The sequence below is a fragment of the Carcharhinus amblyrhynchos genome, chromosome 9 (genome assembly GCF_965287045.1).
Source record: "Carcharhinus amblyrhynchos chromosome 9, sCarAmb.v2.hapA, whole genome shotgun sequence".
Classification (NCBI taxonomy): domain Eukaryota; kingdom Metazoa; phylum Chordata; class Chondrichthyes; order Carcharhiniformes; family Carcharhinidae; genus Carcharhinus; species Carcharhinus amblyrhynchos.
In genome coordinates this window covers 72998739-73142917 of record NC_137332.1, presented here as the reverse complement: position 1 = coordinate 73142917, position 144179 = coordinate 72998739, and the positions used below count along the sequence as shown (strand labels likewise).

Sequence of the window (144179 nt, the reverse complement as noted above, 5' to 3'; positions counted from 1 at the left end):
GACATAATTGCTGCTTGTACTAATAAAAATGACCACACAATAACAGTGGGGGAGAAAACACCTTTGAATCGCTGACTGATCTAGGCTGAATGTGTCTTCAGATAATTAGAAAGGTTGTTTCCATGACTTGAAAAGCTTTTGGCAGTACAATGTGAAACTCACTTTCCAAGTAGCTCAGACTCATCCCCTCTGTACCATATTAACATTGTTGCTGTACATGAATTCACACTCTAGCTTGGCTGTACTTTGTGTCAACATGGGGAAGCAGCAGGAAAATGCTGCTCCTAATTGCTTCAGGAAGGATACACAGGGAGCAATATTTCACCTTCCCGAGGCTAGGGGAGGCTTTTCTCCATCACGCCTTTGGTTCAAAATCAAGAATCCATGAATGAGTTGTTTTTTTGAATGGATAGTATTGCTGTGTCTCAGCAAATCATTTCCCAATCAGAAAGACACCAGGATATCCTATACAGAATGTTGCAGGATGCAAATGATTTCCTATGGGAAAGATTGGAAATGTTCATCAACAGTAATGCAGCCTGTTCTTCTCCAACTCTAATCAAGCCATGCTACTTTTAATTTCCACATTAGCTGCTATAAAACTTGCACACATAAAATCCCTACACTACAGAAGGAGGCCACTTGGCCCATCGAGTCAGCACTGACCACAATCCCACCCAGGACCTAATCCACTAATCTCACTATTTAACCTACAAATCCCCCTGACACTAACGGTCAATTTGGCATGGCCAATCAAACTAAACAGCACATCTTTGGACTGTGAGAGGAAACCGAAGCACCCAGGGAAAACCCATGCAGGCATGGGGAGAACATGCAAACTCCACACAGACTATGACCCGAGGCTGGAATTGAACTTGGTCCCTGGCGCTGCAAGGCAGCAATGCTAAGCACTTGCCATCCACACATGCAAAAGCTTCAATGGTAGACTTTCTAGCCAATGTTTCTTTGAGAGGAAAGGTATCGTGGACTGGTTCATGAAGTTGCAGCTCACAGTATTAATATTGCTATCTGTCCTGATTCTTGTTTTAAAAGCCCACTGAAATTTTACCAGTTAGCGAGGTGTGGGGGATGGAGGTGTGAGGATCAGTAAAATGCTGATTGAGAAAGTTTCCCATTGGTAGGATTGCGAGCAGCTTGTTATCCGAATAAGCAATGGACAATTTAAGGGTGATTGTTCCTGGTTGCCTGTATTTGGTCAATGGCAGAGCAGCCCCATGACCACTATGGGAGGCTGCCAATTACATGGAAGCTCTGTGGCACAGGCAGAGGGCTGCCAGCAGCCAATCACATCCTGTCAGCCCAACACTGCCACCAAAGGGGTCCCCCCTCCACCCACCCTGTACTGTGTGTCCTACCTGCTTCACAATTTATTGAATGCCCACCTTCATAGGGTGCCTCAAAATGGAAGTGCCCTCATGTTGTCCTTGCTGCCTCAGTAGTGGCACCTCTTTGAGTGCAGCCAAGGCTCCAGAGCTGCCTGCCCTCTGATGGGGCTGGCGATGCGGAATGCTGTCCCACTGTCTCTAATTGGCTGCCAGCCCAGCATGTTGGCTTAATCGCCCCTTTCTGGCAATATCGCGTCCCACTTCTTACCCAAGTGCCACCCAAAAACTACCCAAGTGAGACCTCCAGGGCTTGGGCAAGTTCTTACCAAATCTTCTTTCAAAAACTTGTCAAAACAGTTTGCCAACTCCAAGGGACTAGGTGGTTAAATGTTACTAATGGACCTTCGTGTTTCCCAGTCTGCAGCGCTGTCTGTAACCGCAATGGAACATCCTGAAGAAGGACGATTTGTTATTTCTTTAATCGACGTAAGGATATATGTACTGCGCACTGATGAATAACAGAATAATTAAATGCCTCATTCATAATGTCGATTAAATTATTATTGATTTTGACTCCCAGTGTGTAAATTTTCGACTCCCAGTATGGGAATTCACATTTGGGGCAGCATGGTGGCCGTGGTTGGCACTGATACCTCACAGCTGCAGGGACCCGGGTTCAATTCCTGGCTTGGGTCACTGTCTGCGTGGGTTTCCTCCAGGTGCTCCGGCTTCCTCCTGCAATCCAAAGATGTGCGGGGTAGGTTGATTGGCCAGGCTAAATTGTGGAGATAGGGCCTGACATGAGATTCTTGTCGGTGAAGACTTGATGGGCTGAATGGCCTCCTTCTGCACTGTAGGGTTTCTATAATTTCTACAAATGGCCTAGCACTGTTATATCAACATTACTTCAATACATTGACATGAGGAACAGTTGTAAATGAATGGAACTCAAGGTGGAGGATAAACAATCCAAAACTTGTTGCTTTTGAGTAGTGTTTTTAGTTAACAACACACAGAGTTAATGAGATTTTGCAACAATCAAACACCTACCAGATAAACCCATCAGCCTGTCAGGCATTATTCTGAATGACCATGAAATATCCGCTTACAACAAGTTTGACTCTGAGTGCAGTTATATTGTTTATCCAGAACTCTGCAGAATTCAGTTTGCATCTGGCAGATGAACAATGTGTTGACATTCAAAATACTTGCACTCGCAGAGGGAGAAGGCGGGAGTTGATCAATCTATCAACTCTTCCATCATTCCCCAGACTCACTGAGAGAGAAAACAAGAAACAGTTCCTGTGCAGAACACATCTGTGGGAAGGATTTCTCTCCTGAGGAAAGAGGCTGGAGTATCAGTAAGGGAAAATTTACTATGCTTAAAGCAGTTAATGAGAGAATGTGTTCCCAGAGGAAAAGAAAGCAAGGGGGAAAGTGGTAGATTGAGAGTTATGTGCTGCAAGGTTCAGGTCAAAATCCTGAAACTCTCCCTGACCTAATTAATAGCACCTTCACCACAAGGATTATAACAGTTCAGGAAGACAGCTCAACATCACCTTCTCAAAGGCAATTAGGGATGACCAATAAATGCTGGTTTTGTCCTCAGCACCGATATCTGAGAATGAATCTTTTACAGAAAGTGCAAATTGGGAAACTTACAATGATGGAACCAAAGGCAATATGGTGTATGTGTCCCAATAATGTACCTTTGCTGTGCTTACCCTGACTTCATTGCCACAGGTCAAAGTCTGAGCCAAGTGGGGAGGGAATTTGTTACCTCTTCCCTGCCCACGAAAGCGGGAAAACAGGGGGGAGGGAGAGGCTAAAATTTCATTAGTCTGAATCCTCACTGCAGCCTGCTGTGAAAGGGCCCATTTCCAGTTTATATGGAGATGGGTTGGATGGGGGTGGTGGGGTGGGGGGAGGGTGGGAGTTAATGGTAGAGGTGGTGAATGATTAACTTGCTCTGGAGAAGCAGCTCAGTTAATTCAAACTGATAGTAAGGTTCCTGCCTCAAATTTTTGTCAGACTTTTAGAGTCCAATTTTTGCTAATTAGGTTTTGGATGAAGTTTGATTTCTGGTTCCCTCAAGCAAACTTGCATTCACTCTCCAGGATCCAAAATCCCTCCTTTCACTCAATCTGAAGACCGTTCTGAATCTCTGTTTTCCTCCTACTGGCTGCTGTCTACCCGACACAGGTAACTAGCCTCTCAACCTGGCTGATTATCTGTGCTATGCTTTTAAGGCACCAATTCCTGATAAGGGATTGTGTAAACGCATTGTGGGTTCATTTATTGAGACTAGGTACATGAGAATAGATATACCCAGGTATAAAGCCTGAAGACACATCAGCAGCAGAGCTGTCTGGGTTGTGCTCTGCACTAAGCAAAAGTGTAACTAAAACTAGATCAAACAACGCACTTCTTTCGAGTGATGCCATGATCCAATCCCATAAAGGGATCCACAATAGTCAGCCAGGCAATGGAGAAAACTATTCAAATGAGATCCTGATGAGAATTCGACACTTGTCTGCATTTCTGTTTCTCACAGCCACTAGAAACCTTCATCCTCCACCCCTACCACACATTGCAGATAATGGGTGGATCGCGTGAAATTCCTGGGTGCATGATACGAGACAGGACGGGATGCATTTAACTCTGCAGGAGGTGAATTGTCAGCTTCCCAGGTGCGGGAAGAAAGTTGGGAACTAAATGGGCAGCAGATTAAAGGTGGAACATGGTTCAGCAAGCGCCACATCAAGGTTCTGGTTGTGGGGCTGGAAGTATATGAGGCTTCTGCCATGTGGAGGCAGCCAATTAGATATTCAGAATCGAAACCAGTGGTGTGGTGAGCGGAGCCGGGAGGCTGATGACCCTGCTGTTACCTCAATGGGTCAAAGGTCCAGGGTCCATATTTTTAAGACACACAGACAGGCCGACAGTGCCTACAATCCAGCAGCACCAGTCTGGCTGCCTGAGTTGATATTTTGACAGTTCAAATTCTGCTGCAACCATAAAATGAGCAAGATAAAAGGTTGCCTAATGTCAGGGAGTGCTTGAAGACTGATGGTGATCTCAACATATTGACCCACCCTAAGGAGAAGGTGGACAGTCTGGCCAGAAAGTAGGATAGATTCTCAGCTGCAGATGGTGAGGCCGGACTGCCAAGCCAACAAACAGCAGACACTGTGACACTGCATTGGGACATGGGATTGTGCATTATCTCAAGTTAATTCTTTGTGTTCTCCAATACAGGTCCTTGTAGATCAGCCACAGTCTGCCGCAAGCCAGAACTCCACCTCTGTGGATGTTGACACAGAGCAGGTGGAGGTTGAACCATTACATCTTTCCCTCATACCCTTCAGCAGTGCAAAGACAATCACCTTGTTGGGAATGCATTCGCAATTAGGCTCAGTGTCACAAACTAGGGAACACTTCAGAGATACGTCACAGCAGCTGATAGAGGATTTGACAGTCAGGGTTGCTGACAGTTGGAGGAGTATGTGGGACTAGGCCTATGCTGAGCCCCATGTAGGGGATGAACCCTATTAGAGACGCATGGCCAGACAATGAAAATCTGGCACTGATGTTGAAGGTTACACACAGCCTTGAGTGAAAGGTAGAATAGGCCATCTAAGGCATGAGGTCTGTCATATCTCCAGCACACGTGGCTTCCACCATGGAGAGCCAGGTCCAGCAGTACAATCAGTGACTGCTGGATATATGCTCAGACCAGCATCCTGTCACTCTGGCAATGGGCTCTACACAATGGTGATAACCCAAGATGCAGAATGGAGCAGTCTGATCTCCATCCAGATATGTGCATGTTCAAAGCAAAAGCAAAAGTGGATCATATTTCTCTTCTGGTGCTGTCATACCGCTATCCCATAAAGGCATTTTACAACACACAGCACCACATCAGGACATGTATGTGATCCTTCTACCTGAGGAAGATATGGAGCTGGATCCAATAGCTCTGGCTACCTGGCTCTCAGGGTCCGTGATGAATCACACAAAATCACTGGCCCTTTTGGACATGATATTAATGAACTCCCTCATGCTGCTACGTGTGGTTGGTTTGTGAGTGGGAATGCCATTCTGCAGCCAGAATAGAAACACATGCAACAGCTTAAAGGGCCAGGATCCATCATTGATTCATATATGGATGGCAAGAGACAAGGGAGGCAGTTCTCCCAGAAGTGCTGAATTAGTGGCAAAGCTGTTCTAGACCACACCAGTTGTGACAATTCAGCTTCTCACCTGAATCTCCGCAGTCTGTACTAAAGAGGCCCCCCATCGTGAATCTCATTAAAATCCCAGGGGAGGGGGGCCTTTTCACGCTGGAGTTTGACAGTTCTGGAACTCTGCAAATGCGCAGTGGTCCTGATCAGTCAGTCTCACCGTTTGCTGGCTAGCTCAATTGCTGGCCAGCCTGGGACCACCACAGTGCTGCTCCTCCAGCCCGATCACAGTCCCCACAACAATTTCTGGGCCAGCCCTGACACCAACACCGCCCCCCCCCCCCCACTCCCCACCACCCCCCCTTTCCAGAGCGCCCCAATGCCCAGGCCCCATCCCCCAGCAGTGGTGATCCCCTCATCCCCCTCACCCCAGCAGAACCTCCCCCTGCTGACCACCTGGGGTCAGACCCCCCTGGAGGCAGGCCCCCCCCCATCCTTCCCTGGCAGACCACACCCCCTCCCTGACAGATCAACCACCCCCCCACAGCCCACCCCAATCGCTGCCCTCCCTCCATCCCAGACCGGTCCCAATTCAGAATAGCAGCAGAACTCCCTACCACCATCAATTGCCCCTAGGCCCCACCCACAATAGGCCCACCCCCTTGGCACTGCCCCTGGGCATGGGCACTTGCCCCTAGGGCAGTGCAAGGGGCACAGACTGGCACTGCCAAGGTTGCCATACCCAGGGAGCACCAGCCCCCCATTGCCCGACCCCCTGGGGCCCCGTTTGCCCTCCTCATTCTGGCAGAGTCTCCCGCTAATTCCCCGAATGAGGAGAGCTAGTCTGAACTCCGCCAGAATGAAGAACTCCCAGCTGGGTGGGGGATTCGATCGGGACCTGAAAGATCCCGATAATTAATTAACTAAATAGATTTTAAAAAGATTTCAATTACTTAGCTGCCTTCCCTCTGGTTTCCAGGGTGCTCTGACCGGTGAGTGTTCGCCGGCTCTGGGAGATGTGCATGCATTCCCGGTGAATGCACAAATCCCCGTTCAAGGCCACAGGCGCAGACGCACATCTCCCAACTGGACCAGTCAGAAAAGTGATGGGTGCAGATGGGAGAATCACAACCAAAGTATCCATCATTTGAACTCTGCCGAGAGCAGGTTTTTGCATTTTGTATCAGGTCTCCAACACTGGAATCACATGGGGAGGTGAGAGTGAAGGGGAAATGAAGGGGCAGAGGCAGATCATGGAGGAAAACCATGAACTGAGGGCAGTGTTTTTCCCCTGCATTGGCCAATTAGTGACCAGAGAGTGTCCTGGATACCCAAGTTGGGATGGTGGGGAGGGGGGTGGGGGGGTGGGGGGTGGGTGGTGCGTGGGGACGAGTGTGGGGGCGGTGGGGGAGACACACAAAGCTGAAGGCCTTCAGCATGGAAGAAGCGGTAGCCTGCATTGCAGGTGAGGTCACCTCCATCTTGTGACCACCATCTCAGCCATTTCACAAGAATCTCAAATAAAAAAGGGCTAAGCTGCCAGGCCACGATTACGGTGGGAAAACTCTACCACAGGGTATCTTGTGGCCACAGCTGGATCTAGGTCGGTCGGTGTCTGTGATCCACCCCACCCGACCCTCCAGACTGCTGCCTGGAGACTGCTGCTGTGCTGTGGTTACTGTGAAGTGCCTCCAGGCTGCTTGAAATATTCTAATCAGAGTCTGGTAATTGGCCATACTTGGCCTTGTACTCATTTCAGTTGCTGCCCCACTGCTTGTATCTCTGTTTCCCCCTGATACGGTCTCCAGGAAAATTGCTAAAAGGTGACAAACCAACAGTCAGTGACAGACAATGACTTTTGCTCTTTCCCCATATTGAGGTGAAATATTTGCTCTTACTCTCTCAGATATATGTGCAATATAATCAGTTCACAGAATCCCTACAGTACAGAAGGAGGCCATTCGGCCCATCGAGCCTGCACTGACAACAATCCAACCCAGATCCTAACCCCATAACCCTACATATTTACCTTGCTAATCTCCCTGACACTGAAGGGCAATTTAAAGTGGCCAATCCACCTAACCTACACATCTTTGGACTGTGGGAGGAAACAGGAGCAACCGGAGGAAACCCATGCAGACATGGGGAGAATGTGTAAACTCCACACTGACAGTCACCCGAGGTCAGAATTGAACCCAGGTTCCTGGTGCTATGAGGCCTTTGAAGAGTGAGGTTCAGGTCAGGCTGAATAAGAATGATTATCATAAAATACTCATACTTCCTTTGGCATATTGGAATTGCCTGAGGTTATATTGCCAAGAGTTTAGAAAATGAGTGGCCCTCATTGAAATGTAGAAAGTTCTTCAGGGACTTCACAAATAGATGCTGGGAGGATATTTTCCCTGGCTAAGGGGATTCGAGTACGGTTTACAGGCTCAGGTGGTGGGCAGCAGACAAGATTTGCCATTGACTGTTGACAGGGTCTTCCAGTCCCACCAATTCTACAGCATTTTGCACGGCTCGCACCTTTCTTTCCCCACTGGGGGAATCAGCCGAGGGTGGGAGGAGGAGTCAACATCATCTGGACCGGATGATCCCGGAAGAAGGGTTGGAAAATTCAGGGTGTGGAGGTGCTGGCATTGGACTGGGGTAAGCACAGTAAGAAGTCTCACAACACCAGGTTAAAGTCCAACAGGTTTATTTGGCAACACAAGCTTTCAGAGCGGTGCTCCTTCATCAGGTGAGTGGGAGTTGTAACTCCAAAAGCTGGTGCTGCCAAATAAACCTGTTGGACTTTAACCTGGAAAATTCAGCCCAGGATAAAGGGTCAGCTGTTTAGATCTGGGATGGGGAGCAATGTCTTCACTTAAACAATGTGAATGCTTGGCATTCATTAGCCCAGCGAGCTGTGATTGTGTCATTGTTAAGGGTACGCAGGAGAGAGGTTGAAAGATACAAAGGAAACAACAGCATATGGAGATAATTCAGGAAGATGTTGCGAAGTTAAAAGATCAGCCACCTTATTTGACTGAATGGTGGAGATGACTCGAGCAGCTCAATAGTTCACTCCTGCCCTAATTTCAGAACCATAGAAAAGTTATGGTGCAGGAAAAGGCCATTCATCCCATGTGTCTGTGCCAGCCACAAAAATATATTTTTTTAAACACTCAGCTACTCATTTTAATCCCATTTTCCAGCACCTGCTCTGTCGTCTTTGCAGGTTCCAGCACTTCAGACGCAGATCCAAGTACCTTTTAAATGAGTTGAGTATTTCAGCCTCAACCATCAATTTAGGCTGTGAATTCCAGAAGCCTACCACCCTCTGGGTGAAAACATGTTCCCTCTAATCTTTCTAACAAACTTAATGAGCCAGCCCCTACAGCTCTCTGTGCTAAAGAATTCCACAGATTCACTACTCCCTGAGGGAAGAAATTCCTCCTCATCTCTGCGTTAAATGGACAGACATTTACTCTGGGATTATGCCCTCTGGTCCTAGACTCTCCCACAAGGGGAAACGACCTCTCATCATCCACCCTGTCAAGTCCCCTGAGAATTCTGTACGTCTCAATAAGGTCACCTCTCATTCTTCTAAACTCTGGTGAGAACAGGCCCAACTTACTCAACCTCTCCTCTTATTTAAATAAGGGTGTGAGGAATAAACCAGAAAATTATGGGTTGGGCAGATGGGCAAATTATTGGAAACAAGATAAACTATCACTTAGAATGGCACAGATTGACCAGGAACAGTCAGCATAGTTTTGTTAGGAGAAGGTCATGTCTTACTAACAATGAAAATTTTTGACAAAGTTACAAGGAAGATTGATGAGAGTAGAACAATGGGTGCTTAAATATATCATTAAATACACAAAAAAAAGACAGAGGCCAAAGTGAACTTAGTGAATGAGAGTGTGACAATAACCATGGGGAATCAGGACATGGCAGGGATTTAAACAACAACTTTCCAAATAACAACATTCCAAAAATACTAAATAATATCACACACCGCCAGCTCAAGAGGCATTACTGTTACTCCCAAATAATCCTCAGTGCATTTCCTGCCTTAGTCCCTCTAACATACATTCCATCCTGGTGATTTATCCACCTTGAAGAATATCAGGCCCTCCAGTACTTCCTCTCTCACTATGCTTATTGTATCTAACATTTTAAACTCTTCCTCTTCAACCAGAATGTCTGCATCATCCCTCTCCATAGTGCTGACACAGACAAAGTACTCATTCAGACACCTGCCCTCATCTTCAGCATCAATGCATAAGTTACCACGAACATCTCTGCTGGCCCCGATCCTTCCCTTACTTGTTCTCTTGCCTCAATGTGCTGGTAAAACACCTTAGAGTTTTCTTCAATTTTAGTTATTAACGCCCTCTCTTTGCTCTCCTAATTTCCTTATTTACTTCACTCCCATACTTTCAATACACCTCGAGGTTTTCTACACCAATAAGCTATTTTGTGACCGTCATAAGCTTTCTTCTTCTGCTTTATTTTACCCTGTATGTTTCTGAATGACCTTCTTATGAGTGACATTACCTGCAAGGTGACCCTGAGATCATAAACAGGGATTCAGAGATAATCTAAAGTCTTGAGAAGAACACTGCAGTTGTTTTAAATTGAATATACCATGGTCAGCCATAACACCATGGAGTCATAGAAATTTACAGCATAGAAACAGGCCCTTCAGCCCAACTTGCTCATGCTGCCCAATGTTTTTTAAGCTCGCCCCAATTGCCTGCGTTTGGCCCATAACCCTCTATGCCAATCTTATCCAAGTAACTGTCCAATTGCTTTCTAAAAGACAAAATTGTACCCGCCTCTACCACTACCAGTTACCCATGAGATTGATGATAACTCAATCATGAATCGCTTCATCAATCATCATTCTCATTGTAGTAGCTCTTCATCCCAGTGAGACATACTGGAGAGAAAAAATAAAACAAGGCAAACACTGCTTGGGGGTGGATGGCTAAAGAGAGTGGGGGAGGGATGTGGAGATATGGAGAGGGGTTAAATGGGTCTTCACCAGCTTCCTATTCTTTCATAGGTTATACACATTGTTAGCAAGGCCAGTATTTTGTTGTCCATCTCTAATGGACCTTGAAAAGATAGTGAGGAGCCACTTTTTTGTACCCCTACAGTTCCAGGATTTTGAGTCAGCAACAGTGAAAGAACAATGAAATGGTTCCAAGTCAAGATGGTGTACAGCTTGGAGAGAAACTTGAAGATAGCTGCATCCCTATGCATCTGCTGCCCTTCTCCTTTGAGATAATAGAGGGTACTGCAAGGGTCTTGATAAGTTGCAACAGAGCTTCATCCAATAGAGCTTGTTGGAGCTGCACTTATCCAAGCAAGTGGAAAATATTCCATCACCCTCCTGACCTGTATCTTCTAGACAGTTGATAGGTTGTGGGGCGGGGGGAGCGGTGGTGAGGAGGTGTGTTAATTGCTGCAGTGTTCCAAGATTTGAACTGCTCTTGTAGCCATGGTATTTGTATGGCTGGTCCTAAATCAGCAACCCTTTTCACACCGACTGCAATGGGAAACATTATTGGGCATGATGTAAAATGTGCTGTCGTGAACCAATTTTGGGGAAGATCAATTTCATCCCTGTAACTGTGAAATTACAAACAGAAAATATAATGGAAATAGCCAGTCTGTAATGGGACTGCACGGTGGCGCAATGGTTAACACTGTTGCCTCACAGCACCAGGGGCCCAGGTTTGATTCCTGGCTCGTGTCACTCTCTGTACAAAGTCTGCACGTTCTCCCTGTGTCTGCATGAGTTTTCTCCAGGTGTCCGGTTTCCTCCCACATGCTGGTTAAGTCCAAACTAAATTCTCCCTCAGTGTGCCCGAACAGGAGTCTGGTGACTCGGGGATTTTCACACTAACTTAACTGCAGTGTTAATGCAAGCCTACTTGTGACAGTAATAAATAAACTTCAATGGAAACATAACTTCTGAGATTTTGTACATAACTCTATTCTAATGAAACGTTAAGAAGGTCACACCCGAAGCATTCATTTAATCTCACTTTCAGATGCCGACAGACTTACTCTACATTTCGAGTGTTTTCTGCTTTTTCACTGCACATTACATTTTATCTGTCTATATTTGTTTGTGAATTGGCAGCAAAATGTAATTAAGATAATGAGTGTTTCATTTAATGTGTAGCATTGTACACTTGAGTGTGGGAGGGAAGTATATCGTAAACTATTTTACAAAATGACTAAAAACGTAACCACCCATTACAGCACACACCACAATTAAACCAAAGCTTCCATTAAGAGTCATACCTCAAAGTACTTTACGGGGATAATATATTTCCTGAACAAAAGAAGGGAATGACTAGGGGAGAAATGGAACAAAAGGCACCATCAAAAAGATGGACTTTTAAAAAAGCTTCCGAAGAACGGAGGAATTCTGCAGCAAATGGCTTTCAGAGAGAGCAGGGACTATATTGATTGAGAAGAATACATTTACACATGCATCAAATCACGCAGACAGAGAGAATGACTTCTCATTTCCAATAACGCAGTGAAGCCTTTTATTCCGAGTAGAATTTATTTTTTTAAGAACAATCACAGACAGAAAGAAATGCAGATTTGAAGCAGAACCAGTCTGAGTGATCCTGTCGCCCACTGGGAACAATGCTGTAGCTGGGACCTGAGGTCTGGGACTTGAGAAGGTTATTTTGTGAAATAACATGCTTTTTGTGTGATTGTTTAAATTCTGTTCACAGTCCGTGTACAGAATTGTGCAGTTTGTGCACGCGTGTGTATGTGTGTGTGTGTGTATGTGTGTGTGTGTGTGTGTGTGTGTGTGTGTGTGTACTTGTGTGTGTGTACGTGTGCGTGTGTGTTTGTATTTTAAGAAATACAGGTTTTGAAGAGGAAAGTTAATGCAGGGAAATAAACTTACATGAAAAATACACTGTGGAAAGCACATAATATCCCATTTCCACACACAAAGATAGGCAAGGTTTCATAACACAAGATGAGAAAACAAATCAATGTCAGGTAGCATCTTAACTGAGTGTGGAAAGAATAGTATTTTCACACTTACATTTATCCTTTAAACATGTCTAAATCATATCAAACCAAAAAGGGAAAGCTTTGTTCATCTTTTAGATCCTATTATAGCACAGAAAGAGTTAAAGGTGATACATTAAGTAAGAACATTCCATTGCTCAGGACATGAGAACTGAAGAACTCTTTGATTTTACACCAGTAAATTTTCCTATTTACATCATAGTCTAAGATAATTTAAAATTGCATCTTCAATACAAGGAATGTGCTTTCTTAAATTAAACAATCAAAAAGAAGTAGTATTATATATTAATAAACACGTTGTTGCTTTGACTGCTGTACAGTATAAAACTTTGGCAAAGATGAGAGAAGCGCAAGATCAGAATGGAAGAGGTAGACGATGGCTGGGATTTTCCAGCCACGTTCACCCCAAAACTGGAAAATCCCGCCCGAGGTTAACGGCCCTTTGAATGGCTGCCCCCGCCTCCCCACCCTCCACCAACCCCCCCCCCTGCCTTCCCACCCTCCACCAACCACCCCCCCCCGCCTCCCCACCCTCCACCAACCACCACCCCCCCCGCCTCCCCACCCTCCACCAACCCCCCCCCCCCCCCCGCCTCCCCCGGCCACCCCCCCACCCGCTACGATTCCCATGGTGGGCGGGACGGGAAAATTTCTTCAACACGTCTTCTGCGAAACCAAGAGCTAGGGAATATTCAGTGAGAAAGCACTCGTTGGAAAATTCAAAAAGAAAACACATCTAAAAAATGCTGAGCTACAGAGATCTAAACCAGCAACTGGATCAGAGCTGCCTGAAAGCTTAGCATCTGAAGCTTTGTTCCTGCATAACTCTCTATCTTCCCAAGTTGCGGTGCCACCAATTACAGAGAGAAATGGTGAATGCTAAACAACCACAAAGCATCTAGAAGTGTTTAATTTCACCGTCTCTGCTGCTTGTTCCTTTGGAATGCTCTTACTTTTCATTGCTAGACATCGAGCTGTTTAAATTGTTTGATATCACCCTGCTATTATCCAGAGCATTTATTTTATATTACAATTTCTTTGACTCCCCACCTAATGGGTAAAGCAATTAAATTAGCCTTCAGTAACCAATTTGAGTGAAACATACTGAAAAATCACATAAACCCTGGAAGCGAGTTCAGCACGTTTCAACGTTCTGTGCCCATATACAATCAGCTGGTGAACTGTTCCTGGTCTGAGGCTCGCAGACCAGCATTTTTTTGTGCAGTTATTCCATCTCTGAAAATCATGACGCAATATTTTCTATTGCTGTCTGTTCAGCACCCACCAACTACCCTTAAAAACATTAAATACAGTGGTCCATATATCATCATTAAAAGCCCACTCCATTCCTCCACCCTCACTAAAGAAGCCCTCGTACACTGTGTAAGGATAATTTTCATTTTGGTTTATAATCTGATAGCAAGTCAATAACCAGTCTTATATCTTACATGCCTTTTATGTAAAAACTAACTGTAGAAATGGAAAACAGCTGCTGGAACTTTCTGGGGATGGTGGCGGGGGGAGTGGGGGGATGACGGGAATTCTAAGTACAAAACAAGCATGAAAACAGGAGAGAATCATACCCATTTTTGGGCAAGCTCCCCGTCACAATCGCGTGGCACTTAGAAAAAAAGAGGCAAAATGTGATTCTTGCCATCAGGGGGAGTAGGCGGAGCCTACTCACACCATGAAGTTGGTTGCTGAGCTGGTCATTGTGCGAGTGCCCTGATCTCCCCGTACACTGTGTACAATCGTACACAATGTACTGGCAAACCTGTCACTTCACCACCCAGCCCGCCTCAATTGCCTGTTCCAGCCATCCTCTTGCTCCTAGCAAGAGGCTGATTTCAGTGGCAGATTGGGGCTGGTAACATGGGGAGAAGTGAGAAACCAGATGCAAGCCCAATTTTTCATGAATCATCTGAGGGGAACCGGTGGATGTGGTGTTTTTAGATTCCCAAAAGGCGTTTGATAAGGTGCCGCACAAAAGGTTGCTTCAGAAGGTAAGGGGGCATGGAGTTGGGGGTGAGGTGTTAGCATGGATAGAGGATTGGTTGTCTAATAGGAGGCAGAGAGTTAGTTTCAATGGATGCTATTCTGATTGGCGGTTGGTGACTAGTGGAGTGCCGCAGGGATCGGTGCTGGGGCCTCAGCTATTTACCATTTATATAGATGACCTGGAGGAGGGGACTGAGTGTAGGGTGATGAAATTTGCTGATGACATGAAGATGAGTGGAAAAGCAAATTGCGTGGAGGGTGTGGAAAGTCTGCAGAGGGATCTGGATAGGCTGAGTGAGTGGGCGAGGACCTGGCAGATGGAGTATAATGTTAGCAAGTGTGAGGTTATCCACTTTGGCAGAAATAATAGTAGGAGGGATTACTATTTAAAGGGTGAAAAGCTGCAGCATGCTACAGTGCAGAGGGACCTGGGGGTCCTTGTGCATGAGTCGCAAAAACCCAGTCTGCAGGTGCAGCAGGTGGTCAAGAAGGCAAATGGGATGCTGGCCTTTATAGCGAGGGGGATAGAATATAAAAGCAGGGAGGTCTTGCTGCAACTGTACAGGGTACTGGTGAGGCCGCAGCTGGAGTACAGTGTGCAGTTTTAGTTGCTGCACTTCCGGGAGGATATTTTGGCCTTGGAGGGAGTGCAGAGGAGGTTCACTAGGCTGATACTGGAGATGAGGGGGTTGGACTATGAAGAGAGACTAAATACACTGGGTCTGTACTCGTTGGAGTTTAGAAGGATGAGGGGGGATCTTATAGAGACATATAGATCTTATAGAGATGGTTTCGTTAAGGGGAAGTCGTGTCTGACGAATTTATTGGAGTTCTATGAGGATGTGTCTAGGGCGGTGGATAGAGGAGAGCCGGTAGATGTGGTGTTTCTTGATTTTCAGAAGGCGTTTGATAAGGTGCCGCACAAGGGGTTATTGCAGAAGGTCAGGGGACATGGAGTTGGGGGTAGGGTGTTAGCGTGGATAGAGGATTGGCTGTCAAATAGGAGGCAGAGAGTCGGGGTCAATGGGTGCTATTCGGATTGGCGGTTGGTGACTAGTGGAGTGCCCCAGGGGTCGGTGCTGGGGCCTCAGCTATTTACCATTTATATAGATGATCTGGAGGAGGGAACCGAGTGTATGGTGTCGAAATTTGCTGATGACACCAAGATTGGTGGAACGGCAAATTGTGTGGAGGGTATGGAAAGTCTGCAGAAGGATCTGGCTGGGCGAATGGGCCAGGAACTGGCAAATGGAATTTAATGTTGGCAAGTGCGAGGTGGTCCACTTTGGTAGGAATAATGGTAGGAAGGACTATTACTTACGTGGCGAAAAACTGCAGCAGGCGACGGTGCAGAGGGACCTCGGGGTCCTTGTGCATGAGTCGCAAAAACCCAGCCTGCAGGTGCAGCAGGTGGTCAGGAAGGTGAATGGGATGCTGGCCTTCATAGCGAGGGGGATTGAATATAAAAGTAGGGAGGTCTTGCTGCAATTGTACAGGGCACTGGTGAGGCCGCAGCTGGAGTACTGTGTGCAGTTTTGGTCGCCGCACTTACGCAAGGGTATTTTGGCCTTGGAGGGAGTGCAGAGGAGGTTTACTAGGCTGATACCGGAGTTGAGGGGGTTGAACTATGAGGAGAGGCTGAATAAACTAGGCTTGTACTCGTTAGAGTTTAGAAGAATGAGGGGAGATCTCATTGAGACATATAAGATGATGAATGGGATGGATAGGATAGAGGTGGAGAGGCTCTTCCCGCTCAGAAAGGACAGTAGGACTAGAGGGCACAGCCTCAAGATAAAGGGGGGGCGGTTTAGAACGGAGTTGAGGAGGAACTTCTTCACTCAAAGGGTGGTGAATCTCTGGAATTCTCTGCCCGTTGAAGTGGTGGAGGCTGCCTCGCTAAATATATTTAAGACGCGGGTTGATAGGTTTTTGATTGGCAAAGGGATTAAGGGTTATGGGGAGAGGGCGGGAATGTGGAACTGAGACACGACAGATCAGCCATGATCTTATTGAATGGCGGGGCAGGCTCGAAGGGCTAGATGGCCTACTCCTGCTCCTATTTCTTATGTTCTTATGATCAATTCTGGTCTTGGGTGACTGGTGGAATTTGCATGGTCTGTGTGGGTTTCCTCTGGATGCTCCAGTTTCCTCCCACAGTCCAAAGATGGATTAGCCACAGTATATGGGAACCGGGCCTGGGTAAGAGAGAGTCGGTGCAGACTTGATGGTTGAATGGCCTCTTTCTGCCCTGCTTTGGTCCAATCAGTTACAAATTAATGGCTGAAAATGCAAAGGTGGAGAATACAGCATCACATAGATGGAAAGCTGTCAATATCAAAGTAAAATGGAGACACAGCTAATTAAATTCCTTTGGAATGGAACAGCTTAAAGTGACCAAACCTTGGCAGACAGGTTCAGCCACAAGTGTTACATACAAAGTGATCATGTCATGTGGGTTGCTTTTGGTTTTGACAGCAGTTGCCAAGCCACTGCTCATCATGGTGGTGCACACTGAGGCATAGATGATGCCAGCATTTTCCTGTCATTTAGTGTTGTCCAGTTGTAAAAAAAATCAAACTTCAGATTTGCTTTGTGTGTCCTACTGGTTTTCTGATTTTGGATACCTTGCACGGGCACCCAACCGTCTTCCATCCCTCAAATGTACCCAAGCCAAAGTCACCACTGCCTGATGGGAAATTTGTCCTTCTGCATTTGTCATTTTATCTTTCCATAAGTTGCCTGAAATTTGCCACAAATAGCAAAGATGGAAGTTATTGGGATCCCTTTCATGATAACTGCAAGTTGTCCACTTTTCACTCATGTACAAGATCCAGAGAACACAGGCCTCAAACCAGCACCCAGGTTTCAAGTCAGATTGATGTTATTTCATGCACATTTCCTGAGTCAGCCAACGGTTACAACTGTTTTTCTCCAATGCAAGTCAAATTCTACATCAAGGTAGACTGTCTATCATGGACACAACGTAGAAGAATTTACTCAACTTCCAGCAAAGTCTTATTTAATATCATTGAGATGTAACGAATCAGGTAGAATTCTTTGAGGAGGTGACAAAAACGGTTGACGAAGGACGAGCCGTTGATGTCATCTATATGGATTTCAGTAAGGCGTTTGACAAAGTCCCTCATGGTAGGTTGGTACAGAAGATTAAAGCTCATGGGGTATGTCGTCAGGTATCTAGATGGGTAGAGAATTGGCTTGCAAAGAGGAGTCAGAGAGTAGTTGTGGAGGGGTCTTTTTCTGGCTGGCGGTCTGTCACTAGTGGTGTGCCGTAGGGCTCAGTACTGGGACCTCTTCTCTTTGTAGTGTATATAAATGATTTGGAAGAGGGAGTAGGTGGTGTGATCAGCAAATTTGCTGATGACACCAAGATGGCTGGATTGGTGGGCAGTGAGGAGCAGTGTCTGGCAATACAGCGGGATATTGATAGGCTGGTTGATTGGGCAGATACATGGCAAATGGAGTTTAATCTGGATAAATGTGAGGTGATGCATTTTGGCCGGAATAATGTAGGGGGAAGTTATATGATAAAGGGTAAGCCTGTAAGGAGTATAGAGTCGCAACAAGTCCTGGGGGTGCAAGTGCACAAGTCTTTGAAGGTGGCAGTGCAAGTGGAGAGTGTGGTGAAGAAAGCCTATGGTATGTTAGCCTTAATAGGAAGGGGTATAGAATGTAAGAGCTGGAGTCTAATGTTGCAGTTGTACAGAACGTTGGTCAGGCCGCATTTGGAGTACTGCGTACAGTTCTGGTCGCCTTACTACCGGAAGGACGTGGAGACTCTGGAGAGAGTGCAGAGAAGGTTTACCAGGATGTTGCCTGGTATGGAAGGACTGGGGTATGAGGAAAGATTGAAGAAATTGGGGCTCTTTTCCCTTGAAAGATGCCGACTGAGGGGGGATCTAATAGAGGTATATAAGATTATGAAGGGTATAGATAGAGTAAACAGAGGTAAGCTATTTCCTATAATAAAGACACATAGGACAAGGGGCCATGGGGGAGCGGTACAACACAGATATTAGAGGGAGGTTTTTCACACAGAGGGTAGTGGGGGTATGGAATGCTCTGCCAAGTAAGGTGGTGGAGGCAAACACGCTAGAGTCCTTTAAGAGTAACTTAGACAGGCACATGACTGAGTTGGAGATGGGTGGATATAGGAGATCCTTTTAAATAAGGGTCATTAACATTGGGGCGTCCCTGGAAATGTAAATGGGTATAGTATGATAATAATGTTTTTCTCTTTTCATTCACAGGTTTTGAGTCGGTCCACCTCGTGTCCAACGAGGGGCATACACGCGATGGGTTGTACTGGGGCTGCTCTTGGTTGTTCGAGATTGGCCTGGTGCTTCATGTCGTTAGTGTGTGCCTAAACTGGACAAGATACTGGGCAAGACGACAGCTCAGTGACTATCGCTCATTGCTGTGCAGACACATGGATTTGGGCCAGTGTCTGTGGGAGTTTGCACATTCTCCCCGTGCTTGCGTGGGTTTTCTCCGGGTGCTCCGGTTTCCTCCCACACCTCAAAGATGTGCTGTTAGGCTGATTGGCAGGAATAAATTGTCCCTAAATCAGTTTCCCTCAATCTGGATGGCCATAAAACATTAGATAGGGGTCGTGGGTAGAGAGGTGGACTGGTGGTGTTGAGATGGCGGCGCGGGCTCGTTGGGCTGAAGGGCCTGTTTCCTGGGCTGATTTTGTTCTTTGTTTGTTCTTTGTAACATTCTGACCCAGAACCATCATTTCCTTGGGCTTGCTGTTGGTTTTTAGCCCAGTGTTCTCAGCACTTTGTATGGCTCACAACAATGGAGAACAGATTATAGACAAGGAAAACAACCCATACATATTTCTAGCTGAGTCTGCACACAGATGATTAGCACAGCATCCTCCACTTAGAATTTTTCAATTAAGACATGCTGTATTGTCTTCCCTTTCAGTCTGTATTGATTGCAGAGCTTGCTATCTGACCTAGTATGTAGATAAACTCCTTCCACACAAGTCCAAGTAAACACTCAGCAATATCAACCGATCCACTTAGTTACTAATTACGCAAGTTTCTGAACACTTTCTTTCCAACATTTGGAAAAAGGTCATGCATATGGATTTCTTGAGTGGAAAGATTGCTTCAATCTTAAAATAAACTATCAAGTAGACCTTAAAGATTTGAATCATGGTGTTGAGGGAAATGACCACTTCGGAGTCAGACTTGGGGTGCAACAATACAGTTTTATTTAACAAAGCTTCGTGGAGAAAAGGCACTGGCACTCCGCAGTACTGGGCAGCTACCTTCTCTCAATAGAAATCATAGAAACCCTACAGTACAGAAAAAGGCCATTCAGCCCATCAAATCTTCATTGACCACAATCCCACCCAGGCCCTACCCCCCATATCCCTACACATTTTACCTACTAATCCTTCTAACCTACGCATCTCAGGACACTAAGGGGCAATTTAGCATGGCCAATCGACCTAACCCACACATCTTTGGACTGTGGGAGGAATCCAGAGCACCCAGAGGAAACCCAGACAGACACAAGGAGAATGTGTAACTCCACACAGATAGTGACCCAAGCCAGGAATCGAACCCAGATCCCTGGAGCTGTGAAGCAGCAGTGCTAACCACTGTGCTACCGTGCCACCCACAATATGTTTAGTTATTTGTGTTATAATTAGGTTTACATTAACACTGCAGTGAAGATCCCCTCGTCACCATACTCTGGCACCTGTTCAGCTGCACTGAGGGAGAATTTGCCATGGCCAATCCACCTCACCAGCATGTCTTTCAGGCTGTGGAGTAAACCAGAGCATCCAGAGGAAACCCGCACAGACACAGGGAGAACATGCAGATTCCACACAGACAGTGACCCAAGCCAGGAATCGAACCCAGGACCCTGGTGCTGTGAGGCAGCAGTGCTAACCACTGTGCCGCTATGGATAGTCTGGACATTAGCCGTTTAACACATCATTATAGTTGAGCAGGAGCGATAGTTTAACACATCATTACAGCCTGTCATATACAGACATTCGCATTTAATATTGCGTTGTTTCATAGAATGGATACATTTCCTCTGTCATAACTATCAATGACTTAGTTTCGGTCTATACACACAAAAATTGGTTTTCCTGCATTTATGCATTCCTGTTCCCATTTATGACTAATCTCCTTATTGTCCTAGGTTTGTCCTTATCTTAAAAGTGCCTCAAGCTCTCTAGTATCTGATTCCTGCATGTTTAGCTTTAAATAACGGTCTGAACATAAGAACATAAGAACATAAGAAATAGAAGCAGGAGTAGGCCATCTAGCCCTTCGAGCCTGCCCCACCATTCAATAAGATCATGGCTGATCTGTCGTGGCTCAGTTTCACATTCCCGCCCTCTCCCCATAACCCTTAATTCCCTCTCTTATCAAAAACCCATCAACCTGCGTCTTAAAAATATTTAGCGAGGCAGCCTCCACCACTTCAACGGGCAGAGAATTCCAGAGATTCACCACCCTTTGAGTGAAGAAGTTCTTCCTCAACTCCGTTCTAAACCGCCCCCCCTTTATCTTGAGGCTGTGCCCCCTAGTCCTACTGTCCTTTCTGAGCGGGAAGAGTCTCTCCACCTCTATCCTATCCATCCCATTCATCATCTTATACGTCTCAATGAGATCTCCCCTCATTCTTCTAAACTCTAACGAGTACAAGCCTAGTTTAGTTGTCGTGCATGTTTTTAGTTTCAAGTAGCTGTCTGCACTAAAAGTCAGTGCCTGCTTAATGTCTTTCTCCCAGGTAACTTTTTTATGTGCCAGATAGCCATCTTTGTGATTTTTCCCACTACAGTCCCCTCTTTTGGTCCGGATTATTATTATTTTTAATAATACCTAGACTAATAGCTGTATCTTCACATGTACAGGTCAATTTTCTTCTTTCCTTCTTCATTTCTTCTGATGTCTTCAGGGATCTTCATCATGGGTTCTTCCTCGATGGATACAATAGCTCCTGGCACAATTCTCGTTACCATATTGAAAAAAAGAATATGATGGAAAGCTAGCAAGTAATATAAATATAAAGACAACAAGAATTTCTATAGATATTTTGAAGTGAAAAGAGTTAAAGTGAATGCTCATTTTGTAGAAAGTGAGTCTGGGAAATTAATAATGGAAAATAAGGAGATGACAGATGAATTGAGCAGGTATTTTGCATCAGTCTTCATGAGCAAATACAAGTAACATCCCAGAAAAAGCTGTAACTCAGCTTGAAATGAAAGGAAGGCAGGGAAGAACTCAAGAAAATTACAATCACCAGGAAAGTGGTACTGACCAAATATTTGAAGCCAAGGAATGACAAGACCCCAGGCCCTGATGAACTGCATCCTAGAGTTTTAAACTACATCCTTAGCCACTTCTTTTGTGAGTAAAAATAGAAAATGCTGGAAAAGGTCTGCCAGCATCTGTGAAGAGAGAATGGAGCCAATGTTTTGAATCTGGAGCCGACAAAAGATCATCCAGACTCCAAACATTCACTCTATTCTCTCTCTACAGGCGCTATCAAACCGGCTGAGATTTTCCAACATTTTCTGTTTTTGTTTCAGATTCCAACATCTGCAGTAGTTTGCCTCCATTTCTTTTGTGATTCGCATTTAATTTTCCCAAATTCTTTAGATTCCGAGAAGGTTCCATTTGATTGGAAAATAGTTAATGTAACTCCTTTATTCAAAAAGGAAGGGAGACAGAAAGCAGGGAAAAAATGAGTCAGTTTGTTTAACCATTTAGGGAAAGTTGTTAGAAACTAATATCTGTTATTGAAGACACTTGGAAAAATTCAGGCAGACTCCTTATGGTTTTTGAAAGGGAAGTCATATTGAACCAACCTGAAGTTCATTGAGGAAATGACTTGCAGTGGATAAAGAGGAACTGGTGGATGTATTATACTTGGATTTTTAGAAGGCATTTGTTAAGGTGCCACATTGCAAAGTTATTGTGAGTAACAAAAGCTCATGGTGTAGGAGTAACCTAGGACTCATGTATAGATGATTGACTAGTTAACTTGAAACAGAGAGTGGTATAAATGGGTCTCTTTCTGTTTGGCAAAATGTAACCAGTGTTGTGATGCATGGTTTAGTGCTGGTGCTTCAGTTGTTTCTTTCAATATGTATAAATGACTTGGATGAAGGAACCAAAGGTATAGTTTCTAAATTTGCTGATGAAACAGAGACAGGTGGGAAGTAAGATGTGAAGCGGATGTAAGAAGAATACAAAAGGGATGCAGATAGGTGAATTGAGTGGGCAACCATTTGGCAAATAGAGTATGTTAGGGTGCTGAGCCAGAACCGCAATTTATATGAGGAAGCCAGACTAGACCACTAGACCCCAGACTAGGGCAGCATGGACAAGTTGGGCCGAAGGGCCTGTTTCCATGTCGTAAACTTCTATGACTCTATACCTTGCAGCAGACTTTTAGGCATCCAACAATTAGACAACAGACAAAACAATTGAAATGAGTATGACCAATCCATGTAATAAATAAGATTCCAAGGACCCCCCCCCTCCTCCTTCAATCCCCCACTAGCCATTCCAGCCAGTTACTTCCTTTCTTGGGTCCCTGTCTGAAGCTATCAAGTTGTTCTCTGATGTTATTGATGACTTGTGTAATGTTATAAGACTCGACTGTGACATGGGTTATGCATTTATTGCCTATAATTGTACACACACCCCTTGTTGTGTTAACTGGTAGTCCACTGCATATCATGTCTGTTGTGCATTGAATCTCAGTTCAGCCATTTCTTGGTTAACAGCCTCTAGTGCTTTTGAAGTGCTGTTCCCAGGTCTGTTCGTTCGCAAACAATATATTTCATATTCTTTGCACTAATCATTCCTGCTGCCCCTCCCAGAGATAGGGCTCCAAGGAACCTGTATCCTAGTGAGGATCCCGTTGTGCCCGAGTCTTCCCAATCAGCATAGAGTCCCTTGCTGATAGCCTGAGTTACTATTCTTCTCCGTATATGCCCCTTTCGAGGGCATGGAACTGTCAGTGGTCCTATTGTTGCCACTGCAAAACTGTTTGGGAGGTTTGGTGTTTCTGTCGTGTAAGTACCATTGAAGAGGAACATATATCCCTTCTTAGCCCGGTAACATCTAGTGTTTTGAGTTTGTTCATATTGCCAGTTGTTTGGTTTACTTGACTCCCCGTTTGATCCCACCACCTGTTAAGTATCAAATGGGCATGCCCATTTGGCTGAGCTTACGTGAGTTCCATTGCACTGTCCACAAATGAGCTGTTTTCCCGTGGTTATATTCGGACATTTCTGTTTATCACAAGTGCAAATAAACTGTCCGTTATTAACCCAACAGTGTTGACGGACACACTGCGTCTGCACGCAGGAATCATTCTTGGAGACAAAGGCACAGGCACATCCTCATCCCTGCCCCGTAAAACAATGCGGATAGCTTGCAGTAACTGAACAAGCTTTTCCTCCCACCTGTTGGAACCCCCTGCACACAGGGTCTGTGGGATTTGGAAGTTCCACACATCTCCCCTGTATACCTCTTTTATACTTGCCAATTTGTCCCTACAGGGTGCATCTGATGTATCTACAGTATATAAGTCATGAGAGGTCCATCCAGGGATTGCTACAAATAGGCCCTCTACCGATTGTGCCCCTCTGGGAGGGGTAACATACAGTTCAATTCCTGTGTAAACGTACATGAGCTTTGTAACATAGATTATCCTCCAATCCAATCAAATTTACAGTCGCGACAATGCTAAGTAGTACAGTAACATACGCGATTACATACATATTCGTAATGATCAGATGTCAAGCCTAATGCTATAATTTATATAATCTCCAAAAGTTATATTATCTACTGACTTGCATGTGCCAGTTGTTCTTGTTTGCAGTCTTTGCCTGTGTTGAGGAAAGCAGTTCTGTTAGTTCACTCATTCACTCATTCATGCATTTCTTTGTGTAATTTCAGCTGTGTCCAATGTTTCTATATACCTTTCCTTCTTATGTCTATACAGGCACAGGTGTCTCCACTAATTATAATTTCATATGGCCCATTCCATTTTAGTGCAAACCCTGGTTTGTCAGGCAATGTTTTTACTAGGACGTGACTTCCTGCTGTTAGAACGTCAGGGAGCATTTCAAGCTCTCTCTCTGTGTCTCTTTGTTCTTGATTGTCCTTTCCCAATTTGCACATCCCTTTGAGTTGGGTGCTTAGTTCCAAAACATATCTCCTGATTTTATCTTTAAATGGACCTACATCAGTGCCACCCGTTATGATGCCTTCTGGTAATTGCATCGCCCGTCCTGTCATTAGTTCATAAGGGGTTAATCCGGTTGTCTGGTTTGTGGTAGCTCTTAATCTTATTAGTATAGTGGGCAATACCTCTGTCCACATTTTTCCCAATGTTTGTATGGCTATAGCTAGTGCATTCTTAAGCGTTCTATTTATACGTTCCACCATTCCAGAACTCTGTGGGTGGTAAGGGATGTGAAATTTTTGTTTTATCCTCATTAATTGGCATACTGTTTTTACCATCTTTCCAGTGAAGTGCATCCCTTCATCCGAATCGATTTGTAGGGGGTCTCCCCATCTAGGGATTACCTCTTCTGCCAATATCCTAGCCACTGTGGAAACAGTACAATTTGTGGTAGGGAACATTTCTACCGACCTGGTGAACTTGCCTATAATAACCAGACAATAAGTTTTGCCGTGGGATTGTGGTAGTGGTCCTGTAAAATCTATTTGCAGATGTTCCCAGGGTCCCTTTGGCCTTGGCTGGTGTCCCATTTTAATTTTTATGGGTCTACCAGGGTTGTGTTGCACGCACATCACGCATCGGTGACAGTGTTGGGCTATATCTCTTCCCATTCCTTTCCACCACCATTCCTTTCCTATACTAGTTATCATGGCCTCTCTACCCACATGTGAGAGTAGTCCATGGTGTAGTTTTAATTGTGTGTTTTGTAATCACTCTGGTGCTATTTCCTTATCTTCCCATCTCCAAATGTTATCAGTCCCTTTGATTGCTCCCTGTGCTTCCCATCTCTCTTCTTCCTCTTTTGAGGTGTCCTCATGTAAGTCCCGAATATCTATTTTGTCCCGTCTGTTTTATCGCTGCTATTGGCAGCTTGCCAATTGTCTCCTGTCCTAAGGCTAACTGTGCCGCTCTGTCTGCGGCTTGGTTCCCTTTGAAATTTAACCAGTCCGGGTTATCTCTTCCTGGTTCTTCCTGGTGCGCTTTAATTTTGATTACTGCAGCTTCTCTAGGTTTCTCGCTATCTCTCAATAATGCTTCAATTCTTTGCTGGTGCTTAATAGGGGTTCCTCCCGTGGTTATGAACCTTCTTCTTCCCCTTGCTGTCATATAGTCATGTATGACTCCGAATGCATAGCAACTATCTGTATAGATGTTCACCATTTTACCTTCAGATAACTCTATTGCTTGTGTGAGTGCCATGGGTTCTGCCACTTGCGCGGATAGACCTCCATCAATCCTTCCTGACCTTACTGTGTCTGATTTGTCATTCACCACTGCCCACCCCGTCCGGGGTGATCCTTCCACATATTTGCATGACCCACCTACAAAAAGGGTCTCCACAGCTGTTCAGGGTATATCCTTTATCCTACTCTCTCCTCTGTCCCTATCTATATCGTCAGAATTGTGTGGCTCTCCTACGTCTAAAATCCCTTCTGCTGGGTTAGTCCCTGTATCCCTTATTATTATCACGGACTTTCTTGGAGGTAGGAGGACAGCTTCCCACTTTAGCCCTTCTCATGTTTGAGACTGACCTTAGTTTTCCCGTGTTCAACATTTCCACCAAAATGTGTTTGGTGTGAAGGGTTATATTCCCTGTTATGCTTACTGGCTCGCTAATATTTACAGCCCAGGCGGCGCAATCCAAGGAGGCTATGCACCTTGGTAGTCTGGTGACTACCGGCCCTTCTGCGGTGGAGTAATAGCCTATGGGTCTCTTTCTGTCGCCGTGGTCCTGTGTTACCACTGCAGAATAGAACCCTCCCTTATTACTACAATGGATGTGGAAGTCCTTATTAGAATCTGGTGATCCTAGTCCTGGGGCTGATATCAGTTCTGTTTTCAGTTTGTTGTAAGCCTCTTCCTACTTGGATTCCCATTTTAAGGGATCTAAAGCTGGTTTTCCCCCTTTGACTAGTCTTTGTATGGGTTCTGCTAATTTTGCAAACCTTGGGATGAAACGCCGGCTCTAGTTGAATAATCCTTGCACCTTTCTGACGCCTCTTATGGTGACCGGTCATGGCTTTTTTTTAAAATCACCTTCTTTCGGTCCGTTGACATTTCTTTAAGGCCTTGGGATATAAGGTGTCCCAAGTATAGGACCCATGTTTTCCTGATTTGTGCCTTCTTTTGGGGCTCACTTTTAACCCTGTGGTTTTTAATTCATTCAGTACCAAATATAAGGCTTCTTGATGCCCTGACTTGGACTACAACGCTTTTAGGATGTTGTCTATATATTGTAGGACCGTACTACCCTCTCGCAGTTCTACACCATTCAGGATGCCACTTATTGCATGATGGAATATAGCAGGGCTATTATGGAATCCCTGTGGTAAACAAGTGTACTGTTTGTCCCCCACGGTACAGGCAAATTTGTGTTGGGATTCAGGATCCAACAGTAAGGACCAGAATTCATTGGCTATGTCCCATATTTTGTTCTCCTGTGACAGGCCATTCAGGATTGTCGAAGGACTTGCTACAATGGGGTGCAACTTGGGTGTGACTTCATTGAGTCTGGTGTAATCTATCGTGAGCCTATAGCTTCTGTCAGGCTTGCTCACTGGCCATGTTGGGGAATTAGTGGTGCTTGTGGTTTCTCTCAGAATCTTCCTTTCCACTAACACTTTAACTATCTCCACTACCACTTTCTCTGCCTCTGGTTTTATTGGGTATTGTCAGTGTGGCTTATGTTCCAGTCCCAGCCCCTTTATTGGGCACTTTTTAGTAAAACTGGTATTTACCTTTGTTTTAACCCACACCCTGAGGACGGAAGCACAGATGGCTCCGAACCCTCCTGTCTCTAATTCCCAATTTCTCGTGATGACTGGTCACCTTAATGGTTGAGGTGACTTGAGTTTCCCTATTCTAGTTTTACGACCATCCTGTCTTGGCCAGATTAATTCTCCCTTTCCAAGTCTATCAAAATCTTATTCTTTGACCAGATTATTTCCCATTATTATATCCTTGTTATTTTTGCACACATAAACCCTCATTAGTATATACAGATTTTTTATCTCTACTAATGTGGTCTCACTCATGTGAGTGGGTGTTTTGTTTCCCCCTATCCCGGTTAGGTAAATCATTTTATTTGTAGTGAGTAAGAGTAGGTCGGTGACAGATATGGATGCTGCCCCATCCACTAGTATCTCACAGTGCCTGACCCCTACTAGTGCAGGCATGAGGCGAATGTGCAAACTCCACACAGACAGTGACCCAAGCTGGGAATCGAACCCAGGACCCTGGTGCTGTGAGGCAGCAGTGCTAACTAACCGCTATGGATGGTCTGCTAAAAGTCAGTGCCTGCTTAATGTGTCTCTCCCAAGTAACTTTGTGTGCGAGGTAGCCACCCTTGTGACTTTTCCAACTACACATGGCAACCCACTTTAAATCTGAACTACCTAGCAGTGATAAAAAGGTGGAGCTGGGAAGGAGAGATTGAGAATATACCAAAGGCAACAACAAAACAAAAAGTTAAAGATTTCAGCATGGGGTGGGGCAAGATATTAGAAAAATGGGAAATGCCGAAGCTGGCCACTCAATGTTCACACCACAACTTGTACATGATTAATGCAGAAGGTTAGCCATTTTGCTTTTCAAATCAACCACTGGATCATTGAAGAGCGCATGGCTTTGTTATATTATTTGATCAGCTGTTGCAAAAACATGAGAACACTGCAGTTATCAGTCATTGCCCTTGGTTTCTAGAATAGGACTGTCCATAATGCCAGATGGTATGGTTCACATGAAGGTAAACTCTCAACTAAAGTAGATCCATCATAACATATCTGGTCATATCAGGTCCTGCCTTCCATTTCAAAAGAATGAAGCATGAATGTTTTGAAATTTTAGTAACATTTTATTTAAAACAAATTATATGAGGAATACGGAAAGTATTTAAGTGTACACTTAGAAAAGTATACAAATAACTCAGATGATTTCCTCTAATACCTGTGCCCAAGTGTTGCTCGCACAGATGTTGAACCTGTTTAGTGACAAGTGGTCTTGTGTAATTGTGCCTGATTAGTGAATCCTATTCAGGGCAGCAAGGGATTGATGGGAGGCAACAAGAAAAATACATGGACCTCCAAAAATTAAGTGGTGAGTTCCCTAAATCCCCCCCTCACCACAACTCATAGGCACGTCAATTCATGTTGGGGGAAAGACACTGAAGCATCATGTGTGGAAGACGCTTGAAATGTTAAAGTGCTTCAGCACTTGCCTTTTCTGGTGGTTAATTTATACATAGTGCAAATCTGAATTTGATAATTCTTGACATTCTTGGCATTTGTTGCTACTTTAAAGGGTTTTTTTGGGGATAAATCTAATGAGCGAACATATATAGTCAGTGCTGTCCTACACCTGAGAAGTGATTGCATAAAAATGAAGAGGGCAATGAATTAGTGTCTGATTTATGCTTTAACTACTAAGATCCGTAGTTTAACACAGAAAGGGTATTGCTTATTCTTTTACTATTGTAGGCTAGCCCACAAAATAATGGCAGTTCTAAGTAATTGAATACAAGATAAATGAGGGACAAAAAAAACAAGTATTCATATCTCAGGTGATCTGGTCCCCTCTGCAGCTTTTAAAGATTTTTTTCCCAAAAAGGTTTACATTTACAAATACATATACAAAAAATAATAATTCTATATTGTTCTAGTATAAAGCTGAACATCAATTCAAAACAAGTGCAATATCATTGGCAATAATAAACTATTCCATAATTTCTTGCAGTTGTCTTCGTTGAAGGCAAGTTGATGCTGTATATTCCAGAAGGTGGTTAAGCTGCTGGAAAAATAAAGAGGGAAGGCAGGAAAGGTGTGCTGAAGAGCTCAAGGACCAATCCAACTACTTTCATTGAAGTAGTCATCATTCGGCCAATTAACTAGATGGCAGTTGGTTCACTGGTTACAAAGTGATTGTGGAGGAACTGCAGACCAGCTCATTTGCAAATAGTCACACAATTCATATGTAACAAAAACATTTTCCTCTTCCACCAATTCCAACAAGCATATGATCTTCATCAAGTCTGTAGCTCACCAGCAGACTCTGGTGACAGGATCTAATCTGACAGCCTTCTTTCAGAAGGGCCAATGTACAAAATGTTTCAACAGCAGACAAGCATTGCATTCAAGTTAAGTGTTTGGACAATGCTATCCATAGTGTCCAATAATTTAAGTAAAATACTATCAAGGTAATTTATTCACATATAATACAAGGCTTTTCAATACTAAGTGGTGTTTTATTTAAGCTTCAATGGGTATAGCTGTGTGAAAAGTGGCACTCCTTACAGAGTAACCTTGCTTAGTCTATGCGCTGATCTGGGTAGTGTCAAGCATGACCGGATTTGTGGCTTAACCTGTCGTCTGCAGCAGTACCGCTTTCTCAGAATAAAGTGAAATTTCACTGAAGGGTCCAGAGCATAAAACACATTGGCATTGTCTGGAATCACAAGCTCTGAAAAGCAAAGGAAATGTATAAGGTTATTTACACATGCATTTTGATAGTGCTGATTGGCTCAGTAGAAAACTAGCAGAAACATAAGAACATAAGAACATAAGAAATAGGAGCAGGAGTAGGCCATCTGGCCCTTCGAGCCTGCCCCGCCATTCAATAAGATCATGGCTGATCTGTCGTGGCTCAGTTCCACTTTCCCGCCCTCTCCCCATAACCCTTAATCCCCTCTCTTATCAAAAACCCATCAACCCGCTTCTTAAAAATATTTAGCGAGGCAGCCTCCACCACTTCAACGGGCAGAGAATTCCAGAGATTCACCACCCTTTGAGTGAAGAAGTTCCTCCTCAACTCCGTTCTGAACCGCCCCCCCTTTATCTTGAGGCTGTGCCCCCTAGTCCTACTGTCTTTTTTGAGCGGGAAGAGTCTTTCCACCTCTATCCTATCCATCCCATTCATCATCTTATACGTCTCAATGAGATCTCCCCTCATTCTTCTAAACTCTAACGAGTACAAGCCTAGTTTATTCAGCCTCTCCTCATAGCTCAACCCCCTCAACTCCGGTATCAGCCTAGTAAACCTCCTCTGCACTCCCTCCAAGGCCAAAATATCCTTGCGCAGGTGCGGCGCCCAAAACTGCACACAGTACTCCAGCTGCGGCCTCACCAATGCCCTATACAGCTGCAGCAAGACCTCCCTACTTTTATATTCAATCCCCCTCGCTATGAAGGCCAGCATCCCATTCGCCTTCCTGACCACCTGCTGCACCTGCAGGCTGGGTTTTTGCGACTCATGCACAAGGACCCCGAGGTCCCTCTGCACCGTCGCCTGCTGCAGTTTTTCGCCACGTAAGTAATAGTCCTTCCTACCATTCTTCCTACCAAAGTGGACCACCTCACACTTGCCAACATTAAATTCCATTTGCCATTTCCTGGCCCATTCGCCCAGCCTATCTAGATCCTTCTGCAGACTCTCCACACCCTCCGCACAATTTGCCTTTCCCCCAATCTTGGTGTCATCAGCAAATTTCGACACCCTACACTCGGTTCCCTCCTCCAGATCATCTATATAAATGGTAAATAGCTGAGGCCCCAGCACCGACCCCTGGGGCACCCCACTAGTCACCATCCGCCAATCCGAATAGCACCCATTGACCCCCACTCTCTGCCTCCTATTTGACAACCAATCCTCTATCCACGCTAACACCCTACCCCCAACTCCATGTCCTCTGACCTTCTGCAGTAACCTCTTGTGAGGTACCTTATCAAACGCCTTCTGAAAATCCAGAAAGACCACATCCACCGGCTCTCCTCTATCCACCGCCCTAGACACATCCTCATAGAACTCCAGTAAATTTGTCAGACACGACTTCCCTTTAATGAAACCGTGTTGCGTCTGCCCTATCAAGCAATTCCCTTCAAGATGCCTCGCAATTTCCTCCTTAATGACGGATTCTAACATTTTACCTACCACAGACGTTAAACCCCATTCAATTTTTTTGTTTCGTTGCTAAATTGCCAGAGGGCCAAAAAAAGGCAGGTAAAAAGGCTTTCAGTTTCAAAATAATGATTCTTGCATCTTTTCTCCCCCCACAAAATACCTGGCTTGGATTAGAAAGAAGAAACCAGAATAATGTTAACTATTTGCAACCAACTCCAGCTGTGCATCTTTCAACACAATATTGCTTTCAGAGAATTGGTTGATATTAGTTGCTTTCATTAGGTCCTGACAATTGTTACTTATTGAGGAATATAAACTCAAATTCCTCCAAGTTGGAAAGAAAGCAAAATACTGCAGATGCTGTAAATCTGAAATAGAAACACAAAATGCTGGAAAAAACTCAGCAAGTTCGGCAGAATCTGCGGAGAAAGAAAAAGAGTCAACATCAAGTCTGTATCACTTTAACTTGTTTTTCTCTCTCTACAGATGCTGCCAGACCTGCTGAGTTTTTCAAGCTCTATTTTTATTTCTCCAAGTTGGATCCAGTTGAGTGCAACTGGAGCCATTCAATAATAGGAATATGGATTTTCCAAGCTTTTTGGTGAAATATAAAGAAAATACCAATCTGCTGCCAAAAGGTGGCTACTTATCGTAAATTGAGATACAATTTTCACCTTTATCTTTTGAGATGATCTGTATGAGCTGATAATCCTCCATCAGTTCTGGTTCAAGGTTGTGCTTGGACATGGCTCTCTGGATAATCACAGATGTCCTATCTTGATTTGTCACCTAAATAGAAAAAATATTTACTTTTCTTTAGGAATAATAAAAAAAGTGCAAGCCCTTAAAAATGGCTGTTTTCGCTCAGTAGATATATAGTGGCATTGTATTAAACACTGTACAAGCTACAGAGAAATAATATCCATTTATATAACTGTAATGTCTTAGGACTGGTATTGCAAAAACTTGCCTTCAATGCACCAAAATCCATTTGCTATGAGCAGTGAGGGAACATGCTTAAATATCTGAGAGAAACAGAGCCCAGTGTTTCACCACAAGGATTCCTGGGCAACCTTACCTATATTTGTAGTTTAAAGCAAACAAATAAATTTGTCCAAAACAAAACCAATTTAAATGCTCCATTCTTTCCCCTATACCATTTGCTTACTTTTAACATTTATTGTTCATAGAGCTAAAAGCTCAATTCTCAATCTGACATATAATATTAGTTCACGTTTATATAAAAGTGATTCATAAAAATAATTGTGACATGAAGCAACATTTAGTCCCTGAATGGAGTTCAGAAACTTAATATTTGCCTCAAATTTTGAAACACTGGACTTGTGTAGGTAAACAGGATATTGAAGTGACCAAAATGTACTGCAGTGTTTTTTTTAAACAAACTCCTTTTGGTTTTTGTTCAGTCCTATGTTACATCTGGAGCTCATTTCTCCCAGCTCAAGTTTGAGCAGTCCAGCAAATGGCTGATCCCATGAGATGAAGTACACTGGCAGATCTGGGTATTTGTTTGAGAGAATTGGGAAGTTTTCCCAATTGAGAGACTGTGCACGCTTTTCTTCTTTTAAGCTGCAGTCCGTGGTTTACAAATACAATTTTTCCAACCACTCAGAAACAAAGCTCTTCGTAAATATACGGAAGAGCAACAATGTTATAGTACGAGATCCCATCAATTCGCAATTGTCAATATCCGAGAACTACAACCTTTTGTATCTTTGATCGGCATATTCAGTATTTTCATATTTTGGACATGTTAAAAATCATGTCGTTCCAGGATGAATTGCAAGACATTCAAGGTACTGTAAATTAACAAACATACCTCCTGATTAATGATAATATCCTCCAGCATAAGAAAGGGATGGTCTATCATTCATAAGAATGAATTTCATGCTGTCATTTGGTAACAGAACTCTTGGGAATGGTCAGCTGCCGAAGGACTAGTCCAGTTACTGGTGCAGACTTTGTCTGCAGTGATCTCACGCACCACTCTGATTAACCTGTCAGGATGCATATCAGCGAAGATGTGCTTGGTCTCCCGAGATTGCTCCATGTGTACCTTAGCTCCATCCCCATGACAAGCTATCAATCTGAGCACTGAAAAGAATTTACTTGTGCCAAGTTCAAACATGGCAATGTTATGTTATGAATTCACAAGCTGGATCTCTGCCAGTTGGCATCACATTCATAGCATTGTCAGAGTGTAATCTTGTGAAGACGCATAGAACAGAGAAACATATGTTTCACACATTCCAAGTTTCCTGTTATTCTTGGTGGGATTGGTACCTTATGATAGAAAAGTTTCTGCATACATCTTTGGCATTAGAAAAGCTCTCCCCCATTATGAAAGACTATCACGATATATTCAGAATGCTTGTATGGAAAATTGTGTGGATCTTTCTTAAAGGAAGTCAATTTTAACTAACCCAGTCTCTGTACATTGATGGCAATACTGATTACAAGTGCAATTCCAATCTATTAAATGGGGCAATTCCTTTCAGCATTCATGAGGCATGCTGCATTGCAAATTTTCAGTTTGAAACAATATTTTAATTTGTTGACTTTATTCAATCTCAAGTGAAAAATAATTTCTACAATATCTTAACCAAACTGGGTCAAGAAGACTGTCCTGAACAACAGCAGAATTGAAATAATTTCAACTTCTAATGGCTGTCTTGGCTCAGGTGCTGTTTCAGACACAAGGTGTGTCTACAACTAATATGTATAATTAATTGGTTGTACACACTGAAGTGTCTCAGTCCAGATGAAGATGATAGGCTAAATTCCTCCAATCAGATCTGGAGATTGCGTATCTGTTTGATATTGTTAATTGCCATCTTCATTATTCAGGAAAAAATGTGTCAAATGATAGGTGCATGAATCTGTTTGACTAACCTCACTAAATTATTCGAGTGACTAGAGTACTTAAAGATTTTCAAAAAGATATTTGCTAAAGTACTGCACAGTACAAGCAACATTGAAGCCACTGGGATGAAAGAAGCAGTAGCAACATGGATACAAAATTGGTTAAGAGATAAAAGCAGCGTAGTTAAACAATTATCATTGGTAATTAAACTGCACCCTTTCATCACCTCCATTTTTGCTTTGCTCTTTTCTATTCTCTATTCTTTTAAATTCCATGCAAGCCCCAAGGAATGCCTGGCAAAAATTAGTCAATTAGCCAACAGGAGGACCAGAACTACCCATAGTTAGTCATGCGGTAATCAAGTGACCTAGATTTCAATTTGTATCTCTTAACTGCATTGTTGCACAAGGGGTGAGGAAATAGTACATAATTAGTAACAGCTCATCCCTTAAATAAACATATTAAAGTACTACACCTTGTTGTGTTCTGTATAGTTAATGAGTAAGGACATTTAAAAAAAGGCTCCAAACTCAAACAAAATGCTACAACATTCTATAAGAAAGCTGAAATGGTCAGAGCGCTCAGGAATCAAAAGCTTCAGTGACATGGAAAGTTGACAGTGAAGTAGCACTGGTCACAGTCACACAAGTCATCTTGAGTATGACTGTGTGGTAACAAATGGTTCAGAGGCCAGTTTTTGCCCTCAAAAATAAATGTCCTCTTGCAATTATGTCTGTACTGGCAGAAATTAACAACCTTTATACAACATGAATAAAGAAAACAATCCACGTACTTACCAAAACGCTTTTGTATAGATTTCCATCGTCATTCTCTAGGCTGACCTGTATAATACAGCTATCTTCTTTCTGCTTGTCGAGCATGGGACCTGCATTGCCTGACTGAGTGACTGAGGCAAAACACTTGTGAACCTTGGTCGGCTTGGGTAATGGCGGTGATACTGGCGACGATGATACTGGCAGCAGCGATACTGACGATGCTGGCGGCGGCGATACTCGGAATGTAATTCCCGAGGAGCAGGAGGTGTCCGCAGAAGACAAGGATTCGGGTGACTGCAGAATTATTTTAGAAAAAAATTGCCAATGATTATATTTCAGAGAGGTCCTTCTTCCCAGTTACATTTACTTTGACACAAACTTTCTGCCATTCCCTCAGAAGTAGGGACATTGTGGACACAATAGTTTGGCCTTGAGGAATGCACAATTTCAAGGTAGTTATACTGAAATCTTTACCTTGTGATTCTTCCAAGCCAAAAATCAATGCTGATGAATGATACCATCTAATGTCTACTAGTCGCCAAGCCAACATTGGCAGTTATCATTTAGCACATATGTATAAGTGCCCGGTGGGCCATTACATTCAGATATTTAAGCTATGCTTAAATCGTCAAATAGCCCCTTTGGGATTTTGGTTTACACACTGTTGAGCACTCCCATACTCACAGGAATGTTATCCTGCCTGCCTCACCTGGTTCCTCACTTGCAGCACCCACTGACACTGATTGAAATGAAATACATCCAGTGGTGATGCTTTGTGCAGGTGAGGCAAAGTACCAGAAAAGGAGACAAGAAAACACAGGAAGATAGAAGGGAATTAAAAGCCAAATCACTTTAATGCAGATCTTGAGATGCAGGGTATTGGCAATGCAGTAACATTATTGGAGAGATGGAATACAAGGACTGAAAAAGGAGAATCTATAAAGAGGGAGGGTATTTTAAAACTTCTGAATTACTGAAATTTCCAAAGAACAGGTCGTCAACATATTCTAAGTGACGATCCAGGTCATTGATAATCTCCCAAGAAATATCACTCGCCATTGGAGAATATGCTGCAGAATAACTAAAGGTCAAGTGCAGAAAAGAAACAAAGCAGGCAGTCAGGAGGGACTCTGATGTACAAGCAGAGCTGCATTGCTTTGTTGCTATTGGTGGAGTAGTTTGTTAGATTTTGATCCAAAGTGCTGTTTTTGTGGACCACACACATGAAGTTGTTCTGGTCACAACAGCCCGTGTGTTAAATTTACCATAAAAATCAGCCTGCACTATCAAAGATGTTTCAAACTTAAATTCATGATATTGGTTATTACTGTGACGTGGATCTGCCTCTGTACATATTTAATAAAATCTATGCAAAAGAAGCTTGTATTTCATATGAACAAAATCAGTTTGCATTCCATGCAGTTAATTATAAATTTTCTGGCATCTGATGGCTTTATAAACAACATGGGTTGAATTTTGTTGAGACTGAAGTCTCACCTGCAGATCTGAAACTTTGACCAGTGCTGTAATCTGGGGTTGCATATTGCAGGCAGAAGCCAATTATGAGGCTGTCGCTTTTAATACATTCAAATTAAGGATGACAGCTTGTTCCCAAGAGGTGTGTTAGCCCAATCAGATATTATGTGCCCATGAAGAAAGGCATGCTGCATTTGGGCAGGCAGAACCAGTGATCAGGTTAGGTGTTGGTGAGCACCCTTGTATCCCATTGATGGTCAAAGTACAAAGTACAAAGAACTCCCACAATATGTTTTGTGAGAAATGCCTCTGTCACCTTTTTCTGGGGTCCTTCTTGAGCGTAAGCGTATGAAGTGCAGGGCTCTTCGCTTTCTGAACTGCTGGAATTTGATGAAACGCTGACCGACTTGATGCTCTCTGCTGAACTCCCACTCTCGGGGGGTTTAGACTGGTCAGAGCTCTTAGTCGGAGTGCCGTTTGCATTACCATCTCCTCCTAGAAATAGGCTGCATGAAGAAAAAGGATCAGTCAGCAAAAATACTAGAAGACTATTAAAAGTCATTGCATTCTACAGAAAGAGTTTACAGCTGATTAAAGTGGCACTTGGTTACCCAACAATGGCCCAATACATGGACATATTTTGAAGTAGAGGTACATACTCTTTCCCACCCACAGTTGATTATGCAACTTATTGCAGTGGTCACTGCTGCCTCAGCACTGTTGTCACTGACAGTGGTGGCAGGGCTTACATCAGAGAATTCTGGCCTTAGTTGTCCTTTGAAACCTAGAAAAATTCTTGCAAACAGGGTTGACTTGTACGGTGAAGGTAAAAGTGAACAGTGCGGCCTCAGCAGTCGCTTTCCTTGTCGTTAACCACATGGGGTCTACTACATCATAAACCCGCACAAAATCTTCACAACACAGCCCATATTGCCTGTCTGATTTCTTGTGCAGCATTATATGTATCGGAGGGAGAAAAAATGCATTTGTAAGGTGAAAAATTGAGGCCACAAATACAAGTGTAGCAAAACAGGACTGAAAGTATAAGCGTTATGGAAAAACCATGACTTTTGAAGTCAGAAAATAGGGTTGTCTTATATGCAATATACAGCAAAGGGCTTGTTATGTCATATTTAAACAACAGATTTTGTACGGAAAGCAAAACAGACTCCAGTCACTGAAGCTGACAATTTTCAGTGTAGAATACCCAGGAATTGCCTGTCACCCTATGCTCTCCATAAGCTCTGCAAGATTGCAGTGTTATCTATATGCAAATTAGTGAATTTCATACTATTAGTCTCTGCAAAAACTCCTGAAAAGCTGATTTGTTGAATTTTTTTTTGAAGTGATAATCTCAATAATTACGGCTAAATATCCTCAGACCCCAAAAAGCTGGTTATTTTTTGCAAAACGTCTGGTTTCAGGTGGGGGTGGTGGCGGGTGGGGGAGGTGGGGTGAGAGAGGAGTTTGCAGTGTGGATCTGATGCGTGATTAATTCCTCACTGAGATAGAGGTAGGAAAATTGCTCCCTGAAGATCCTGGGCAGTAATTGCTTCCTGCGGAGATCTTCCCTCTTTTGCTGGAAAAATCCATGAGGTTTTTTGTTTTGTGTGTTCGGATGACACTGCAGCCTAGACTTTTCAGTGTATTATTCCAACCCTGCCATTAATCTCTTATGTGAAAATCTGGTATTAAATATTTAGTGCACAAAATTTCCCAATGTGTACTTAATAAAATTCATCTTTCAGAAAAATTAAGGGCAAAACAACACTTACTTGATAGAAACTGCACAAAAAACTTTTACAAGGATGTACACAGGAACTTGCATTTACATCCCATCTTTATGGTGGTTAAATGTTTCAAAGCACTTCATTGTAGTCGGGCAGATGGCAGATAAGATTTCTGGAGGCTCATGGTGGGCACACACAGAACAATTTAGGATGAAGGATCTAACATGCCGAGGAGTCTTTTGCCAATTGTTATGTGGAGGGGAGGATGGAATTCAAAGATGATCAGAATCAAATCAGCAGAATCTCTGTACAGGTCCCCCAGGGCCAGAGAAAATTACAGAGCTAGGTATGGGCAAAGGAACAGAAGGATTCCGGGAAGTAGGATAGGGAATCAATGGAGGTTGACTCGATCGATTCCAGGGATGAGGGTCTTGTTGAATGAAGAGAGATTAAACAGTTTAGGCCTATATTCTCTGGAATTTAGAAGAATGAGGGGAGGTCAAGAGGTATACAAAATGATAAAAGGTTTGGATAAAGTAGACGTGGAAGAGGTGCTTCCTCTTGTGGGGCATTCTAGGATGAGAGGTTACAGTCTTAGGATAAGAGGTAGCAAATTTAAAACAGTTGAGGAGAAACTGTTTCTCACAAAGGGTTGTGAATCTGTGGAATTTGCTACCCCAAAGTGCAGTGAATGCTGGGACAGTGAGTAAATTTGAGGAGTTAGACAGATTTTTAATTGGCAATGGGTTGAAGGGTAATTGAACGGCGGAGCAGACTCAATGGGCCGAAGAGTCTAATTCTGCTCCTATATCTTATGAACTTATAACATGCAACTAAAGCCAACCCAATTATATAGAAAGATGATATACCAGGCAATGAATATATGTTTCTCTGCCTCGACTTCAATATTCTCTATGACCAAAACAATCACAATTTGCAATACAGACTACTGCAAGGTACAACACAGTAGTAACGAGTGATTCTCCCTCAACCTCCACATTGTTTAGTCCTTGCCCATGTGGAGATAAATAAAAGATGGTGCTTTACTGCGACAGGGACAATCTGAGAACAAAATGTCTTTGTAATCTTGATGCACACACACTTGCATGTTAATTTGTACATTTGACCTTCAAACATGAATCACCAGTGATAGAGTTGCAGATAGATTTGTTTTGCTGTTCGTTGATCCACATAACAGTAAACTTTAGAGAAAATGGAATGTAGATGATTGGATTTGCATTCAAATAATCAACTCCATTCAGTTTTTATTATGTAGGCACACAACAATGCTCAAAGCCTTTTCATTTTAATCCATTTTTGAGATTCCTCCTCAAAGTGCAAATTTGGAAAGGTCTAGCCATGTATACGCTGGCTATCATTTGATACATAGGAATTGCTAGACAAGACTATCTGGTCCAATCAAATGATACAATGATAATGGAGTCATTGATTAGTCATTAGCAATCAGTCTCTATCAATTAGTCGACAACAGATATAGGCTCGAGGCAAGAACCACCCCAACGGTTATCACATTATCTCAAACTAAATTTTATCAACCACCGAATCTTCACACTCCAGTAAAAAATTTTGGCCACAAATTAAAATATACATTCATGGTGGAACTGATGCACATCATGTCTGTCTATTGGTACTTATTACAAAGAAAGCAACCAGATGAGATTCCACCCTTTGTTTATGATACTTACAGGCTGAGGCGTTTCACTATACTCTTTCTGGGTTTTGGTGATGTCGGACTAACATCAGGAGTTGCCTCTAGCTCACAGGACACACGATAGCTGCAGGATGGCAGATAACAATATTTCAGACAAGGTTCATTTAAAATAAGGAGATGTCTTTGCTTAATATTCCTGGCATTTTGAAAAACTCATTTGTACAGACAAAAAAATTGCATGAATGATTAATTTGCTTCCAAAAGGCACTTATTTTCAGGCAGGAGAACACTGCACTTTGATTAATGATTAACTGCTGCTTCTCACTACTGGAACTGCAATCTTTTGTACCACATGAAATGCAGATGGAAATGAATTTAACTTCATGTGTCAGACATTCTTAGAAGACAGCCACCATTATCATCATTGCCTTTTTGTGGGACATACTGAAGGGAACAAAATCATCCAACCTGAACATCAGTTACAGGAAAATAAAGCAGTAGTAAGTGCAGTAGTTAGCATTAGGCTGTAAAGTCACCAGCAGTTCCTGGCCTTATCTATATTTTCACATGAAGGTAAAGTCGACATAGTCCCAGATGACCAAAGACGACTCTCCCCTTGGATGGGGAGTATAAACTGGTGGCGATTTAACCAGAGGATTACCACACTTCAGGCAAGAGGCAAGGTTGGGAAAGCAGGGACTTCATTACTGGCCTCAGCTAATATTGGAATTGGACCTGATCTGTTGCCGTTGCTCTGCATCACTAACCAGCCATCTAGCCAACTGAGTTAAACTGACCCATGAGTGCACACAGCTGATGGTGGGCAGCTACTCATTGTTAATGAAAGGAGTTGGTCCATCATTCACTGAGTGACTAACACTCATGTGCTAGGTGTACAGATACCAAAATGAGGAGCAGATCTTGTTGACTGGCAATGATGGGAGCAGACAAAACATTAAAAGGGCAAGAGTTTGTGCTGCCAACATTTCTGGTGCAATCTTCCCAAAATCAACCAAGTCATTCCAAAAAGGAAAATAATAAAAGCTTCCCCCACCCACAAAATGGCCATACTCCCAGCTCAAATGAATCATTCCAGGTAATGGCTCAGCAGGTCTGTCTGCAGCCTGAGGTGGTGTAAAAGGTGCAAGAATATTTAAGCTCATTTTTTGTTCATTTACTAAGAAGCCAACTGTTGCAATTCAATGCAACTGTATAAAAGCTTTCTACAAGTCCATTTCAATTATTTCAAATCCCAGGTGGAGGATGAGATATTGATTAAACTTGGGGTTTTTGACATAATTAATAAAACAGCAGTACATCAAGGAATAATTTGAGGCAAACACTTTGTATAATTATTTTTAAAAAAATCACTTTCCAAAATGCTGACCAATTGTGAGTGATAAAGGCCAGTGGTGCTCAAACATGTTTGAGCAGAAACTTCAAAAAGTAGCATAATTTACATCTGGATCAGCAGATGTGTTCAAAGTAGAAACTCAAAACATGGTTTCTGATTCAAAGTCTCATTTTTTCCTATAACTATTGGCTTACTTGTTTGGTGCATGTTACTACATACTGATATAAAGACATGTATATGATGGCAGTGTTTGTGCATCCACCCAAAATGATTTGGTTGAGCAAGTGGAAAAACTGGCAAATGGAATTGAACCTGAAGTTGTTGCAAGGGAATAGGAAATAAACTGGAGGGGTAGTTGAAATGCAATACCTCGGAGTCCATTCCACAGGTCGCTGAAGGTGGCAATACAGATGGTTATGATACAGAAGGCATACGGAATGTTTGCTTTATTGGACAAGATATAGATTTCAAAAGCAGTGATGTAATGCTGGAACCCATATAAAACACCAGTTAGGCCACAGTTAGAACTATGTACCGTCCTGGCTGCCATGTTACAGGAACAACATAATTCCTCCGGAGTAGAGGAGATTTACAGGAATGTCATCAGGGCTTGAAAATTGAGGCTATGAGGAAAGCCCAGCTCCCCCTAATGGAGAGTTCAATTACCAGGGGGCACAGATTTAAGGTGATTGGTAGATGGACTTCTCCACCCAGAGCATGGTGAGTGTCTGAATTCTTGTTGGTAGAGGCAGATACTTTCAGGTTATAATCCAAGTACCTTTTTAAATTAGTTAGGCTGCGGACCAGTTGCTAAAACACGGGATTAGAGTAGGCGGCTATTTTTTAAAACAATCTTTGAGCAGGCACAGGCAAGATGGGCTGAATGAACTTGTGTGCTGTATGGTTCCCATCACAAAAATATTTATAACAGGGAACTGTCAAGCTCATTAATGGTGGAAGATTATACAACCCTTGATGGTTTGATCAGCACATGTTTGCAATACCCTCTTACCTTTCTTTGTCAGTCAAGTATTGTTGACCGTGAAACCATTTTAGAAACTTCTGGACTGGATTGATGCTGTAGTTATTGCAAGCAGACTGTAACAGTTTAATTTGTGCTATTATCTCAAATTCCTAAAAAGAACATGGAAAGAAACGTTGGAAGTTGAGATTCAAAGCTGCTGTAATTGCTGCTGCTTTACCCGAGTCATTGATTTTAGAATAGCACCAAAACTATTTTAAAACATTTTGTTGGCTAGATTTGATGCGTAGTGGCTCATGCCTCAGAACCTTTCATTGGGAATCAATGGCCCATGCTGTGCTTCAGCAATGAATTTCCATATAGATTATTCAACCACGAACTTTGTGGACAATGTGTAGCTAGAATATTCTGGAACCTAACCGATGCAGAGTTTTCTCCTCATGGGCTGTGGCCGTTCTGTTCTATCTTGCATTCAGTGTCAGTTTGACAGGTAAAAGAGGAAGACTTTATCCGGGTGAAAATTTGACAAAAGCATTGCACCGTTGGGTTGAAAAGTGTAAAATTGGTCAGTTGATAAGACTACAGTCGTATCCACCTAGGTGGGGGATGTATGGATTTGGGATAGATACACATTTTGCGTCCCTCCTGATTTCATGAACCACTGGAGTCAAACCACACAGGGTGCAAAGTGGATCAGGTAGGAACCCATCTCATTCCTGGGTTCGGCTAAAAAAGTGGAGCTCAAGTTGCAGTTTTAGGAATGAAGTGTCACTGCTTTCCACATGGTCAGGTTCCTATTGTGTTAGCATTTGCAGTTCTCCGTGGCATAAAATGAAACTAGCACAAACATGCTCAACTGTAACCATAGCAATAAAGCATGTTTGCAAAGTTGATAGTAGCAAAGTCAGAAATGGGTGTTAAAAATCCATCACTGGTGCTAAAATCAGGAGCTGCAATCCTGCTTCAATTTACTGACATGCCATGACTGCTGCAAATGTTTCTCTTCTGGAGGAAACTGCTATCTGATTATTGAGGAACTATTCAACCAGTCTCAGGATTAAGGCCTTCAGTCTTGCCAAAACACTAAATTATAATATAATTCATGTAACACCAGTAGATACTTGCTTTACCTAGCAGTGACTGCTGGTAGGCAAACTGCATCAAATTAACAGTCATGATGTGGAGATGCCGGCGTTGGACTGGGGTAAACACAGTAAGAAGTCTCACAACACCAAGTTAAAGTCCAACTGGTTTATTTGATAGTAAACCCACAAGCTTTTGGGGTTTGTCCCTTCATCAGGTGAGTGGAGAGTTCTGGTCTCAAACAGAACATGTAAAGGCACACACAGTTTACAGAATACTGATTAGAATGTGAGTCTTTACAGCTAACCTGCTATTCAAGTCTTAAAGATGCAGACAATGTGAGTGGAGATAGCATTAGGCATAGATTAAAGAGATGTGTATTGTCTCCAGAGCGGAGAAGCTAGGACAGTATGACATCTTCTCTGGAGTCTTCAACATCTCATTGATGAAGATGAACATCTTGCCAGGGCCATCGCCATACCCCCACTTCTTGCCTTCAAACAACCACATAACCTCAAACAGACCATTCTTCGCAGCAAACTACACAGCCTTCAGGAGAACAGTGACCACAACACCACACAACCCTGCCACGGCAACCTCTGCAAGACATGCCGGATCATCAACATGGGTGACATCATCTCACGTGAGAACACCATCCACCAGGTACACAGCACATATTCTTGCAACTCGGCCAATGTTGTCTACCTAATACCCCGCAGAAAGGATGTCCCGAAGTATGGTACACTGGGGAGACCATGCAGACACTACAAAAATGGATGAATGAACATTGCTGGACGATCACTAGGCAAGACTGTTCCCTTCCTGTTGGTAAACACTTCAGCGGTCACAGGCATTTAGCCTCTGATCTTCGGGTAAGCATTCTCTAAGGCGGCCTTCACGACACACAACACATGCAGGAATGGGACGGCCGTAATTATGGGGGATTTCAATCTGCATATTGATTGGTCGACCCATGTTGGACGCGGTGGACTCGAGGAGGAGTTATTGGAATGCTGCCGGGATAGTTTCCTTGAACAGTGTGTGTTGGAGCCAACGAGGGAGCGAGCTATCTTAGATCTGGTGTTATGTAATGAGGCAGGTAGAATTAGGGACCTTGTGGTGAAGGATCCTCTTGGGGAGAGTGATCATTGTATGGTGGAGTTTCTGGTGCAGATGGAGGAGGAGAAAGTGGGTTCCCGGACACGCGTCCTTTGTTTGAACAGAGGGGAGTACGGTAGGATGAGAGAAGAATTGGCGAATGTGGACTGGGGGACCGCGTTGGAAGGTAGGTCTGCTGAGGAGCAGTGGAGGATCTTTAAGGAGATCTTTCTTGGTGCTCAGCAGAAATTTATTCCGATGGTCAAAAAGGACAGTAGGAGGAGAGGTAATAAGCCGTGGATAATGAAGGAGGTGAAGGAAAGTGTTAAATTAAAAGCGGAGGCGTTTAGAGTAGCTAAGAGTAGTGGGTGAGAAGAGGATTGGGAGAGGTTTAAATGTCAACAAAGATTGACAAAGAAGTTGATAAAGAAGGGTAGGATAAACTATGAAGCTGGGCTAGCGCTTAATATAAAAAAGGATAGCAAGAGTTTTTATAAATATATAAAAAGGAAGAGGCAGGCTAGGGTGAACGTTGGACCCTTAGAGGATGAGAAGGGGGACTTAGTGGTAGGGGATGGGGATATGGCTGAGGTCTTGAATAACTTTTTTGTTTCGGTCTTCACAGAGGAAGACGTGAATAATTTGCCGGGTGTTAGAGATGGAAAGGTGGTAGGACTGGAGGGTCTCAATGACATTACTGTTACTAGCGAGGCGGTGCTCGACAGACTGGAGGGGCTGATTGTAGACAAGTCCCCAGGACCGGATGGAATGCATCCGAGGGTTCTGAAAGAAATGGCGGAGGTGATAATGGATGCCTTGGTGGTTATTTTCCAGATGTCGCTGGATTCCGGGGAAGTGCTGGAAGATTGGAAAACGGCTAATGTTACGCCGTTGTTTAAGAAGGGTGCCAGGCAAAAGGCAGGGAATTATAGGCCGGTTAGTTTAACGTCTGTTGTAGGTAAAATATTAGAATCCGTCATCAAGGAGGAAATAGCGAGGCATCTTGAGGGGAATTGCTTGATAGAGCAGACACAGCATGGTTTCATTAAGGGGAAGTCGTGTCTGACAAATTTACTGGAATTCTACGAGGATGTGTCTAGGGCGGTGGATAGAGGAGAGCCGGTGGATGTGGTCTTTCTTGATTTTCAGAAGGCGTTTGACAAGGTACCTCACAAGAGGTTATTACAGAAGGTCAGGGGACATGGAATTGGGGGTAGGGTGTTAGCGTGGATAGAGGATTGGTTGTCAAATAGGAGGCAGAGAGTGGGGGTCAATGAGTGCTATTCGGATTGGCAGTTGGTGATTAGTGGAGTGCCCCAGGGGTCGGTGCTGGGGCCTCAGCTATTTACCATTTATATAGATGATTTGGAGGAGGGAACCAAGTGTACGGTGTCGAAATTTGCTGATGACACCAAGATTGGTGGAACGGCAAATTGTGCGGAGGGTGTGGAGAGTCTGCAGAAGGATCTAGAAAGGCTGGGTGAATGGGCCAGGAACTGGCAAATGGAATTTAATGTTGGCAAGTGCGAGGTGGTCCACTTTGGTAGGAATAATGGTAGGAAGGATTATTACTTACGTGGCGAAAAACTGCAGCAGGCGACGGTGCAGAGGGACCTCGGGGTCCTTGTGCATGAGTCGCAAAAACCCAGCTTGCAGGTGCAGCAGGTGGTCAGGAAGGCAAATGGGATGCTGGCCTTCATAGCGAGGGGGATTGAATATAAAAGTAGGGAGGTCTTGCTGCGGCTGTATAGGGCATTGGTGAGGCCACAGCTGGAGTACTGTGTGCAGTTTTGGGCGCCGTACTTACGCAAGGATATTTTGGCCTTGGAGGGAGTGCAGAGGAGGTTTACTAGGCTGATGCCGGAGTTGAGGGGGTTGAGCTATGAGGAGAGGCTGAATAAACTAGAATTGTACTCGTTAGAGTTTAGAAGAATGAGGGGAGATCTCATTGAGACATATGAGATGATGAATGGGATGGATAGGATAGAGGTGGACAGACTCTTCCCACTCAGAAAGGACAGTAGGACTAGGGGGCACAGCCTCAAGATAAAGGGGGGGCGGTTTAGAACGGAGTTGAGGAAGAACTTCTTCAGTCAAAGGGTGGTGAATCTCTGGAATTCTCTGCCCGTTGAAGTGGTGGAGGCTACCTCGCTAAATATTTTTAAGATGCGGGTTGATGGGTTTTTGATAAGAGAAGGGATTAAGGGTTATGGGGAGAGGGCGGGAATGTGGAACTGAGCCACGACAGATCAGCCATGATCTTATTGAATGGCGGGGCAGGCTCGAAGGGCTAGACGGCCTACTCCTGCTCCTATTTCTTATGTTCTTATGCTCTTATGACAGAATCGCTGAGCAGAGACTGATAGCCAAGTTCCACACACATGAGGACGGCCTCAATCGGGATCTTGGGTTCATGTCGCACTACCTGTAACCCCCATGACTTGCATGAACTTGCAACATCTCACTTACAGTCCTGTCTGGAGACAATACACGTCTCTTTAACTATGCCTTATGCTATCTCCACTCACATTGTCTGCATCTTTAAGACTTGAATAGCAGGTTAGCTGTAAAGACTCGCATTCTGATCAGTATTCTGTAAACTGTGCGTGCCTTTTATACGCTCTGTTTGAGACCAGAACTCTCTACCCACATGACGAAGGGACAAACCCCGAAAGCTTGTGGGTTTACTATCAAATAAACCGGTTGGACTTTGACCTGAGACTTCTACTCAAATTAACAGCACAGACATAGGCTATTTGGCCCAACCGGTTGTGCGCTGGTGTTTACACCTCTCCTGTCTTCATCAGACTCCAAACATTCTCTTATTTCTTTTCCATGCATTTCGCTTTCCTGGAAAGACAACCATGCCAAGTTCCTTCTTCATCCAATTTTTAGTGACTTTTATGTTTCAGATCTGGAGTTTTGGATTCCCGCTTCCAAAGCCAATAACAGAGGCATGTTCCCCATCCCCCCCAAATACAACTGTTGAAGTTTTGCTCGGTGCAATAATTTATACTAACCTTCTGTCTCTTCTCAAAGTTGATCAAACCATTCTATATGAGACAAACAAGAACAGCAAAAATTAACTTGACTTGTAGAAAGGTCAGATCACACTACAAGATTGTGAACTTGAAAGGATTCTTAGGAGTGAAATCCAAGTCCTGTAAACCTGGTTCCAAATTATAAGAACATAAGAACATAATTAAAGAAATTAAAATGTAGCAAAACTCAATCATGTGTACAACACAAATAAATGCATTGCACTGAGCATTATTTTGCAAAATTATACAGAATCCTCTACTACAGTCAAATTTGTAAACACCAAGTTTATTATACAAGTAGGCAAGCTAGGGGAGATAGTGGCAAGCGCTGCTGTCTCATAGCAACAGGGACCTGGGTTTAATTCCCAGCTTGGGTCACTGTGGGGAGTCTGCATGTTCTCCCCCTCTCTGCATGGGTGTCCTCCAGGTGCTCTGGTTTTCTCTCAGAATCTGAAAGACGTGTTGGTTAGCTGCTTGGGTCATGTTAAATTCTCCCTCAGGGTAACCGAACAGGTGCCAGAGTGTGGCGATTGGGGGATTTTTACAGTAACTTTATTGCCGTATTAATGTCAGCCTATTTGTGACATTAATAAACTTAAAGTTTAGAATGCAATGGAAAACAATGTTCAATTAACAGAATCTTAACTGCGCAAATAAAAAGTGTGCAATTTATATAACATTTTCAGGCTACAAATAAATCGGGCTACACTCAACTGGCTGCTTTGTGAATAAGCTGCATGCAAATCACCAAGTGATTGATTCATAGTACAAAGCATCAAATCAAAGCCATGCATGTACTGTCTTTAATGTGCTCCATTCATTAGTCTCATTAATTCTTTTATTGTCACTTTGGTTCCCATCTCCAAGCAACTTGCACGACAACTGTAATCATAGCAAAGAAGAAATCACAACATGTCGTAAAGAGACTTACATCAATATAATCTGGAAGAGCAGTGTCCAATAGAATTAGATCAGTTAAGAAAGTCCCCAGGTAGGGCACAGTTCCCTGCATCACACCCTATAAAAGAGGAGCAAAATTGTTTAATCCATTTTAAATGCATGTCACATTTCCCAAACATACTATCCATACTTAAAACCATTCCCTTTAGTATGCAACTAAATCAGCTTGCGACTCGAACATGCGAGTCTATTTAATTACAGATTATACCATGGAATAGAAAGCTAGAACTGGATCTCCCATGTTGAGTTGATCAATATCAATCACTTGAAGGTTGGGAATTCTCTCACACATCAGGGCTTATAAATAGATTACCCATTCTTGCTAATGGTGAACACTCAAGTGATAAGTAATTATGTACAAAACAGTAATAAACATAAACAGCATTGGTCAAATACAACATTTGCCTCTCCTAACACCAAATTATAAGCAGTTCACTTAATTGTAAGGGCAGGCAAAACATTATATTATCCTCCATCACTTTATTTTCTTTTTCTCCTTTGTTACCAGAAATTCATGGCTGGAACTTGTCTTCATATGGTGACCTGGAGGATGATCATTGGTGTCTTATTCTATCAAAAGGCACTACAGCTGAGATCAATTGAATCCTTAAATAATGATCAGATATGCAGCTTTCCAGCAGGAGTTAATGGTCAGCTATCAGCAGTGCCAACTAGTTTTGTTATTTTATCGCGCAGAAGGAGATTCAAAAGAACTCAAGTAACAACTAGAGTAGACCCTACAGCTCCCACCATTCAGTAAGTTAATAAGTGACCGTCTTCAACTCCACTTTTTGGCTTGATTCTTATCTCCCTTGATTTCCTGAATTCAAAATCTATTGATCTTCAACCAAGTGTTCACAGCTCTTCTGTGTATAGATTTCCTGCCAAATCCTGAATCTTGCATTTCACTGAGATTCCATCTCATTCTTCCAATCCAGTGCATTGACCTGCATGATCTTTCACAGGATTATACATCCATCCCCAGAACTAATCCATTCAGCCTAACAGACTTGAGCTGACCCTAATTACCTATTTCTGCATGGAATTTAGTTCTTCCTTCCTTATCCTAAAATAGGTGACCAAATGGGAGCCCCAATTTCTACCCTTGTGAACATCAGTACACTCAGAAGTGATTGAGTCAGAATACTGCCTTTACCGTCTAGACCATGAGGAAGATGCTGTCCATACTAGCTTTGGATCATCTTAAATGTGGAACAATTTAGATCTAAAATGACACATGATACATAAAACAGAAAGCCAAAGTTTTTCCACTGTCCAGTTCAGTCTGAGCAAAGGAGGGAGCTTATGGCAATAGCGAGAAACAATGGCTTCTTGATACCCAAATGATGATAAATATGCCAGGATGTTCTATTGTATGTACAGACAACGTTGGAGTGTGTTAATATTTTTTAAAACAGCACAAGACAGACTGAAAACTTGCTGCAGCCCACAAATTATGAATTTTGGGATTGTGCCTTATTCTTGACTACTATGTTGACCATTCAGCCCAATTGTTCAACTGAAAATATGCAGGAAAATTCCACGACAGGGAGAAGCAAAATCAAATCCAGTGGAGTGCCCAGGGATCTGTTCTAGGAGCCTTGCCGTGTGTCATTTTCATAAATGACCTGGATGAGGAAGTGGAGGGATGGGTTGGTAAGTTTGCCGACGACACGAAGGTTGGTGGTGTTGTGGATAGTCTGGAGGGATGTCAGAAGTTGCAGCGAGACATAGATAGGATGCAAGACTGCGCGCAGAAGTGGCAGGTGGACTTCACGGATAAATGTGTAGTGGTCCATTTTGGCAGGTCCAACGGGATGAAGGAATATAATATCAAGGGTAGGACTCTTAGCAGTGTACAGGACCAGAACGACCTTGGGGTCCGGGTTCGTAGGACTCTTAAATCGGCCTCACAGGTGAAGATGTGGTCAAGAAGGAGTATGGTGTACTCGCCTTCATTAATCGAGGGATTGAGTTTAGGAGTCGGGAGATAATGCTGCAACTTTATAAGACCCTTGTCAGACCCCACTTGGAGTACTGTGCGCAGTTCTGGTCGCCTCACTACAATAAGGATGTGGAAGCTATTGAAAGGGTGCAGAGGAGATTTACAAGGATGTTGACTGGATTTGGTGGCATGCCTTATGAGGATAGGTTGAGGGAGCTGGGTCTTTTCTCCCTGGAGAGACGAAGAATGAGAGGCGACCTGATAGAGATTTATAAGATGTTGAGAGGTATCGAGAGGGTGGATTCTCAGAGGCTATTTCCCTGGGCTGAAATGGTCGCTATGAGAGGACGCAGCTTTAAGGTATGGGGGAGTAGGTAGAGAGGAGATATCAGGGATAAGTTTTTCACTCAGAGGGTGGTGAGTAAGTGGAATTGGCTGCCGTTGGTGGTGGTGAAGGCAAACTCGCTGGGGTCTTTTAAGAGACTTCTGGATGAGTACATGGGATTTAATGGGATTGAGGGTTATAGATAGGCCTGGTAGGTAGGGATATGATCAGCACAACTTGTGGGCCGAAGGGTCTGTTTGTGCTGTAGTGTTCTATGTTCATTTACTAGGCCAATCAGCTTAATCAAGTAAAAAACAACTTTGGAAGCACTTCAAGATAAAATCTGTATCTAATTTGGGGGATACAGTCCCCCAGAGATGGACAAATGCTTTATGAGATCATCATTTTCTTCAAAACACAAGTATCAGTGTTGATTGTTACAATATTAGCATAGATTTACTGCGTCCCATCCTATTGGACAGTAATTCAAATCGAAGAAGACATGTTTGAAAGGGAGTGCCTGAAAGTGGGGAAATAAAAATGCTCCTCATGGAGCCAAGCACTAAAAACAGGCACGGTGGTGAAAAGGGTAGAAGGAGAAGAATGTAGCTGCAATTCCTAGAAGTGCAACAACATGTGCTCGAGCTGAATCATGTTCTTTTAGAAAAGGCAAAATCCATTCAGATGAACTGAATTATTGTCACACTGCCAAAATCTAGCAAGTCAATAAATAGTCACATCAACTTTGTACTACCACAGCATGGCATTGCAAAATCATGTCAAACACATATTAAAACAGGCAATCCTGTCAAACCCCTCAATTTGACTGATTGCATTTTGGTCCTTCTCAGATACTGAGAGTTAGGTGTTGCAAGCCATATCCAAAACATGGTGGATGCACATTCCGAGTTGGGCTTTTTTTCTGGGTGGAGGATATACTTGGCTGTCTTCGAGAACTTTCAAAAAAATCCTGGCAAAATCATTAACAACCATCCAATATTCTTGATAAGCACATCAGAGAAAAGGAGTTGTTATTCAACTGGTCTTAGCTCTCAATGGGAGGCAGGCAAGGAAGAGATACCAAGAGTTTAGGTCAAATATTCCCGTCAAAAAAGGTGGACTAACAAATCCAGAGTCCCTGGATGTCAAGAGGCTTAGGAGAAGAAAGAAAAGGAAGCTCTTGACAGATACCAAAGGCTCAGTACTATGAAGAACTTAGGAGGAGTAAAAAGTGTAGAGGTGATATTAAAGAGAAATTAAGAAAGTAAAGAGGGGGCATCAAGATATTGGCAAGTAAATCAAAGAAACCCAAAGACTTTGTTAGAATACATTAAGAACCAATGCAGAACCAAATAAAGATCAGGATTTACTAGAAACCACAAGGGTGGATATTCCTATGGTACTAATAATAATGGCAGGGTTTGGGAACTCACTGGTAGTGACAAGAGATCCTCTAACTACTTGGATGTACAACTATCAAAATTACGGATCAAGAGCTGGGAAGTGAGATTAGACTGACGGCTACTAATCAGCCAGTATGGACACAATGGGATGAGTGACCCCTTCATCACTGTAAATTTCGATGTATAAAATTTCGGTACTTCAGTATTCCTGGAGTACATGGCTCTCTTAAAACAAAAAAAAAGCACAATGTTTCCAGATGCTGTGATTGGTGTCTGTTTTGATACAAACTATATGAAATTAGATCATTACAGTCTGAAATATTCAACAAATAAAGCAATCGGATTACAAATATGCCCCAGTTCTCATGCAACAACTAGTTCTTATTATAGAGGACAAACAAGAAAAACAGGTGATAATTTAACAAATAAATACTTAGGGGAACCAATCGAATCTGTAACTCTTCCACTTTGGGTTTTAATTACATGCCCTCAGTGCACAAAACAAAAAATCATTGGCACAAGTCTCACTTTATACTTCAAGTTCAAATTTCTAAGATATACTCAGGTTGTATTCTTGACAGCATACCCACATTAAATGTTTATTTAAAAAGTTAGCATCCGACAGGCTTTGAATGCTTAAGCCAAACCAGACCACCTAGTACACTTATTGCTTCATCGGTTGACAACATTCACATGTAGTCAGCAGCCAGTTTAACTCATTATAGATACTATTTATTATTTATTTTAAATCATTGAACAGCTCACTAAAATAGATCCATTGGGCCACATGCAACATCTTACCTTCATTAGCAGGTCTCTATTTGTCAGAGAGTTATTTTCATTGGAGAATATACCTGAAAGCTCGTCAAACATTGAAGTACTGTGCCTAGTCAAGAGAATGAGACAAATTACTCATGAGGGAGTAGAAGGAGATTAACTAATGGCTGCCAAGGACTCCGACATCTACAAACAGGTAACAAAGACAGTGGAGAATGATGAGCATTTTGGGAGTTTTACAGAATTTAATGTTAATGAATTGGATTAGCTATCCTTTGGCAAATATTATTGGCAGCAAGAGAAACTGTCAAGAAACTCAAAAATGCAAACAGGATTAAATTGTCTGCAGCACAGAGATAAAAATTACAGGTGTATGCTCTTAGAGATTTATTGCACTTCCTCAGGAGATAAAAGACTGTCTTTTCCATACTTCCAGCATTCTGTACAAAATCATAAAAGAGAAAAATGCTGGAAAATCTCAGGGGAGAAAAGAGCTGACGTTTTGAGTCCAGATGACCCTTTGAATGTTCAGCTCTTTTCAGATTCCAGCATCCACAGGAATTTGCTTTTATCCACCATCTTATATGGCTGGCACAGCATCATTTTGGGAGAATTGAGGCAGGTTATATCTAAGAGTAGATCAGTTTGGGAGCACAATAATTTAAAGTTCAAGGTGAACAGCTTTATTAAGAATCGGAATTCCTACAGTGCAGAAGGAGGCCATTCAGCCCATCCAACCTGCACCAATAACAATCTAATCTAGGTCCTAACTCCATGGATTTACCCTGTTAGTCCCACTGGACACCAAGGGGAAAAACCATGCAGCCACAGAATGTGCAAACTCCACAGTCACTCAAGGCCTAAATTGAACCCAGGTCCCTGGTGCTAGCCAAAGGAAGAACGATTCTGACAATTAGCCAATTGTTAGGAGTGCACAGCAAGTACCTCTGGTAGTCTTATTGACACACGTAGAACTTGCTATCCAGTACTGTATGTTTATCAGAAATATTTCACAGCGACATTGGAAAAGGAGCTTACTTTGATACTAATGCCCAAGTCTTCTTCAACTTGAATATTTGAGTTGACTGCATTGCAGACACAATCGCATACAGAGATGAAAAATTCTTCAAGATCCTACATTCCTGTTGGAAAACAAAGGAGTTCTGTGTAAGTAACAGCAGCTCCCATTTGCTGATAAGAACAGAACCTGAGGTATCAACAGAAGTTCAGCTGTGAAAATAACAGCAGCAAAAACAGATTACGGAAAAACATTGTCACACTTCACGCTTGTTACTCCCTTATTTTTCCTCCACTACAATCTCTTCAGCTGTGGTCAGATGGTGTGTTTCAGAGGAAGAGGGGGAGGGGGAAGGGAAGAGGCGGGGAGGAAGGGGAGAGGGGAAGAGGGGGAGGGGAGAGGAAAGAGGGGAGGGAAGGGAAGGGAAGAGGAGAGGGGAAGCCTCTGCCCATTTTCTTAGGCTGATGAATTGGTGACAAAATATTGTAACTTCTAACAAAAGTGCAAAAAGGGTAGTACAGGCAGCACAAGATAAAGAAAAGCATATAAATCAGAAAATTGAGTACATTTTTATTGGCTACATTTTGACTAAAATAAAATTGTTGATATCCAAGTCAGCTGATCTCAACTAGGATAGCAGCAGCAGTGCCCACCATACACTTGGCTCTACAAAAGGAAGCAGGAGAAATTAAATCAGTCATAATTCCCACTGCCGAGCTTCTGTAATAGGTACTGCAAATTAAGAAGGGGCTGCTTACTCAGCTTACTCTGTTATTTGCAGCCAAAGGATACAATGTTCAGCACATACTGGGTTTTGTTTACAAAAGCAAATTATACTGATTTCAGCTTCCAAACTCACTGTGGGAATTATGATTGCCATGATTCAACATTCTACAGAAGCAATCAACTTTTCTTCCTCAAGAACCTACCTCACTGCTCCTCCCTCACCCACTATCCATGAGGTTTTCTGTACTTGTTAACACCCAACCCAAATTGCTTGCATGCTGCCTTCCACATCCTTGTGGGATTTTGCCTTTTGCATAGAGATCGATAGACAATGTCATACCTGAGCAATGTGAATCCACTTGTCAATTATTTTAGCCCTCTGCTGTGGTTTCGACTGGAGATCCTTTAATATGGTACTGATGACACACTTAGTGACAAGATTGAATTGGGTGATGGTCGCCTGGACTGTAAGTGCTAGATGTTTGTTTCCCTTCTTGTCCCATTGGGACCAGATGTATCCCAGGCAATGATGGGGGACCACGTTCTTGAACAGGTACTGATCAAAAATAAAAATGAATACTAAAGATGTTTTTACTACCATAGACCTTTTGAACACTAAAGTGCAAACAGAACTTGCCCAGATAAAGGTCAACCAGCTTCACTGCTTTGTACATTTAAAACTAAAATACAAAGGTTAGACAGTGACAGTGTATAATTCTCACAGATACAGGAGTGCATTAATGGAGTGAAACATGCAGGATCTGTTCAGCTGCCTGCTAACATTGGATGGTGTGTATATAATGAGTGGCTAATCCAATACCACACAATTTGCCCAATCACCTGAGACAAATTTCTACCCCATAAGTGAGTGATAGATTATTTTTGACCAGATTATCTACTTTACAAGAGCCTGTCATACACTAATTAAAATATTTGGTAACACCTAACAAGATCTTCAAATTAAAAGGTGAGAGTGAATCACAACAGCTACAACTATATTACTCAATCATATGGAGATGGGATTCAAGACATAGCCAGAAACAAGGGGCAATATTAGGAAGGTTGACCAAAACCTTAGCCAAAGATGTATGTTTTAAGAAAGGCCATAGCAGGAAGAGGCAGAAACGATTTGGGGAGGAAATGCAAGCATGGAATATAGGCAGAAAATACGAGAGTTGGAGAAGTGGTGAATTTGTGCTGATAGGATACAGTGTCGAGAGTTTTGGAGGAGCTCCTGAAGAGTTTTGGATATGGAAATGAAAGGCATGAACAATGGCTTCAGTGGAAGATTGGTTGTTCTATGATCAAAAGCAGGCAGTATTAGAATTGAACTGAATTCTTTGTGCAATGGGGTTAAAAGTGACACTTCTGCATGCTGTAGACAGTTTGTTTTTAATCAGAGATAGTGACTGGGAAAGCATGCAGTTTCTAGTGCCAGCTGAAGATGGACTATGCCTTCATTCTCCTCCATGATCAATGCTGGGAAATTTATGGCTTGTTCATGCACAACTGAATAAACTGCCACTCTAACAATGCAAATGACAAGGCGAAAGGTCAAGAAAAATGACAGAGAGGTAGAGTTAGGCATCAAAGTACCTGTAGAAGCTAACTTCCATGTCTGCAGATCATATTGCCAAAGAGGCAGCATGTAGTTGAAGTAGGGTGGGTGGGTTCAGGGTGCTAAAGCAGCATGTACTTTATTCCCTGGATCCAGTGATGTTTGGAGAGGAGGATAATTGATCTGGACTAAAGGAAGTCAATAGATACAATGTTTTACTGTTAAACAGCTGCCCTTTCCCAATATTCTAAAGAAGTAAGATGTCCTGCATAGACTAGGCATTTCAATTAAACAGATTTCTAAAACATTTTATTTTGAGACAACTATAGGTTGCAATTTTAACTTAACTTGTCAAGATGGGATTGGGCAAAAGACTAATTTTACAGCCTATTTGTACCCTCCAATAGCATATGTTAAATTGGTCTCGTCATAAATGATAACACTGAATACAGCAGTTGGGACTTGTACATGACATACTTGGAATACTGTGTACAGTTCTGGTCACCCTATTATTATAGAAAGGATACTATTAAACTAGGAAAAAAAAAGTGTAAAAAAGATTGACTAGGATGGTACTGGGACATTATGGTTTGAATTACAAGGAGAAGCTGGGACTTTGTTTACCTGGAGCATAGGAGGCTTTGGGTGACCTTAGCGGTTTATAAAACAGAGGGGCACAGATAAGGTAGATAGTCAACATCTTTTTCCAAAGTTGGGAAGACTAAAACTAGAGGGCATCGGTTCAAGGTGAGAAGGGAGAGATACAAATGGGTCTACAGGGGCAATTTCCCTCTCCCCCCACCCCTCCACAGTGTGGTGGGCATCTGGAACCAGCTGCCAGAGGTAGTTACATGGATAAGTCTGGTAGAGTGGGATATGGGCCAAACATGGGCGATTGGGACGAGCTTAATGGTTAAAAACTGGGTGGCATGGACAAATTGGGCTGAAGGGCCTGTTTCCAAGCTGTAACTCTCTAGGATAATCGAGTGGACTGGTTGCACTTTGACTGCTATACACCATGAAAAGTGTGCCAAGCTTTCTCCATGCAAGCCAGGCTTGCATCAGTCTTTATCTGAAAACTAAAAAGGAAAATGCACTGGCCTGCTCATATTTGTTACCATTTTTATGCCAGCTGTAAACATTGCAGCTTTACTCCTGCAATACTATTACACAATGCATAGAAGTCTAACAGTAGATGTTAATAAGAAAGGGGTTTTCAGTCACTCCCAAGGCTACTTGTTTCACATGACTTTCACCTTCAGCAAAACAAAGGCAGCTGTTGAAGTTTTCATTGAAAGACACTCCAACCTTGTTACTGAGGTCACATGTCAAACATGTTCTGGTGTCTTAGACACTGCATTGTGTGTGAACTCAGTTATAGTGACTGCTAATGACGTGAAGAGAGATTGGATCACTGACTGCCATCCAAAACATCACACGCAGCGTAATGGGCAACTATTCCCACAGAACGGCCCCAAGTTCACGTTTACTCACAGCATCCATGTATGTCAGCTGCTCTGCAACAATGTCTGACGGGAAGGAGAGGATGTCCTGTTTCTCGTCAACTCCCTCTATCTCTACATCCCCTTCCTCTCCCAGTTGGAAAGTGATGTTTCCATAGTTACTACCTGTACAATTGAAAGGAGACATTTATTTTGTGCCCAAAGTTCATGGCACTTAACTAAAATTTCTAAAAACAATACACTTCTCAAATATGCACAATTAGAAATCTAGCACTGGTCTAAAATGTTCTCATGATGTGGATACGCCGGCGTTGGACTGGGGTAAACACAGTAAAAAGTCTGACAACACCAGGTTTCAGTCCAACCGATTTATTTGATAGTAAACTCACTAGCTTTCAGGTTAGCCCCTTCGTTTTCTGGCCTCAGAACTCTCCATTCACCTGACGAAGGGGCTAACCCGAAAGCTAGTGAGTTTACTATCAAATAAATCGATTGGACTGAAACCTGGTGTTATCAGACTTTTTACTAAAATGTTCTTACAGCTGTATTTTTAAAATCTAGATTCAGTGAAATTAATCTTCAACAATGTTACAGTCAAAGTCTCTTAATGGAGAGCACTTGAGTAGCAAGAAAATATTTATTGATGTGATCCCACCAAGCAGTCCTTATAGATGGGAAGCTAGTCTGTGTCTGAATAAATCTTCCACCACACTTAGTATGTTCTTATTTCATAACTTTGTCTTAGAGCCAGTCACAGAATTTAATAAAGATACCATTGATAGCAACAGCTAGAAGAAATTGCCGATAGGTCACAATAAATGCTGCCAGGCAAAAATCAGATCATAGTACATCTTCCTCTTAAGGTTGCATGATGTATATCTTGTGCTTGTGTATTCTGTAATCATAACGCCTCAAATTGGTAGTGCAAGGAGGGGGCAGGAAAAGATTGGGGTTAGAGAAGGAGAGGGAAACATTTCAGAGTCCTTTCCAGAAACACTGCAAGTTCTGGAAAAGCCTTTCCGATACTTTGACAGATACAGGCTTTACAAAAGGTCAAGACTGAAATGGAAAATAAGTATCTGGCACCACAACAAAAAAAAAGACCCTCTTCCAGTCAATGTCAGCACAACACTCAACTCTGATTCATTTTTAAACAAGCTTAGCTTAATTATAAATTCAGAATTCAGAAACAATTTCCAAAAAATGCGAAAGGAAACCCAAATGAACTCCAAAACCACTGGGCATAACTCTGCATGAACCTGTGGTTAGCAGATGTTCTGAATTAGTTTACTTAAGAATGCCAGTAATGTGAAAAGCTGTAAACAATACACATAAATAAACTAATTCACAACACCACATCATTCGGAAATGATTCTCTCAACCTGGCAGAATACTCAATTGGAGTATCTGTGGGTAAAACGGTGTTGCTGTAACAACATGTCTTGCACGTTGGTGATTACAATTTGTTAATAGTGTTTTTTTTAAAGATCTGATAATCTTTAAAATATCATTGTCCCAATTTCATTAATTCCATTACAATCCAGTGTATATTTAAACGTTTTATCTTTCAGAGAGACTGAAAACCTTTATCTTTTGAGTTACCATTGAGCTGTAGAGTAGTTTAACTGGCATTTGTCAAAGTATGTTTATGAAGATGTTTCAAAGTGAAACACAGGTCAACCATTTGGCCAAAGGTGAATGTGCTGGTTCCAACTCTCAACTGGCAGGTGGAGTTTAACCCTAATAAGTGCGAGGTGATTCATTTTGGTAGGACAAATTTGAATGTGGATTACAGGGTCAACGGCAGGGTTCTGAGGAATGTGGAAGAACAGAGATCTTGGGGTTCATATCCATAGGTCTCTGAAGGTTGCCACTCAAGTGGATAGAGCCGTGAAGAAGGCCTATAGTGTGTTAGCATTTATTAACAGGGGTTAGAATTTAAGAGTCACAGGGTTATGCTACAACTGTACAGGACCTTGGTGAGACTGCATTTGCAATATTGTGTGCAGTTCTGGTCACCTCACTATGAGGATGTGGAAGCATTGGAGAGACTGCAGAGGAGATTTACAGGATGCTATCTGGTTTGGAGGGTAGGTCTTATGAGGAAAGGTTGACGGAGCTGGGGCTTCTCTCTTTCGAGCGGAGGAGGATGAGAGGCGACAAGAGGTTTATAAGATGATGAGGGAAGTAGATAGAGTGGACATTTAGAGACTATTTCCTCGGGTGGATGTAACTGTTATTAGGGGGCATGACTATAAAAGGTTCATGGTGGGAGATATAGGAGGGATGCCCGAGGTCGGTTCTTTACTCAGGGGTTGGGGTGTGGAATGGGACTGCCTGCTGTGATAGTGGAGTTGGACACTTCAGGAACTTTCAAGCAGTTACTTGATAGGCACATGGAGCACACCAGAACGATAGGAAGTGGGGTAGCTTGATCTTGACAAACCTCGGTACAACATCAAGGGCCAAAGGGCCTGCACCGTGCTGTATTGTTCTATGTTCGATGTAGAAAGCAGTGCAAAAAATGTAGTCAATGTAGTTGTGGCAAATATTAATTGACAGGCTGAATCCAGAAACTGAGAAAAATCAAGGGAAGGAAGAATCAGAAATGGACCTGGTGAAGGTGAGGGAAGGGTGGAATTCAAAAACAAGGTCAATTAAATTTCCCATATCATGGCTAGAGCAGTCATCAACATACAAGAAAAATGAGATAAGGGAGGGCCCCACGTAGGACTGGAAAAATGAATGTTCCACTTGGTCTTGCAAAAAGAAAAATGCAGTCACAGCTAGGACCCACACAGTTAATTATTTGGAGAAAGTGAATGGAGTTGAAGGAGAAGTTGTTCAGAATCAGGACAGGCTTGCTCAGGTATGGTAAGGTAGTGGATGGGTTTCCATTCAAGGAAGGAACAGAGAGCTCTGATATTGTTCTGGTTTTGGGACAGTGGGAAGGAAGGAAGGAAAAAGGGGTTGTAGAGGGATTGGAGGTCTATAATTCTGATGTTATTTCATGTGTATGGCATAAATAAGCTTTGAAAGATGAAATTAAAATAAGCTTCACGGTAGTATTTGCAATCACAATAAAATATTTGCAACCACCACCCACCCACCCCAGTAGAATTTCCTGGCCTTGCTGAAGTCAGTGGACTTTTGAACAGTTCATCCTATTTTCTGGCCACCAAGACAGTAAAATTCCATTCTACTTCTGTTGTTTTGACAAGCAGTTTTTATCTTTGCAATGCAAAAATTAATATCTTACTGTCAAGCTCCTGTTCTCCTGATTCTTCCTTCTGAAACTGATCAAGGAGATTCTGTGCCTGTTGCTCAAGCTCAGATCCTGGCATCATCTGCCTCAAGTAGGCAATAACCTTCCAGAGGCATGTGTAATTTGGAACTTGGCGGAAGTCTTCTGAGCACTGGTCTAGCCAGGCTCGTAGAATTGAGACTGTAGTACTGGAAATAATTAGACAAGTGAAGAATTAGTAACTGTCCATCAAGCAAAAATTAAGTTAGTAATCTGCAACTTTAAACTTTGTAGATCAAGACTGCTTTTGAATGTATTCTTCTGATATGGGTCACACCAGCATTTCTTTGTACCTCCCTAGTTAGCTGAGAGCAAGTGGTGATGAGCCACCTTCTTGAACTGCTGCTGTGTGCTAGCTGATGGTACTCCCATGGTGTCATCAGGCAGCAAGCTGCTGAATTTTAACCCAGTGACACTCCAGGATTGAAGGTACTTCAGGATGTGGCATGTCTTTGAACAGAACTTTGAGGGGTGGTGGTGTTCCCAAGGTATTTCTTCTTTGGGGACTTTCACTGATTCAACCTCCTGAGGCTCATCAAACAAAGCCAGACAAACCAAGGGAGACAATTTTTCCAAGAGCTTCTTAAAAAGAGAAAGATGGAGATGTTTAAGGGGAAGGATTTATCCAGTTGAGATACACAACAGACCATACTTAGTGGAACATGGAACTCCAGAAGTATTTTAGGGATTCACAAGGATGAGAGAGATAGGAGGCCATGGAGAAATCAGAATTATTCAAAAAATCAAATTCAGGCATTGGTGAAGCAGAAAATATTTGGGTCAGCAAATAGAGATGGACTGAATTCCAGATGAGATTAAGAATACAAAGGAGAGTTTAAAGTAGGAGTTTTTTTTGTAAAGACTAAAGTGAAACATTCTTCTTAAAATAACATACAATTTATACTGAAGTCATCAGTTTTTCATTAGGAAACTCTTCTATAAATCTGCACTGTTTACTACATCTGACTGGAGGTTGGTTTAGCTCAGTTAGCTGGACAGCTGCTTCAATGCCAACAGCACAGGTTCAATTGCCATACTGGCTAAGATTATACACGAAAGCCCCATCTTCTCAATCTTGTCCCTTGCCTTAGGATCTTCAGGTTAATTGTTTGAGAGGGAGAGCAGCCTATAGTCATTCTGGACTATGACACTTTACCTTTTTTGCTCCATTTAACTGAAACAGAAGGACATGCCTTTAAAAGTTGCACACATCTGTTCTCAGTAATTCCATATTATGTGGATTACACGCATGCACAGACTCTACTGAGACTAACCAATTTCATTCTTATTAAAATGGGGGTGGATGGGGGAGGTGGCAGTAGCTTGCTGTGTCACATGCAGTAATAGTCTTGTGCTGTTCGATAATGAGATGACTCATTCTTAGAAATATTTTGCACTGCAGGGATGATTTTTACTTCATCTGTCTTCAGTATGACGGTGTTCAGATCACAGATTAAATCCAGGGATAACTGTTCTTTCAAATCAGTCCCAAAACTGGTGGCCTAAATTTTTAAGGATACTGAATCAATTTAAAGTGAAGTACTGGAATTTTTGGAAATATCAGTAAATTCCGTCAGTGAAGTCAGCTGCATTACCTGAGCCTTGATGAATAATAGTTTTTAAACAATTGCATAGGAATTTCAGAGTTTAGGGTCAAAACAGCTGAAAGCACAGCTGTCAATGGCAAGGCAAAGGAAATCCAAGATGCACAAGAGGATCAGAAATCTCAGCATTAGGTTCAAGAAATATATCAGAGAGAGAGAGGGGAAAAAAGCCATGGAACCTTGATAAAGGTAACCATATTTCAGGTAGTTACCTTCGCTTGAGGAAACAGTGGCTCTCCAAGTGAAATAAGACCACAGAAAGAAACCAGGATGATTTATTGCACCAAGAAATTCTTGCCTGGTATTGCTCAAATCAAATAGTGTAGGCATTAAAAACATCCAACCATTAATACTCCAAAGATATACGAAAGAAACTCAAACGATCACAACCATAAAACTTTATTTCAGCAGCAAAATGCCCAGTTGGGAATAAGTTAGAGCTAAAGAGGCTCTACCCTGCTGACTCATTATGGTAGGATTTAATCAGTACCTGCAGCCAAGAAAATTTGGCCCAAAGCACTAATTTGTGATTCCGCTGGAATAAAACCCCTGTTTGCAACACGTAATTAACAAGTGAGTATATTGCCACTGAGTCATCTGAAACTTCTGTTCTGTTAAGATTTAACTACTCAACAGCATTCTTTTCAGTACCCAGAATGGTCACTTCTGAAAGCCAACACTGAAAATACTCAGGACTGTGGTGACACTGGAGAAAAATGTAAGGACATGATAGGACGGGAAATAATTGTAATCTCAGGTAATATTTCAAATAATACACACAGTGTCACAGAACTCTGCATATTTTTCTAAGTAATCATCCAGTGCCCTCTTGAATGCCTCGATTGAACCTGCCTCCACCGCACTGCCGGGCAGTGCATCCCAAGTCAATGGGAAGGTGTTTTCTTCCTCACATCACATGCTTCATTTGCAAATCACCAAGTTTGTGGATTTTGTGCACTTTGCTCCAGTTCCGTGTCTTGAGGCATCTGAGTTTTATTGCACTTTCAATGTCAACTCCATCACAAACCTCTGCCCCCGCCCCTTGAAAGACTTTCCTTAAAACACCTGTTTTCAAACATGCTTTTGGTTATTTTTGCAACTTTGTTCGATAGTGTTCCTATGAAGTATCATGGATGTTTCATCATATTAATGACATTTAAATACAAATTGTTCTTGGCATTTGCTTAACTAAATGCAATGCCAGCAGTTCAAAAATCATGTTTCTGTGGGAAAAAAAAGCAAGAGTTTCATACTGCCCTCGCTCTACCCAAAAATGGTTGTAGAGATCAACTTCCGAAGTAACTGGCCAACTAGCACATTATCTTAATGTGATTTACGCTTTCCTCAATGAGGAATCAGCAATATTTTGGCCCCTTCCTGTTTCATTATTGTATATGCACATCCTGGTACAATAAAAGGATCCACGTAACCTTCATTCAGAAAAGATGTAGTCTCCTGTATTAGCTTCCCCCATCTAAAATGAGTTAGTTAGGGGGTTGGAGGATTTCTCCCTCCCTCACGCCTCAGGTTTTGATAAACTTTTTTTTTGCTTATTCCAAGAGGTCACAGATCTCTTGGTGGGGTGGCATGGTAGGTACTGCAACAGTTGGATTGAGCGGAGGGTTTTTTTGTGCATGCCATTTTCAAGCATGTACAGAGATTGATGAGTGGTTTCTTTTGTGTCGATGCATTCCCATTGGAATTGCTTGCTATTTCATTGCAAGAGAGAGCATTCCCAGAAAACTGTCTTTCCACCAAACTGACCAATTCTCTTTATAATACAACACAAACATGCTTTTCAATTTGATCGCAGCAAATTTGTTTTTTGCTCCTTGGTCTTTCAGGTCATTCTCACTAATCAAAGTGACAAAACACAATATCTCCACTCAAAAAAAACAAATTAGTGAGCAAGACATAAACAGGAAAAAGAACTACTGCCTGAGCACAGAAACCAAACTCCAAGTCCACCACTCAATCTTTTTTGATGCCTTTCCTTTCTTTCCTGTTAAATAGCTCAGAGTTTAATTGAAAAGTTGTATTGACCAGAATACCCATGCGTTTAATCCCAGGTCTCAACTCAATTAACAGACGATTTGGTCCATGGCCATAAAATGACCTCAGCAAAAATCGGTATCGGTCAAATTTTTTTAAATATATACAGCGTTCCCACCAATCGCCAATGTATTCTGCAGCATTGTATGTGATACTGCCTACAGTCAAATACCCTTGGCAGGACTCAACTAACATGATTCAAACAGTTGGAAAAAGTACTTGACAGCATTAATTTAGAAACCAGCTGGACAAATGAGAACTTAGTGAGAAGTCTACCAAGGTAGGATACCAGGAACAAGTCACAGTTCAGATGAATGATTTCACCAATTGGGCGATTTATTTTCTATTCGAACATTGACAAGAAGTTTGAAGGACATTGTTGAGAAGCCAAGGTGAAAGAGGGAAGCCAACTTAATTATACCCTTAATGCAAGGTTCAAAAATGTCAATCCAAGATAAAGTAACTCAAGATCTTGATATTGTCAGCCAATCAACCCAACTCAAGAGTTTCAGATATTTTGTGCTGATGTATATATTTTTTAAACTCTCTCCACCAGTTTCTCTAATGGGACTGCTATGGTCTGGAATGGTGCTCACTTCGCTGCAATGAGATGTCCACATGGGAAAAGTTTCCACATAATCTTACAGAAACTGCTGGCTCTCCAGTAATTTCACTTCATAGCATTCTGAATGAGGCATTTGGTGGTTACATGTTCGATCAAAACTTACTTCTTGAGCCCTGCTTTCGGTTCTGGAAAACTTGTCTGGAAAAGTTTATCATAGTTTGAAGTGCCAAAGTTTCCGCATCTGCAATTGATCACAAAATAAATCTTTAAAACGTTGCACACATCTACAGTGGTGGCTAGTTGTTCAAAGCAATCCAAACAATCAAATGTGCATCTTGGGACTTGGATCAGCTCATTTTGTTGAACAGGTTGCACTGCAGATGTATCGCTGTAATGGATGGTGATTTCCTTTTTCCCCTTCAGCCTTTTGCAGGAAGTTTATAGGGCATTGCCACAAGGCTGGAGGGCCAAGGCAATTGGGACTGGGGATGGGTGCAATGGGGAGAGAGGGGAGAGAAGGTGGGGGGCATCCATTTCCCCAATATTTCATCCTTGCTGCATAGTCCATGAATATTAAACTGAGGGCAAACAACTCAAGACTTTGGTCATTAAAATTGCTTACTATTTAATAACCATGTTTTGCACTGACAGTTTTCTTGCATCTCTCGAAATGGTGCAAATATTATGTGATTGCTGTTATCAGTTAATACACTGCAATGGAATGTCTTCGAGGAAATTCCTACATTATCTTACAGGAATCGTCAGCAATTCCCCTTCACATTACATTCTGGTGAAGCAGAATTGAGTCACACATCAAATCCAACTTACTTCCTGATTATTTCGCTTATTCCTGGCAGACTTAGATTTTCATCTTCCTCACAGTTTGGACTGTCATAGTTTCCGTGACTGCAACTGGTTTTAAAGCACAAAATGAACAAGACTTTCATTCACAATTAAATCCAAAACTGAAGATTCAGTATTTCAAGCTTGGCTCAATGGGCTTTAAATAGATCACACTCCAAATATATAATTAAACTGACGTGGTGATAAAATCTTAATTGTTCAAAATTAAATCACATTTTTCAAAGTAACTGTTACTTTTAGCCCAGAATATCATTTCTAAGTGCTTTCCCACTAACTAGGTTTATCTTCACACCTTTCTAACAAGGTTGTAACTTCTGCAATTCTCAAGTGCTCTGGCGTTATTGCTGTAATTAGGATTGGACAGTTATGGACAAGTTATTCACGTTCCACTTGCACTTGTTCCACTTGTGTGGACAGTTTTGCAGGTTCCACTTGCACTTTAACTATCCTTGGATGTCTGGTAAATCATGAAGACTAGATCATTATTAAATAGCCAATTTTTCTGATACTTCACCTACCAAGCCCAGTTCATCTAGTGCCTCAATTACCTTCTCTTTCATTTGGACAGCATTTTCTTTGGTATAGACTAATGCAAAGTGCTCATTTAACAGCCGTATCCTTTGCCTCCATGTATAGATTCCCCATTTGATCCCTAAACCACTCTTTTAGCATTCACATGCCTGTCAAGGACTGATTCCTTTCTGTTTGTCACCAATTTCTTGCTCTCATTTCCTTTAATCAAAGGAAATTCAAGTCCAGAGACAACGTCCCATTCTCTCAATTCTAACAAAAAAAATCAAGCTCTTAACAGACCATTTGCAATTCGACCCTCAAACATAAGCTTCCAACTCAACGTTTGACCTAGAGCTTCAGTGTATGTAATATTGTCCATGATATACACTACTCAGATTCAAAGCTTAATTCCACATTATTGCTTATGGGCTGTTTACAAGCTTTTGCTAATAATTTAGTTTTTGTTGTATCATGAGTTTAGAGCTTAGGTAAAGAGCTACATAGCCCAGAATAATCCTGGGTTTAGGTCTCCAGTGAGTTAATTAACTTGATCCAGGGAATTAAAATGACCCCAGCAATGTTGAAAGGAAAAAATAAGTACCTATGGTTTTTATTAATCTATGAATTATTCATAATTGCATGAGAGATGCAATCTGCTAATAAATGATTACATTTGAAAGTGTTTTTTCTTAACACAAAGAATCATCAGTTTGGACTATCAAGGCTTCCCTACCTTCAATTTGCCACAAAGCCCAAGTCAAGTCATTTTAAGCATCTATACACCATTGGCTGCTCACCATGAAAAAAAAACTGAAGGTTCACTATTTAAAGTTTTGGTCAGTTGGTTTTGTTAATGGCCACTCTCCAGGTGCATGACTGCATTAGATGGTGGTTTTTGAAACTTTCACAAGTAGTGTGGCTGGGGACAGGGGGTTAGAAATAGTTGAGGTAAACAGAATTCTGGATATTTATGTTGATGCCATTTTATCATGCATACGCCATTGAACATCTTCATGGTTGGACTGTTCTCCTTGGCGAGGCAGCGGCCAAAAGGAGATCGAATAGTTATGTCCAAAATCATGAGGGGGCTGGATAGATTAGGTAAGAAACTGTTTCTGTTCATCAAGGGATCAAGAATGAGAGGGCAAGAATTTAAAATGATTTGCAAAAGAAACAAATGTGATGCAAGGAAAAAATACCACACAACGGGTGGTTTGGGTCTGGAATTGTGATGGAGGCAGGTTCAAACAAGGCATTCAATGATAACATTAATATAAACAATGTGCAGGGATATAGGGAAAAGGCAAGACAATGGCACTAAGTCAGAATGTTCATTTGGAGAGCCAGGGCAGTCACAATGGGCTTCTGCTGCAATAACAATTTTTAGAGGCAATCCAGCAGTTTAACATGATAGATATGGTCTGGAATGGTGTTTGCTGCACTGTTATGGGAGGCCTCCATGAGAAAGTTTCTATTTTTTTTTAAATATAGGGATGGCAACAGTTCACAATCTTGTATTCCAAATGAAGTAGAATTTAGTCACATCAAATTAAACTTACTCTCTGATTAGTGCACTTGGTTCTGGTGAACTTAGATTCCCATCACAGTTTGATTCGTCAAATTTTCCATCGCTACTATTGATTATAAAGCACATGTTAAGTCATTTCAAACAAAGAACTTGCAGCCAGATCAAATGATTTGAAACAAAAAGCTCTTCAGTCTCGCCACATCTAATTGTGAATAGTGGTGGACAATTAAACAACTCACTGGAGGAAGTGAGTTCACAATTATCCCCATGCTCAAAAATGGGGATTCCAAGCACATCTGTGTAAAAGACAAAGCAGAGGAAGCATTTGCAATAATCTTTGCCCAGAAAGGGTATGGACAAGCGAGGTAGTCAATATCTTTTCCCAAAGATATGGGAGTCTAAAACTGGATGGCATAGGTTTGAGGTGAGAGGGGAGAGATACAAAAGCGTCCGAAGGGGCAGTTTTTTCACACAGAGGGTGGTGAGTGTCTGGAATAAGCTGCCAGAGGTATAGACAGGTAACAGTTTATCTTTTAATAAGCATTTAGATAGTCACAAGTAAAGCTTACATTAACACTGCAATTAAGTTACTGTGAAATTCCCCCAGCCACCATAGTCTGGCACTTGTTCAGGTCAATGCACCTAACCAGTACATCTTTCAGAATGAGGGAGGAAACCCACGCAGACACAGGGAGAAGGTGCAAACTCCACACAGACAGTGAGTGACCCAAGTCAGGAATCGAACTGGGTCCCTGGCACTGTGAAGCAGCTGCAGTGCTAACAACTGTGCTACCATGCCAGGACCACAGTCAGTTTCTTTCATGTGATTGCTATGGTCTAGATGGTATTTACTGCACTATTACGTGTCTTGATGATCAAGTTTCTACATCTACAGGAACTGCTAGCTCCCCAACCATTCACATTTATATTGCAGTGTTCTGAAAGACAGAATTGCTGTCACACATCAGATTAAACTCACTTTCTGATTACTGCAATGTTTCCTGGAGAAACACGATTTCCATTTTCCTCACCATTTGCACTGTCACAGTTTCTGCAGTTGCAATTGTTCACAAAGAAAAGTGATTTTAAACAAATGCGTGCATCCACAAGTGGCCATCGTTTAAAAAACAGGAGACTCTGGGATCCAATATTTCAACCTTTGATCAGCTGGTTTGCTTTAATGCGTCATCTTTTATTCTGTACTAATGTATTTTTCATTTAGAAATGTTGAGGAATAAGACAAATGCAGAGAGACTCAGTAATGTGACTGTTGTGGTCCGGAATGGTTTTCACTATGCTATTATTTGAAGCTCTTCCTAAATGATTCTTACAGGTAGAGCCAGCACCCCAGCAATTCCCTTTTACACAGATTCTGAATGAAGCAGAGTTTAGTCAGACATTTGATCAAACTTACTTCTCGACTGAGTTAGTTTCTGAAGAACATGACTTTCTATCTTCCTCGCACTTTGGACTGTCAAAGTTTTCATGGCTGTGGTCATAAAGCATATCATTTTATGCAAGTATTTTCATTCAAAATTAAATCCGTTAAACATCTCCTGCACCCTTAAACTGAAGATGTAGTATTTCAAGCCTTCATCGCCTGAGTTTGTTGAATATCCTTCACGGCCTGGCAAATTCCTCACTGTTATAATCAAACTGGGGATCAACCCTAGTTGAATGAAGTGTACAGGAGGATATCAGGAGGAACACCAGACAGACCTAAAAATATGTCGTAAACCTGGTGAAACCACAACATAGGACTTTTTGCTGCCCAACAGTATAAACAGCAAATTGATACACTATGGATCAGAGCCAAGCTCTGCAGTCTTACCATATCTAACCATGAATGGTAGTGGACAATTAAACAGGTGGAGGCGGGTCCACAATTTTCCCCATTCTCGGCACATCTGTACAAAGCTGAAGCAGCATTTGCAATAATCTTTGCCCAGAAGTGCCAAGTGGATGATCCATTTTGGCCTCCCTGATGACCCAAGGAGCATTGATGCCGGTCTTCAGCAAATTTGATTCAATTCATGTAATAAAGAAACATCTGAAGTCACTGGATACCTCAAAGGTAAGGACCCCCAACAACATTACACCAATAATATTGAGGATTTGTGCTTGAGAATTGCTGTGCCCCTACCCAAGCTGTTCCAGTCCAACTGCAACACTGGACTCTACCCAACAAAGTGGAAATATGCCCAGGTAGGTTCTGCACATAAGCAGCAGTCCAGCAAATCACACAGAATAACCTGCACACAAGTATTCTGTTTCAGTGTTCAGTCATTAGATCAAACTTACTTCTTGATTGAGTTGGTTTCTGAAAAACATGGCTTCCTATCTTCCTCGCACTTTGGACTATCAAAGTTTTCAGGGCTGTGGTCATAAAGTAGGTCATTTTAAGCAAGTATTTGCATTCAAAATTAAACCCATTCCGCGCCCCCCCCCCCACCCCCACCCCTGTTTAAACTGAAGGTGCAGTACTTCAAACCTTGATCAGCCGGTTTTGTTGAACAGAACACACCCTTCATGGCCTGGCAAATTCCTCACTATTATAAATCAAGCTGCGGGACCAACCCTAGTTGAGAGAAGTGTGCAAGAGGACAAGCCAAGGCTGACCTAAAAATGCAGCGTTCAACCTGATGAAACTACAACACGGCTATTTGCTGCCCAGCTGCGTAAACAGCAAGGTGATAGACTGTGGATCAGACCCAAGCTCTGCAGTCTTGCCACATCTAATCATGAATGGTGGTGGACAATAAAACAACTCACTGGAGGAAGCAAGTCCACAATTATCCCCACTCCCAGCACATCAGTGCAGAAGACAAAGCTGAAGAAACATTTGCAAAAACCTTTGCCCAGAAGTGCCAAGTGGATGATCCATTTTGGCCTCCCTGGTGACCCAAGCATCATTGATGCCGGTCTTCAGCAAATTTGATTCACTTCATGTGATAAAGAAACATCTGAAGTCACTGGATACCTCAAAGGTAAAGACCCCAAAAACCTTACACCAATAGTATTGAGGATTTATGCTTGAGGATTTGGTGTGCCCCTATTCAAGCTGTTCCAGTCCAACTACAACAGTGGAATCTACCCAACAATGTGGAAATATGCCCAGGTAGGTTCTGCACACAAGCAGCAGCCCAGCAAATCACACAGCATAACCTGCGCACAACTGTTCAGTTTGGATTCAGTCGTCACTTAGTTCCTGGCTACATTACAGCTTTAGTTCAAACAGGCACGAAAGAAATTGAAATCAAGAGCAAGGTCGGAGTGACTGCCATCAGCATCAAGGAACACAGGCAATACCGGAGTCAATGGGAAATCAGGGGGAAAACTCTCCAGTGACTGCAATTGTACCCAGCAGAAATGAAGATAGTTGTGCTTGTTAAGTCTGTCAATTCATCCCAGAACATGTCTGCACGAGTTCCTCAGGTGAGTGTGTCCTTGGCCAGCCATCTGCAACTGCTTCTTTCAATGACCTTCCCCCATAAAGTCATAAGGTCAGAAGTGGGCATTTTGCTGATGACTGCACATGATTCAGCACCATTTGTGATTTGAATCCAACCGAAGTCCCTTGAAATTCAATTGTTTTATCATTGCTGATTCCCAACTCTCTATATCCTGGAGTTACGATTCATCAGAAACTAAATTGGACCAGTCTTGTAGATATTGCAGCTCTAACAGCAGGTCAGAGGCTGGGAATTCCGCAGTGGGTAACTTGCCTCCTGGCTCTCCAAAACCTGTTCAGTATCTTCAAGTCACATGTCAGGAGTGGTATGGAATAATCTTCTCCCCATTGATGACTGCAGTTCCAACAAGAAACACGACACCATCCAAGACAAAGCAGCCATATCCATCACCTTCAATATTCATTTCCTCCACCAGTGATAGCAGTGTACATCAGCTACAAAATGCACTGCAAGAACTCACCAAGACCTATTTCGACAATCTTATTAGCCCATGTTTTCTACCACTTAGGAGGACAAAGAGTAAACACATGGAATGCCACCACCTCCCAGGTTTCCTCCAGGTTATTAACCATCCTGACTTGGAAATGTATCACCATTCCTTCACTGTTGCTGGGTCAAAGTCCTGGCATTCCCTCCCCAACAGCACCATTGATGTACCTACACTTCAGGGACAATAGCAATTCAAGAAGATAACTCACCACCATCTTCTCAAGGCAATTAGGAACAGGCAATAAACGCTGGCCCAGCTAGGGACTCCCACATCCCATGTATGGATCAAAAAGTAGTCAATGACTCGCTACTTCCGTAGGTATTTTGCTCATGCCAACCATGCTCACCACTTGGGGAAAACACCAGATAAATCCTGGCCTATTCTGGAGGCAACCTCAGCAATGGCCACCAGTAGCACTGAATGTGTGTTTGCTGAAACATCCCAGTGATTGGACAGGCAGTTCAGGAGACCAGGCAACACTATTTATTGGATCAGGTCCATGGCAGCAGGCGACTACCAGCAACATGCTGCCCTGGGTCCAATGCCACTTTAAAACCAGCAGGAGGGCTTTGCTTTCACCCACAAAACGTCCTCCTCCCTCTCCCAAAACACACGCAGAAAAGATCTTAACTGCCTCTAGGAATAATGGAAACATTAGACAAAAAAATTATTTGTCATAGGTATACCTTACCATAAACACAACAACTAATTACTGTGAAACTCCCCTAGTCACCATAATCCGGCACCTGTTAAAGTCAACTTAATTCCTAACTTGCACATCTTTCAGAATGTGGGAGGAAACCCACACAGACACAGGGAGAGTATGCAAAGTCCAGTGACCCAAGCCGGAAATCGAACCAGGTTCTTGGCATTGTGAAACAGAAGTGCTAACCATTGTGCTACCGTGCCAAGCTCTCGATCAATTCCTCTCTTCTGATTGCAATGGTGTTTGCTGCACTACTACATGCCTTTATGAGCAAGTTCCTACATTATCTACAGGAACTGCTAGCTCTCCAGCCATTCACATTTATGTTGTCATGTTCCGAATGAATTGCTGTCACATATCAGATTAAACTTACTTTCCGATTACTGCAATTGTTCCTGGAGAAACACGATTTCCATCTTCCTCACCATTTGGACCATTTGGTGCAATTGGTCACAAAGAAAAGTAATTTTAAACAAACGCTTGCATCCACAAGAGGCCATCATTTAAAAAACAGGAGACTCTGGGATTCAATATTTCAACCTTTGACAAGCTGGTTTGCTTTAATGCATCATCTTTTGTTCTGTACGAACGTATTTTTCATTTAGGAACGTCAAGAAATAAGACAAATGCAGAGGGAGTTAGTAATGTGATTGTTGTGGTCTGGAATGGTTTTCACTACACTATTATATGAAGCTGTTCCTCCATGATTCTTACAGGAAGCGCCAGCAATTCCTTTTTACACAGATTCTGAATGAAGCAGAGTTTAGTCAGACATTCGATCAAACTTACTTCTTGACTGACTTGGTTTCTGATGAACATGATGGCTTACTATCTTCCTTGCAGTTTGGACTGTCAATGTTTTCATAGCTGTGGTCACAAAGCATATCATCATATCATTTTATGCAAATATTTGCATTCAAAATTAAACCCATTAAATACCCCCCCACCCTTAAACTGAAGATGCAGTATTTCAAGGCTTCATCACCTGGGTTTATCGAATATCCTTCATGAACTTGCAAATTCCTCACCATTATAAACAAGCTGGGGATCAACCCTAGTCGAATGAAGTGTACAAGCAGACAAGCCAGGAGGAAAACTAGAAATGTGGCACAACCCTGGTGAAACTACAACACAGGGCTATTTGCTGCCCAACAGTATAAACAGCAAGGTGATAGACTGTGGATCAGAGCCAAGCTCTGCAGTCTTGCCACATCTAATTGTGAATGGTGGTGGACAATTAAACAACTCACTGGGGGAGGCAAGTCCACAATTATCCCCACTCCTAGCACATCTGTGCAAAAGAATTAGCTGAAGAAGCATTTGCAATAATCTTTGCCCAGAAGTGCCAAGTGGATGATGCATTTTGGCCTCCCCAGTGCTCCAAGCATCATCGATGCCAGTCATCCGCAAATTTGATTCACTTCATGTAATAAAGAAATATCTGAAGTCACTGGATACCTCAAAGATAAAGACCCCCAACAACATTACACCAATAGTATTGAGGATTTGTGCTTGAGAATTTTCTGTGCCCCTATCCAAGCTGTTCCAGTCCAACTACAACACTGGAGTCTACCCAACAATGTGGAAATATGCCCAGGTAGGTTCTTCACACAAGCAGCAGCCCATCAAATCACACAGAATAATCTGTGCACAAGTGTTCATTTTGGATTTAGTCAGAGCCACTTAACTTCTGGCCTCATTACAACTTTAGTTCAAATAGGCACAAAAAGAATTGAAATCAAGAAGCAAGGTCAGAGTGACTGTCATCAACATCAAGGAACACAGGCAATACTGGAGTCAATGGGAAATCAGAGGGAAAACTCTCCACTGGCTGGAGTTGTACCCAGCAGAAAGGAAGATGGTTGTACTTGTAAGGTCTGTCAATTCAGTCCTAGGACATATCTGCATGAGTTCTTCAGGGGAGAGAGAGAGTGATCCTCAGCCCAGCCATCTTCAGTTGCTTCTTTCAATGACCTTCCCTCCATAAAGGTCAGAAGTGGGCATTTTGCTGATGATTGCACATGATTAAGAACCATTTGTGACTTGAATCCAACCATCATCCCTTGAAATTCAATTGTATTATTGTTGCTGATTCCCAACTATCTCTATCTGGGGGTTGCAATTCATCAGAAACTAAATTGGACCAGTGTTGCAGCTATAACAGCAAGTCAGAGGCTGGGAATTCCGCAGCAGGTAACTTGCTTCCTGATTCTCCAAAACCTGTTCAGTATCTATAACTCACAAGTCAGGAATGATATGGAATACTCTCCCTATTGATAACTGCAGTTCCAATAACACAAGAAGCTCGACACCATCCAAGACAAAACAGCCTGCTTGATTGGTACCATATCCATCACCTTCAATATTCACTTCCGTCATCAGTGACAGCAGTGTACATCAGCTGCAGGATGCACTGCAGGAACTCACCAAGGCCAACTTCAACACTCTTATTCCTCCTTGTACTCTACTATCTAGGAGAGCAAAGAGTAAAGACATGGAGCGCCACCACCTCCCATGTTTCCTCCAGGTCATTCACCATCCTGACTTGGAAATATATCACCATTCCTTCACTGTTGCTGGGTCAAAGTCCTGGCATTCCCTCCCTAACAGCACCATTGATGTACCGACACTTCAGGGACAATATCAATTCAAGAAGACAGCTCACCATCCACCATCTTCTGGAGAGCAAACAGGGACAGGCAATAAATGCTAGCCTAGCCAGGAACACCCACATCCCATGTATGGATCAAAAAGTAGCCAATCAATTGCTACTTCCACAGGCATTTTGCTCATGCCAACCATGGCCACCACTTGGAGAAGTCACCAGGTCAATCCTGGCCTATTCTGGAGGCAACCTCAGCAATGGCCACCAGTAGCGCTGTAGAGGTGGTTGCTGAAACAACCCAGTGATTGGACAGGCAGTTCTGGAGACCAGGCAATACCATTTATTGGTCAGATCCATGGCAGCAGGCAACCACCAGCAACATGCTGCCCTGGGTCCAATGCCACTTCAGAACCAGCACAGGACTTTGCCATCACCCAAAAAATCCTCCCCTTTTCTCTCTTTCCTCCCCACAAACACCCACAAAAAAGTTAAAACTACCTCTAGGAATAATGCAAACATCAGACAAAAATAAATATTAGTCGCAAGTAAAGCTTACATTAACACTGCAATTAAGTTACTGGGGAATTCCCCTTCTCACCATAGTCCAGCACCTGTTTGGGTCAATGCACCAAACCAGCACACCTTTCAGAATGTGGGAGGAAACCCATGCAGATACAGGGAGAAAGTGCAAACTTCACACAGACAGTGACCCAAGCCAGGAATCGAACTGGGTCCACTTTGGCCTCTGTGACCCAAGCATCATTGATGCCAGTCTTCAGCAAATTTGATTCACTTCATGTAACAAAGAAACATCTGAAGTCACTGGATACCTCAAAGGACCCCAAAAACATTACACCAATAGTATTGAAGATTTGTGCTTGAGAATTCGCTGTCCCAGTCCAACTACAACACTGGTATCTACCCAAAAACGTGGAAATGTGCCCAGGCAGGTTCTGCACACAAAATGCAGCCCAGCAAATCACCATCTCATCAGTCTACTTTCAATCAGGGAAGTGATGGAAGGGGCCATCAACAGTGCTATCACACAGCATAACCTGTGCACAAGTGTTCAGTTTGGATTCAGTCAGGGTCACTTAGCACCTGGCCACATCACAACTTTAGTTCAAACAGACACAAAGAATGGAAATCAAGAGGCAAGGTCAGAGTGACTGCCATCGACATCAAGGAACCCAGGCAATATTGGAATCAATGGGAAATCAGGGGTAAAACTCTCCTCTGGCTGAAGTTGCAAGCAGCAGAAAGGAAGATGGTTGTGCTTGTTAGAGGTCTGTCAATTCAGTCCAAGGACATCACTGCGGGAGTTCCTCAGAAGAGAGCGTGTCTTCGACCCAGCCATCATCAACTACTTCATTCAATGACCTTTCCCCCATAAGATCAGAAGTGGTCATGTTAGCTGATGACCATATATGATTCAGCACCATTTGCAAATTGAATTCAACAATCACCCCTTGAAATTCAATTGCATCATTGTTGCTGATTCCCAACTATCTCTGAATCATAACCCCCAAGGTAGAAACAAAACTGGACCAGCCTATAGATATAACAGCTATAACAGCAAGTCAGAGCTGGCCATTCTGCAGCAGGTAACCTGCCTCCTGACTTTCCAAACCTGTTCAATATCAACAAGTCAGGAGTGTTATTAAATACTCTCCCCATTGATGACAGCAGTTCTAACAATACAAGAAGCTCGACACCATCCAAGACAAAACAGCCTGCTTGATTGGTACCATATCATCACCTTCAATATTCACTTCCTCCATCAGTGACAGCAATATACATCAGCTGCAAAATGCACTGCAGGAACTCACCAAGGCCCACTTCAACAATAATAGCCCAAGACATCTACCACCTAGAAGGACAAAGAGTAAACACATGAAACGCCGCCATCAAGTTTCCTTCAGATCATTCAGGGACAATAGCAATTCCAGAAGGTAGCTCACCACCATCTTCTGGAGGGCAAATAGGGATGGGCAATAAATGCTGGCCCAGCCGGTGACATCCACATCCCATGTATGGATAAAAAAGTAGCCCGTTACTTGCTACTACCTCCACAGGCATTTTGCCCAAGCCAACCCTGCTCACCACTTGGGGAAATCACCGGGTAAATCTTGGCCTATTCTGGAGGCAACCTCAGCAATGGAGACCAGTACCGCTGAATGAGTGGTTCCTGAGGTGACATCCCAGTGATTAGACAGGCAGTCTGAGACCAGGCAACACCATTTATTGGATCAGGTTCATGAGAGCTGGCCACCCGCAGCAACATGCTGCCCTGGGTCCAAGGCCACTTCAGAACCAGCAGCAGGGCTTTGCCATCACTCACAAAACCTCCCCTTCTTTCTGTCTCCTCCTATCGTTTTCTGCCCCCCTAACCCCTCAAAAAAGACTCTCACAAAAAGTTAAAAACTACCTCTAGGAATAATGCAAAAACATTATTACTCACAAATAATGCTTACATTAGCACTGCAATTAAGTTACTGTGAAATTCCCCCAGCCACCATAGTCTGGCATCTGTTTGGGTCAATGCACCAAACCAGTACATCTTTCAGAATGTGGGAGGAAACCCACACAGACACAGGGAGAAGGTGCAAACTCCACACAGTGATCCAAGTCAGGAATCGAACTGGGTCCCTGGTACTGTGAAGCAGCAGTGCTAACCACTGTGCTACTGTGCCAGGACCTCAGTCAGTTCCTTTCATGTGATTGCTATGGTCTAGATGGTGTTTGCTGCACTATTACATGCCCTTATGAGCAAGTTCATACATTATCTACAGGAACTGTTAGCTCCCCAACCATTCACATTTACATTGCGGTGTTCTGGAAGAAGGAATTGCTGCCATACATCAGATTAAGCTCACTTTCCAATTACTGCAATGGCTCCTGGAGAAACATGATTTCCATTTCCCTCACCATTTGGACTGTCACAGTTTCTGCAGGTGCAATTGGTCACAAAGAAAAGTGATGCATCCACAAGTGGCCATCATTTAAAAAACAGGAGACTCTGGGATTCAATATTTCAACCTTTGATCAGCTGGTTTGCATTAATGCATCATCTTTTATTCTGTACTAATATATTTTTCATTTAGAAATATTGAAGAATAAGACAAATGCAGAGAGAGTCAGTAATGTGATTGTTGTATCACATTACTCGACTGAGTTAGTTCCTGAAGAACATAACATTGAAACTAGCTTGCAGTTTGGCATGTCAAAGTCTTCATCGCTGTGGTCATAAAGCATGTATTTGCATTCAAAATTAAACCCATTAAACATCCCTCTCCCCACACCCCTTTAAACTGAAGATGCAGTATTTCAAATCTTGATCAGCAGGGTTTACAAAACAGATCACACTCAAGATACTCATCATTGCATGAGATGGTGACTTTTTTTTAAAATCTTTGAAATTTCAAATGGAACTTTGTGGTATAACCAGTTGCTGGAAGTGAATATGCCTGAAGGGCACGTCATTTTCCAATTACTCATTGAAGAGTTTTGATGCTGTGTCAATACAGTGTTGCACTTTCCTGGACAATTGGTGATGGGCCAGGGGGTATGAATTTTGGCAAAATACTGGGAGTAATCAGTAGTCTAGCCTAATCCTTGTCCAGTGCTATGCCATATTTGCCAAAAGTGTGGCACTTGGGCAGCTTGGCAAAACTACTGGGCAGCCAATTACAATACCAACTGAGGACCACTTCCCGCCTTGAGGGGCTGCTGCACCAGTTTCTGTTGTCATATAAATGCAGCTTCTAAACCCCACCAATCTCTCAAGTTGCTGGCACCCCCCAACCCATCATTGAGATGCCCTATCCTCAGCAGCCACTGGAGGAGAGGCTGTTAATTTGCCATCCATCTGATTAGACCAGAAGCTCTTGGGACTAGACTGCATCCTAAATTGGATAGTAGGCCCAGCTGCAGTCTCTTAACTGGTCACTATTGGTAGCGTGCAGCCTTGGGTCCCATTGCCTGAAGGAAGATCAGCTCCCACTTAACAGTCTCAAAAAGACTTGACCAGCTGTTCATAAAATTTCAATCACAAATTACAGATTTTTTCCTGTGTCAAGCAGTCTCTAATTCAGTTGCTATTGTCCAAAATGGCACTTCCATGAGATGCGTTCAGAAAGCTGCTGCCACATAATCTTACAAGAATTTCTGTCTCTCCAGCAATTCTGTTTTGCATTGTTTGGGATGAAGCAGAATTTAACTTACTCTCCGATCACTGCAGTTGTTCCTGGAGAAGTACGATTTCTATTTGCAATATAGTTGGGGCTGTGGGGGTTTCCATACCTGCAATTCATCAAAACGCACAAATTAAATCATTTCCAACAAGCATTTGCATCTGGCCATTTAAAATGAACCCTTGCAGACTGAGGATTTGATATTTAAACCCTTGATAAGCTGATCTGTCACACTCCAGATGGATAACTGCACCTGGGAAGAGACAGAGCGTGCAAGGGAGATGTGGAAGGAAGCAGCAAACTCATTTCTTTAATATTTTATAATTTCTGTAAGTGGTTACACATTGGATTGAACTTGCCGTCTGATGACTGCAACTGCCCCGGAAAACAATTACGATTTTCCTCATAGTTTAGACTATCACAGTTTCTGCACCAGCAATTGGTCAGGAAAAAGTTATTAAAACAGTTGCATTGACATTTGGCTGTTATTAAAAGTGTCAGAGTAAACACATGGAGGTTACAGGAATAGTTCTTAGGGCAGGCCTGATGGGCAAATGGCCTCCTTCTGCACAGCAGGGATTCTATAATTGTAAGTCACTCTAGACGTATGACTGCAATATGTATGATTTCCTTCAAAACCTTCATAGGAAGTTTACAGGATACTAAAAATGAGGCTGCAGCGGGTGCAGCAGAGATGATCCATTTCTTCAATATATTTATCCTTGTTTCATTGTCCAACAGTGCCAGATCAACCTTAACTTCAAGACCTAAATAACAGTTCCATTGAAGGTATTGTGATTATGCAATTTTTAAAATAGAAGCTTTTGAATCTCTAGGACTGATACAAATATTAAAGGCAGCCCAAATAGACATGAAAACATGTTTGGGGAAACAGAGGGAAGAGATGAGAAATGTCACCATTTTTAGCACGGTGACATTTTCTATCTTAAAATCATAGCCTGCACAGGTTAAGGACATTCAGCCCACTATAGACCTGTGTAAGCTCTTGAAACTGCTGTACGTTAACTCTACTCCTTCTACATGGCCATGCAATACTTCCTTTTCAAGCATATTGCTATTAATACTTCCAACATCCTTGCAGACAGTGCAAACCAAATCACAAGCTTGTCGCTTTCAACAAAAATCTTCTGTGGTTGTTTTGCCAATTTTAAGCTTTCCCAACTATAGAATATTTAGTAAACTCTTCTTCCCCAAATGCAGTTTGTCCCTCTAAAGTCAGAACACAAAGGTCATCAACTCAGTTGGGGCACACTGGCTAGCACCACTACTGAGTTGTGCACAGTGACCCCAATTGACCACTTGTGAAGCACAGTAAGTGTGAGGAACAGACAAGGAGAAACCAAAGTCTTGCCTCTGATGGCATTTAAAAAGTACTTTATGTGCCATTGCTGCAGAATGATTGTGATATCTTCCATATTTCAGTAATAAACAGATTTGACCAACATCTCAGATTTTCTAATCAGGCTTAGTTTTAAATATTCAATTTAGAAACTTTACATTGGGCACAACAACAATCAATTTTTTTAAACCCTCCAGACATTTACACATTCAGAATATTACCTGATGCAGGTAGCTATAACCTACAAACAACAAGTCTCAGTAATGGTAATAAACTTTTAATACAGGTGTCCGGTCATCATGGCAAACTGCTTACTGCGTTTTCAAACTTTGTACGGATTGTACATGATTGGCTCGAGCAAGATCACAGTTATTTTGTGATCATTTGAGCACAAACATTACCACATGGTTGTGGATTTATGTTTTGTGGCTCTGCTTTATTCAGTTCTATCCCAAACCTCTACATGCGATGCTTCATTATGTTGAATGTCTTTTTTTCAGGGAGGAGGGATTGGCAAGAGGAGGGGTTGGTATGGCTGTTATTGGGGGAATAAAGGTAAAGTCACCACATAGTCCAAGATGACCATAGTGTGCTCCCTCTGAGGGGGAGAGCTGATTGGTGGTGATTCAATCCGAGGATCACCACACCTCAGGCAAGGGGCAAGTTTGAAAAGATAGAGCCTTCAGGCATAACCCTCAGCCGGGACAGGAACTGAACCCATGCTTTAGTGTCAGTCTGCTTCATTCAGCCAACTAAGCAAAACCAAGCTCCCCATTTGGGGAGTAGTTTGCTACTTTTTGTGTGTAAATTTATTAGGCTGGGAAAAGGTCAATAGAGAATTTGTCTGGCAGAGTCAAGAGATAAAGGTACTAAATGCATAAATTTTTTAATAAAATGCCACAGTGAAGTGAATCTACAGGCAAATTGTAGGAGAGACTAGATTTTCCAGCTTCAAAGAAGAGCAAGGAACTTTTGCAACTTAAAGATTTCATAAGGGAAGGTTATTAAATATTATTTGACCCAAAAATAGAGGCAATAGGAAAACATGAAATATTTTATTGTTTGGAAAAGTGTTGAAAACAGTGGAATCAAAGATGAACAAAGCATATTTTGTGGGGAACATGTTGCAAGACTGTCTTAACGGTAACTTTGTTCTTGTTCTTACATCTGCATTACTGGAACTCTTTGCTTATGGGATCAGTAGTTGTTTTTCTCATTTAGAATACAAGAAAAATGTTTGAGATTTTAACTTTTCATCATATTGAATAAGAGAATGGTTATGTATTGCTTGTAAATTCTGGTTAAAACAATCAATGCAAATGTCAATTGTAACCTCTAAGAAAGCAATCAGTGAGACAAACATTTGCTCGCCTTCATCTAAAGCAGAAAAGTATCATTGCTTTCTGCAAGGCAACATTTGGAAAAGGATTACACACAAGTTTAGATGGTATTGTGCCAATGGAGTTAACCAGCTGGGCTGGTGCCTCCAGCAGAGAACTGCCAGATGATACAAAAGATAGGTGGAGCAACAGGTAGCATTGAGAATGTGGGGAGGTTGCAGAAAGACTTTGACAGGTTTTAAGAGTGGTCAGAGTAGTGGCAGATGGAATACAACATGGGGAAGTGAGGTTATGCATTTTGGTAGTAAGAATAGAGACAGGCTATCTTCTAAATGGGGACAGAATTCAGAAATCTGAAGTGCAAGGGGACTTGGGAGTCCGAGTTCAGGATTCTCGAAATTAACTTGCAGTGGAACTGGTAGTTAAGGCAGCAAATATGTTAGCATTCATTTCAAGAGGACTAGAATACAAAAGCAGGGATGTATTGCAAAGGCTGTATAAAGGCTCTGGTTGGACCACATTTGGAATATTGAAAGCAATTGTGGGCCCTACATCCAAAGAAGGATATACTGACCTTGAGGTGAGGGTCCAGAGGAGGTTCATGAGGATTATTTCGTGAACGAAAAGCTTGATGAATGAGAAACATTTAGGACTCTGGGTCTGTACTCAAGTGGAGCTTATATGGATGAGGGGGGAATCTCATTGAAACTTACAGAATTCTGAAAGGCCTGAATAGAGTGGAAGAGAAGATGTTTCCATTAGTAAGAGACCGGGATCTGAGGGCACAGACTTAGGGCTGACCCTTTAGAACCAAGATGAAGAGGAATTTCTTCTGCTACAGAGTGGAGAATCTATGAAATTTGTTACCACAGAAGACCAGGTGTATTTAAGGCAGAGAATGATGGGTTTGGATTAGTAAGGAGATTAAAGGGGGAATGTGGCCAGGAAACATATCAGCCATGATTGAAATGTGGGGCAGATTCAAACATGAAAATAACCTGACCAAAAAAATCCTTTCTACCACTGCCATTAAACAAGAGATGCCACTTAATTGTTCTCACCCGTCCAGCAAGAGTTCCAACACACGATCAAGCGTAGTAAAAGTTCTGTATGTTGAGAGGAATATGTCGATATAGCTGAAATCATTGTCATCAGAAGCTGTAAATACATTTTCTACAAGCTTCCCTAAGGTCGCAGCCTTAATTGTACGGACTCTGCGCGTTTCAAACTGACTGACGGTGTGACCTGGAGGCACCTTGTCTCTTTCCACCTACGGGATGCAAAGATAAAAAAGGTCAATGCCACGCAAAAGTACAGCAACAAGAACATTCATTTCCATAACATTTTGCACTGTAGAGACATTACAAGATGCCTCACAGAAACATTATTAAATGAAATTGAGACCAAGTCTTGAAGAGAAATACTTGATCAGAAATATACATTTTTAAAGAGGAGTCTTTTACCAGTAGAGGTAAGGAAAACATGAGTTTTAGGAAGGAATTCCAGAGTTTAAGGATTTGGCATTTGAAGGCCTGGTCACCAATCACAGAATGAAACAAAATCAGGGATAAACAATAAGAGTGCATGCATTGCAAGGTTGGAAGTGGTTACAATGAAAGGGAGGCTGATTTTGTTCAATCTTATTTGACATTGACTGGTCATTTCATGTACTATGGAAACCATTTCATACAAAATAGTTAAAGCCAAAACATTATGTGCATGTGACTAGTTCACTGATAATTGGAGGAATTAGTGTACTGGAGCATGAAAAAATGCAGAGGGTAATCCCCAGTAGATGACAAAAGAGAAAGCTTCCCAACGGAACCAAACAAGAATGTTCCAAGTTCCAAAGCTGTCCAGCTGGAGCAGGATGAGGGGGTTCCACAATTAAACTCATGAGTGGGGAGGAGAAGAAAAAAGCCTCAGTTGGGCAAGTACAGGATTGGACCTGCTGCGATGCTGCTGCACCCCCACATGGTAAAATGGCCTGCTGGAACTCTGTTTAAGCTCACGCCTGTATGAGCTACTCATAAATATCTGGCTTGCTGTACCACATCCAGGAAGGGGAAATTTAAATTACAAACAAACTTTCCATGATTTATAATCATCTCCAGGATCCTTTTAACTTATTACATTTCCTTCATAAACTTTAAGGAAATTAGTTTGGAGGGGTGTGATTGAAGTGATGAGATGGAATGGAATAACAAGTCATCCAACAAACCAGCCACCTGTAAGTTTCAACATTAAATGTTCTTGGTTAGTTCAGCTCTCCATTGTCTATCAACTCTTCGGGGCTGGTTTTCAATTCAACAATTAACAAAAATAGAATAATTCTAAATTTGAAATTTATTCTGTATTTACTGCGCACAGTAAAAAGTCTGACAACACCAGGTTTAAGTCCAACCGATTGATTTGATAGTACACTCACTAGCTTTCGGGGTTAGTCCCTTCGTCAGGTGAATGGAGATTTCTGGCCTCAGACAGAGCATATAAAGCACTTTACTGTGCACTCCAAGAAGAGCTAGTACTGAAAGCTCTTTGCAGTTGTTGTACATACAGAAAGCAGTACTGCTAACTTTCCTCATGGTCAAAACCAACTTTATCCAGAATCGCACCAATTTCTTCAATTAGTAAATACTTTGCACCACCAGGTTAAACACAGATCAATTTGCCAGTAGTCAGCACATGTTCATTTCTGTAATGTGTACTATTCTGTTGTAAATCAATCTTGTACTTCATGGTGGCCCTGCAATCAGTTACTGTCTCACCACTTGCGCCTCTCAGAAATGCAGGATCATACAACTTTTATTCCAATGAGCCACTTAGCTCCCAGCTGGTATTTATCCCACAAATGGATGTCAAGTTGGAATGTCTCCGGAAGCATAGGGGGTTTTAGTTAAATCGGGCAGCATAGTCGGTGCAGGCTTGGGGGACAGAAGGGCTTGTTCCTGTGCGGTAATTTTCTGTTCTTTGTAATCCATCCTTCTTTAGCAAATGTGAATTCCCAGTGTCTGGTGAGTGCACTGCCAGCAACGGGCTTCCCAGATCTTTCTCCCTCCACTAAACGTGTTTATGCAGCTGCATACCTGGTTGAAATGGAGTTTCGACCCAGAACAGAAAATGCTGCAGAGGACAATCAACATCTGTTAAGATGATGGATCCAAACCCCAAGATATGACCATTCTTACCCCAGATGCTCCCAAGCCTGCTTGTGTCTATTACTGGCATTTGCATTTGCATTTCCAGAATCCTGACTGACAGAACACACAAGAGGGTAATATTGTAAAGACTGTACATGCTATTCATTAGAACATAAGCAAAAATACTGCAAATGGAAAGCTGAAACTGGAAAAACTCAGTGGGTCTGGCAGTGTCTGTGGAGAGGGAGAAACATGTTTCTGAAGAGTCATATTGAGCCCAAACTCATTTCCCTCATTTTCTGCATTTTCTGTTAATATTAGCACAAGCTACTGGATCAGTCAGTTGAAAAAATTCATGCGTGTGGTAAGTATAAATGATAAGTTCAAACAAAAATGTAATGAAAGCTAAATTAATACTAAAGCACAAATTGAAACTTGAAGTTAGTTTTGGATACAGGGCAACAATATCAAACCTTAATCCTAAATAAAAAAAACTTTCAGTATTAAATTCATTATCTGCCCACGCACTGGTTTACAATTTCTACTTCAATCCAGTCACCAGAAAAAAAACCCAACAAGGTCTTTGGCAGAAAATAGCTTGTAACGCAGCCCAGTGAGTTTCCACAGGCGTTGTGGAATTATATGTTCTACAGCCCCGGGCCACAGCACACAACAGGAAGCGGGTCAGTCTGGCTTCAATCATGTCTGAATCCTCCACTACATTATCATAGGCCTCACATTTCCCAACAATATTGTTTTTAGAAAATCTAATTATTCTTGAAAGCAAGCTTGCCTTGGCTGGAAGCAAAGTTGAAATGCAAAACGTTTGCTGAGCTGACAGGAAATGTAAAAAAACAGGGAGGGTGGATAAAAAAAGCAAAGCTCTGATTTTACTTTATGCAAAGTCTCTTCCATATGCTGCCTCAGTGATTATTCAGCCTGGCCGTGTAGAGAGATCAAGGACTGAACAAAAAAGGGCTTCAGGATCTCATAGCTTTAAAATGGCACAACCATCCTGGTGTTAAATTTGGTCTCCTTCACAGCAACAAGTGCCCAGCTGGAATAGGAATCATCTTTGATAATGGAGGTGCGGTGGGTCATGGAATTTTACCTCTTTGGGCAGCCTGGTTTGAACTTTGATGTAAAGTTTGAACCTCTGAACTTTGCTAGCCAAGCTTTCTGTCTGCTTCTCAACTGTGCCAGAGTCATGAATCACCTATAACTACCGGAAATGTATTTTCCAAGACTTGTTCCAAATCAACAGAAAACAAAGTTTGCAAAGCATATTTCAATTAAATTCAGAGCACTATTGAATGTTTGAACCATTCCAGTACAAATGAAGAACAGTTGAAAAGACAAATATTGCACCACTATAGCAAGGCTATTACTGTACAGTTCTAGTCCACTTTTAAAATCGATCTTGAGAAATAAAATTCTAACAGTGAGAGCTAACAGGAGAAAGCCACAGCTGGATTATTGAAACATATCAAGTGTCATGTCCAATCAATCAACTTTTCTCAATCTCCCCTGACCCTGGCAGGAGATGCATTTCACTGCAAGGAAGACAGGGTCTCCCACGTGTTGATCAAGTTTCAAAATTGACAGCTGGATCCAACTGCGGCTAACACACCAGTTTATTGCGCTTTCCTGCCAACACAAAAAATAGCATTCTGCCATCAACATGTTGAGACCCAGCTAATTTGGAGGCTTCCTTTGTTGCGACTTCTAAAAAGCAACAGTGATAATGGTCTCAACAAAAAGCACAGCTAAAGTAGAAATCCCTGCCTGGCTGGGGAAGCTTGCTTGGTGCTTTTAAGGGATGAATACTCAGCAGGATAAATATTAAGCTGTGAATTAAATAACAAAACCAAAGACCAAGCTATGAGAAGCACAGTGTTATTGTGAGAAGAGTTTGCATGTTACCTCTCAATTATAGCTTATGTGTTTCAGCTGGATAGTGCAAGTCTGTATGGGTGACTGCTGCTGCAGGCACATTTTTACTCCTTAAAACGTGCACATCTGTTTTACATTTCACGAATTGGATACACAACAAATAATTCAGAGTGTGGCGGGAAGGGAAGCTAATTTATGGGTTACTATACATGATTTCCAATAATTAGAACTCAGCCTTCCTAATGAGCAAATGCAAAGCATACATTCAAGAATTGCATTCTACAGTTGTTTGCAGGTTTTGACCCAGCATAAACCCAATGTTTGTTATTCTGTCCCCGCAATGTATAGCAAAGGGACATGGTGGAAAATTCATCAAGTGCTGAACACAATTTTGCATCCTGCCCAAGTCACAGGCTATAACTGAACTATTTAAAAGACAAATGCTCGACTTAAGGCACTTGGTAGCATTAAGTCAAATCTAATGGAGAACTCACTTCATTTATCACATCTTTTCCTTCTGCCGATTGCTACCTTGTAAAATAAGTCACTACTTGCAGCATTGAGCTCCTGTTATCAATGCCTCCCCCCACCTCCTAAATTCTTCTTCAAAAAGCTGTGGGTGCGCGAACAATTGCAGTGCAGCTTCCAAGACAGGTCAATTTTGTTAGGCAGATGTATCAAGGGAGCGAGATGGGAATCGAGATGCAGATCAGCCATGGTTTAACTGAATTTCAGAGCAGGCAGGACAGAGACAGATGCGCTGAATAGCAAATCCCTGAGGTAAAATCTATTCCCTTGGAATGGGATAATTGCTTCCCTTAGAATTCTGATTGTGGTGGAAGAGAATGAGAATGAAGGAGGGAAAATTATTAATAAAAGCAAAATGCCACGGTGTCTGGCAGCAGGAGGATAGCAAAATAATGTTGAATCAAACATGACTTCAGTTGAGATATTTAAAACTAAATCAACAACTTTATCCTCATTTCCAAATGCAAAAATGGGACACATTGGTTTTCCCATGTTTAGTTGAGTTAGAGTTTTTAAATTCAGATAATGATCTAATGGTGTAGATAAAAATTATTTTCCCTGGTGAGGGATTCTAAAAAAAAGAAAATGAGCTCACACAGGAATCAAGCGCAGAGTGGTGATTCCTACATAAAAAGGTTAGCAGCAATTGGAACCAAAAATTTCCAAAACAGGAATTCCTGTCCATATTCTCGCCATATGCAACCAAAGCAGTTTCTCCATCTGTCAAAATTAGGCAAAGGCATCAAGGGATAGGGAGCAATGGCTGGTGCAAAAGAATGATAACAACTGGCTGACAAAACTAGAGAACTTGTAGAGCCTGTCCCTGTTTGTTTTCCTTCAAGGCATCTGTAAGTTCTCAGCCATTTCAACCAGGGAGTAGCCGAACCCTAAAGGCTAAAACTGCACCAAGTCTATTTGGGCTAATTGTAGGACCACAACCATTGGCTTCTGTGCTTCTCTCATCAGAAGGGAGAGTGGGACTGTTTGCTATCCTGAACCCCTGGAAGGTCCATAGGTATAGAGGCTTTACCCCTCTGGGCAGACTGCCTTAAACCATCATGATACAAAACAGCAACTACCAGCTTCACAAACCCATCCTGTGATAATGCTTAGCAAACCAAAGTTGAAAAGTTTGTTAACATCCAAATGTCGGAAGGCAAAAGTCATGTGACTATAAACTTGAGAATTGGGTCATCCTTGGTGAAATCATCCTTTACAATCTCACCCTTGAGGGCTCACTCAAATCAAATGAGTACTTGAATAAACCTTTGATACCCATCCATCTGTGGAATCATATCCCAATAAGGGACTTGGATGCAAGGAAAGAAACTGGTAAGCAGAAAAAAAGGAGGATAATCATGGCCAAGATTGTCTAGGCAATTTAAGGTGGGGAAAGGGTGCAGGCTCTACTGACCTGTGCCAGAACAGGTCATTACATAGATCATTATTCTAGTATTGAGCAATTGGCCCAAGTTTCTGACACGAAGGTCAATGTCAGAGTATTTTCAGAGAAGCGCGGGTAGTGCGAAAGTGCCCACTGGAAATTTAACTTCCCAGGCAATACCACGCATGTAGTCAGGCCAGACTTTAGCAAGGTCCCAGTGTACAATGGCAGTTAACATCACAACACTCACTGCTGCTGACATGAAAAATCCGGGCCAATACTTTTGTTCCATCCAATTTCAAACAAATTAAAAGCTAGCTGACCTATTACACCAGGTTTTGGGATCATCTGGATAAAGGAAAATAGATGCAATATGTCAGATTCTCAAGTCACAGGCTTGTCTACCAGAGTACTTATTGTTGCCACACAAAAGCAAGAGGTAAAATAAATGACTGTGTAATCAGATAAAGCAAAGGACCTGAAAAACAATTAAATTCAGGCGATTGGTATCTAAACCACTTCATAGATGATCCTTAGCTCCTCTCATGAGACTTATCTTTCAAACACTGTCCAAAATGCTGCTGCCCCACTCCATAATGTGTTTTCCATTTCTCAAGTAGAAATACCAAGTAGTCTCATTTTACAGTTTACTAAAGCAGAGAAAAGGGATGACAATAACAACAGAAAAAAAGCCTCCACGATCCCATGGTGCTCGTGCAATAAAAGCAGTGTACTACTGCACACTTTGGTTTTCAAAGTTGCCTGCATTACTACTTAGTTCAGATCTACATGTCAGAAGCATAAACATGTGTTCAATATTAAAACAGAAAAGCACATTCAGGCAGCACAAGATAAAGATTCTGCAATAACAGGGGGAAAAAATACACAAGCGGGATTGACATCACTGAGGATTGCAGCTGTAAAAGCAGAGGCTTCCGTTGAAATAAGGAAAAAGTCACTGACTTGAGCCAAAATTTAAATATCATACTCCAGGGCCAGTTATTTCTTATTGGCTACTGAGAGAACTGGGGTACAAGTGGTCACAAGGAGCATTCCCTATGGTTCTGTTGAATAGATGACATTATTAAAATGTTTAAGGGGGCATGATCAAGCTCAGCTGTAATGCTGACCATAGTCAGACAGCTTATTGACAGTGACTGGCTAGGTTGCAACATGCAGCATGGTCCTGCAAACTATTGAACCTGATGGAGCCTGTGGAACAGACATTATCTTCCCATAAATTATACCAGCTAAATGTGAGACTTTTATAATGAGACTTTATTTCATTTCTTAAGAGACAAACAAGACCAGCAACCTAGTCAACACTTGCGCAAACACCACAATTTAAGGCACAATCGACTGGATGAGAGTGGCCTTCTGGGCACTTACAATACAAGCCTGGTCTATGGCCCTGGCTGGATTTCATGCCTGGTTATTACAAGCCATCTCCTCTAAGCTATGAGCAAATGTTCATTTGAATCCTGTTAACATACAACCAAATATCACTCCTTTTCCTCAAGTCTGCCACACTTAAAAGGACACCAATCAAATGAAATAACTTTTGTAGGGGTGATTGTTAGAACACTACAATTTAAAAAACAATTAGTGAGGAGTTAGCTGGAGGTGACTAATGCTTTTCAGCCAAGCATATCCCCAACTCCAAGTGTTCTTTAAAAAGTTAACTATTTGATTCATTTCTCAGGTAAAACCAACCTGACCCAAGGTCCATTGGAGGGGCCTCCTCACTTTCACTATCAACCTGTTTGACATAGAATCTTATTTTCAATGGTGTTCATGTATATTCACCCTTCAGCTGCCATTCTCCTGCCATTAAATGTATTACTTCCAACCAATTTTAGGCTCAATTCATTGCAGAGACAGCAATTCAGTAAAATGATACTGAACATGTTTTCTGAACAGCAAATTTTGCCACAGGAAGCCAGTTTGATGAAGTGATTACCAGGATAACCCACAAATTAATAGTAAATAAAAAGAGGGACAATTGCTCAGCTAGCGAGTGTGAGCTATAAAGGGGTGAATCCTAAATCACAGCACTGCTTAGGGTTAGTCCATTATGGACTGAACCAACGAATTGTCATCTTGCTTATCGCAAGAATCATTGCATAAAAGGATAGCTGCAATGTGGTTCAAAGTCAAGATATTGCGCTCTCCCCAGCTATTAAAACAGGAGTCATTTGTGGCAACAATCACAAACCAAGTTAACATCAACCACAGATCCTAACAAGAGGTTATTTAGAAATAACATGCCTTCCTGGATTTTTAATCAAACTGACAACCATGGTGATTACGTGGCTATTCTCCTATAAACTCAAGCAAATTCTGAAAAAAAAAGGGGCTATAATTAATAATTTACATATACAGAATCAACAGCATAGACCATTTGGACCAAATGGCTTGTCTGCGCTGGTGTTAACATTCAAAGTCCGCTTCTTCCTACCTTACTGCATTTCATCCTATCAGTACTATCTATCCATCCCTTTCTCCCTGATGCACACTTAGCTTTCTTTTAAATGTTTATGTTAACATTTGGCATATTTAAGAGGAATTGTTACACCTCAGCGTTAAACCTTCCAGCTATGAATTATTGTACCATTATATGACAGCTTGACACACAAGTATGTTTCAAGGACAGAAAAAGCAGATTGCCTTTACAGGCTCGAGACTTTAGACACTGTTGTCACATTTTATGTTCAACAAAAATGCAAAGGAAAGAACAGAAGCAAAGAAAATACATTTTTAAGGGAAACAATTGTTAATATTTTGCCATTACATACAATTGGAAATGAGCTACGCTACTGGCTACCATCACCTAATTACAACCCAAAGAAACAGAGTCCAAGCTCAGAAATTGTCACTTCTTTACTAAGTAAGGAATAAATAGACGGACTGACTATGCAAGAATGACACATGGAGAAGGCTCAAATGGTGCACATGGTATAGTTGAAGGAAAGGAAAAATAGTTTATAGCCCAAGTACACTGCTGGAGGTCTCGGCTGCCAGCTGCTAGCTAATGGGAGCCCTGTGTGCTTTTTTTTAGCACGGGCAACTACATCTGATTTCATTCAGGAACTTGACAGGCCAGTTGCCACCCTTTGCTCTGGGACTAAGGACCTCAGGAGTAGAAGTCCCATTCAGAAGTGCTGCCTAGAACAGCAGCCTCACAAGACAGGCAATGGATACTGCTGGTAGGATATCCTCCCAAAGTCCAGTACTGCTGATGGATCACATTGTCTGAACTTTCTCCTTTGTGTAGAAAGGACCGGAAAATATCACAGGAAACAAGTGTGACTGTTGCAATTATTTATTTACAAAATCCATTGCTATTCCATTGCTTGCAACAACACAATATTGATGTTTAGACCTGGATGCAAAATCTTACATTGTTCACAGGGACGGCAAGGAAAAACTTGCTGCCCAACATCCTGCATAGATTCATTCCCACTTGCCTGAACTACTGATTCTGACTGACAAACACACACACACACACACACACACACACACACACACACACACACACACACACACACACACACACACACTTTGACAGTATTTGCTGGCAGACTTGGCAAATTTTCTAATGTTGAATCCTTGACAATTTTAAACAAGAGATTACCTATTCCTGCTCTATCCCTTCATTGCAATTTGTACTGCTAGTTCAGCAAATAATGATGAAACAGAGCTGTGCCACTCAGCATTCTGGGTTAGGCAAGGATATTCAAAGTTACAGAATCAAGAAAGGTAGACAGAGATTAGATAGATGAACCAGGAGCTGTCTAAAAAGAGCCTGCTCTTTTTGCTATTCACTTCCTATTTCACATTAGCTAGTGACACAAGCATCACACACCCTTCTAGTAAATCACTTTCAAAAGTAAATCAAAACCACTACACCATTTCTCAAATAAGCACTAATAAGCAGCATCACCTTACATATATATCCAGAGCAACTTGGTGTTCTCAGACTTTGGCTCAAAAGTTTCAGGTAAGGGAGCTCTTGAAAGCAAAAAGGTGGTCAGTGGAATAACAAAGAGATTTGGGAGGAGGCATTTGAGTGAAACCTAGACAGTGGTGTGTTTGCCAACAGTCAACCAGCAGACAAAAGAGGATAGTGTTGGAGAAAATGCATGTGCTGGAAGTGTTCAAGACAATGGCAAGAAGAAGTTTAAAATGTGACATTTACTGTGTAAGTCAGTGATAATGCAGAGAAAGGTGAGTGGGGCTTGGTGAGACAGCATTCGAGTAGCAAAGTTCAAGAAGGATGGGAGACCTGAAGATTTTTGATTGGTTAAGTCTGGAGGAGAAAACAACAAGGGTTAGGTAGTCAATTATGATGTCGCGTATGGAATTAAACTGAACTCCAAGACTGTCAATGATGAAGACAAAGTTCAGAGTTGGGGATAAAGTGACAAGACCTGGTGACTGTGGATTCAATCTTCTCAATGTTAAGCTGGGATATATTACACCACCTGGAGGACTACACATCAGACAAGCAGTCAGACAGAACTCAGTGGAGGACGAGAGACAATGGTGATTAACAGTCTCACTAACATGGAGAAAGAAACTGTAATTGAAGAGGACATTCCGGTCAACGGTGTCAAAGAATTGAAGATGGGTCAAGAAACAAACTGTGGCAGGGAGAACGAATGCAATGTCACAGCAGTGTGGAAGCATCACCTGTTTTAAGTACATTCTAACACATGCATTTGAGTGAGTTTGTCAAATTAGAGGATGTTCCAATTGTGCTATTTCATTTTAACAGGGACACAGTTTATTGCTAGGCATCTCCCTTTGTGACTGTTCTGCTTGCCACCTCCCACCCTGACATTCCCCATGTGCCTTGACACTTGCAACTCATTTTGCTCCCTTGCTCTCGCCATCCATGTCCCAAGCCCTTGCTTACAGTAGCAAAGGGAAGCATTGAGCAGGGGAATCAGGAGTGGCAGTGAGCTGACAGTGGGAAGCAGCAAGGAGGTAATTGAATTGTATTGAGAATCAAGAGTTGAGGATTTTTGAGCCAGTTAGGTTCAAGGCAGCCAATAGGTTTTTGAATGTACATATTTCAGGTCAGGCACATAACCCACCCTTATTACATGTTTTCTTTTGGGGGGTGGGTGAAGAGCATGGAGGGAATGGTGGCAGTGACAGTGTCATTGGATTACTAATCCAGAGGCCTAGACTAATGCTGTAACGAACATGGGTTCCAATCCTATCAGAGCAGCTGATGGAATTTGAATTCACTTAAATCTAGGGGAGGAAAGTTACCAATTGTAAAGAAAACAATCTGATTCATTATGTCCTTTAGAGAAGGAACTCTGCTACCCTCACCAGGTCTGACCTACATGAAACTTCAGGCCCACAGCAAAGTGGTTCACTCATGACTATCCTGTCTAGCAAGCCACTCAGGTCATCCATTTAAAATGGAGCAGAGGGTTGGAGAGTTTGCTTTTGATTTGTCGCATGAGCATACAGTGAAAAATATTATTTCTTGTGCACTACACAGACAAAGCATACTACTCGAAGTAGTAAGAAAGACAGCAGAATGTAGTATTGCAGTCGTAGCTAGGGTGGAGAGAAAGATCAATTTAATGCAAGGTAGGTCCATTCAAAAGTCTGATGGCAGCAGGGTCTTGAGGTTTTGGAACTCTCTTCCTGAAAACATTGTGGAAACACTCTTTGAATGTTTTTACGGCAGAGGTGGATAAATTCTTGCTAAGCAAAGAGGTGAAAGGTTATCGGGGGAGTAAACATGGTGCAGAAACCAAATGGCCATCAGGCTTGAGGGGCTGAATACAGCTGTTGTGAAGTTGTACGAATAAAGTAATGGCATGATGGGAAAATTGGTCAACCATTTGGTACAAAATAAGGAAAACTGACTCCGCATAACCCTAGACATGAATAAGATTGGAGAAGGTCAAGACCTGATAAGGCTATCTCTGCATAACCTAGGGCTGTATGAGTACGGCAAGATGAGGTTAGGGATGAAGGAGTCACCAAGTTTCTTCTGTTCTATTAAAGGACAAGATAAAGGCATGACTGATGAGACAAAGAGTTCTAGGAAGTTGTACCATGATTTATGACATTGCTTATGACGCCACTACTGATCAAATTCCTGAATAAGCTCTGATCAGGCAAACTGATAATGATTATGTATAAATACTGAACTGATTCTTTATCTAAGCTCGTACTTGAGAAGGAATTAGCAAGTTGTAACAACGGCTCTCCAAACTCATGTTACTGCCACTACTGCATGCAGTCTTTCGTAAATAAAGACTAGTTATTTGGTCGGAATGAATTTTGTTGAGCCTTTCTCTCTATCACAGTCAAGAAGCAGAAAAATTTCCACTTCAACACTGGGGTAGGCCAAGGTGATTTTAATTTGGAGCACTATTTTCAGGATTACATTGGGAGTTGTAAATGAGGAATAGCTCTATTGTTCATGGCTATTTCAGAGGAGCAGGACCCTGGAGTGCAAGGCCAAATCTAAGTGTCTTAGAGAAAACTACAATGGGATGGGGGAGGAGTTGGCCAAGGTAGACTGGGAGCAATAGCTTTATGATAGGACAATGGAGGACTTTCAAAGTGCTCAGCAAAAGTATATGTCAGTGATAAGGAAGGACCGTAGAAAAAGGGATAATCAGCCATGGATATCAAATGCAAAGAAAATGCATACAAAGCAGGAAAGACTAGTGGGAAACTAGAGGATTGGGAAATCTTTAAAGCTCAGCAGAAAGCCAATGAAAAAACCTACATAGAGGAGGGTAAATGAGCTCAGAATATAAAAACAAATAACAAAAGTTTCTACAAGGATATAAAATGAAAAGGTAAACATTTGCTCTTTAGAAGATGAGAACAGGAATTTAATCATTGGAAATGGCAAAGGCATTGAACATTTTGATGTTTTGTGTCAGTCTTCACAGTGGAAGACACAAATAACATGCCAAAAATTGGTGAAAAAGGTTATGACAGGTGAAGACCTGGAAATGGTCATTATCACTAAATAAGCAGTGTTGGGCAAGCTAATGGGGTTAAAGGGAAACAAGTCTCCTGGCCCTGATGGAATACATCCCAGGGTACTGCAAGAGATGGCGGGGAAAAATAGCAAATGCATTTGTGGCAATTTATCAAAATTTGCTGACTCTGTTTTCCAATCTACTGGCACTGCCCCAAACGTGATGCCACTGTTTTTAAAATAAGAGGTAGACAAAAGGTGGCTATAGGCCAGTTAGTTTAACTTCTGTAGTGGGTAAAAAAGCTTGAATCAAAGAAGAAATAGCAAGAGATCTGGATAGAAATTGTCCCATTGGGAAGACACCGCATGGATTCATGAAAGTCAAATCATGTTTGACTAAGTTACTGATTCTTTGAGGACATTAGAAGCACTGTGGAGCCAGTGATGTGATGTATCTGGATTTCCAGAAGGCATTTGACAAGGTGCCATAGAAAAGGCTGCTACACAGGATAAAGGTGCATGGTATTGTAGATACTATATTAGCATGGGTAAAGGATTGGTTAACTAACAGAAAGCAAAGAGTGGGAGTAAATGGGTGTTTTTCTGGTTGGCGATCAGTGACTAGTGGTATGCCTCAGGGATCAGTGCAGGGATCACAATTATTGACAATTTATATCGATGATTTGGAGTTGGGGACCAAGTGAATGTCTAAGTTTACAGATGACACGAAGATGACTGGTGGAGCAAAGTGTGCAAGAACATCTGCAAAGGGATATAGATAGTTTGAGTGGGTAGGGCATGAAGTACAAATGTTGTTAAATATGAAGTAATCCATTTTGGTAGGAATAGCAGCAAAATGGACTATTACTCAAATGGTAAAAAATCACAGCATGCTGCTGTGCAGAGGAGCCTGGTGTCCTTGTGCATAAATCACAAAAAGTTGGTTTGCAGGTGCAGCAGATAATTAAAACAAATGGAATTGTGTCCTTCATTGCTGGAGGGAGAGAGTTTAAAAATAGGGAGGTTATGTTGCAGCTGTATAAGGTGCTGGTGAAGTCACACCTGGAATACTGTGTACAGTTTTGGTTTTCTTACTTAAGGATATAATGGCACTTGAGGGGATGCAGAGGAGATTCATGAGGTTGATTCTGGAGTTGAGGGTTGGGTTGTGATGAGACTGAGACCATACTCACTGGAATGAAGAATGAGGTGGGAATCTTACAAACACAAAATTAAGAGAATATAAGATAGAAGCAGAGAAGTTGTTTCCACTGGCAGGGGAAACTAGAACTCAAGGGACATAGTCTCAAAATAAGGGGAAGCAGATTTAGGATTGAGTTGAGGAGTAACTTCTTCACCCAAAAGGTTGTGAATCCGATTTACTCTTGTCACATGTATATGAACAGTGAAAAGTATTGTTTCTTGTGCACTATACAAACAAAATACTTCAGAGAAGGAAACAAGAGTGCAGGATGTAGTGAAACAGTCATAGCTAGAAAGATCAACTTAATGCAGGTAAGTCCATTCAAAAGTCTGACAGCAACAGGAAAGAAGTTGTTCTTGAGTCGATTGGTATGTGACCTCAGACTTTTGTACCTTTTTCCCAAAGGAAGGTGGTGCAAGAGAGAATGTCCAGGGTGCATGGAGTCCTTAATTATGCTGGCTGCTTTGCCAAGGTAGCAGGAAGTGGAGACAGAGTAAACGGGTGGGAGACTGGTTTGCGTGATGGATTGGGCTACATTCACAACCTTTTGTAGATCCTTGCTGTCATGGGCAGAGCAGGAGCCATACCAAAGTATCCAGAAAGAACACTTTCTGTGGTGCATTTGTAAAAGTTGGAGAGTGTCGTAGCTGACATACCAAATTTCCTTAGTCTTGAGAAAGTAGAGGCGTTATTGGGCTTTCTTAACTATAATGTCGGCATGGGGGGCACCAAGTCAGGGTGTTGGTGATCTGGATACCTAAAAACATGAAGCTGTCGACCTTTCTATTTCATCCCTTTGATGTAGACGGGGCATGTTTTCCTTTACGCTCCCTGAAGTAGATGACATTCTCCCTTGTTTTGTTGACATTGAGGTAGAGATTATTGTTGCTGCATCAGTTCAGATTCTCTCTCTCCTGTACTTTGTCTCGTCATTGATTGAGATCCGACTCGCTACAGTGGCATCATCAGCAAACTTGAAAATCGAATTGAAGGCAAAATTAGCCACAGTCATTGGTGTATAACGAATATAGCAGGGGGCTGAGAACACAGCCTTGTGGGGCACCAGTGTTGAGGATGATCGTGGAGGTGGTGCTGTTGCCTATCCTTACTGATTGTGGTCTCAGAGTTAGGAAGTTCAGAATCCAGTTGCAGAGGGAGGTGCCAAGGCCTACGCCATGGAGTTCAGAGATGAGTATACTCCTTAGACACCTATGACTGTGCAGCCAAATCCCCCTCCAATTTGATTTTCAAGTTTGCTGGAGGCACCACCATAGTGGGTCAGACCTCAAACAATGACGAGACAGAGTACAGGAATGAGTGTTGAAGGCTGAGGTGTAGTCAATAAATCGGAGTCTGACATCGGTGTCCTTGTTATCTAGGTGAAATTCAATGAAGCAGTTGAGGCTATCTCATTGCAGATTTGTAAAGCTAAGATAGATAGATTTTAAAATCAATAAAGGAATTGAGGGTTGTGAATAGGCAGGCAAGTAAAGCTGAGTCCACAAAAGGATCAGCCATGATCTTATTCAGTGACTGATCAAATTCAAGGGGCCAAATGGCTTACTCCTGCTCCTAGTTCTTATGCTCTTATGTTCTGGAGTTGCAGATGAAATGGCCAGGGTTCGGCAGGTGCTGCTAGTACTGTGATGACAATGACAAAAGGACAATATTAAGTGAGATTATGCATCTAAGGAAGGGGTTAAGCAAATGGCAGCTCCATGCAAATACAGTTTTCTTTTAAAAAAAGTCACAAAGTAGGGGCTGTGGACAAAATAAGCTTCTCAAACAATATGAAGTCACCTATTTAACAAAGTCTTTCCAATTGAATATTTATCCTCAAGCCTCTGTATTAGTGATCAACTCTATTCAGAAAAATGGGCTGAACTTCCTACATCCCAAGTTCCAAATTTATCACAGGAGTAACTTGGATTTCCATGGTTGTACATTAGATCCAACATCAGTGGTTAGCACTGCTGATTCAGCTCCAGGGACCCAGATTTAATTCAGGCCTTGGGTGACTGTATGGAGTTTGCACATTCTTCCTGTGTTTGTGTGGGCTCTCTGGATGCTTCAGTTTCCTCCCATGGTCCAAAGATGTGCAGGTTAGGTGGATTGGCCATGGTAAGTGTGTAGGGTTGCAGGAAAAGGGCAAGGGAAAGGGCCTGGACAAAATGCTTTATCAGAGTTGATACAAATGTCATGGCTTCTTTCTGCACTCTAGGGATTCTAAAGAAGATAGCATGTTTGAAAGCATTAAATGCACCACAAAGTGAGAGAACAATCGATAAACAAAATTAGATTGCTCCTTCTATATCAGGTTGTAATCCCAATGCCACCACATTAACTCACTACCCTATCAAGTTGCAAAGATCCTAGCTCTATTCCAGTGTTGGTTCAGTTTTATAAACATCTCAGCTGTGCTATTTGGAAATTAAAAACAGCATGGTATCAAACTTATTTGCAAAGTAGTACTGTAAACAAGGGTCTGAGTTGAATATCCACAATTGCAATCAGCCATCAAATGTACAATCTATTTTTGTGGGTGAAATCCCTCATGGAACACCAGAATTCTCAGTTTCAGGTCAAACTAAGGAGGTAACAAAGAAAGTATTTTCTTGGTAAAAAGGGTGAGCATCTCTAGTCCCTGTAAATGCTCAAGTGGTTTTTCCACAATGGTATAGGAATATTTCATGCACGCCCATAGAATCACTTGGCCAAGCACAAGCACTCACTGGATATATCTGAAGTTTGCTTTGGAAGATTAACCAGGAAAGTACATGGCTAAATTTGACCAAGTACTGGGAACAACCAAATTAATCTAGATGAAGCACATTTGCCAAAGATTTAGTTTCATCAAATTTAATTGCTAACATTTGATGCTATATCGCTTCATTTTTGTTTCCCCTTCCTTAGTGATTGATCAGCGAGTAACCTCAATACACAGGATTTTAGATAAATGTATTCCTGATGAAATGGGCAATTCCCATTCAACCTTTTGAGCATGTAACAAAGCCAGGGTTTAACCCCAATATAAGCATTTCAATGTACATGCATTGTTTATAAAACAAAAAGGAGGAAAAGTGGAAGGGAAGATTAAGTTATACTCACCCCCAGCCACCTTGCACCCTTGCTGGCCGTTTGTTGTGTTTGGATTTTCTTCAAGCTCACATTATAAACAGCATCTTCTTCTATCTCTTCACTCCAGTCTTCAACTGAATTGTGCTGTGGAGAAATCAAACCAAAAATAGAGTAAATTCCTCTGGAGAAGTTCCTGAAATTTTGCATCCAGAATGCAGACAGTATTATATCTAAGACTCCTGTAGGGTTGAGGAAACTTTGTCTACTTCACATATTACTCTCAAAATGACATTAAAATGACAATGCTCACGGGACTTCCTGAGCACTTTAGTTAGACTTTTCAACATTAATTAAATTGACGAGAAATGCTAATTAACCGTTTCAAAGTCTATACTAAAAATCATTCACACATGTGCCATTTCCCATTGTACTGATATTTTCCTGACATCCACAGTGCAGAATGTCTTCACACAGTATAATAGAAGTTTAAAAAGCAGCTTCCAATTTTAGTTTACAAACTGCAGAGTTGTATTAATAATCACAATAGTGTTAATTTTGCTCATTGATTCACGAACATTGTACATATAGTACAATGGACAACTTGATAATGAGGAAAAAACCCTCTATACCTCTTCCCACTCGTGTCCCAGCATTTTCCCTAAAATATCCTGGGAAAATCTGGGCACCGATCTTAATATAAAATTTTGGTAACAAACGGATGATACCGAAATAGCAGCATTTCACTGAGCAAACATATTGCAATCCTTTGCTTTAGTTTCTCCTTTGGCCATAATCAAATTAAGCCTAATTGATGTTGGTATAATAGGAATCAACTAAAAAATGAAACTAAACTTTAGCAAGGATCCCATGGGACCACAATGGATTTTTACAGAAGCTCAAGCATGAAAAAGGACCTTGTGGAACATCAAATTGCATTTATGTTTACTAGGCAGCAAAAAAGGACAACACAATGTGTTTCAGACACTGCATTACAAGACCAGCATATTCAGTGACAAGGAAAAACTAACTACAAGAGCTTTGGCTCTGATTCTGTCAGGTCCATTTAAATGAAACATAGAAAAATAACTAACTGTACCACTTTATACTTCCAAGGTAACCACATTCGTTTTTTCTCTTCATGACAATTACTCCAGAGATCCTTGAGCACTTTGAACTGAAGTTTTAGAAATCCTGTCACATACTCCACTGAGTTCCAAAGCTAAGCAGCACAATAATAAATCCATTTCTGACAGAGTTCAGCTGCAACTCCTCCCACGCTGTGTGTGACGCAACACTTTCCTGTATGGATCCCTGGACTTAAACCTTTACTTCCAATATCTCTTCCCCACCCCCCAAAAAAAAAGATTGCAGCCGCTGATATTAGATGTTGTGGACTGAAGGATCAGATTGTGGCAACGTGCACATTATGAAGCTTGTGAATAAGAAAAGCAGTCACAAGTTCCAAGACACTACAGTGTACAAAGACTCTATCCTGTCCATACTTCTTTTGGGTGAGATAAGCACTTCTCAATGCAGAAAGTAGCCCTGCAGCAAGAGGCTGGAAATACGGGGAGAATGGGAGAGAAAAGGAACTTATCTAACAAATCATAGAATGACACAGAAGTTACACTGAAAAGCTTTTCCAGTCACAGCCACTTTTGAATTAACACAGTTTTACTGTGGAATAAAGACAGACGCAGTTATCACGGGGGATAATTACTGGAGGCATCGAGCCGGCTTAAGAAGCTGTTACCCAATTCCATTTGTTTTTATTTCAGTGATTAAATCCACTTTCAGCACTGGCACAGCTCGTGAAGAATAAGAGACAATGCTCTGTGACTGACTGGTGTCTCAAAAAAACAACATTCCCCACTGTCTGTGTTGTTCTTGGCAGAGCTTCAGAGACTGGTCTGTGTTGTAGGGAATGAAAATAGAGGTGACTGCTGCACTCTTTTAACCAGTGCTGTTATGGAAAGAAAAAAAGTTATCAAAATACAGCGGGGGAGGACTGGGAGGCGCAGAGACCAGTCACATGTTAAAATGACAGACCATTCTGTTTAATTCAAAATAAGGTCGATTAACCCCAGAATTGGAACACTTCAGATGCTGTTGTTCTGGAGACATGGGTTCAAAACTCATCATGGCAACTGTTGGAATTTTAATTTGATTAATAAATCTCGAATGAAAAATCAATAACAGTGACCATGACTATCATTTGTTATAAAACCCATCTATGTTTACAGAGTATGTTTACAGCAGAGATTGACAGATTTCTAAATCACAATTGACACAAAGGGATATGGGGATAATGTGGGGAAAATGGATGAAGTTGATGATTGCATTGAATGGTGGAGCTGGCTGAATGGGCTGAATGGCCTCCTGCTGCTTCTATGTCCCTAAATAAGTCTTACAACACATTATATTAACACAGTAGATCAAATACATGATAACTGGGCACATGGAAAAATAATAAATGTTGGACAGAAATGTAGGAAAAGCAACTGATAATGTGCCACATTAAAGAGAAATCAAAACTAGGGCAATATCCTCACTTCTTGTGGAGCACAAACAGTGAAGGCAACTTAAATATGGTTATACCTTCTCATTTTTGTCAAGTTTATAACTGAAAGTGACTTGAGTTCATTACATTTTTAAAAGGACAGCAGATCATCCAATTATTTAATACTGTGTTTGTAACACCACTGTAAACCCACCCCCTCACCCCCACCCCCAGCATATCTTTCAAACTGTGGGAGGAAACCGGAGCATCCGGAGGAAAACCCACACAGACAGGGGGAGAACATGCAGACTCCGCACAGACAGTGACCCAAGCTGGGAATCGAACCCAGATCCTGGTGCTGTGAAGCAGCAGTGCCAATCACTGTGCCACCATGCCGCAGGCACTGCAGGTACTGCAGGCTAGAGGGCAGTTAAGAGTTAATTACATTACTGTGGATCTGCAGGTGCATGTAAGCCAGACTGGTGAAGATGGCAGATTTCCTCCATTGCAGAGCATTTATGGAAGAGGTGGAATTTTTAAATCAATCAAGTAGTTTCAGAGTCACCATTACATAGACATTACATTTAAATTCCTCCTGCTGCCGTGCTGGGATTTGTCTCTGGTGCATCAATTTAGGCCTCTGGATTACTAATCCAGTAACATTGCCACATGACTGTTCCCTTGTCATTAACGACATTGGATTGGTAAATCAGAAAGCTTTACAACAGTGCAACAAAATACCTCTGGTGACTTTGACCTTTGCTTGAAAGGTATGATGCCTTTAACACACATTTTCTTCATTTTATGAAAAGGAAAATGAGATTGAAAAATAAGATGCGTGATTGAGATTTGTCAGTGAGGGAATATATTTACTTGAAACATTGAAGAGCTACTTTTCCTCTCTTTATTTTCACAGGGTTAAGTCTCCATTATCAACCAAGATGCCCAGGTGACCGTTGACAGGGGAAATGAGCAGGGATTTTTGGACTGCAACATGAATAGACAGCATCCTGTTCCCTAACCCCGTGATGCCAAGATGAATTCTAGTATCTTGCCGTTGCTTTAGTGGATAGTAGCTGATGCAGCAGGCACGGGCTTTGCAGTCTCTCTTGTATCCACCCTTACACCTCTGAAACATTTTGGAATGTTTCACACAATGGTGCTAAACAAATGCAAGTTGTTGTAGCTCACGGGACAATCCGTCTGAGGCAGGGGCATGGGTGGAACATTTTCTTTTCAAATAGAGAAAATAGCCTGCTGTTCTATAATTACCGCTTACAACATCAGGATGCCTAAAGCGATAGCCAATGAAGTATTTTGTCAAGGGCACTTGTTGAATAGAGGAAATGTGGCAGCCAATGTGGCAAAGCTACTTCAGGAGGAGACTTGACTGAAAGGCAATAATGGTGTAGGGGATTGAATGAGTAGACATTAACTGTCGGCAACAGTCTAACCAAACAAGTGATTCATCTCCCACTGACTCAAAGATTGCTTATAGCTGTGCAATTATTGTAATAATTAGAATGTGAGTCTCTGGGTAGGTGTCCAATAAATGCACAACTTGAAGTTGGTAGTGTATTTCATGGTGAATAAATCTCCCTTCTTTCAACTGACATAGGCCCATAGTCTACCGTTCAGTGTTTATATATGCTGCTATCAGCATGGCAAATAGCACACAGCACACAATTCCTACAGCACAATGAAGTACTAGCACCACCTGGTGCTATAAAAACAAGCAATTACTTCTTCAGCATGTCTATTGCATTGAGACCTGGTTTTATAGAAAATACAAGGCATCTCATACATACCAGTAACGTATTACTAAAATAATCAGGAATTAAGCAAATTGGCCCCTCTAATAATACTTCTTTAAGTAAGTTTATTGCATTGAACTGCATGTACAGATGTCAAGATGTTATCATCTTTATGAACCAATGTCATCTACTCTACAAATATGACAATTTCTACAATTAAACCCTATTTTTAAAATGTGTCCTTGTGACCTGGGCCAATGCTAGCAATCATCTTGCTCATTGCTGGTTGCTCTGTGTTACAATTAATATTTATCAGATTTTGCCTCTACCAAGTCATTATACATTTTAATTTTGCCCAATATGTTTGGAGCAATTTTTCGCACATTCTCCACAAAATGGGATATGGGAAAATTGAGAGTAGTTCTCTCAAGGAGGACAATGTGATGACAAACCACCTCAGTTCAAGTTAAAATTTTGCATTATGTTGACAGTCTCAAGTGTTGCCTTGCTTGATCAGTATTGGAGCATGGTTCACCGTGCAATGACAGTACATGATGGTTCTGCAACCATACCTGGACATTCTAGAAACTGTGGAGATCATAAACATTTCAAAAAATATCTTTCCTAAGCAGCTGTAATATTTTAATGCCATCGGGAAATCCACCATATAGTTTCCCTTTGGAATACTCTGAGGCATTTTCCTGATCCATCATTTTAATAGATAAGTGCAAAATTTTATCTGTGCTGGCATCAGTAATGGCATAAATAATGGTAATCAGCATGTCAACACTATCTTCACCCATTATCCTTTGCCTCTATTCTTCCTTGCCAACGCAACTAGCATCTTTTGAAATCATTGACAGTTCCTTGACTGTTCTCTAACAAGTTGAGAATTCCAGTAGATATATGCACATTCTATACATAATAATGTTTACTTTTAACAATCCCAAAGGATACCTTAACTCCCCAAATGATGCATTACCTCCCCCAAAAGTGTGCCTTAACTCCTGCAAATGTGATCTACAACAAGGTCTGGCTATCCAAATGATTCCATCAGGGTCAGACCTCTTCTTACCTGGTCTAATCTGCACACTTTGGGTCTCACATTCCTGCCTACCAAATTCTCTCTTCAGTGGAGGCAGCTGGTGAATAAAATGGCCACTGCCTCTGCAAATAATGCATGACTCCAGACCCAGCCCTGTGACGGTGAGTGGCACAGTGGACAGTACGGCAGCCTCAAACTGCCAGGAACATGGGTTCAGTTCCAGCACTGTGTGACTGTATGGAGTTTGCACATTATCCCCGTGTCTGTGTGGGTTTCCTTCAGGTGCTCCAGTTTCCCCCCGCCCCCCACCCCACAGTCCAAAGATGTGCAGGTTAGGTGGATTGGTATGCTAAATTTGTCATGCTACAACAATTAATTTATCTGTCTTTGTCTTTTTCTGATATGGAAAAAAGTATGGATAGTTAATGCTCAAATGAACTAGCTAACCAGAAAATCTTGCTGGACCGAGAAATTATCATTCAAACATCCATGCTGGGCAGTAAAGGCAGTAAATGGGGAATATGCTAACAATATGCTTCATACACATCTGTTGTAAAACAGTGGAGATTCAAGTGTGCAGCCTCGTTAGGGCGGGGGCACTTACACAAATCATTTAAAATAAAGCCTTAGAACAATTGGGACCTTGGTTTTCTTAGGTAATTAAAGCGAGGAGGAAGGTGCTGTCTCCACAAAGCAAGTGCCTTTCTCACTATGTGAGAGCTAGAGGGGTGTGAAGTATACATATATGTTGTATGTTGAAGTTTGGAGTGCGAACGGCCCTTTAAAAATGCGGGTCGGGTAACCCCAGCTCCTCCCAGTATGGAACCCTGTTGGGCAGTCTTAGACTTGACTGTGAATGAGTGTACACCTCTCATAAAGAAGTCCCACTGTTCAAGTTGCCAGGCCTACCTTGTGATTTTTTATTTACCCTTAGCTCATAGGGGCATACTTAATAACTAGATCTCACTATCCTTCTTGCCAGTTACGTTAGAAATTCTGCTTTAAAAGTTTGACAGGTCCTTCATGCCCCAACCTTCAGTCAGTCTCAGCTTCCTGAATCTTTCTCATCTTTCTGTAAATATTATGGTCTCATATCTGACATCAATCAAAAATGCTCATTTGAATTTTAAAGTTATTTTGTTATTTTACTATTCTTTTCATGGGCTTGGGTGTCAGAGGTTAGGCCAGCATTTATTGTCCATCCTTAATTGGCCTTGAGAAGACAGTGGTGAGCTGCCTTCTTCAACTGCTGCAGACCATGTGGTGTAGATACAGCCACAGTGTTGTTAGGGAGGGAATTCCAGAATTTTGACCCAGTGACAGAGAAGGAATGAGGCTCTATTTCCAAATTAGGATGGTGAGTGGCTTGGTGAGTGCAGGTGGTGGCATCCCTATGTGTCTACTGTCCTGGGCCTTCTAAATGGTAGATGCCACAGATTTGCAAGGTTCCATTGGAGGAGCCTTGTGAGGTGCTGCTGTGCACCTTGTAGCTGCTGCCACTGTGCATCCAAGGAGGAGAGAGTGCATGTTTATGGAAGGGGTAACAATCCAAAGGGTAGTTTTGTCCTGGATAGTGCTGAGCTTCTTGAGTGCTGTTGGGGCTGCACCCATCCAGGCAAGGGGAAAGTATTCCATCACACTCCTGACTCGTGCCTTGTAGAAGTTGGACAGGCTTTGTTTGGGGAGTCAGGAGATGAGTTACTCACACAGCATTTCCAGCCTCTGACCTGCTTTTGCAGCCATAGCATTTATGTGGCTAGTCCAAGTCAGTTTCTGGTCAATGGTAACTTCCAGGATGCTGATAATGATTTTAACAGCTGGTTTTGACAAGAATAATTAAGCCCAATTCACTTTGATCTCCCAACGTAACTTGGTATCAAAGCCTAACTTTACCATTGTGGCTGAAATCAGTAATTAGAATTTTATGTGTGCTGCATTGTGTTATGAGCTCAATCCAGGAAGAAAGGGCCACATATCATTCACTTTGTTGTTTCGGCAAAACACTGCTAGATACAATGCTCTTGTTGATTATGTGTCATCACATTTCAATCTAGTAAGACAAATTATAGCAAAATAAATTGGCGGTTTTCAACCACTTTGACAATCTGAGTGAAGGAGATTGTGGGAAGTCCATGCTTCAGCAAAAAAACAAAACTATTAAGTGGTTGCAATAAATTTCTAAAATAAAGGCTACCAGCTGTCAATACATTCCCTTTGACTTTTACAATGCGTGAAGTATTTTGGTCTCTTCCTCTTTCACTCTATTCATCATTCTTTCCATTTGTTTTGCCATGGAGGTAGCAGGCTGTCAACTTTCGCTCAGCTTTCCTTCTTCATAATCACCCTTTTAATTACTCTTAAATCAGTGTGTTTGATATCAATGCTAAGTTTTCCAAATAACTCAGCTCTATGGCATCCTCTCTGATAATCATAGGCTTTCTATAGAGAAGTCCAGAAACCTGGCTCTGTGCTGCATTTGGGGAGGGGGTAGGGGAAGGGGGGTAGTGGGGGGGGGGGGGAGGTGGTGTGGGGGTGGTGCTCTCACTCGATGACACTCTTGGCTTCTTCCCACGCCACATGGGGTTCATTATCATTTCCTCACTCTCTGAGCTCCTCCTCAATCCTTCCTTCCCATTCAGTGCATGGTGCAACAGAAGAAGAGTTATTTTTTAAGTTATTTATTAGTGTCATATATTGGCTTACGTTAACACTGCAATGGAGTTACTGTGAAAATCCCCTACTTGCCATGCTCCAGTGCCTATTTGGGTTCACTGAGTGAGAATTTAGCATGACCAATGCACCTAAGCAGCACGTCTTTCAAACTGTGCGAGGAAACTGGAGCACCTGGAAGAAACCCATGCAGACACGGGAAGAATGTGCAAACCACACGGACAGTGACCCAAGCCAGGAATCGAACCCAGGTCCCTGGCAGTGTACATCCCAGTGTACACTATGGGTATTTCTGACCTCCAGTATCTCAAAACCCTTTAAATGCTCACAGAGCCAGCCAAAAAACATACATAATCCAACACAGCGTGTTGCTGTCCCCCACTCCACAAATATACACAGCCATAAATCAAAACTGCTGTGTTTTTTTACAGCACATTGAATAGATGGAGTAATTAAGCAATCAATGGGGATGGAAGAAATCTTTGAAGCTTAATAATATTCCAAGCAAAACCTGATGGGGGTGTTGAAGTTAAATATGCAGAGGAGAACATCAATTCTGGTGCAATCATTCAGGTAAAAAACTTAGAAAGTATATATGCACAGGAACACTGTTTTCCTTGTTTTGGCAGTCATAATACCACAATATGCTTACAGTGAACAGAAGGATTGCTGAGCAGATGACATGTTATTTTCCTGTATCGGGTCCAGGAAGTAGTTTGAAAATCTAGTTTGAATTTGGAATCTGTTTACTGAAGGGAGAGTACACGGGAGAGCAGATAGAAGGTGGCCAACACATGCAGCACCACTCAAGGTCCATCATTAACCTCAATTAAAAGGTGAAAACAGTCCTCTGCAGCTTGTGATTCAAAAGTAATTTCATTTAAAACATTTTTTTTGTTTATATAAATTGAAGAGGTACCAAAACCAGAATAGTCATCTCCACTGACCCCAGCATTTTACATCATGGAGCTCAATTATGTTTTAATAAATACATATAATTGAGGTATATTGTCTTCAAGGTAGATGGAACTTAGACCAGTATTAAATTAAAGTATCCTATTATCTACAACACTACTTAATTTAACATTAAGCAGCAAAGTTTGTAGCAATCTGTATTCTAGCACCCTCAATATATATGCCCTTTTTCTCCAATATTCTGTCTGCTGCAAATCTCAAGATTTAAACCATTCTATTTGCATTCATGAGACTAGGAGGCCTTTTGAATGTGTTCTAATCACTCAGATCATGACTAATTTCTCTAGCAACTCCACCTACCCATCTTATCCATATCCCTCAAAGCCCTGACAAAATAAACATTTACCAAAGAACAAAATCAGCCGGGGAAACAGGCCCTTCGGCCCAACGAGCCCACGCCACCATATCTCCCTTTCTATCTGGTCTTGGAATTTTGAATTAACCCAACATTTGTAGTCTGACAAAAGTTTCCATATGTCCAAGACATGACATGTGTACAAACAGCTGCTTCTTGGTTTCATACCTAAATAACTTGGCTCAACTTTAAAAATAGCATCGGTATTCCCTTAACTGCATCATTAGTGAGCACCACAAAAATTCAACCAGTTCATTCCAGCCTGACCTACCATTCACAGATGCACAGAAAGGTCTGCCGGAGGCCAGGATTCAGCTGTCCTCAGGTCAGCTGCTGGGCCTCTGGGTTTGTTCCTCCCAAAGCTGGTGGAGATACATCAGGATACCTGGGGAGTTGTGGAAGGGCTGTCAGCAACCATGCTGCAACTGCAAGGCTGTTTAGGGGAGTCAAACAGAGTGCTGTTGCAGGAGGTGGTGCTGACACAGCGTTAGACCCAGACCCCAGACCAACACTGCAAGGGTGGCAACTGCAGTGGAAAGTCTGGCTCAGGGGTCTGTCCTCCTGGGTGCCAGGGTCCAGGTTATCCTGGAGACACTCTGGGCCAAAGGCAAGTATGTTTCCGTCATCCAGGTGGCACAGGGTTCTTTGGCCGTGGGTGTTGGGGATGTGTGGGAGATACTACTGGCCATGGCTGGGACTCTCGCTGGCATTCTGGAGATGCAGCAGACAGTGGCTGTGAGACTCGACAATTTAGCCCAGGCTCAGAGGGCTACTGCTGAGAGGCTCCAGAGCCTGGCTTGCTTACAGAATGCTGAAGCAGAGGAACAGGGCTGAGGGATCACAAATCATGGGGCAGACACATCTAGGCCTCCAGGACTGACAAAGCCAGGTGATGCCAGAACTTTGGAGCTCAGTCCAGCTACCCTGGCATCCCATGGAGTGTCCCTGGAGCCTCTGGGCACCCCAAGGGAAGAGGAAGGGCTTGAGCCCATGCTGGGGCCTTACACCCAGGAGATCCCGGATGTCCCGAGACCTTCCAATTCCCCTCTTCCTCACACCAGGGCATCTCAAGAGCAGTGAGGTGAACAGGGTGGCACGAAACCTTGCCATCTGCAAATCAGCCGGAGCCCTCCAGATCTAGAAGAAGCAGTAGACCACACAAAATTAGAAAGTTATAGTTCACTAGAGGGCACAGGTGAAGGTCACCAGTAGTCAGGATTTATTAATCAATAATGTTAAGAACATAATAAACTGTTAATTGCACCTCACAGCTGTGACTAATGTGTTTCTGATTCCCCCCTCATCCCCCACAGAGCTGAGTGTTCCTGAGTCCCAAACATAGAGGTGCTGTCTGCTGAGCCTGAAGACTCAGCCAATGTTTCAGAGTGCCTGCCCTACCTTCCCCAACATCCACCAGATCCTTGGTGCAAGTGCCCCCACCACTCACCCCCTACCCCACATTGGCCAAAATGCATGTGTCCCCAACCCTTATGGCTATGTGACAGTGTGCATTCCAAGTACAGACTTGAGTGGCACCAGGGGCAGGATCCCAGTGTGCACAGCAGCGAGTCATCATCATCCTCCAGCCTCCAGTCAAGACTCACAACCACTGCCAGTCCAGGCAGATTAATAGGGTTGGAAGATTCTGGGGGAGAGGGTAGTGGGATGACAGGAGCATGGGAAGGGTGATGTGGTTTGGGGGTCCAGGTGGTTTGGAGGGGGAATAGTGGCTGCACTTGCTCCTGGGAAGTGGTGGACATGTGTTGGTTGCACCCGCTTCACTGCACAGCACCAGCTGCAATCGAGGCTGCCGAGAGGGGATTAAGGGTTATGGGGAGAGGGCGGGAATGTGGAACTGAGCCACGACAGATCAGCCATGATCTTATTGAATGGCGGGGCAGGCTCGAAGGGCTAGTTGGCCTACTCTTGCTCCTATTTCTTATGTTCTTGCCGCCTGCCTTGTTTCCTGCGGCTATTCATGTGGTGGGGTGCACACCTGGCCCCTTCGCTGCTCGTCCTCCTCCTCCTTTCCAGTTGTGAAAAGAGCAGCAAACGATAACGATGCATGAAGCATGCACAGGGTCACACTGGAGGGCCCCTCAGAACGGTCCAAGCAGTGAAACCGCAGTTTCAGCAAGCCAATGCACCGCTCAACGATGGACCGGGTGGCTGCATGGGCCTTGTTGTAGTGGGTCTCTGCCTCGGTCTGGGGCCTCTGCACAGGCATCATCAGCCATGACCTTAGTGGGTACCCCTTGTCACCCAGTAGACATCCCAAGAGCCTGGGCTGGTCTTCAAAGAACCCAGGGATGTCTGACTGCCTGAGCACAAAGCTGTCATGAACACTCCCTGGGGGACATCCATTGACCTGCATGATCCTCATTAGATGGTCGCAGACGATTTAGATGTTCAGGGAATGGAATCCCTTCTTGTTCACAAATTGCTGGGGCCCTGTATATGGGGCCTGCAAGGCGACGTGTGTCCCGGTCACTGCTCTCTGGATGGGGAATCCCAGCAATAGAAGCGAAGCCGAGAGCCCAGGTATCCTGCTGTGCACGGCCCACATCAGACCCATATCATGACCCATATCTGTGTCACAGGTGCCTGAAGTGAGCCAGAGTCATTAAACTTCAGGGCAGCCATAACATTCCCATCAACAGGGAACGAGTGGCCGCCCCTCCCCTGAAGTGGCAGGTGTGAGTGCACCTCACAAAGGTGTCTTACCGTGGTCTTGGACAGGTGCAGCCGGCAACAGCATATCTCCTTTGAGAGAGCCTGGAAGGAATTGTGGGGCCTGTACCTCCTTAGCCTCAGCATCCTCCATTTTCTGTGCATCCTCTCGGGAGATGCTCACCCACCTCCTGGCCCTGAGCAGCAGCCCCATGTCCTCCTTCCTGAGGGTCTGGTGGTGGCTGCTCTTGTGGTTGTCTCTCCATACCTTCCACCTTCTAAGCTGCCTGTTCCTCCTCCTCCTCTACCCCTAGAGCCACCATAATGGCCAGCTCCAAATTGAGAAAACTACGATCCATCTACACAGTGGGGTTTGGAATCAGCATGGAATGACGAATTATTACAATTGGCTGCATAGACCCAGCACCACCCCAATCCCTCAGTTGGGCCAGAACTCCCACTTGTGGGAGTTGGCAACACCACACAACGAGTGGCCCGGTTAGGGTTGTGTGAGATTCCCATCATGCCAAATGCTGGCACAGATTATGCAGGTCGGTGTGCAACTGTGGGCAATGTGTACCCTTGAGCCATTGCTACATGTGCAACTGCAGCATCTGTTACAGGCATGTGTTGCTGGTCCGTGTCACAGGGCAGGGACAGACTGTAAATCAGCACCAGATGTGAGCCCAGTGACAGCAGATTCCATGCAGTCCCTGTCTGAACCACTGTAGCCTGGCCTGGAGCAGCAGCTGCTTCATCTGGTTAGGCCTTAGTCAGCACATGGTACACTCATCCCCAACCCCGTAATACCAGCACTTAGTACAACCCCTGACCACACCCCACGGCAAGATAATGTCACTGCAAAGTGCCCTGGAGGGGAGGGCTGAGCAGAACTCTTTCATGGAACCTCACCCAGAGAGCTCTGATAAAATGGAAGCCTTCTGCGCCCCCCCCAACCCTTCACCCCAGATATCACTGGTCAATGGGCCAACACTTGAAGACAGCAGGACAAAGGCCACCAGGCATCTCCAGGGCCTGCCTGCAACATCCCCCATGCTCTGTTAGCAGCAGTTAACTCCTCATGCCAATTCAAGGCTGCCACACCAGGTTGAGACTTTTATATACCTACCCTGATTCGCGCCAAAGTGACATCACGCCAAAGAGGTGGGAGATGGAAATGTGGCTGGAGATTGCCATGTCGATCCCGATAATGGCATGCTGGGGTATGGTAAGACATGCAAATCAGCGGCACACCAGTTTTCTGCGCAGTCCCTGCGGTGCCATTTCTTTCCGGTTGGGAGATGCAAGTGAGTCGTAAACGCTCATGGGAAACCTGTGAAATGGCCTACACGCGCATCTCCCAACCCGACTGACCAGAAAATTTAAGGGTTGTGATGGGAGAATCACCCCCAAAGTTTCCTGGGTTTCTCTCACCCTTCTTAAATGATAAATAACGGAGTGACATTCCTATTTTACAATCTAACCACATAATTCCACAATATAGAGCATGTTGGAAATTATATCCAGGATGCCTGCAATTATCCCACCAGTTCCTGAAAATTACCCAGTAGGACTACCGAACTGAAATTCTAGTATTTTCTCCATTATTATTTTACTCCTTATATTAGATTCAATAGGTTTCCCACTTTGATGTACTTATAGGTTTCTCTGTACTATTGATATTTTATCAGCATCTAATATGAAAACTGATAGAATACCCCTCAACAAATCTGTAATTTCCTTTCAGCTCCATTCTAGACTCACCCATTTGCGTCTGCTTTTAACACTCCCAGATTGGGAGAGATTTGTCAACTGTTCCGTGTGGTTATGCTTCGATTCTGGCAACGATAGGTTTAAATAACCAAATTCGTCGCTCATAGTGTCAGGTTCTTCCAATGGTGGGGGGCCTCCACTGATGCAGCGGGGAAGCTTACTGCAGAAAGTCTTGTCCATTCTCTCTTCAGCCTTCACTGTCTAAATGAATTGATAAGACATTTCTCATGTCATGATGATGAAGAAAATCGAATATTACGTATGAACATAATGAACTTTTCAATAAGTCCTGTGATTTTAAAAATAGACACAAAAGTCAACGATGGCTGAGGATGTAAATTCAATCACTGGCTAAATTGCTGGTGTATGATACAAAGAGAGAAACAATGGATTCACACTCTGTTTTGAGACAAGGACACATCAAAAGCATAAAGGACATAGAGACGAACTGCTATCTCTTGTGGAGATAATAGAAGATGATTATCATCTCAGCAGGAGTGATATCCTGTCATTAATGTCCCAGACCAGTTTGTGGATTTTTCACCTTCCAGGAAGATATGAAGATTGGGATAAAAACTAGCTGAAAAATAGTTAGTGTGGACTAGTGCTGGGTTTGTCGGTGTGACACTTGCCAGTTTTTTTGTTCCACGGTTTATTACTTTGAAAGAAGACAATTGCAAATTTCACAACATTAGAGTGTTCCAAAGGAGAAGTGAATTAGGGGCCTTTGAAGTATAGTTACTGTGATAATACAGGGAAGTAGGGAAATCAATTTGCACACAGCAAGCTCCCACAAACAGCAATGTGATGATGACAAGATAATCTGTTTAAATAGTGTTGTCTGAGAATAAATAAATGTTGGTCAGAACACCACTAAAACCTGCCTTACTCTTTTCTTAGAATAATACCATGGAATCAAATGACTGCTGGAGTGGGCAGATGAAGCTTGGTTTAAATGTCTCTTCTGAAAGATGGTGCCTCTGGCAGCGCAACACATGCCCAGTACTGGACACATTTGTCAGCCCAGATTATGTGCACAAATCTCAGCAACCTACATATGTCAGATTGAGTGGCAAGACTGACACCTACTTCTTGCAGGGTTGTCATGGTGCAGCACTAATGATGTGGAAATGCCAGCATTGGACTGAGTGAACACAGTAAGAAGTCTCAGAACACCAGGTTAAAGTCCAACAGATTTATTTGATAGCAAATGCCACTAGCTTTCAGAGTGCTGCTCCTTCATCAGGTGAATGGGGAGTTCTGATCACAAACAGGGCATATAAAGACACTCACTCAGTTTACAGAATACTGATTAGAGTGCGATTCTTTACAACTAATCAAGTCTTAAAGGAGCAGACAATGTGAGTGGAGATAGCATTAAGCATAGGATGAAGAGATTAAGCATAGTTTAAAGAGATAGGTTAAAGGTATCTCTTCAACCTCTGCTTAATGCTATCCACATGTCTGTGTGGGTTTCTTCCAGGTGCTCTGGTTTCCTCCCACAATCCAAAAAATGTGCAGGTTAAGTGGTTTGGCCATGCTGAATTCTCCCTTAGTGTACCCGAACAGGTGCTGGAGTGTGCGACTAGGAATTTTCACAGTAACTGCATTGCAGTGTTAATGTAAGCCTACTTGTGACAATACTAAACAAATAAATAAAACATTTTAAAGTGGATTTGTTTTATGCATGAATGGGGTTTTTTTGGAACTTGGATAGTCATAAGCCAAAAAGTAAAGTTGTTTCCTTTCACTTTTAAATATTGTTCAACAGTTAATAGTTAAGTTGCTTCATTTGTTAGAGTTATATTTAAACTGGTGAAATCAGCGATGAATGACAAAGTACTCCACCAACTTTCACAGCATATAGTTAACTCAAGTATACTTCAATTCTTCATTTGCAATGGGCACTATTAAAAGCACACTTTCCAAAACGATCTTTGTTCTGTCTGTTTTCCTGGTGAATGCCACCTCCCCATGGGCCGAATATTGCAGAATAACTAACGAACCTGATGTCACCAAGTAAGACAATTCCTGAAGTGGCAAAGAGTGTGTATTCCCTCTATAGAAAGGATATCCTTCCTCAGATAAGGACACTAAAACTGCGCATAATACTCCAGATGTGGCTTCACCAACACCCGAGAGTGGGATTGAGGAACTTAGCAGTCATGATTGAATGGTGGCATAGCCTTGAAGTGCCAAACGGCCTAATTCTGCTCCCATATCTTATGGTCTTGAAGGTAAGTGAGAAGGGGTCATCAATCCGAACCTGGAAAGGGGATGATTGGGGGTGGTGTGCTTGAATATCCAGAATGGGAAGGGGTACTCCAGGAAGAGCTGGGCCTTGCTGCTGGGATGGGTTGCTCATTGGCCACAATGAGATTTTGGCCCTGTCCCTCACATAAAATATGAGCTGCAGCTGAGGAAGAAAACCCCTTAATAGTTTATCAATTGAGCTCAAGTGGTCTAAAGGAGGGCAGGTACCTGCCAACGATCCTACCACCATGGTAACATACCAGTGGGGCCAAATAGACAATGGACACAAGCATCCCCTGCCAACTGACTCAATGTAATTGTGTCTACTGCCTGCCAACCCTATGACGAGGGATTGTAAAATTCTGGACAATTTTTCAAAAATTTTTTCTAAGAAGCAATGATTCTGAGTGATCTTTGCCTTGTGTCATTGATCTCACTACGGTCCGATGATTGCAGCATAAATCTGTAACCATGAAATGTGTTTCAACCATGACAACATAAATGAACAAATGAAAATAGTTAATCACCTTTCTGCTTCTAAAAAGCAGCACGGACGTGGATTGCTTCCACTTGTGACTTCAAAGATGATGTGCAGACAAATCTAAGATATAAATGAGACAAACATCAGATTGGAGTCAAGGCTAAATTAAACATGGAAGGTAGAAGATGGCAGTCAGATGTAAATAAATGCAAAAAGCAGACTTCATGTTCATTGTCTTTTTAATGTTCACTTTGTCTGAATAAGAAAATTTCAAGTTTAACATGACCAGTGAGCCAGTCTGGGTTATAAATCTATTAGGCACCCCAGTACATCACCCAAAGTAGAACCTCAAAACATCAATAAGTGTGATTTGACTGATATGCTGAGCATAAAAATGAATGGTCAAACTGGTTGTGGGTGGTCACCATTTTGATCATTCACCATGTGGCGTATTTGCTTTCTGTGGGCATATCTTAAACTCCCACACATTTTCGCAACACAGCCCATATCACTTGCTGGACCTCTTGCACTAGTTATTGCATACCGGTAAGTTAAACCTCTATCTGTGGGGTGAAAGATTGAAGTTGACTATCAGTGTGAATATGGCATGTTTTGTCTGAAAAGCTGCAAGTAGAGTGGTGATGGGGGAGGTGGGGGGCTGCGTGGGGCAGGGGTGGGGTGCTGGGGTTGACTTATTCACCTGCCGGCGTGGGGTGACGTCAATGACTGCAGCGGGCACAAAGACTCCTGCCACTCGCAAACAACGTCCTACCTCCCACTGACGGGAAACATAAAGCTGGGAGGCTGGATAATCTCACCAACGATTGGGGCTGAAAACAGGGTTGTCTTACACACCCCGTCAATTTAAACACTGTGATCTGCGGTAAAATATTTTAGTTCTGACAATATAGTGACCAACTGAGGATAAACAATCACCTGTCTTCTTTCCAAACAGCTGCACAAAACTTGGATTATTTTATACAAGTAGACTTCGAAGATAATATCCAGTCAAATCTAAAATATAAAGGAGAACACATCAGATTTACATCAAAATTAAATTAAAAACTAAAGGTTGAAGATTGCATCCAAACTTAAACACTGGGTGAAAAATGTCACAGTTTTCATATGCCACCATTTTCTTGCCCTTTCAGGGTTTGCTAAGTCTTCCTCAGAAACATAATGCTTTAATTTGTGCAGTCAACATTTCTCAATGCATTTATTCAAATTGAATCTCCCCTCATCCAATTGTGTTGCCTCTCTGTGGCGCTCCATGGTCTCCACGTGCTTCTGAGATTTTGCACAGTTCTTTTTACTCTGGTGTTCAAAGAAACATGTTCCTTTCTCTTTACTTTTTACCTTCTCAGCCAGCTGGCATGGGCTTCAATAATGTCACATTCATGCCACTCTCTCAAGATCTGAATGCCCTGTTAAATTGTCACAGGAGAAACCAACACATGTCAGCCGAGACAGCCTGGGATTGAATCCTTCAGATACCTCAGTGGGCCACTCAAAATGGGATTTTTGATTTCTATAGCACATTGCACAACTGGAAGGATGCCCAAAGAGCTTCATACCAGAAGTACTTCATTGGCTGTAACGCAGGAAATGCTGTTGACAATTTGCAGTTAGCGAGTTCCCACAAGCAGTTTGAAAAAATTACCATAAGTACTTCATTGGCTGTAACAAGGGACTCTAAAATTCTGGCCAATTTTTCAAAACGTTTTTCTAAGAAGCAATGATTCCGCGTGATCTTTGCCTCGTGTCATTGATCTCACTACAGTCTGACGACTGCAGCATAAGTCTGTAACCATGAATTGTGTTTCAACCATGACAACATAAATGAAGAAGTGAAAATAGTTAATCACCTTTCTGCTTCTAAACAGCAGCACGGACGTTGGATTACTTGCAAGTGTGATTTTTAAGATGATGTGCAGTCAAATCTAAGACATAAATGAGACAAACATCAGACTGCAATCAAGCCTAAATTAAACATAGAAGGTAGAAGATGGCAGTCAGACCTAAGCAGATGCCAACAGCAAACTTCATGTCCATTGCCTTTTTAATGTTTACTTTGTCTCAATAAGAAAATTTCAACTTTAACTTGACCACTGAGCTAGCCTGGGATATAATCCATCAGGCACCTCAATACATCATCCAAAATAGAACTTCAAAGGATATCCCAAAACATTTCCCACTTCCCAGGTGCTTCAATGGTTACCATCACTGCTATTAGATATAAAAGAGACCAGATAATTTGCATACAGCAATTGTCACACACAGCGATGTGATACCGAATAAATCATCTATTTTAATAAACTTGGTTTAAAATCGATATTGGCCAGAACAGGATTGATAACTCTGTTATTGTTTTTTGAATAGTATCATGGGATCTTATGACCACCTAAGGGACAGAGACTTGATAAAGTGTTCCATCCTGAAGGTGGCACCTCTGACAGAAGAAACACTTTCCATTTGCCCCAATTCAGACACAAAAGTGGCCAATTTAGTTTTGGTTGTGGGGAGCCATTGCCAATTGCCACAATGCAGACAGGATCACTCTCACTGGCATTCATGTTTCCATTTCTCCCACATCTGAATTTGGCCTAACATTCCAACTTTGACAAATTCTGCTCAACTCACAGTGATTTCAAAATACCTGATAGCGCTTCACGCAAAACCTGCGTGAGGCTCCCGCAGTGGTTGTTCTTTCACTCCACTTCAAATAACGCTTTTCCAATAACTCTAAAAACTACTGAGAAAGAAAAAGGCAAGAAATACACTAAACAGCACTAAGATCGACAGTGTTCACAACACATTGACCCAAGTGGAATGAAGTGCACAGCTGTTTTTGTTGACTATGTCATCATAGCTGGGAAAGTTTCCATGGTAACAGAATTATGCTGTCATAGAGCATTGTGAGGTCAGATCAATTTTAAAGGAAAACCTTGTTAAAAATCAAAGCCTGTTTGAACAATTCAGACTGATGGAATATTTCACTTGTGGAAGCCTTCATCGCTAACAACATTGGGGTGTTGGCGGGGGGGGGCGGTGGTGATTGTCAGTTGGTCGGAGCATTGGTAAATTTTGCTCCATGCTATGAGTGCCTGCAGCCACTTATCTGTCCCCACATCACCACTATTATACTAGCAGTGGGGGAAGGTGTTGGGAGGATCACCCACTCATCCACAGGTTAGTTGTGACCTCAGCCTCTTCTCCCATTATCGCTTAGATTTTACCTGTGATGGGAAAGGCCGAAGCCAAGTCGACAGATTTCACTGGTCGGCTGGTGGGCTGTCCAGAGGTGGGGTGCTACCATTTTCAGGACTCCTGTTACCAATTTAGAGGCTCCCCCAACACTCGCTTTTCCCCAATCACTCTGCTGTGTCCACACCATCAAATACATCCACACCCATTCAATTCGCTGGCCTGTCTGGGGCCTGCTAAGATCCCAGACTTGCCTTAAATCCCTGCCTTCATTGCTGAATGCCTACTTCAGGACTGGCTGCAGTCCCACTAGTGGCGCTGCAGGGATTTAATTGTCTTGTAGTCTTGGAGACGAGACTACCACCCCTGATGCAGGCCCACAGCAAGCCAATAACTACCCAATAGTTGTTAAATGGCTGCCAATCTTATACTGAGTGAAAAACTGGCTAGGCCATTTCAGAGGGCAGTAAAAGTCAACCACACTGCTGTGGATCTATAGGCCAGATCATGAAAGGACAGCACATTTTCTTCCCTTAGTGAACCAAATGGGCTAAGCCTACTGTGATACTAATAAATAAACATAAAACTATATCCCAGGATAATCACGGTGCTTGGCAACCCTACACTCAGCAGAGATGCTGCCTGATCATAACACCAGAAAATATAGGAGCAGAATTAGGCCATTTGGCCCATCAAGTCTGCTCTGTCATTCAAGCATGGCTGATATGTTTCTCAATCCCATTCTCCTGCCTTTTCTCTGTAATCTTTGATACTCTTACCAATCAAGAACTATTTATCTATGTTTTAAAAACGCTCAATGACGTGGCCTCCAAATCCTTCTGTGGCAATGAATTCCATAGATTCACCACCTTCTGCTGAAGAAATTCCTCTTCATCTTGGTTCTAAAGAGTTGTCCCTTTATTCTGAGACTGTGCCCTCAGATCATAGTCTCTCCTACTAATGGAAACATTCTCCCCATGTCCACTCTATCCAGGCCTTTCACTATTCTCTAAGTTTCAAGGAGGTCGCCCTTCATCCTTCTAAACTCCATTGAGTACAGGCCCAGACACTGAAATGCTCCTTAAATGTCAAGCTTTTCATTCCTGGGACCAATCTCATGAATTCCTGCTCCCTCTCCAAGGTCAGCACATCCTTCCTCAGATACAGGGCCCAAAATTGTTCACAACATTTCAAATGTGGTCTGACCAGAGCCCTGTAAAGCTTCAGCAGTACATCCCTTATTTTGCATTCTAGTTCTCTCAAAATGAAGGCTAACATTGCATTTGCTGTCCTAACTACCAACTCAACCTGCAACCCAAGCTTGAGAGAGCCCTGGATTAGGGGTCCCAAGTCCCTTTGAACTCTGATTTCTGAATTTTCTCCACATTTAGAAAATAGTCTAGCCTCTATTCTTCCTACCGAGGTGCATAACCTCACACTTTCCCACTTTGTATTCCATCTGCAACTGCTTTGCTCACTCTCCTAACCTGTCCAAGTACTTCTGCAACCTCCCCACCTCCTCAATACTACCTGTCCCTCTACCTATCTTTGTATCATCTGCAAACATGGCCACAGTGTCGTCAGTTCCTTCATCTAGATCATTGCTGTATAAAGTGAAAAGTTGTGAACTAACACTGACTGCTATGGAACTCCACCAATCATCGGCTGTCATCTTGAAAAGGACCCCTTTATCCCCACACTCTGTCTCTTACCTGTCAACCAATCTTCTATCTATGCCAGCACCATGCCTCGAACACCATGGATTCTTATCTTATTCAGCAGCCTCCTGTATGGCACCTTAACAAATGCCCCTGGAAATCCAAATGGATAACATCCACTGGTTCTCCTTTGTCTAACCTGCACATTACCTCCTCAACAAATTCCAATAAATTTATTAGATATGACCTCTCCTTAATGAAACCATGTTGGCTTTGTGGTATTTTACCATGAACTTCCAAGTATTTTGAAATTTCATCCTTAATAATGGACTCCAAAATCTTACTAACAACCGAGGTCAGGCTAACTGGCTTTAATTTCCCATCACTTGCTTCCCTTTGTCCTTAAACAGGGGGGTTACATTAGCTATTTTCCAGTCCTCGGGGACTCTCCCTGACCAACAGTTTTATTTGATAGCACAAGCTTTCAGAGTCTGGCTCCTTCTTCACTCATCTGAAGAAGGAGCAACACTCTGAAAGCTTGTGCTACCAAATAAACCTGTTGGACTTTAACCTGGCATTGTGAGACTTCTAACTGTGCTTACCCCAATCCAACGCTGGCATCATCACTTTCCCTGACCCCAGTGATTCCCGATAGATCACTGCTAATGCCTTCACCATCTCTTCAGCAATCAATTCGATAGCTCTGGTATGCATGATTTATCCACCTTCAGACCCTTCAGCCTCCCTAGCACCTTCTCCTTAGTAATGGCCACTATATTCATCTCTAGCTCCTGATTCTCTTGGGAGTATTTCCACTGTTTTCACCTTGTTTAAGGCACTTTCCTTTCTTGCGCCATACACTCTGCAGTCATTGACCCATTTTGTTGCAGGGAGGAAACCACTTGTGCTGCCAACACCCACTTTTTCTCCCCAGGTCTCTGGCTACACAATTGGCAGAACCCTATAACATAGGCGCTGAAAGAAGTCCATACACATACTATGCATCCACATCAGTAGGCAACATTTAAAAAAATCAGAACAAAGAACAAAATCAAAGAAAGTTACAGCACAGGATTAGGCCCTTTGGCCCTCCAAGCCTGTACCAACCATGTTTCCCGACTCAACTAAATCCACCTACCCTTCTGGAGACCATATCCCTCCAGTACCATCCTATTCATGTATTTGTCAAGGCACCCTTTGGGAGTCAGTATTGTATCCACTTCCACTGCCTCCCCCTGCAGGGAGTTCCAGGCACCCACCACCCTCCGTGTAAAAATCTGTCTTGTACATGTCCTTTAGACCTTGCCCCTTGCATCCTAAACCTATGCCCCCTTGTAATTGATTCTTCCATCCTGGGAAAAAGCTTCTGACTATCCATGCTGTCCATAACTCTCATACTCACGTAGACTTGTAGAGAAGGTAATTTTTTACATGGAAAAGGAAAAGCTTGTCGACATGGTTATTTGGTTCCCCATACATTCGTTGGCAGGTCTGGGGAGATGGTGATGTAGTGGTTTTATCACTGGAGTATTAATCCAGACACACAGGGTAACGTTCCAGAGACCTCTTCAGCAATCTCTTCAGTGACTGGAGTCAGGGAAAGTGATGATGCCAGCATTGGGCTGGGGTAAGCACAGTTAGGAGTCTCACAATGCTGGGTTAAAGTCCAACAGGTTTATTTGGTACCATCACCATTGGCAGATGGTGGAATTTGAATCCAAGAAAAATTGGGAATTTAAAGTTTAATAATGGCCATGAAAGCATTAGCCCAGCTGGTTCACTAAGGGAAGAAAATCTGCCGTCCTTTCATGATCTGGCCTCAGGGTCTACAGCAATGTGGTTGAATCTTACTGCCTCCTGAGATGGCCTAGCCAGTTCAAGAGCAATTTGTTGGTGTTCCCATCCCATGAAAAAAATGGGAAACCTGTGGATGTGATATATCTAAACTTCCAGAAGGCATTTGACAAGGTGCTGTATGAAAGACTGACCCAGAAGGTGAGATCGGAGGGGATTGGGGGTAGAGTACTAGACTGGATTGAGGATTGGCTGACTGGCAGAAAGCAGAAGGTCATGATAAATTGGTCCTTCTCTGGATGGCGAACTGTAATTATTGGGGTACCATAGGGGTCAGTTCTTAGACCTCAAATATTTACAATTATATAAATGATCTGCAAACAGAGACATGTAGCCAAACGGACCATCTAAAATGGTGTTTTGTAAAGCACTCTGGAACAATTGGGCAAGAAACTAAACCGACAGGCTGCAGTTTAAAGGCAGAGACAAACAGGCTGCAACCCTGCTGAGTGAATAAACAGGATATGGGTTGTCTCCGGGATGAAAGAGACTTCCTGGTCACACTGGGTTGTGTACCCGACATAGGGGCACCGGGAACCCTTATTTAGGAGGGAGGTATATGACCTATGTGCCTCCAACACCTACAGACATGGCCGCTGGGGTCACACCCAGAGATTGGTGTGGTAGCACCTGATTGGCCTCTTATCGATCAGGGTGATCAAGTCCTGATTGATTGATTGGCAATGGCCAAAAAGGGGCTTGAAACCAAATGAGGTATAAAGGGTGCTGCACAACCAGGAATCTCTCTCTCTCTCTGCCCCCACAAACAAGCTATAAGAATGGTGAACATCGCCAGCACAAGGAGAGCCACCACACCCGAGAAGGAAGGAAGGAGGATCAGAGCCAGAGCGCCACACCAGACCAAAGGACCAGACTATGCAGACGACTACCGAGACCAGCACACAGATAAAGGCCAATATCTGCTTGGGTACTTGTCAGTCACGCAAAGTTAAGTCAAAGTCTTGTATTGTACTTGAATTCTAGTATTTTCCTGTAAGATAACTTATTGTTGGTTGGGTGGGTGATTATTGATTGTGTGGGTTTAAATAAATTTTGGTTGTACTAACAAGACGTCTACTTGTAGTTATTTGTCCACCGTATAAGGGTTAAAACAGACTGGGTGGCAAGCAGCAAACAGAGGGCACTATTTTATCCTTTTTTGTCTCAGTGCTGGGCAGACTTGAAACAGAATGTTTCAGATCCACTTTCTGGGCCTGTTTTTTGTTCCCACCACCCCCCCATACTCATGCTGCTTGCAAAAATATCAGTGAATCGGATTCTCACTGCAGAAGCCTGTGGGTGGGGCTTAATGTGCTGGAAACCCTGCCGTATTGTAGGGCCCTGCCAGAGCAGTCCAGGCACCTGAACCGTATTTTCAGGAGCCCCATGCACCTCTCCACCATCGCGTGGGTGGCAACATGGGCCTTGTCATCCCAGGTCTCTACCTCAGTCACAGGCCTCCGCACAGACATCATCAGCCAAGTCCAAAGCAGGTGCTCCATGTCACCCACGAGCCATCACTGCAGCCTGGGCTCCTCCTCAAAGGCCTCTGGGATGTCTGAGCTCCTCAGAATCAAACTGTCTTGCAAGCTGCTGGGGTGTCTGGTGCAGATGTGCATGTTGCTCATTTTGTGGTCAAAAACCAGTTGGACATATAGTGAGCGGAACCCCTTTCTATCAAAGAATCTTTGTGGATTCTGAAGCGGGGTCTTGAGGATGACATGGGTGCAGTCTATAGCTCCCTACATATTCGGCATCCTTGCAATGATCATGAATGCTGAAGCTCGGGCTTCCTGCTGGGCCTGGTCCGGGTGAAATGTGATATACTGCCCAGCCTGGGCATACTGGGCATCCGTGACATCCCTGACACAGGTGTGGACAGCAGACTGTGAAATGCCACATTCAGCTCTGCTGGGGGTCTGGAAGCAGCCAGTGGCATAAAAGTTCAGAGCGACCGTCAATTTGTTCGCCACCGAGAGCGGTGCCCCCCCGCCCGCCCCAAGGTGCCAGGTCCTGCAACAAGTGGCACAGGTGTTGCACTGTTTCATTGTGGCCCAGAGCTGTTGGCAGCACATGGTCTCTGTCATTTGTTCAACTGACACTCGTGTGCAGAACTGCTGGGGTTTCTGCTTCCTCCTTCTCCTGCAACCCCCTCTGGGTGAATGGTGGCCACCTCCTCCCTCTGGTGATCGTCTCCGTCTGGCTGTGCAAGTGGTAAGGCTTGGGCCTCCTGTTCCTGCAATTCATCCTCCAGCTCCTCCTCCTCAGCTCCAGCAGCAACTGAAAGAACAGCAAGATCGATTGGTTGCATCGCAAAAGCCATCTCATCACTCTGAAGGGTGGGCGAATTTGGGGAAGGGAAGAAACACACGGAAAGGTTAAGGAATGCTGCTAGTCCAGCAACATACACTGCCCACAGGAGCCCAACCAACACACACCCTCATTCCCCACCCACAGGCCCCCCCCACCAAACAGCCCCCCATTCCCCACCCACAGACCCCCCAACACAGCTCCCCATTCTCCACCCACAGACCCCCCCGCAACACAGACCCACATTCTCCACCCCCAGACCCCCAGCAACACAGTTCCCCCATTCCCCAGCCCCAGACCCCCACCAACACATCTCCCCAATTCTCCACCCACAGGCCCCCCCGCAACCAACACAGTCCCCATTCCCTACCCACAGGCTCCCAGCAATGCAGTCCCCAAATTCCCTACCCGCAGAGCCCCCCCCCAACCAACACAGCCCCCTCATTCAACACCCACAGGCCCCCATTCCTCACCCACTGACCCCCCCATCAACACAGCCCTACTGTTCCCCACTCACAGACCCCCAGCAACACATCCCCCCATTCCCCACCCATAGAGCCTCCACCAACACAGCCCCTGATTTCCCACCAACAAACCCCCCACCAATACACATCCCCATTCCCCACCCACAGGCCCCTCAGCAACACAGTCTGCTATTCCCCACCCACAGACCCCCCACCAACATAGTCCCCCATTCCCCACCCACAGACCTCCCACCAACACAGCCCCCCATTTCCCCACCCACAGACTCCCCACCAACACAGCCACCCCCCCCCGTACTCCACCCACAGATCCTCCACCAATACAGCCCCCCCATTCCCCACCCACAGGCACCCTACCAACACAGCTGCAACCCCCTATCCTACCCCCAGTATTACTCGCCCAGAACCCATGCAGCAGTGAGCATAGACACTGCTGCTTGAAAAGTTCTGAGGCTGCAGCAGTGCAATTTCAAAGGGATTTGGGCACATCCTCAGCTGAAAGAGTGCTGTGTGCATTAGGACCCAGCAGCATTCCCAAAACCTGAGGTCAGTGCTACAAATCAGACATCAGACACCCTGCTGAACAAAGCATCCCCCTGTCCCTCCCACCACTACCCCCCCCCACCCACACACACACACACACACACACACACACACACACTCGCAGAGCCCTCCTAGCCGGAAAAACAACATAGACATCATGAAAGGAATCCCCATAAGCAGCACAGACCCATCCAATAACAGGCACTTACCTCCTCACTAATCCTCACTGATGGAGTGCCTGAATTGAACTTTTATTGAACATGTCTATTCCAGGCCGATTCCAGGTTGGGCAAGTGTGGTAGTAACGGCAAACTGTGGTAAAGTGGGATGTGCTGCTCATTAAGTGGATTGAATCCATGCAAAAATATTTAAATTGATGTCGCGCCTGTTTTGGGTGGGTTCCCGATCATGGCCATTTTCGGGCCTTGGTAAACTGCAAAACGGTGCAGAAACAGACACAGATCACACTACTCACCTCACGCCCGACTTTACCAAACTTTCACACCCTAAAATGGGCACAATGCAATGGTAAAATCACCCCCAAAGAGTTTACAGATGGATATTGATAGGCTAGAAGAGTGGAGCAGAACCTGGCAGCTGGAGTTTAATGTGGGTAAGTGTGAGATTATCTATTTTGGTTGGAAAAATAAAAGTGCAAATTATTATTTAAATGAGAAGCAGATTCAAAGTTCACCAGTGCAGAGGGATTTGGGTGTGCATGAATCGCAGGAAGTGTGTGTGCAGGTACAGCATATAATAAGAAAGGCAAATGGAAACTTGGCATTTATTGCAAAAAAAACTGGATTTTAAAAGTAGAAATGTTGTTCTAATTGTACATATTATTGGTGAGACCACACCTAGAACATCATGTCAGTTCTGGTCTCTGTGTTTGAGGAAGGATATGCTGGCACTGAAGGCAGTTCAGAGGAGGTTCACCAGATTGATTCCAGGGATGAAAGGGCTGCCATGCAAGAACCGGCTGAATCACTTAGGCTTGTAATCGCTGGAGTTTGGAAGAATGAGGGGGATCTGATTGGCAGATATAAAATGATATTGATATAAAATGGTAATGATTTCACATCTGTCTTTACCCATGAGAATGAGGAGGTAGTTATGGAACTTGGGGAGAGAGACTGTGAGACTCCAGAGAAAATTATCATAGGGAGTGACAAGGTATCGCGCAAAGCTCCAGGTCCTGATGAATTGCATCCTAGGCTATTGTGGGAGGCAAGGGAGGAAATTGCAGGGGCTCTGACCCAAATTTTTAATTCTTCCCTGGCCACTGGGGAGGTGCCAAAGGACTGAAGAACAGCCTGAAGAATGGTCCCACTATTTAAAAAAGTTTGTAGAGACAAGCCAGGGAATTAGAGACCAGTGAGTCTCACGTCTGTGGTTGGGAGACTACTGGAGAAGATTCTGAAGGAGAGAATCTATCTCCATTTGGAGAGGCAATGTTTGCTCAGGGGTAGGCAGCATAGTTTTGTCAGATGGAGGTCATGCTGAACAAATTTGATTGAATTTTTTGAGCATGTAACCAAGCATGTGGATTAGGGTAGTGCAGTTGATGTAGCTTACATGGATTTCAGCAAAACCTTTGACAAAGCCCCACATGGGAAACTGATTAAGAAGCCAAATGCACATGGGGTACACGGTGATCTGACAAGGTGGATTCAAAATTGTCTTAGCGGTAGGAGACAGAGGATGATGACAGATGGCTGGAGGCCAGTGGCATACCACAGGAATCCATGCTGTGCCCGCTATTGTTCGTCATTTATATAAATGACATAGATGACTATGTGGGGGGGTAGGATCTGTAAGTTTGCTGATGACACCAAGATTAGCTGGATGGTTAATAGTGAGATTGAGTGTCTAGGGTATGAGGTGGCCAAATGGGCAGATGGAATTTAACCCTGAAAAGTGTGAGGTGACACACTTTGGAAAGTGTAATTTGACAAGGAAGGAAATGACTGACACCAGGAAGTTCTGAAGAACAAAGGGACCTTGGCGTGTTTGTCCATAGATCTCTGAAGGCAGAAAGGCAGGTAGATAGGGTGGTGAAAAAGGCAATCGGGGCATAGATTACAAAAGTAGAAAAGTCATGATGGAGTTGTATCGAACTTTGGTGAGGCCACAGCTGGAGTACAATGTGTAATTGTGGTCACCACATTATAGGAAGGACATGAATACAATGGAGGGGGTGCAGAGGAGATTCACCAGGATGCTATCTGGGATGGAACATTTAAATTATGAAGAGAGGTTGGATAGGCTTGGGTTGTTTTCATTGGTGCAGAGAAGTCTGAAGGGCAACTTGATTGAGGTGTTCAAGATTATGAGGAACATGGACAGGATACACAGGGAGCAGCTGTTCCCTTTAGTTGATGGGTCAGTTGCAATGAGACACAAATTAAAAGTGAGGGGTAGAAGGTATAGGAGAGATTTGAGAAAAATTTTTTTACTCAGAGGGTGGTGATGGTCTGGAATGCGCTGCCTGGGAGGGTGGTGGAGGTGAGATGCCTCACATCCTTTAAAAAGTTCCTGGATGAGTACTTGGCATGCCATAATATTCAAGGCTACGGGCCTTGCTGGCAAGTGGGATTAGGTGGACAGGTCAGGGCATTTCATGCGTCACTAAAGACCGGAAGGGTCGAAGGAGCTCTTGTGCACTGCAGTATTCTGTCATTCTGTGATAAAGTGGAGATTGATCAAATGTGCCCCCTTGTGGGCAGTCTAGAACAAGAGGTTATAGATATAGAGTGAGGGGAGGTAGGTTCAAAACTGAGATGAGGAGAAACTCTTTCTCTCAGAAGGCTGTGAATCTGTGGAAATTACTGCTCCAGAGTGCAGTGGAGGCAGAATCAGTCAACAGACCAAGAAAGAGATAGATATGTTTCTGATGAAAAGCGGGATTAAGGGCTATGGGGAGCAGGCAGGAAAGTGAAGTTGAGACCAGGATAAGGTCAGCAATGATCATGTTAAATGGCGGAGTGGGCTCGATTAGCTGAATTGCCGACTCCTTCTCCTAATTCCAATGTTTCTTTGTTTGAGGTTAGAATGTGAAATGAGAGTGAAGATGATTTGCTGATACCTGATTCGAAATTCAAAGGAAGTTTCATGATTCTATGAAAATGTAGTGCAGGAATTAATTTCTGTTTCTCATATTCATAATTGGTAGTCAGACAAACCAAGAAATCTCCTTGCTGAAGTTAGTTAGGAAATCACATAAGATATATATATTAGATTTATGATTGCTGGGACATAATTGCTGCTTGTACTAATAAAAATGACCACACAATAACAGTGGGGGAGAAAACACCTTTGAATCGCTGACTGATCTAGGCTGAATGTGTCTTCAGATAATTAGAAAGGTTGTTTCCATGACTTGAAAAGCTTTTGGCAGTACAATGTGAAACTCACTTTCCAAGTAGCTCAGCCTCATCCCCTCTGTACCATATTAACATTGTTGCTGTACATGAATTCACACTCCAGCTTGGCTGTCCTTTGTGTCGACATGGGGAAGCAGCAGGAAAATGCTGCTCCTAATGGCTTCGGGAAGGATACACAGGGAGCAATATTTCACCTTCCCAAGGCTAGGGGAGGCTTTTCTCCGTCACGCCTTTGGTTCAAAATCAAGAATCCATGAATGAGTTGTTTTTTTGAATGGATAGTAATGCTGTGTCTCAGCAAATCATTTCCCAATCAGAAAGACACCAGGATATCCTATACAGAATGTTGCAGGATGCAAATGATTTCCTATGGGAAAGATTGGAAATGTTCATCAACAGTAATGCAGCCTGTTCTTAGCCAATGCTGATCAAGCCATGCTACTTTTAATTTCCACATTAACTGCTATAAAACTTGCACACATAAAATCCCTACACTACAGAAGGAGGCCATTCAGCCCATCGAGTCAGCACTGACTACAATCCCACCCAGGCCCTATTCCACTAATCTCACTATTTAACCTACAAATCCCCCTGACACTAAGGGTCAATTTGGCATGGCCAATCAAACTAACCAGCACACCTTTGGACTGGGAGGAAACCGAAGCACCCAGGGAAAACCCACACAGACACGGGCAGAATATGCAAACTCCATTCAGACTGTGACCCGAGGCTGGAATTGAACCTGGGTCCCTGGCGCTGCGAGGCAGCAATGCTAAGCACTTGCCATCCACACATGCAAAAGCTTCAATGGCAGACTTTGAGTGGAAAGGTATCGTGGACTGGTTCATGAACTTGCAGCTCACAGTATTAATATTGCTATCTGTCCTGATTCTTGTTTTAAAAGCCCACTGGAATTTAGCGAGGTGTGGGGGATGGAGGTGTGAGGATCAGTAAAATGCTGATTGAGAAAGTTTCCCATTGGTAGGATTGCGAGCAGCTTGTTATCCGAATAAGCAATGGACAATTTAAGGGTGATTGTTCCTGGTTGCCTGTATTTGGTCAATGGCAGAGCAGCCCCATGACCACTACGGGAGGCTGCCAATTACATGGAAGCTCTGTGGCACAGGCAGAGGGCTGCCGGCAGCCAATCACATCCTGTCAGCCCAACACTGCTGCCAAAGGGGTCCCCCCTCCACCCACCCTGTACTGTGTGTCCTACCTGCTTCACAATTTATTGAATGCCCACCTTCATATGGTGCCTCAAAATGGCAGTGCCCTCATGTTGTCCTTGCTGCCTCAGTAGTGGCACCTCTTTGACTGCGGCCAAGGCTCCAGAGCTGCCTGCCCTCTGATGGGACTGGCGATGCGGAATGCTGTCCCACTGTCTCTAATTGGCTGCCAGCCCAGCATGGTGGCTTAATCGCCCCTTTCTGGCAATATCGCGTCCCACTTCTTACCCAAGTGCCACCCGAAAACTACCCGAGTGAGACCTCCAGGGCTTGGGCAAGTTCTTACCAAATCTTCTTTCAAAAACTTGTCAAAACAGTTTGCCAACTCCAAGGGACTAGGTGGTTAAATGTTACTAATGGACCTTCGTGTTTCCCAGTCTGCAGCGCTGTCTGTAACCGCAATGGAACATCCTGAAGAAGGACGATTTGTTATTTCTTTAATCGACGTAAGGGTATATGTACTACGCACTGATGAATAACAGAATAATTAAATGCCTCATTCATAATGACAAGTACAATTATTATTGACTTCGACTCCCAGTATGGAAATTTTCGACTCCCGGTATGGGAATTCACATTTGGGGCAACATGGTGGCACAGTAGCTGGCACTGATGCCTCACAGCTCCAGGGACCCGGGTTCAATTCCCGGCTTGGGTCACTTCTATGTGGAGTTTGCACATTCTCCCCGTGTCTGTGTAGGTTTCCTCCCGCAGTCCAAATTAGGTTGATTGGCCATGTTAATTGTGGAGATAGGGCCAGACATGGGATTGTTGTTGGTGAAGAGTTGATGGGCTGAATAGCCTCCTTCTGCACTGTAGGGTTTCTATGATTTCTATGAATGGCCTAGCACTGTTATATCAACATTCCTTCAATACATTGACATGAGGAACAGTTGTAAATGAATGGAACTCAAGGTGGAGGATAAACAATCCGAAACTGGTTGATTTTGAGTCATGTTTTTAGTTAACAACACACAGAGTTAATGAGGCTTTGAAACAATCAAACACCTACCAGATAAACCCACCTGTCTGTCAGCCATTATTCCAAATGACCATGAAAAATCCACTTAAAACATGTTTGACTCTGAGTGCAGTTATTTTGTTTACCCAGAACTCAGCAGAATTCAGTTTGTATCTGGCAAATGAACAATGTGTTGACATTCAAAATACTTGCACTCGCAGAGGGAGAAGGCAGGAGTTGATCAATCTATCAACTCTTCCATCATTCCCCAGACCCACTGAGAGAGAAAACAAGAAACAGTTCCTGTGCAGAACACATCTGTGGGAAGGATTTCCCTCCTGAGGAAAGAGGCCGGAGTATCAGTAAGGGAAAATTTACTATGCTTAAAGCAGTTAATGACAGAATGTGTTCCCAGAGGAAAAGAAAGCAAGGGGGAAAGTGGTAGATTGAGAGTTATGTGCTGCAAGGTTCAGGTCAAAATCCTAAAACTCTCCCTGACCTACTTAATAGCACCTTCACCACAAGGATTATAACAGTTCAGGAAGACAGCTCAACATCACCTTCTCAAAGGCAATTAGGGATGACCAATAAATGCTGGTTTTGTCCTCAGCACCGATATCTGAGAATGAATCTTTTACAGAAAGTGCAAATTGGGAAACTTACAATGATGGAACCAAAAGCAATATGGTGTATGTGTCCCAATAATGTACCTTTGCTGTGCTTACCCTGACTTCATTGCCACAGGTCAAAGTCCGAGCCAAGTGGGGAGGGAATTTGTTACCTCTTCCCTGCCCACGAAAGCGGGAAAACAGGGGAGAGGGAGGGGCTAAAATTTCATTAGTCTGAATCCACACTGCAGCCTGCTGTGAAAGGGCCCATTTCCAGTTTATATGGAGATGGGTTGGATGGGGTGGTGGGGTGGGGGGAGGGTGGGAGTTAATGGTAGAGGTGGTGGATGATTAACTTGTTCTGGAGAAGCAGCTCAGTTAATTCAAACTGATAGTAAGATCCCTGCCTCAAATTTTTAGCAGACTTTTAGAGTCCAATTTTTGCTAATTAGGTTTTGGGTGAAGTTTGATTTCTGGTTCCCTCAAGCAAACTTGCATTCACTCTCCAGGATCCAAAATCCCTCCTTTCACTCAATCTGAAGACTGTTCTGAATCTCTGTTTTCCTTCTACTGGCTGCTGTCTACCTGACACAGGTAACTAGCCTCTCAATTTGGCTGATTATCTGTGCTATGCTTTTATGATGATATAAAGGCACCAATTCCTGATAAGGGATTGTGTAAACGCATTGTGGGTTCATTTATTGAGACTAGGTACATGAGAATAGATATACCCAGGTATAAAGCCTGAAGACACATCAGCAGCAGAGCTGTCTGGGTTGTGCTCTGCACTAAGCAAGAGTGTAACTAAAACTAGATCATACAACGCACTTCTTTCTAGTGATGCCATGATCCAATTCCATAAAGGGATCCACAACAGTCAGCCAGGCAATGGAGAAAACTATTCAAATGAGATCCTGATGAGAATTCGACACTTGTCTGCATTTCTGTTTCTCACAGCCACTAGAAACCTTCATCCTCCACCCCTACCACACACTGGAGATAATGGGTGGATCTAGTGAAATTCCTGGGTGCATGATACGAGACAGGACGGGATGCATTTAATTCTGCAGGAGGTGAATTGTCAGCTTCCCAGGTGCGGGAAGAAAGTTGGGAACTAAATGGGCAGCAGATGAAAGGTGGAACACGGTTCAGCAAGCGCCACATCAAGGTTCTGGTTGTGGGGCTGGAAGTGTATGAGGCTTCTGCCATGTGGAGGCAGCCAATTAGATATTCAGAATCGAAACCAGTGGCGTGGTGAGCGGAGCTGGGAGGCTGATGACCCTGCTGTTACCTCAATGGGTCAAAGGTCCAGGGTCCATATTTTTAAGACACACAGACAGGCCGACAGTGCCTACAATCCAGCAGCACCAGTCTGGCTGCCTGAGTCGATATTTTGAGAGTTCAAATTCTACTGCAGCCATAAAATGAGCAAGATAAAAGGTTGCCTAATGTCAGGGAGTGCTTGAAGACTGATGGTGATCTCAACATATTGACCCACCCTAAGGAGAAGGTGGACAGTCTGGCCAGAAAGTAGGATAGATTCTCAGCTGCAGATGGTGAGGCCGGACTGCCAAGCCAACAAACAGCAGACACTGTGACACTGCACTGGGACATGGGATTGTGCATTATCTCAAGCTAATTCTTTGTGTTCTCCAATACAGGTCCTTGTAGATCAGCCACAGTCTGCCGCAAGCCAGAACTCCACCTCTGTGGATGTTGACACAGAGCAGGTGGAGGATGAACCATTACATCTTTCCCTCATACCCTTCAGCAGTGCAAAGACAATCACCTTGTTGGGAATGCATTCGCAATTAGGCTCAGTGTCACAAACTAGGGAACACATCAGAGATACGTCACAGCAGCTGATAGAGGATTTGACAGTCAGGGTTGCTGACAGTTGGAGGAGTATGTGGGACTAGGCCTATGCTGAGCCCCATGTAGGGGATGAACCCTACCAGAGACACATGGTCAGACAACGAAAATCTGGCAGAGATGTCAAAGGTTACATGCAGCCTTGAGTGAAAGGTAGAATAGGCCATCTAAGCCATGAGATCTGTCATATCTCCAGCACACGTGGCTACCACCATGGAAAGAGCCAGGTCCAGCAGTACAATCAGTGACTGCTGCATATATGCTCATACCAGCATCCTGTCACTCTGACAATGGGCTCTACACAATGGTGATAACCCAAGATGCAGAATGGAGCAGTCTGATCTCCATCCAGATATGTGCATATTCAAAGCAAAAGCAAAAGTGGATCATATTTCTCTTCTAGTGCTGTCATACCGCTATCCCATAAAGGCATTTTAAACACACAGCACCACATCAGGACATGTATGTGATCCTTCTACCTGAGGAAGATATGGAGCTAGATCCAACAGCTCTGGCTACCTGGCTCTCAGGGTCTGTGATGAATCACACAAAATCATTGGCCCTTTTGGACATGATATTAATGAACTCCCTCATGCTGCTAGGTGTGGTTGACTGGGAGATGCCAAATATGCCCACAATGGAGCCCTGAATAACAGAATGGCATAGAAATTCTAGGCCACAGTGATTTTTCAGGCTACTGGTGTTACATTGTCTTCCATTCCAGGGTTATAAGTCCTGCAACAGATGCCATAAGTCAGTTTTTTCCTACCTTGCTACTCTCAGCCATCTCTGACGTTACCTCTCTGGCCTTTTTAGACAGTTACTCTGCATGCAGTATATTTGGTTACATGATGTTTTTTGGCATCACACTGACCCCTGATGGCCAGCATCCTGAACTGAACAGGCCACTGAGGTGCCTGGCCTCTGGGAAGTCCTCTGTCAGCTCCTCCCGTTCTCCATCACCACAGTAATGAAAAGCATTCGGTGCATGTGAGTTTTGCCGCCTGAGGGGAAGTACGAACAGAGGCAGCGATCTGTCCATCCAGCCTATTTCACCCTCCTTCCTGACTTGATGACTGTGGATCTCTGGGGTGCCTGCTGTTCTGCATCAATGACACCCTGGTCTCCCCTCATCCCCACTATGGCCAGCTCCCTCCTCAACTTGCTCTAAAACCATCTCTATTGCTTTCGCAGCTATGTCCCTGGACACTTCCTCTCTGCAAGGATCTCAGTCATGTCCACTCGCTTTGATCCACCCTCAATCACCCAACACTGTCTTGTGCGACTCTCAAACCACCCACCCACTAACAATTGTCTGGCAACACAGAGCTATCCCCTATTAACATTGAGCTGCAGAATCCGCCACACGCAACCCCCCCCCCCCCCCCCCCCCCCCCCCGACCATCCCCTATCCCCGCACCAACCTCCGATCACTGTCTCTCCACCTCGGCACCTTTCATCGTCAATATGCCAACTGTCACCTTTGAGCCTCCCTCTATCACCCATGATCTGCCCACAGTTACACTCAACTCTCCCTTTATCCTGCTTGAGCTATCAGTACAGAATGACCCTTCCTCTGTGGCTCAGCTCCCTCCTATGCTTTCCAACAACTCAACATCCTTCCCTCGGGTGGCCATATTCCAACCTTCCTGGACGGCTGCTACCTGATCCCGATGCAACAGCTTAGGCCCAATAAAAATCCCCCTCCAAGAAAAACCATTTTTATTCATTCCAAATCAATCAGATAGACTACCTCACCTGCTGCACATCATCTTGAACCAGATGTGAATCATTCTCATTTACTGCCAACTTAATTCAAATTTACAATTGAATCTAGAGACCATGAGTTTTAATGAGTATACATGACACCCTGTGCATTGACAGTAGCTTCCTGTTGCTGGCTATCAGGAACCAAGGCTCGCCTTTAATCCACCACCAACTTTCATCCTACTATCAGGAAGCTGACATTTCACCTCCTGCAGAATGTAATGTCGCTCCCCCCATCCACTTCATTTCCTGCTCCAGCCAGCTTCACAGGATACAACCCACGACCACAACCCCGTCTCCACAAATACAGGGGCCAAGGTTTCTGTCAGAGGTTTTAAGAAATGAGGTTTTCCTTTGCTAAACACAATGACAATTCAATTGGGTTTTAAGGAATGAAATTGTACAATGTTGTTGCAAAAACTCTTACACATGCACATGAAGTTCTTGCATGTTTGCTTTCGTTGAATACTAGTGGCCTTGTACTGAGGGCAAAAACAATGGCTGTGTAGCGGAGAAGAATGCAGGGACAGATGGTGAAATAATACATTCTTCTATCCTGGTTGACAACTTCTGCAAAGCTGCAGGATGAACTGATTGGAGGTAATCGAAACAGGAAAAACCCAACCCCTTCCTCCTTGTGAATGTGTCTCTCTGGCCTGAAGTTACCACAAAATAAGTTACATTTGGGTCGCAATAAGAGCAACTTGCAATTATATAGAGAAGCAAGAGTTTCATTTATGTAGCACATTTCACAACCTCATCCAGAATACTCTGTGGCCAGTGAAATACTTTCTGAGAATAGGAAATTCAGTAACTAACTTGCACAGATCAAAATCCTACTAATAGTAAGAATAATTCCTTTTATTGATATTGGTCAAGGGATTAATATTAGCAAGGATGAACGCCCCACTCTTTTTTATATAATGCTATGGGATCTCTTATGTCTATCTGAGAGAGCAGTTTTAACATTTTATTTGAAAGAAAGCGCCTCCTCGATGCTCATTCAGTTTGTCAGTGGAGGGTTAGTGCAGGTTTTTGTGCTCAAATCTCTACAGTGGGAATTGAACCTATGGTCTGGAGCGTGAGAGTGACTAACCAATGGGCCTGGACTTTCATTTGAGGTGAGTCAGTGAGTTGGGAAAATTCCCTACTTAGCTCACTTGCCTCAAGAGAAAGTCAGAACCTTCACTGCAAGGGGCTGGGGCTTGGTATGGGCTGAAGTTGGGCCAGTCCACCAGGTGAGAAGTACAGAGGCTGCTACAGGGGTTACCGTGTGCAGAGATGGGCTGTAAGACCTGCCTCAGTGCTGTAAGACATTGTCCCCATGAACAAAAATCACAAAGGTCCTCCAGTCCTCATCCCTCCTCTCTGCATATCCCCCTGTGCTAAGCTCTGCCCTTCCACTCAACCCTTATGTCCCCATGTGCCCTCAATGCCTAGCTCTGTCCTTCAATGTATTCCCTCAGGCCCAGGTTTGCCCTACCAATCCAGGGGCCTAGGTTTAACATTTCAGCTGAAAGATAGCATCTCTCGGATACTCGCTCAGTAATTCATGGGAGTTTTGGCCTAGATTTTTCTCCTCAAATCTCTGGAGTGGAACTGAAGTTACAACCTTTAGGCCTCGGAGTGAGGAGATAACTCAACCCCATATGACCTATGATGCCTTTACTGTAGTAAAACACCCAAGTTCCTTCACTGGAGTGTTGTCAGATAATGTTTGACATTGCTTGGTTAAAGGAGTTGATTTTAATGTGCATATTAAAGCGAGAGAGATAAGCGGATAGGTGTAGGTTAGGAATTCCTGAACTTAGGGATGTGACAGCTGAAGGCATGGCTGCTAATGTTGGAGTGATAAAAATCAGGGATACACAGCAGGACAGGGCTGGAAGACAATAGAGATCCCAAAGGGTTGGAGAGTTAATGAAAGATACTGAGATCTCACATAAATCATTGTTGGCACAAAATAGGTCATCATTTAGTTCTTTAGTGTTAATTTTTCCTAACAAATAATTGAATTCAAGGGGTTAGAATGCAGGCATTTTCCTTTGGATCAATAATTGCAAATAATGTGGTAAGGCAGGAAAGTTACCTCTTATCTGCACTGGGTGAAGTCCTGGTGTTGTTAGCACCTCTGATTGAGAAGACATTGATTTGTGAGTGGGAATGCCATTCTGCAGCCAGAATAGAAACACATGCAACAGCTTAAAGGGCCAGGATCCATCATTGATTCATATATGGATGGCAAGAGACAAGGGAGGCAAATCTCCCAAAAGTGCTGAATTAGTGGCAAAGCTGTTCTAGATCACGCCAGTTGTGACAATTCAGCTTCTCACCTGAATCTCCGCAGTCTGTACTAAAGAGGCCCCCCATCGTGAATCTCAATAAAATCCCAGGGGAGGGGGACCTTTTCAGGCTGGAGTTTGACAGTTCTGGAACTCTGCAAATGCGCAGTGGTCCTGATCAGTCAGTCTCACCGTTTGCTGGCTAGCTCAATCGCTGGCCAGCCTGGGACCACCACAGTGCTGCTCCTTCAGCCCGATCGCAGCCCCCACAACAATTTCTGGGCCAGCCCTGACACCAACACCGCCCACCCCCCCACCCCTCCCCACCACCCCCCCATCCCAGAGCGCCCCAATGCCCAGGCCCCATCCCCAGCAGTGGTGATCCCCTCATCCCCCTCACCCCAGCAGAACCTCCCCCTGCTGACTGCACCGGGTCAGACTCCCCTGGAGGCAGGCCCCCCACCCCCAGCAGACCGCACCCCCTCCCCGACAGATCAACCCCCTCAACCCACCCCAATCACTGCCCTCCCTTCATCCCAAACCGGTCCCAATTCAGAATAGCAGCGGGACTCCCTACCACCATCAATTGTCCCTAGGCCCCACCCACAATGGGCCCATCCCCCTTGGCACTGCCTGATGCCTGATGGGCAGTGCCAAGGTGCACCCTGGGCATGGGCACTTGCCCCTTGGGCAGTGCCAGGGAGCACAGGCTGCATTGCCCCACGCACTTAGGTTATCTATATTCCTTTGCAGACTTCCAGCGTCCTTTGCACTCTTTGCTCTTCCACCCATCTTAGTGTCATCTGTGAATTTTGACACACCACACTAGGTCCCCAATTCCAAATCATCTATGTAAATCGTAAACAATTGCGGTCCCAACACTCATCCCTGAGACACCACCGTGTGGGCGGCACAGTAGCACAGTGGCTAGCACTGCTGCTTCACAGCTCTAGGGTCCTGGGTTTGATTCCTTGCTCGGGTCACTGTCTGTGTGGAGTTTGCACATTCTCCTCGTGTCTGCGTGGGTTTCCTCTGGTTACTCCGGTCTCCTCCCACAGTCCAAAGATGTGTGGATTAGGTTGATTGGTCATGCTAAGAAATTGCCCTTTAGTGTCCAGGGATATGTAGGTTAGAGGGGATTAGTGGGTATAATATGTCGTGATATGGGGGTAGTGCCTGGGTGGGATTGCGTTCAGTGCAGACTCAATGGGCAGAAGGGCCTCTTTCTGCACTGTAGGGTTTTATGACCTAGTCACTGATCACCAACCAGAAAAACACCATTCATGCTGGACTTGTTTAAGGTTTACTTAGATAGACACATGAGCGAAACAGGGATGGAGGGTTATAGTAGACGGTATTAAAAAGGGTCAGAGCCTCAGGATGACACTGGAAATGTAATATTACATGTTAATGTTTTGTCTCTTTTAATCCACAGGTGTCAGTCCACCTTGTTGTCAAACGAGGGGCATGCACACGGTGGGTCATGCGTGGGCTGCTCTTGGAGGTTCTGGGAGTGGCCTAGTACTTGTGTCGTTGTGTGTGCTTAAACCTGGACCAGCAGACAGGCACCACAACAGCTCAGTGACTATCACTGCTAGCGGTGCAGATACATGGATTTGGGCCTGTGTCTGTGGGAGTTTACGCATTCTCCCTGTGGTTGCGTGGGTTTCCTCCGGGTGCTCCGGTTTCCTCCCACACCCCAAAGATGTGCTCTTAGGCTGATTGGTGTACCAAATTGACCCTACACTATTCTCCCCTGAATCTGGCTACATTAGGGTACCATTCACATACACACGGGGCAGGGTAGGTGTAGGAAAATGCTTTGTTGAAATGGCGACGTGGGCTCGTTGGGCCGAAGGGCCTGTTTCCCGTGCTGGGTTATTCTTTGTTCTTTGTTCTTTGTATGCTCAGTCAAAGGCAGATATGTCCAATTCTTACTTTAGTTTATTGTTGGGATTTCAGCATCTTTGGTGAGGCCAGCATTGATTACCTATTCCTAATTACCCTGGAGCTGCCTTTCTTGAATGACCATGTTTTGTGTAGGTACGCCCACAGTTCTGTTAAGGAGAGAGTTCCAAATTTCCAGCGATAGTGATGATATAGTCCCAGTCACGATGATTATGTGATTAGAAAGACAAGCTATGCTTGGTGGGATTCCAAGGTGTCTCCTGCCCTTGTCCTATTAGATAGTAGAGGTTGCCACTTTGGAAGTTGCTGTTGAAGGAGTTAGTGAGTTGCTGCATTGCAGTACTGCTGCCACTGCATACTGGTGGTGGAGCAAGTGAATGGGGTGATGGGCCTGTCTCATTTTGGATGGTGTAATTGTTCCTGAGTATTGTTGAAGAGGCACTCATCCAGGCAAGTGGACAGTATTCCATCACACTCTTAATTTGTACATTGTGGATGATGGACATGCTTTGGGAAGTCAGGAAATGAGTTATTTGCCTCAAACTTCCAAGCCTCTTACCTCCTCTTGAAGCCAAAGAATGTCTGGTCCAGTTCAGTTTCTGTTCAATGGTAACCACCAAGACATTGATGGTGGAGGTTTCAGTGATGGATTCATGTGGCCTTTAAACATCAAGGGGAGATGGTTAGATCCTCTCTTGTTGGCAGTGGTCATTGCCTTGCATTTCTGTGGCGCAAATGTTACTTTCTTTTTATAAGTACAATTCAGTTGTGATAAATGGTATACTACCTTTTACCTGGAGGCTCTGCGCACAGATAAGAATGAATAAAATTCCTCCCAATCACACCTCTGACAGTGCAAAGAAACCTGCGGACATAATGATGTGAAATTAATTAACTCACGTTTGGCAGTACAATTGGCTTTAGGCCATTCAAACACAAAACTCCATGATGAGGTTACCAACACTCTAGGATAGGGCTGGTGTCTGCAGGAATTAAAAATCCATCTCCAGGTCCCTGCCATGTACAATCCTAGAAAAATATCATCAGGATGTTCAAAGAGATTGTTTATTTTGTCCTTTTCTTTAAAGAATTTTCTTCACCAGATATAAAAATGTTGAAGACTTGATTTATTATTATCACAGGTATTGGTATACAGTGAAAAGTATTGTTTCTTGCACTCTATTCAGACAAAAGATACCATTCATCGAGTACATGGGGGAAAAGGGAAGGGTGCAGAATATAGTGTTACAGTCATAGCTGGGGTGTAGAGAAAGATCAACTTAATAAAAGGTAGGTCCATTCTAAAGTCCTTTCAGAGAAAGTGGGAAGTGTAGACGGAATCAATGGACAAGCTTGAGTTCTGCTGGCTATGGGAAATGAGGCTGGTGGGTGCACTTAATTTTGTGGGAGGCAAAAGGTTAGGTCCCTGACGTGAAAGTAAGGAATTAAGCTTGCAACGGATTGAAGGCGGACCAAACCACCTCCTGGCAAATGATAGGAAGCTATTTTTAATGGATTAGCATGTCATTCATACTCGTTAACTCACCATTCCATCACATTATTCTTGGTACCTTGTAATTAACACTATAACAACCGAGAATCATGTGCTTTCAAGTTCACAACTGGGTAGGTAAATATCTACATGATTCCGGCATGCTAAGTCACTCTTTGATATCACAACACTCTCCCCATCCACCCACTCCTGCCCCAAACCACCACCACTCAGCAATTGCAGGTATGTCTCTTGAAGGACAGGGGATATCCATTGGAGATCTGGTTCGTGACCCACAAAACCCAGCAGAGGATTAGTAGAATGCCATTTACACCTCAACACAGCAAACAATAGAACAAACCATTGGCGTACAGAAGATGGGTTCCACTGCCTGGGCCACTCAGGTGGAGCGCTGCAGTATGTACCTCATAGACTGGAAATCTACCACCTCATGCGCCCAGAATCAGAGTGGGCGAGAGTCTCACAAGGGAAATTTCCATTGACCTTGGGCAGGAATTTCCAGTCTTGCTCAAGTGAGGCCAAAATGTTCCAGCCAATGTCTCTAGGACCACTGTGGTTGTAGACCAAGCGATCACATGATGATGTGATGATGCAGTTACTTAAGAGGTCATGTGACTGAAGTGCAGGAGTTTTCCCTGGAACGTTGGCAGAGTACAAGCATTCAATAGCTGCTCAGTTAGTGAATAAATTATCGTTTATTATATGTCCTTGGTCGCCAGTCTTTGGGAACCCAACATTTCTATAGTAGTCTGCTGTGTCCCACACAACTTTGCACAGCAAAGGAGCAAGGAATTTTCAGACAGGGACATGCAGGAGCCGGAGGCCTCCTCACATGAGGAAGAAGGAAAAGGAACTGACATTCATGACATGATGGATGATGTGGTTCCAGCTGCAAATGCCAAGGTATTGGAGCAGCACACCTGAAAGGCCCATGACAAGAGTGAGGCCCCTGCAATATCTCTTAATCTCCTCAATAAATGTTGTGGTGTAAGTGCCAGCAGATTCAGCACACTTCTAGACTAACCTACATCCTGGCACCTGGAGAAAAAAATACTATAGGCCCTTGGCCTAAGCAAGCTCAAATGCATAATTTAATCAAACCTCCAGAGGACTGTGATTTGCAAAAAGCTGCACATGATTCAGTGACACACTCTTCAAATGTTGGTAATGTCTTGTTAAGAATTTGATGCATTCACCTGCAATATATGGATAGCCTCAGCTCCAGATGCTGTTTAGCCAGGGATGATAAGGGGATGAGAACCACATGAGGAGTAATTTTGCTAAAATAGAAGTCTGCATATCTCTGGAGTCTCAAATGCCACTATTACTGAG

At 43.1% G+C, this 144179-nt stretch overlaps 1 protein-coding gene across 1 annotated transcript; it reads right to left on the bottom strand.

The window, feature by feature from the left end:
- Positions 1-29787: 29787 nt before the first annotated feature.
- Positions 29788-112470, bottom strand: LOC145348586 (ral guanine nucleotide dissociation stimulator-like 1). Its single transcript, XM_080196774.1, has 24 exons — positions 112093-112470; positions 100828-100941; positions 83665-83873; positions 78874-78948; positions 78587-78673; positions 73895-73972; positions 69851-69925; positions 69416-69487; positions 68468-68542; positions 66360-66437; positions 65695-65772; positions 61266-61459; positions 58038-58171; positions 55326-55541; positions 54280-54383; positions 53266-53350; positions 48763-48849; positions 47811-47843; positions 42640-42761; positions 40308-40397; positions 37188-37377; positions 35417-35689; positions 32413-32527; positions 29788-30301 (listed from the first exon to the last, which is right to left on the bottom strand). The coding sequence occupies exons 1-24, from the start codon at positions 112468-112470 to the stop codon at positions 30132-30134; spliced, it is 3132 nt and encodes a 1043-aa protein (XP_080052900.1). The 3' UTR covers positions 29788-30131.
- Positions 112471-144179: the final 31709 nt, after the last annotated feature.

Excerpts from the sequence above, each read along its gene's own strand:
- LOC145348586 (XM_080196774.1), bottom strand. The coding sequence starts at position 112,470 with ATGCAGGTCAATGGATGTCCCCCAGGGAGTGTTCATGACAGCTTTGTG. Across the intron at positions 61,460-65,694 it reads CCGAAAGCAGGGCTCAAGAA|TACTACAGTCTCAATTCTAC; the intron begins GTAAGTTTTGAT and ends AATTATTTCCAG. Across the intron at positions 47,844-48,762 it reads CTCTTCCAGATTATATTGAT|AATGGTTTGATCAACTTTGA; the intron begins GTAAGTCTCTTT and ends TGTCTCATATAG.